The 143479-nt window shown below is 38.8% G+C and overlaps 6 protein-coding genes and 1 long non-coding RNA gene across 27 annotated transcripts; 2 read left to right on the top strand and 5 right to left on the bottom strand.

Annotated features, from left to right (window-relative positions):
* Window positions 1–46738: 46738 nt before the first annotated feature.
* fam3c (FAM3 metabolism regulating signaling molecule C) lies at window positions 46739–52012 on the bottom strand. Of its 3 annotated transcripts, none has more exons than XM_004083055.5 (10): window positions 51846–51993; window positions 51479–51540; window positions 51295–51399; window positions 50737–50760; window positions 50481–50604; window positions 49182–49240; window positions 49018–49068; window positions 48861–48945; window positions 48630–48756; window positions 46739–47640 (listed from the first exon to the last, which is right to left on the bottom strand). In XM_004083055.5, the coding sequence occupies exons 2-10, from the start codon at window positions 51492–51494 to the stop codon at window positions 47551–47553; spliced, it is 681 nt and encodes a 226-aa protein (XP_004083103.1). In that variant the 5' UTR covers window positions 51495–51540; window positions 51846–51993; the 3' UTR covers window positions 46739–47550. The 3 variants fall into 3 exon arrangements, with proteins under 3 accessions (XP_004083103.1, XP_020569781.1, XP_020569782.1); XM_020714122.3 differs by lacking the exon at window positions 51846–51993 and adding an exon at window positions 51727–51763; XM_020714123.2 differs by lacking the exon at window positions 50737–50760 and having other exon boundaries at window positions 51846–52012.
* An 889-nt stretch (window positions 52013–52901) lies between these two features.
* On the bottom strand, window positions 52902–65119 carry LOC101157659 (sortilin). 3 transcript variants are annotated; one of them, XM_011491238.3, is made up of 21 exons: window positions 63676–65119; window positions 63471–63533; window positions 63303–63379; window positions 63136–63232; window positions 62325–62492; window positions 62102–62175; window positions 61689–61735; window positions 60391–60527; window positions 60190–60273; window positions 59420–59480; window positions 56878–57030; window positions 55449–55546; window positions 55276–55375; window positions 55021–55195; window positions 54753–54946; window positions 54312–54504; window positions 54120–54236; window positions 53698–53836; window positions 53518–53624; window positions 53315–53434; window positions 52902–53238 (listed from the first exon to the last, which is right to left on the bottom strand). In XM_011491238.3, the coding sequence occupies exons 1-21, from the start codon at window positions 63913–63915 to the stop codon at window positions 53184–53186; spliced, it is 2499 nt and encodes an 832-aa protein (XP_011489540.1). In that variant the 5' UTR covers window positions 63916–65119; the 3' UTR covers window positions 52902–53183. The 3 variants fall into 3 exon arrangements, 2 of the variants coding, with proteins under 2 accessions (XP_011489540.1, XP_020569962.1); XM_020714303.2 differs by having other exon boundaries at window positions 53346–53434; window positions 63676–64029; XR_013653475.1 differs by lacking the exon at window positions 52902–53238 and having other exon boundaries at window positions 53346–53434; window positions 53690–53836; window positions 63676–64029.
* Window positions 65120–76385: 11266 nt separating this feature from the next.
* LOC101169080 (uncharacterized) lies at window positions 76386–78006 on the bottom strand. Its single transcript, XR_177607.5, has 2 exons — window positions 77661–78006; window positions 76386–76786 (listed from the first exon to the last, which is right to left on the bottom strand). It is a non-coding gene; the product is annotated as an uncharacterized LOC101169080 (long non-coding RNA).
* Window positions 78007–84002: 5996 nt separating this feature from the next.
* On the top strand, window positions 84003–103116 carry impdh1b (IMP (inosine 5'-monophosphate) dehydrogenase 1b). 16 transcript variants are annotated; one of them, XM_078941548.1, is made up of 16 exons: window positions 84251–84516; window positions 88327–88425; window positions 88617–88694; window positions 93910–93958; window positions 95932–96033; window positions 96136–96210; window positions 97416–97622; window positions 97710–97797; window positions 97889–98088; window positions 99184–99274; window positions 99372–99467; window positions 99902–100045; window positions 100171–100315; window positions 100393–100536; window positions 100610–100693; window positions 101393–103116. In XM_078941548.1, exons 1-16 carry the CDS (start codon window positions 84299–84301, stop codon window positions 101412–101414), a joined length of 1842 nt encoding a protein of 613 aa, XP_078797674.1. In that variant the 5' UTR covers window positions 84251–84298; the 3' UTR covers window positions 101415–103116. The 16 variants fall into 16 exon arrangements, with proteins under 16 accessions (XP_023807934.1, XP_078797674.1, XP_023807932.1 ...); XM_023952164.2 differs by having other exon boundaries at window positions 88614–88694; XM_078941554.1 differs by lacking the exon at window positions 84251–84516 and adding an exon at window positions 86446–86558.
* On the bottom strand, window positions 103069–127897 carry prrt4b (proline rich transmembrane protein 4b). Its single transcript, XM_004083172.5, has 4 exons — window positions 127632–127897; window positions 120881–122168; window positions 115889–116008; window positions 103069–105692 (listed from the first exon to the last, which is right to left on the bottom strand). The coding sequence occupies exons 2-4, from the start codon at window positions 122082–122084 to the stop codon at window positions 103690–103692; spliced, it is 3327 nt and encodes a 1108-aa protein (XP_004083220.2). The 5' UTR covers window positions 122085–122168; window positions 127632–127897; the 3' UTR covers window positions 103069–103689.
* Window positions 127898–136953: 9056 nt separating this feature from the next.
* Window positions 136954–141027, top strand: LOC101157175 (transmembrane protein 53). The gene is made up of 3 exons (XM_004083171.5): window positions 136954–137126; window positions 138476–139080; window positions 140351–141027. Exons 1-3 carry the CDS (start codon window positions 137101–137103, stop codon window positions 140710–140712), a joined length of 993 nt encoding a protein of 330 aa, XP_004083219.1. The 5' UTR covers window positions 136954–137100; the 3' UTR covers window positions 140713–141027.
* A 1133-nt stretch (window positions 141028–142160) lies between these two features.
* Window positions 142161–143200, bottom strand: lepb (leptin b). 2 transcript variants are annotated; one of them, NM_001160442.2, is made up of 3 exons: window positions 143090–143170; window positions 142851–143007; window positions 142279–142628 (listed from the first exon to the last, which is right to left on the bottom strand). In NM_001160442.2, the coding sequence occupies exons 2-3, from the start codon at window positions 143004–143006 to the stop codon at window positions 142308–142310; spliced, it is 477 nt and encodes a 158-aa protein (NP_001153914.1). In that variant the 5' UTR covers window position 143007; window positions 143090–143170; the 3' UTR covers window positions 142279–142307. The 2 variants fall into 2 exon arrangements, with proteins under 2 accessions (XP_020569640.1, NP_001153914.1); XM_020713981.3 differs by having other exon boundaries at window positions 142161–142628; window positions 142851–143200.
* Window positions 143201–143479: the final 279 nt, after the last annotated feature.

The following is a 143479-nucleotide window of genomic DNA, read 5'->3' as shown; positions in this document are numbered from 1 at the left end:
ATGACGCTTGTTACTGCAGATACCATATCATTAAAATTTCCCAATTCTCAGGCTATTCCGTGACAAAAATGCCAAAGATTTGCATCATTTTTGAAGCAGCCTTTTTATGCACAAATAGTATATCATCCAGAGTCCATATTTTTTCTGAAATGTTGTTTCTTAAAGGAATATATTGCAGATACACTAAAACATTTAAAAAATAATTGTGTTCTGAGCAGGACTATTTTTGATTGGTGCGGGTAATGCCCCAATAAATATCACATTTAGTTAGGTTTTACTTTCACATTGCACTTTTGAGAGCAGACCAAGAAAGCCTTGTACAGATTCTTAAAGCTCCAACAGCTTCTTCAGTAAAGTTATTGCCTAAAACCATCTATCTATCAGTTTCCAAACCGGCTGAATCCCTTTTTGGGGTTGCTGGAGCCTATCCCAGGTACTGGGACTGATATTTGCAAATCCAGTAAAAAACGTTGTAGGATGTTTAAATGGCTCTAACAGTAATTAGCTATAATTAGAAGTAATTAATCATACGGTATTTACTACTTAGTGTTTTGATTGAAAGTTCAACTTTGAAACAATTTTTTTTATGACATTACCTCCTCCATTTTTGCAGTCAGAGTAAAACCTAAAATAATGGATTCCTATAAAACTTTATTACCAACCACTGAAAAACAAAAAAAGAATCAACAAAGAATCAAATACTAGGGGTTCTGGTACAACTTGATATCATGACCAAAAGTGTTTGCATTATTACTTTTTCATGAATTTAGGTGAGGTAAAATAAAAAGCTGATTTCCTTTGTGAAATGTATCAAAGAGTGGTTTGATTTTTAAAAACCTGTTCTTGTGAATGTAAAACACAGAAAGGTCCCTGATGGGATCTGAGCTTTCTGGCTGTGAGGCCACAGTGCTAACCGCTACACCACCCTGCAGCCCATTGCCTAAATTAAATAATTAAACGAATAAACCAAAAAAATGACCAAGAAGTCAAAAGGAAAAACAAATATTTGGAGAGTGCATTGTTTACAGACCTAGGACCATGTATGAATCATATCATCTCACCACTTCCCCTGTCCACGCATGAGACCATTTTTAACTTTATATTAATTTGTGCTTCTTTGGATTCACACTCTGCTTTCCTCTCGTTGTTTCCTCTAGTATGTCTCAGTTTACACTGTAGGTGAACTACACCAGGGTTTGCTTGTCAGAAGATGTATAGCCAGGTTACCCACCAAGGGTTTAGAGTAGCGGCCACATCTGCCCAAACAAGCAGACTCTCCAAAAATACAGATGCGTCCCACGTCCAGACCAAACAACCCTGGAGTGAGTTCGACCTCGGAAACACCCGTTTTTGCCTGACATGTGCACAGCCAGAACAAGGGAGCAGAGAACTTGATCCAAGTTGTTATATTGAGCGTTTTCACATGAAAGGCTCCATATATAGATCTGTAATGCGGGCTACCCATCATCATTATGCAAAATATTTTGAGTAACAGACACTGAATACCATCTCCTTCTGCCTGAACATCTAACAGGTGCTCACGGTTGAACACTTTCTTTAAAAATCAGCAGATTCAATGTTTTATTTGAGAAAAAGTTGTTTTTTGTTCTTGATTGGTTCTTAAATCCGAAACTAAGTTTAAAAGCTGATTATAATTTGAAAATACTTAATTTAGTGTGTTAATCTCACCAGCTGACTAGTTAAAAAGCAGAAGGAACAAACCAGATCCGAGTGTAAAAGTGGATTTACTTTCCTTGTTGGAGAATCACATAACATCTGATGATTAAGTCTCCACCCACATACAGTCAAAGGAGATTTTATTTTATTTTTTTACATTACATTCTTAATCATCTAATTTATTCTGGAACACTCTTCACAAAGACTATAAAGTTATTCACCTGCCCAACAGTGAATGTTTAACTCAGGGTGGTTGGAGGGATGCTGTTATTTATAGTCTTGCTGAAATGGATCCTTCAGTTTGACGGCCACTTTTTCATGTGTGAGGAAAGTTCCAGAGAACTCTGCAAAGAGCCTTGTTGAGGGAGACGACATTGCCGACAATTTCAAACTATGAGTGAAAAAAACTGAGAATTATATTTAAAAAAAAGGGTTATAAAACATGGTGACAGCATAAAAAATTCAAACATTTATATAAATATCTCTATTGTATAACAACTATGAAACTACTTGATTTACCAAAAATAAAAAAGAAAAATTTTCGTAAAGAAACATATTATTCAAAAGAACTCCCCTATGTTCAATGTATAAAGCTAACACGCTAACCTGCCCATCTATGAATCAAAGATGGGCAGGTTAACTAATGTCACCATTGGCTAATGAATCTGTCAATCAAACTCCTCAGCAAAACAGGCGTGCTCACTTTCAGCCAATTGAATGGCCTCTTAGACTTTGCTTTCACACAGGTGACGAAAAAAGCCCCGCCCATCTTTGATTCTGTACCGGTCGGTCGTTAGCGTGTTAGCTTTAGCATGGCTCCTGTAGGTTTATTGTCTTCGTTCTTCAAAAATGACTGGCTTGTGCAACTTTCTTGTGGACTTTGAAGCAAGGCAACAGTGGTTGAATGCAGTTGGCATTGAATGCAGAGAATTGTCTCCTGGTGATGGGATTTGCAATGAATGTTTCACTCAGGATAGATGCTAATACTTTATCCTAGTTATAGCTATGATGCTAGAGTCATCCAACACCAGTATATATGTTTTTTTTAAAAAATTATTTGTCTAAATTAAATTATTATATATCTTTTACAGAACGATTTGTGTATGTTTAGTCTGTTTTAATGTCATAAATTTCTTTTTACAATCTTTATGCTTTGTGGTTGTTTGTGCTAAAAAACGTCCACACTTTAGATGAGGTGCTGCAAAACAATTAATAAACTATTAACAGAGTTAATTAATACATTTGTAAAGCTTATAAGCTGTTTAGTAATATGGATTTAGAAGACAATGGTCTGACTTTAGATGTTAATAAATCTTCTTAACACTTTCAGGTATTTGCAAGACATCTATAATGCTAATAAATATCTTACTAGCATCTGACACATTAATAAAGCCTATCAATTTGTTAAGTTAGTTAATAAAACTTATTAAGCTTATGAACACTTCGGCTTGTGTCAGGCATCTATAATGCTAATAAATATCTTACTAGAACCCCAAACAATAATAATACTTCTTAATTTGTTAACAAAGGTTGTTAATAAATCTTATTAAGCTTATTAACACTGACACATTTGTTAGGCACCTATAATATCAGTAAATGCATCATTAGCATCTTGAAAACATCCTAATAATAATGCTTGTAAATGTGTTAACTAAGTAATTTAATAAACCTTATTAGACTTATTGTACTAATAAATGTCTTACTAACACCCTATAAATTAATTTATAATGCTTGTTAATGTGTTAACAGAGCTTGTTAAGGAATCTTAATATAAAGTGTTACCCAATGTATTTATCGCGCAATAATGAGATTCAGCAACAATTTTTGTGAGGAGTTTAAATATTTAAAAATTGTTTTGTTTTCTAAATTTGGAGTCTGTGAAGTAGTTTCTGTTTTTTGGTGTGTTTTTTTTGTCTTTATTTCCTATTGTATTGTTTCATATTTGAGGGCATCCACAGCTCTGTCACAGTGCAAACCTCTTTGATATTTTGTTAAAAAGTACTTCTAAATTTGTCTATGGTTTCATCTGACATAAAACCCCTCACCGAATATTGCTTCTGCTTGCTTTTTCTGTAGCAAAACGTAGTCTTACTACAAGTATACTTAGTTGGTACTGAAAGTGAGGCAGTTTAGTTTACTTTATATATATCTATATATTGTTTATAAATATACATGCATACATCCAATTCAGTCTGAAGAGGTATTTAGTTAGTATACTTCCTACACTACATGGTCTAGTTTGGCGTACTTACTATACATGTACTCAAGTATGCTCAGTAAAATAAACTTCAAGTGTAATACCTTTTGCTGAGGGATTTGAACCCAGTAAACTAACTAATAATGATGTTATCATGTAGGTGGATAAAAGGAGCACACGTGCCCCGTTTTTTTTGTGTCTCAACTTGGCAGAAAAACAATCCCCCAGAAACGCCCAAAACGCAGAAAAGTCCATGAAAGTCAAGCAGAAAAAGGGAGAAGCAGCAAGAACGAACACGTGCGAGGGTGAAACCCAAAGCTCTCGGCATGACTCGGCCTTTGAACAGCTGAGGCTAAAATCCAGCCAAGCTGTCAGTTCACCACAAGCTGCTATTCCTGATACATGCTGTAGTTTGGATAAACGTGGCTCAATTAGGCCCAAAATGGGAACTCCATGTTTCTAAAAAAAGAAAAAAAAACAACATTAATTGTTAATACCGACTAAGATAAGACTCAGATCCATCAAACACAATAAAAGTACAGTTTTTTGCCAATCGTTACTAACAGCATGTAAATAAAGCTTTATATTGGCTTTAGACATAACCCTTTGGTCTATTCAAAGCCCACACCTGTCCATCTTAGACTGTCAAAGAGCACTTTCAATAATTATGTGTGAAAATATATGTCAGGTATTAATCTCTGCTTCACTTTCCTGCCTTTGCCAGTTAGACAGGCAAACAGCAACTTAGATTGTGAGAGTGAAGGCGTGTACACACCGACACCTGATTCACACTGGTCCATCTGCGGTGCGTCTCGGTTATGTTGACACAAAAAAATTGAACGTTCATCATTCAATCTGAATCTTTACATCGCCTGATCTTTACATCGGCTGACGTTTGTCTCTCTGCAATGCAAGCTTTACGCAGAGTTCTATTTCCAGTCCATCTATGCTGCAATTTCCTTCTAAAAGCAGGAAAAAAACGCAAAAGAGGTCTGGGTTTCAAAATAAAAAAATCTGTTGTACTTTCCAAATAAAAAATAAGTAAAAATGCATATTTTCTGTTTAAGTTGACATTCACATGTGGTAATGCACGTTAACACTGTGGATTACACAGTCTTCCATTGTTGCTATGGATAGCGAAAGTTCAATTTTGGAAGTACAAAAATACAAAATAATTTATGACACAAAAATAACTGATGGTACACGCAACGAAAGGGAGACCCACCGCAGACAGATCAATGTAAATAAGGTATTAGTCCTTTGCTCTAACAATTAAATTACTTAATAAACATATTTCAACCTTGATATTAGGGTTTCAAAGAGTTTTTCGCATTATGTTAAAAGATTAACATACTTGTGTTTGTGAAACTAATACATTTTTTTTGTACCAAAACCAACCCATAATCTGAAAGCAAAGATGATTTATTTATTTATCTTTTTTGGTTTGGTCTCTCAGTACAAAAGCTTTGTTCCCTCGACATTCCTACCAAATTATCATGAGAATAGCATCATGCCTCCAGCCAGTTGGTGCATCATAAATTGGCATACATAATTTATGCATCTGTGTGTGTCCGCGTGAGGTCAGTTTCACCATCTGCTCAAGTCTGTAAAAGGTCTGGGCGGATCGGGTGGTGTTGGCAGAGGGACCATGACATGGGGTTCACGACACCAACAAAATGAGAAAAATTTAATAAAGATTAGTCATGTAACCTCCCCCCCAAAAAAGTTACAACTAGTTTTATTTTGACACAGAACATGAAATCGTAGCACAGCAAACAGCTTGTTGAGTGTTGGTAGACAAGTCAGGACTTGATGAACGGCAGCCAGACCAACTCAGATGATTAGACCTGAAGAGTGCGGGGCAGAAAAAGCCAAAGATCTCCAGTTTCACTTTTCATGCAGTGATCCTAACATCAAATTGATGACATACGGTGAATGTGATCTGTCTGCTCAAGTGTTTTTAGAGACTTCGTGTAATATTACAGGTTACTGTAATAGGTTGACTGTGTGCGAAACTGAGTTAGTTAACTTTTAACCACCGCTTTGGTTGCTAAAGAGCTGTCAGGGCATGCAGGGTTGAATTTAGGGTTGGGCCCAAAATGATTGCAGCAATGAGTAAATGTGTGGGTGTGTGCACACATCTACAGAGGAGACGTTTAACTTCCTGCAAGTGATTTTTGGGCCTAACAAAAACACAAAACCTCTCAAGACTCGACCAACTGGATTCAAGAGTGGCACGTTTAAGACAAACATATCGCAGAGATTCCAAGAGGAAGAGGTGTGGAAAATGTAGATCACCTGACAAAATGCCTGAAAATATCCTGTGTTTAGACATTTTTGCATGAACAGACCAGTTGTTATGGCTTTTCAGAAAAAAAAAATACTAGGGGTGTTTGTTGCTATGGTAATGTCTACAGATCCTAAAAAAGGTTAGATTGAAATGTCAGATACGTCTAAGAGGCTGTGCTGAAAGCCGTGAAAGGCAATTACAGTAGAGATTTCTGTAAGGAAGATAAACCAAACCACACACAGTGATTAAAAAAGAAAAAAAATGACTAAATGCAATTGTAAACACACGGTGTTTGAAAGCAAATAAAAGAAACATCTGCATGTAAATAGGAATTAAAAAAAAAAATCTGAAATATATTTTTGCACCCTTTTTCATTTTGTGTTTAGTCTCTACAAAAAAGCAAAAAGGTCTCTTTGTTTACAGGGAGTGGCTCAATGTGACTCAAATCTTTTTTTGTTTTGCAAGGATTGGCTCTAGATTTTTATCGATCTATGTAGAGTATCATCTAAATTACACTACTTTCCTTTTGGCTTAATTTCAGCTCACAATCCAAGCAAGGTCTGCCATCACGAAGGAATGAAACAAAAACACAGCAGACCAGTGATCATTTCAGTAGACTCACCTGTAGGAGAAACAGAAAGTTCCTACACGGATTGCAAAACAAACGACACACATATCTTGCCTGTGTTGATTGCATCCAGGTTCAGGACAGAAATGCATCAAGCTATGTACAAACTAGCCATGTGATGTGCGTGCAAAAACACGCTAAAAATGTAGTCTTCTTTTAGCATTCACACTAGCTGCTAGCAGATACTAGCGAATGTAGTCACAGTTGGAGGAGGCTTGGTGCGAAACATCAAAGTGGTGCAAATCTCTCAAATTGTGCCCCAGACTTTTTTTTCACAGCTTTATTCCAATACACTTGGTGTTATATATTTCTGGCTGGGCACAAACCGTGTTTTAACCCTTGTGTTATCCTAGGCACTTTAACATTGGGAGTTGGGTCATCCAGACCCACAAGACAGTGCGCTGAACTTTTTTTCTTTAATGATTTGTGATCCTCACTGGTGTCCATGGATTACACGAAAGCTTTCCACCTTTATCCACCTTTGTCATGGTAGGGAGAACACGTCAATGTAAGGGTGGGGTCATCTAAGATAGCACAAGGGTTAAAAAGAACACTACCCATACGTCACTGCCAAATCCGAGTCCTTGATTGGTCAAAGTTCATCTGGTTTGAATATTGACACACGTGTGTTTTGTATGTAGATTTTAGAAACTTGCGCAGTGGCGCATGAACGCAAGAGTTTTGAACGCACAAGCCCGAAACACACATATAAGCATGTTTACATAGACCTTTTATTGGAAGTGGTTGCTTGAACACCGAGTCCGGTGTGAACGTAGTTTCACATTAATTTAGATTAAGATTTTCTTGAAAGAGGACGGGGGAATAAGTCCTATTTTGATAATTTGTGGACTTCAACAAAGAAGGCAAATCTTTTGTTGCCATCTAAAACTTGCATTGGGGTTTACATTAGGACAGGTACCTCAGATATATATATATATATATATATATATATATATATATATATATATATATATATATATATATATATATATATATATATATATATATATATATATATATATACACAGCATGTTCCCACAGGACAAGCAGAAGTTGAGGGCCTACACTGATCCAGACTAAAGCTCTGACAGGCCCTCCATCTCTGCAGTAATTAAATGAGAGTTGGTGGTAAGCAGCACTCAGGAAATTGCACAGCTACTGTCTCTCTCTGTGCTTTCAGGAGGTGGGTACAGGTGGTGGGAGGAGAAGGGGCCAAGAGAAAATGTGACGCAAAATGAGGAAGCGAGGTCATGGAGACAAATGAGGGGATGAAACCAAGACAGGGTGGCAATCTATATCCAGAGAGAAAGAGTGAAATGTCCATCCTGATCAGACAGGAAATGAGTGCGGTGTGGTAGGGCTGTGAATGGCGCGGCATCTCACTTGTCTGCCCACTTTACTGAGAACCATTATGATATCACACAACTGGTGTGATTGCATACTCACCATAATTCTTTCTTTTAGAAGGAAAGTGAGACAATGCGGTGCGATAAAAAGGAGGTGGTGTCACCAGAGTACCTGCAGATGTGAAAATAACAAATCTCCAGTTAACAAAGCAAGATAACATCAAGTAAACACCAGAACAAAAACTTGACTGGATCTGTTTAGTAAAGAGCACATGAAACTGACCTGGCTAAATACTGAAAAAGGGAAAAACTCTACTCATGTTTAAAATCAAACATCTGTAGATTTGGACCAAACTCAGCAAAACCAACATAAACCAGAAGGGACGCTGTGACAATGGCCGACATTTTCCACAACTGTTGAAGAATTTGCGTCGCACAGAATGGCACAGTTTTTCTACGTGAACATACATTAAAATACATTGAACAGTAATAAAATGAGCTGACATGTTTGTGCCCTCCACCTTGCTGCATGAATGCTGTCATGCCGCGTTCACACCGGCCTCGCCTCGTTCAAGTGGCCACTTTTAATGAAAAGTCTATGTAAATGGACGTGAACAGGCGTGTAAACAGATGTGTGTTCAAAACTCTCACGTTCACACGTAACGATGCACATTATTAGACACGTTCTCAGGTTTAACTTACATTACAAGTTAGACCAGGTTGAACTTTGACCAATCTAGGACTCAGATTTGATGTATCGTATGGATAGCATCCCTTTTTAATTGGCAGAAGTGCCAAATTGTTGAAAAATGATCATAGGGGAGAAATTCACAATTTATTTTTGTGCCCTGACAGAGGTACGACACCAAGTCTTTCACATATCAGAATAGAGCTGTGAAAAAAAAAGCCTGGAGCAAGATTTTATCACTTTGACTTCTCGTAAAAAGTCTTTTCCAACTGTAGGTAGACATGTGCTAGTAAACAAGATGAAGAAGAAGTAACTCCCTTCTTGTCTAGTGTATTCTTGAACGTGCGTCACATGTCTGTTGTGTCTGTACCTTTACTGTAAACACTGGTCAATATTTTTAAAGATTATATAGGAAAAACATTTTAAAATGTAACAATTGTAACAAGAGATCCAGGTGAAAATGTTTGGGAAATACTAATAGCTCTAACTAAAAAGTGGTTTTCTAAGGGGAAAAGACACAACAAAATATACTATTTTAGTAAAAAAAAAAAATTTTCTGAGGTCATCTGGTGCTGAATATAACATTTGAAATCTCAAAGAAGAAAACTAACAGTGTTTAATTTAATTTCTACAGTTTGGCTGCTATTTTTGTCCTTTTATCATAAATTGAATGGGTAATTTCTCAGAAGTGTTGATTATGAATGCAACTGGTTAGGAGTTTTAACTGATCGAGTCGTCTTCAAAAAGGTTTCCATGGAAGTCTTGTTTTCTTTTCAAATGGTCTTTGCAAAATCATTAGATTGTAGCGAGAAAGGCTGCCATTAGGCTCAGTGGTTACATAAAACTTTAGGAAGAAGCTGCATAATTGGTATGGACGCTGCACGCATCTGAGATGCATTCCAGTAATTTAACAAAAAGCAGCCTTGACATCCACCCCCTCCTGGACGGTTTCCCAGCATGCATTGATAAACCAAACCAAACACTGAGCAAGTGCAAGTCATCATATTTCCTTAGATTGTTTTCTCTCCAGAAGGTTTGAGGTGAGCCCCCGTCTGAAATTAGCTTCCTGACTGCAATTTGTGTGCCCTTCATGGACGCTTCCTGTGAGTTGGAAGGTGACAGACGATGCTAATTGCAATAGCATAGTGCTTGATCAATGGTTTATCCACACGCAGCGGGATCCTTGTGAGCCCATGTTGATTGGCCAACCCCCCTGCTATTGTTATTGTTGTTTCATGCAGATGAGATTTCCAAACAAACAGCATGTCTGCTCTTTTTTGATGGAACAAACAGACGTTCGACATAAATATGAATGCTGCTTTATGGTGGCCATTATATACCACACATCTAATGCCATCAGACAAAGGTGTAGAAACATTTTTAAGGTGGAACTTGTTTCTTTTTTTAAGGAGTGTGTGGCCACCTGACAGGAACAAACAGGGCATCTGGGATGTCATAAGCTAGAAAATGAGAGAGAAGTAGCTGCTTGTTAGGTGAAAGGGAGCAAAGAGAGGACAAGAAAGTGGGAGGGCAGGTGTAACGAGAGCCTGATGGGTTGCAGATAATACACGGGACCAATGAGAGTAGACTGATGAATAATGGAAAACTCCGGGCAGACTGTCCGTGCACAGGTCAGGGCTTGGTGCTCTGTCACTTGTTTGGGCTTTTGCTATGGTCTGACTAACACTTTTATAGCACGGCTAAGGGCAAATGCATGTTTTATGTAGAGTTAAAACTTTTTGCAGCTTAAATCAAATCCTCAAAGCTTTACGATTTTTCTTTATTATGTCTCTTAGACCATTTCAACACACAAACTGTAAAGTTTGCCTCATGGAAAAATCCTCAAACGTATATTTACAATGATATTTCTCCACCACGGCAAATGATTTAAGAGTCAGGCTTACTCAGTAGCTACACAGTCATTTTTTTCTGTGTACCTTATTACTGTAATACATGAGCTTGTGCATGTCTAGCCATGGCTTAGTGGCTTTTGTTCCCATTCGATGGTTGGGGGATTTGGTTCAAAGTTTTGGCTGAATACCTGGAACCGCTTCATACTAAACACAGCTTCCAGCATCCTAATTTATGAGCTTGCTGAACTGTAAACCTCACCTACGTAGGCCCGCAAGTACATTTACGACAACGTATACCATGCTGACACACCTGGACCAGCAGTCAGGCACAGCCTCAGTCTAGACTTAATCTGTCACTGACCCACACAAACAGGGACCTTTGTTCCTGGGTCCATCCAGATCTGAGCTCTGTATTTATGAGGGAATTTCCTTCCATGAAGTATTAAGTAAAAACAGGGACAAACCAGTGAAGTGTAAAAAAAAGGCACCCCTTTGTGCTTAACAAAGCTGTCCTTTGAAGATTAAAGGACTGTTCTGTACTGGACTTTGGCGGAATTCTTCTGGAATGATCAAAAACGGCACATGTTGGAGGCAAAAGTCTGTGAAAGTGCTAAGTAAGGCTGCTGTAATACACATTTGACAATCAACTTCATACCACCTGGGCACATTTGATCGCTCATGTTCTCTTCGTTTAACCTTTCAGCTACGAACACACCAGACATGTGACACAAATTTAAGAATGCGAAAAATGGGAATTCTTGAACATGCGTTTAGCCCAAGGTGTTCATACTGGACAAGCTGGGAGGGGCTTCTTCTTCTTCTTTTTCTACTTGGTACTAGGCTTGGTGTGAAATGTTAAAGCAGTGCAAATCTATCAAATCTTTCTCCAGGCTTTTTCTTTCACAGCTCTATTCTGATTTATGAAAGACTTGGTGTCATATACTTCCGGCCAAACACAAACCGCAACTGTTTGGAATTTTCAGTTGAGGAATTTTCATATGATTGGACATCTGTGAATGAAAGGGAATTTACGCATTTACATTGAAAGTGATCACGTGAACGCGCATTGCCACTTTAGGTGAGCTAAAGCTCTGTCAGGTGGACTCTGTTTTTGCACCCATTCCATCATAGTTGTCTTCAGCTGTATGGGGCATACCATGTCACCAGTGGGGCTACCAAATCAACAACACTATTTCACTCATTACATGTATATTTTCTTAAACACATGCAAGCTCTCTATTTTTCCATTTATAAATGGAGCACAAACCAAGAAAAAGGTACATGCCCCCACCTCTTTACAGTATGTGTGTACTTAGTGAGGTAAATCTGCAGCTTTTAGGTAACATATTTGCACACTGTATTAAAAAAGTGACATAGGGATGCAGGATATCGACTTTTTAACAACATCTGATGTTTTCTTACACAAATGTATTAACTCTTATGAATGGTAGACGCATGGCAGGACATTGTGTCAGGACATAGCATTAAGAGGTCTTCTTCCATGAGGGTATTTTCCCACAACGGGAGAAAAACAACTTTTCCAGGTTTTGTGTTTACTGCTAAACTGTGAGCTGTGAGGCATCAAAGTAAAACTATAGGGAGCAGAAATTTCCACACCAAACCATTCTGATAAATATGTTTTTCTGTAATAATCTGCCAATACCAACAACGTGTTGTTTTTGTCATGCATTCCTAATATATATATATATATAGTTGATATTTCTTGCTTGTTTGCTTCCTGATTTTATTAATAAAGAGCCTGTGTTAAATAACTCTATTGCATAAACAATATGTATCCCTAAAGGTACAGCATTCAGGAGCACATTCTGAGTTTGAACCCAAATTGTGGCGGTTGTGCGGTTCTGCATAGCTCCCAACAGACCAACACATGGCTCACCATGTGAAGGTTCTTGTGCACCACAGGAGTCTGTCTGCCAGCCAGCAGCCATTGCCATGGTGACAGCTACTGCGAAGCGCACCACACGTCACCTTCAAGTGACTGCGTTTTCCTCTTGTTCTTGGTAATTAAAATGGATTATCAGGTTTTTTTTTTCCTGCAAGGCTTTAACCAATCAGTCTCCACCTTCAGTGTTTATAGAACAATTTGACAGGAAAAACATTGATGCTCTTTTGCTGAAGCTTGCATCACAGTTTTAATGCTTTGCTGTAAAACACAAGATATTTATAAAACGCATCACGTTTTTTTTATGTGGTATGGAGCAGTTCCGCTTGCCATTATTTTTACTTTAAAAGAAACACTTTTAGAATTTCACGTACCTGAAACGGCCTCATTTGCTCAATCATTTGCCCCTCGTAAGGACAGATGAGCAGCTTGTGGTGTGAACTCATGAGAGAAGGAAAAGAGAGAAGGAAAAAGCCTAAAATTTGGGTTTTGAAACAGTTTTTAATGCTTGTGCATTGGCATCCCCCTAACAACGGGTGACGCGAACGCCTTTTTAGGAAGCTAATTCTTTAGTACTTTATTTTCTATTCATATCTTTTTTTTAAATGTAAAAGTCATTAGGGAGCTCTCTGCTGAATTGGAATTTGTTTGTTGAGTAATTAGAACAAGCTGAAATTCACCAAAGAATCACTGGGGTACCCACTTCTTCTAAAAGTTGGTGTAACTTCACAACAAAATACTCACTTGAATCAAAAACTTCTTTTAAAACACGGGAGTTGTCACCTAAATATGAAACACTCTTTAACCTACCGAAACTCTTCCACCGTTTACGCAATCAATGTGTATCAGCTGATTCAGACATGGAGAAAAGCTGACACTGGAGCTAAAGCTCTATTGTTAAAGAGTTCAACTAGTACCACATTAAACAGTTGATGAAGCAGGCCTAATGTCAGTAGGTGTTGCCATTGCCAGCCCTTGGGGTAGCTGGGCGGTAGCAAGTGGCACACAGTTACCAAAGGCGGTATGGCTGCGATGTGGACAAAATCCAAAACACGTCTGATCAGGCTGTAGCTCTTATAATAATGGAGCTGTGCCTGCACTTTCTTTGTTGATTGTCCACAGAGGCATAGTAGCAGCAGCAGAAGACTCCTGTGCAAAACTCGAAGATTACGGTCTCCTGTCTCAGCTTGTACTCGACATGTATAATACTTAAATAAGCATGTCACATCCCCGAAGTGAATGTACCGTTAGAAGACATAGTTTTACTTTATAACTTTTATTTTTTTCACATTTATAATTATGCAATAGTATTTACCAACACTGCCCTTGAAGTTGTCACTGTTTCAACTATCAAACATTTTGTCTAAAGGTATTAAGAACATTAGTAGAACACCGTGGCTATATTAAGTTTTCTTTGTTTTTTTTACCACATTGTATAGAATTACACACAGACAGAGATCAGGCTGGGTTCAACCTTGATAAATGATTTTAGTTGCTTCACAAAGGGATGCTGTGACAGTGATGGAAAAGCCTTGAAGAGGAGAAAGAGAGGAGAGAGGAACAAAAAAAGTAGAACAGTCTTATAGGCAGACATGGAGAAAAAAACAGACAAAAAAGAACAAAAGAGAAGCCACAAAGGGAATGAAGAAATTAGCTTGAAGCGCAGTGAGGGGGAATCAAGGCCTTTACATCTCATGTGTTTACATTTTTAGTTTCCAAGGAATTTGGATTAGGATTACAGGGGAAACAGTGCCAGGGAGACAGTCAGAGATGAAGAAAAACTGTGAGAATGGGCCAACAAAAGGAACGCGAGCTAATACTGACCTACTTTAAATGGAAATCCTAATATGGCATCTGAATCAGCAAAGAAGAGCTAAAAAAATGAGAGAATTCATAAATGGTTGCTCAGGCAAATTTAAAGCAAGCTGTTCGTTCAGTGACGATTCTGCTGTCCCACACAAACCTTTATGATTGCGTCGCTCTTTGGAATCATGCAGCTTCTAAAATGTGTAAGCAAATGCTACACAAACACTATTCCTATCCAGATTCTGTATCCCTCTGCTTTAGATTTGATGGAAACAAAAGTCATTTATCTTCTGTCACAGTACGAGTGAAGGCCTCAATCAGGATCCCTTTCATATCGTCAACTGTGAGCATCTAAAGATTTTATCCATTTATAATTCAATTCAGAAAGAGAAGATATAAAGTACTGACCATAAGGCTGAAAAGCACCACTGTTCTTTAAACACAAATGACAAAAATGAGTGTTTAGCACAGCGAAACCGTGATGCATAATGTGAGTAAACAGACATTATGCAACTTTACAGGTTGTAAAGTCCTTTTTTGGTGATCACAAAGTATTTTTACAGTGTTCCAGATAAAAAATAAACAATACTTATTTAATTAAAATGTCAGCAAAAAACATCTAGATCTTGGGAAGAAGGAAAGAGTTCCAGCTTTTTCATTTTTGTGGTGAACTACCTATCATTAATTCAATGTTTGATCACTTTAGTCCCAAGTCCAAATGTCAAAGTGTCCTTTGATAAGGTATTGAACTTCAAATTGCTTACCTACCTTCTTGTTGAGTGCTCATTGATAAGGAAAATCTTTAAAAAGGAATTAGGCACTGACCTCACTATGATAAACCATGGAAAAAAAGGAGGTGGGTTAATCTTTTCAGAAGTTTGAGCCCAAAATTCTTGAAACTAAAGCTATAGCAAATCAGGTCTTAAGCTAAAATAAAGGCTTTTGCAATGATTTCAAACATCATGTTAAATGATAATAAACCACACAGCTCAGTGCATTAAAGAACCACTCCAATGAAAATTGTGTTTTTGTATTTTTTAGGATGCTCTTGTGGTAATTTCCTAATGATGGAGAACATGTATTAAGAAAATTAAGCTGAAAATAGCATATCTGAGTATTTCTTTATTCAAATCGTGGTAAATCAGGAGCAGATGAAAAAATGAAGTTTGAGAAAGAGTGTGTTTGTGATGTAGAAAATACGCTGGGCGAGTTTCTTGCTCCACTCTATTCTGATGCATCCACTCATGGACGACTGTATTCATGTATGTCTTTGTTTTCCTCGTCCGAGCTGGCATCTGGCTGAAAAATGTATGGCGGGATAGTTACAAAAAGGCTCGCCAATTTTGTTGCCCCGGTAATAAGTTGGGGTTGTGAGGGGGTACAAGTTAGCAAGAAAGTGTGTAACAGAGAGCTGTCAGCAATTGTCCCGCCCACAACTCAGAGGTGAATTTCTAATGAACTTTTTATTTTATTTTAAAGATTTACTTTAAGATCACTGTGAACGCTTTTCCAATAGATCAAAAGAGTCTTTGCAGTTTGAAACCTTAATTTTTTTGACAAGTAGGTAAGCATTTTATAAACTAGGCTATTCTCTTGTTCTGGCAGCAGAACATGCATTTAAGTAGCCACTGAGAGTGCAGATACTGTTGCAAAAAGGGTGTTAAATCTAATTTGTAATCCAGTTTTATGTTGGGGGGGGGGGTTCTGAATTTAGCCTGGTACATTGGCAAAAAAACAGCATTCCAAACAGATCAGAAGCTTTGTATTTTTGTTATTCCAGTCTGAAAAGGGTCATAGATTGAGGGATAGGGCAGAACTTGCACAGTGCTGTGGCTGATTATACGTTGTATTCATTACACCCATCGTGATGGTGTAATGTCTTACAAAGCTTTCTTTTTTTTTTCTTCATTGAAAAGACCTTCAACAATAACCCAAGGCCCTTTTCAAGTGTCAGACCTTCGAGGACATGCAGGTGGTCCTGTGCACTTTGGCAAACCTCATCTTCCCCCCTGAGCTCAGAGACAGGATGTGGCAAACATGCATGGGAACAGCACAGGGTGTGCTCTCGGTGGATGACTCACAGAGGGTTGTGAACATTCACAATGGCGCATAAAAGGCTACACAACAGAACAGCTTCATTCAGCAGCTGAAATCATGAATATGTTTCTTTTGGAGAGCATCGTCATCTGTTTGTGATGACTTGGTGTCATTCAGATCATTTTAAAGCCAGACAAAAGCAACTTTTTGGGGTGCTACAATGCTAAAATCATACAGTGAAACAGGATAAAACAGTTGTAAAAGCATTTAAAAAGCCCCTGTCTTTAATCAGAGTCTGCAGCAACATTTCAAAAATATATATTGACATCAGAAAGTAGACAAAGGGTTGCAAACATGATTCTAGACGAAACGTTCCAGATTTTTGCCTAATTGAGAGGCTACTATCAGCTCCAAGCATTGGTGATTGCCTGCACATTTCAATTAAATAAAGCAGCTTTTGATTCGATTTAACCAAATCAGCTCCAAATAGGCAAAATGAAGAAATTAGTTGATCAACAAGCTTTTCAATCACAGGTTGTACTTAGATAAGCAAATAATATTATGCTTCCTGTTTTTTTTTTTTGTTTTTTTGGAAGTATCTCACTTTAGGACGGTTGTCGATTGGTGCAAAGTCAATTCTTAGCATTTTTTCTTTAAATCCGTCCCAATTAAACTCTTCATTTAAGGATAGGTGAATCCTCTAAACGGTTGCTGTCTTAATTAATTGAACATATTTCTTAACCCTGTCGTACTGCATCTCACTAATTAACAATGTACCATTAAATCCAAGACTCTACTGAGCTTCATCCTAAATGAAAAAAAACACTAAAGATTATTTTCTTTAATATGATTGGAAATAAGGTCTGGCAGCCCAGTTGAGGGCAGAACATTTCTGGAATGGGCGGGGCACAAACCTTCAATATGATTTACGTAAATTTAATTACATAGGTGTATTTATTACTATAATTTTTGTAGTAAATCTTTTTTTTAGTTCACTTTAAAGCAGTTTATGAGTTAAATTGTATGTTACTGTCGGACTTCCCCCCTCATGTGTGTGTCCTGGGGCAGTCTTCTCTTTTTAAATCCTCCCAGTCTGTCTTATCTTAAAGTGGTCAATATAGTTTTCCTCAGTCATTCTTAGATGCATCCAAGTGTGTATTATTTTCTTTGTATTCTTTTGTAATCAACTTTTTGAATGTTTTTTTCCCCCACTCCTTTAAAATTGGTGACGTTTTACACTTTTGTCCTGGTGCTTGATGGTTCGGACCCTCAAAAGGCCAATTTGTATCTGAAAATTAAAACATGTTCTACATATTAAAACACTCATCCATGGTTATTTTTGAATGTTTTTCTTCAAAATAAAGTTTTTTTTTCCCCCCCGACGGAAAATCAAAAACCCTTTAATTTGTTTAAAAAAAGCAATTAGTGCAAAGCTGAATGCCATAAAAGTATTCATACAAGGATACTCATCGATTCATCCATGAACTCATTTCCATAAGCTTTAGCTCTAAGTGTGCAAGAAGCTTTTCCAAGTGCATTTTGACCGCTAATGTAATTGTCTCATAGATTACAATCCCTACTTGCAGCACACAAATGTGGAAACCTCAATGGTGGAGAAAAAATCAACGCTATTGGGCAGATGCTCACCAGTGCGGGATAAAAGGCTGGGCAGTGAAGATGAGCATTGACACTTCTCTTGAAAGAAGATCTCTCTTGGCAAAAGGCCTCTTCTCCTCCTTCTGCTCCTCACATAAGGGCTAAAAAGCTCTGTGAGGAGAGGGGAATGATGTCATCTGTGCAATCGATCGAGCCGAGAGGCTGCTTGATGTGATTCAGCTAAATTTATTGGCGTCATACACCACAGGAGCCTCAGGGGTGAAACCAAGCAGCAGCAGTGGGGAAACTTGACTGGGTCTCCTTACCACACCCATCTGTGTGCACACACAGCCATCTCCATAACACAAGATATTGTATATCAGCCAAGTGTCAATAAACTTATGTTGAGTGAGCATGTGCAACAATCGCTACTGAATGATTCTGCTCCTATTCAGTCGTCATGGACTTTTAGGGGTTGAAGGTCTTTGTGGCTGTTTGAGTTGACCCCACAATTCTATAAAAACAAGAAATAAATCCATCAGAGGCTTCACAGGGCAGGAGAGGAAGCTGTAGCAGTGTGAAAAATCCATGCTTGAGCTCACAGCTTGAGCTTTTTCTTTCAAGGTAACTTTTTTCTGATTTTTTTTCTAAATTATGGCCGGGGTTGTATAGCACTTTACTACCTTCTTAGAAGGCTCAAAGTGCTTTACAGTCACAGTCCCATTCACACATGCACCCACACTATCACACACTGACGGCGGCTCCGCTGCCAAAGCCTGGCGCCAACCAATAACCACCAGAGGCAATGTGCAGTTCAGTGTCTTGTCCAAGGACACTTTGACACACAGATGAGCAATGGGAACCAGACCTGTGATCTTCCGATTAGAGCTCGACCGCTCTACCTCTGGTAAAAATGTTTTTGAGTTTGTTTGTCTGTTCATTTTTAACCGTGAAGCACTTTGAGTAGGAAAAGCACATTTTTTTATAAATAAAGTTTTTCATTTGATTTGATTCAAAAGAGTTAAACTGAGAGATGTTGACGCAGACACTGGACACGATCCATAGGTAAACAACTTCACAGATTACAAAGAAGGTCTAAACAGTCTCAGGCGTCACATGAAGCTGCTAATCCACATGCAGAACTTGTGGGTCCAGAGCCGATAAGGCAGGATTTTCACCAATAGATCAGAAAACGTCAACAACCCCCAGAACCAGCTGAGGACTACTGTGTGCTTGCTTTCGCATGCCTTTGCGTATACTGTTATGATCCATGCAGACGGGTCACAAAGTTTGTTATTTTACCATAGAGCGTGTGACCTCTCACAGTGTTGTGCAGTATGTGTCACACTTCAGAAACCATAATGTGTAAGAAGAGTCTGGCAGTAGAAATGACCCTCATGGCGAATAACAAGTCTGTGTCTGCTCACAAACACACAGGAATGGAATAAAGTAGTATTTACATATGATTTGTTTGTGCACATGGAAAGCTGCCACTGCATCTTGACCATAAAGGATTCCATTTATGCAAAACATTTTGATGAAAATTTGGTTTTATGATTAACTTCTGGGGCTTTTGGAGACAAAGACCTTTTCAAGCGTTGACAGGCTGTTTGTGTCATTAAAAAGACAAGAACAAGTCTTAGAATGCTGAAATATATACTTTCTTTCTTGTTCCTATTTGATCTTTCAGTACTACTTTTATGGAATGTATTTACTTCAGAAGATAAAGCCCCTTTGGCCTCTAAGAGGTAATAAAATACATGACTAGAGTAAACATTATTGGATAAATTTACATTTGTTTTTTTATTTTTGTGGTTATAAAGACAGATCTCCCTAACTGATGTCAGATCCAGGCCATGATAACATTGAAGTAAAGATCAATGGTGTTCTCCTCCTTCTGTTTTTAAAGAGAAGTTTTTTTTTTGCTGTTATCTATTGTAGCAACATCGGTGACTCACAGAAAATCTGTACAAACTGATAAAACAGGTTGGTCTGACTTGAGGAACATTCTGAAGCTGCAGAAGCTGCTTGCAAGAAGAATATTTAAACCATAAGGCACAACACTGCACATTTTCTTCAGCCCTAATGAGGAACAGACATTCCTAACTATTCAGAATAACATGATAACAACCGTTATCTTTTTTGTATCACTGCAAAAAATCAAGTTTCATTGAATTCAACTGAATTCAAGTTAATTGAATGTGTAAATATGACTTATGGAGTCTGAAAAATAGATGATTACTTTACAGAACAATTTCTTAATGACTAAATACAAGTTTGACATCTGTGACCTTGTCTTTTTGGGGATTACAGGGGGAGAGGTTTTTGCCTCTGCTTTCTCTTCTTTGTTTCTCTTCATGAAGTTATCCATTTGCAGGAATGTGCAACCTGCATGTACAAATTTGGACTGAACCCTGCACCACATTAGACTGATGAAGTGCATGAGAGGAGGAAGTTTCAAGGAAGAAGATTTTAAGTCCAGTTGCTATGATTCAACTTCAAGATATAATCCTTGACAACTAATAATTACTCTTTTCTCAAACTTTTACTTTACCAATTTTGGTAAAATTACTCTCACCTCTTAAATTGTTTGAACAGCTCTCCCCATGCCGTTATTTTAACCAGGGACTTATAAATGAGCTGCTCTCTTCAAGATCCTCATATCAGTTTTGTTTCAGCCAATCACTCTTCACCGAGAGTTGTAGCAGTGGTTAGCGCTCTTGCCTCACAGCAAGAAATTCCCTGGGTCAAGTCCCGGCTGGGGGACCTGAAACAGAACACCAATGGGGGACCTTTCTGTGTGGAGTTTGCATGTTCTCCCTGTGCATGCGTGGGTTTTCTCTGGGGACTCCCTCCCACTGTCCAAAAACGTGCTTTATAGGTTAATTGGTCACTCTAAATTGCCCATAGATGTGTGAATGTGAGAGCATGGTATGTGATTGGGACCCTGTGACAGTCTGGCAACCTGTCCAGGGTGTACCCTGCCTTCGCCCGCAAGTGGGTAGATAGGCTCCGGCAGCCCCGTGACCCCAAAAGGGATAAAACGGAATGGAAGATGAATGAGAGTTGTAGCACAGGTTAAAATAAATCTATATGTTGTGAACACAGGTAAGTCACGCAGCCTTTCACAGTTCTTCCTGGATTCACCGCATCAGGCAAATTCACTGTAGGGGAATTTATTTTACTGGGTTCCACAATTGTCTGAAATTTTAAAAGGCTGAAATTTGTTTGCAGTGACTCTTAATTGTTGCTGCTGATCGCAGAAGTGAAAACAGAGTAACTACGAGCATTGAGAACTGCTTTTGTGTCCGCCGCGAGACATCAACAGAACCATTTGTCCTGCAGGGATTGGTGACATCATCTAGTCCCTCATTAAGGGAGTCTGCACAATTATGCCCATCTTGTGCTGCAGCCCATGCAGTCCAGCAGCTCTCAGAGAAGTTTGTTGTTCACAGTTGGACCATGCAGAAAGCTTCCCCGGCCTGCATCTTTAACAACAGTCACTTGACTATTCTTCCCCAAATCTTTTGCACACAAACACAGGCCTACTATCACTTTCCAGCAAATATGATACGCCACAATTTTCAGCTTTCATGAATGCATAATAGTTGGCCTGTTATCCGGCATCTGCATGAACCCCCACAGAGCTGTCTGCTGGGGCCCCGTTGCTTCAATGGGCCTCTTATGTCTGCAGGGAGAGACAGCCACAACCAAACAAGACCAACACAGAGAGGGATCAGTGTGGGCACGTGGGAAAAGCATGGGCAGCGTGCAGCTCATCTCGTGATCCAACACAATAGTTGTAACCGGGAAGAAAAAAACAAAGTCTGGAGACTGTATTCAGGCTCTATGATGTTCACTTGAAGCTTTTTTATACGTTTTAGGAGCGTTTATTGCCACTTTGTTTGTCTGCTAAGAAAGGTTTAGCCATGAAATATTTGTTGTTGTGTTAGAGATTCTTCAGTAAAGCAACCATTTGTTTTAATCTATTGCATCATTGCTGGCCTCTGGTTGCACAAAAATTGGCCTTTATTCAAGAACAAAGCATCATAAACTCTTCCAAAGTGCGCAGTTGCATTTTATGCATTTCAGAAAATTTAACTTAATTCCTTTAAGCTGTTAAGCATCTAAATGGGTGGAAACGAAATGCTTTTGAAACCTCAGAGAGCAACAAATAAGTGACTAAAACAAATGCAATGGGCTGAGGCTGTGACCCACAGCAGAGTCGCATAAAAGGCCAACTGTGAGGCCATGCAAATCCCTGAGTGTCAGGAGGATCCAGTGAGGCCAGGAGTGGGACATATTATCTGCTGTTTTTGCATATTCTGAGGGTTCACTGAAACAAAACAACAGAGGGAGTGCTGGAAAAACACGTAGGTGACAGTATCACCAAGGACTTGCCTCTAACCCAACAAAGGCAGGGCAGTGACAGCAGATGATGTGTGTGAGTTCCTTATCAGTCAAACTGCTCACTCTGTACCACAACAGGCCTGTCTGATAATCTCTGCAGTCCTGGAGTGGGATTGTGTGCACAAAGAGTGTTGTTTGTGTGGGTGTGTCCAGAATGGTTTGTGTATTTGCGCATTTGGCTGATAGGTGCAAACAGTGCTCTCGATTTACCTACGCCGACCACATGTTTGCCTTGTCCTGTGAAGTCAGACCTCTTTGCTGCAGGTGGGATGCCCCCCTCACAGATGGGCAGACCTAAAGTCTCAGTGGCTTCACTTTGATCTGATATGATGATATTCATAAAGATTAGTGTATCTTTCCTTATGACGTGATTAAAAAAGCATCTTCATAGACAAATGGATACAAAAAAGATTATCATTTAAAACTATAAATGAAAATAAAATTAGAAGAGAGAAATTTTTTTATTGTTGGCACTTTTTATTTTAAGTGTCTTTGACATACCATCTTCAAACATAAACTCCAACAAATTTGGGTCTTTAAGACTGTTTTGTTCTTTGTGGCTACAAAAAGTGGGTCATATTCACTTATTCAGGTATTTTTTGAAGTGCTGTGACAAAAAGAGGGTTTAATGCACACAACACACATCCCTCACTGGGGTTCACCTTCCAACTGGAATTGACCTCCAAGTTTATACATGCGCCCTACACTGCAGAAAATGAAGCCAGAGATAGTAGAGAGCACAACAGACAAACAAAGTTAACACAGTTTGCCAGAAACGGATTTTTTTTAACTTCCCATTAAGTTTTATATCTTTTTACCAATCTTGTTTTTATCTGTGTTTTCCAACCAATACTGCTGTTGCTCATAAATAGATTGACTTTTTTGATACCTATCTGTATCCTATCCATCCTAATAAAGATCTTATTAGATTTGATGATGTCATGCCTTCCTGTGTGCTAATGAAAGCCTCTGCACTGTAGGTTGCAGTGTTCATGGTCTATTCCTGCAGATCCTCATTCATGTGTGCTGGAGCAGTAAAAAAAGCATGTGATGCTTGTGTGAGGGCGCTAACTCGAACGTTATCCAGGCAGTTTGCTTTCTTTTGCTTTCAGATTTGCTCTGCTGGTTGTAGATTGTGCGCTGGTTCAGAAATGTCAAGGCTCCTGGGAAACAGCTCGCAGCTTGTTTATTGTTTGCTTGGTTTTTGCGGGACGAACAAAAATAATCACTTCTTTGTCAAAGAAAAGAGAAAAGCTGAATATTTTCTAAAACCAAACTTGATTTTTTTTTTATTCATCCATACTCTCAGAGAAGCTTTAAATCATTTGCACATTTGGTCCTTTGTGCATCAACTAGTCATGAGAAAGTAGAGATCTTGATGTGTTTGCTCCCAGATGGTGCATGCTGTTCGAGATTAAAAAAAATCTCAGGGTTAGCATGATGTTATTATAAATAACATCTTGGTTGTTTATGCAGATGAGATGCAAGAATTCATTCACTGCAGGCCAAAAAGCTGCACATAGTCTTTTTCACATGAAGCCGTGTGACTGTCATGTAGCTCAGCTAAAATAGTTCTCATTTATGGCTTAATTTAGGAATGTATTCAATAAAATATTTCAATTTGGTGTTAAAATGTCACATATGTGTGGTTGTTTTTCTAGGACATAGTTTCTGCAGAGTGGCAATAGTTCGTTGGAAATTTGACTCTTCATGTGGGCAGAACTATTGGTTCTGAGTAAGCCTAGCCCCACTTCCCATCATCTATTTGTTTCCACACTCTCCCAAGAGCTTACAACCTCAAACTAACATTAACGATGCAACAAAAATGGCGAGCAAGCAAGGAAGAAAGACAAAGACTAGGACGATGCAGATATATCTAGGCGTCTAAGTGGATGCATCAGAATGGAACAGCTTGATATTGTAGGTTCTATGTCACACCTTCAAGTTTTTTCCAACATCTTTTGCTCAGCTCCTGATTTACAGTAAAGAATAAAGAAAAAGTCAAAAATACAATTTTAAGCATAATTGTATTTATAGATGTCTTCCATCATGAGAAAATGCCACAAGAACATGTTAAAAACACAGATTTTCATTGGAGTGGGTCTTTAACATCTGCCTCATGAGTGACCTTTCCCCTGCTGCAAATCCTCTGATCACAAATAAAAACTGTGTAATAAATCAGTCTCTTCGTTTGTCCAAGGAATACAAAACATATTTCTTTAAAAAAAAACAATTTTATGGGGTATTTATAAAGTTTCTCTTTTGCTTTCCCCCAAAGACTCTTGCAAACTCTCACTTTCTCTTTGTGTGTTTTCATAACAAACCAAAGCTGGAAAAGAGACAGAAAAGGCTGGTACTTCCCTAAAGGGGAAACTTGCACTGTTACTGATTTGTTGGCACCAACAGAGAAATTTAGTTTTGTCCTGGGAATGAAAGCAAGTAGGCCAAACAATCTTCTAAAGCAGCTAGCAAAAATAAATAAATAAAGATTCAATTACATATTTAAGAGAGCGGCGCTCCCAAAGCCGCTCTGGGAAAGAGTCTGTGGAATTGGCCTTTCAGTCAGTCACATGTATGAGGGCAGTCATTTGGTAAATGGACTCATCATGTGTTCCACACTATCTGTCTGACCACTAATTAGACAATGCCTGAGAGAGACGGGTTAATTTTGAGATGGAAGCAGTGGGACAAAAGCAAAGAGGATTAGAAGAGCTTTGAGAACTGTTTTCTTCAGCTTCTATCCTTTTTTGATCACAACCCTCATAACACGAGAATATTCAAAACCACTTAGTCCAAGATGAGAGCACCCTTGCCCCCTTTTATTGGTTCAAACTCAGTTTACAAGAGAGTCCTGGCTAATTTTCTGATGGCGTTATGTCCCGCCCACACAAAGGGAAATTTTAGATTATCTCTTTAATCTCAAAGATGCCCACAGTGCAAGATTTTTGAGTGCATCAGACAGTGAAGACTACAAGCCAAAGCAGGCAGCAATCAAAGCAATGCACGGGCTCATGTAATCTCAAATAATCTCATGAAATCTTATACGATCCCCCCCCAAAAAAGCAGATGTTGTGCAATAGCTAACTAGTACATTTAGTGGACATAAAAACAATTTTATGAACATTACTCAATTCTGGAGGGTGGAAATGTTTTCGGGGAAAAACTCTTTATGGAAGTTAACAGATTTTGTGCAGATATTTTTTTATTGTCCAATGTGAATTCTCAAATGTTTTTCATCTCTTATAGATATATTATAGATTAAATTGTAAGATTATGAAAGATCAAATGGAAGAGAACATGTGTTAAGACAATAATTTGATTAAAAGGGAAACACTGTTGTTCATCTGAATAAATATTATGGTACTTGTCATTTCTAGATGATTCACAAAGTAAATGACTGAATTGTTTATGGTTTTTTTTGGTCAAATGGGACCATTGTGACAGAAAAATATATTGCAATGTACTGAAAATAATATATTTAAAGAAATACATTTCAATATATGAGAAATGTACCCAAATATTTAAAAAACATTTCATTATATGGATGGACAATCAATTTATTTTTGTTGGTTTGTAAATTTTTAAAATCCATTGGTGTGCAAACAAACTTTGTTTCATAATTGCTTGAATTTTTGTTGAACTATTTTTTTTCTGTTTATCAGGCAGAAACTTCTTATCAGATTTTGCAACTTACATTTCTTATAAAGCGATGGACAGAGCATACATGGCTTTGGAATAGTTTTTCATAACTTAAATGTTGTTGACTGGATTCCTGAATGATTATTTACATCAACAACAAAAAAGGATAAAGTGTCTTTGATTTATAGCTATAGCGGTGTATTTGTAACATATATTACATGTAAGTCTGGGTACATTACGTTTTGTGTTAAAGTATGCTACATATACATATAAACACACACACACATATATATTTATATATATATATATATATATATATATATATATATATATATATATATATATATATATATATATATATATATATATATATACATACATACATACATACATACATACATACATACATACACACACACACACACACATATATATATATTTATTTTTATATATATTGATAAAGATAGAGAGAATTATACATATATATATATATATATATATATATATATATATATATATATATATATATATATATATATATATATATATATATATATATATACAACTGGTAGCCCAGTGCTCTAACATACACAAACAGCAACTCCTATCACAACTTGAGATTGAAGCGATACAATACAATGCCACGGGAGAGCCAGAAAAGCAGGTCAGAGAGGAGGTTATACCACACTCCCACCCTAAGATTGGGTACACAGCTCCTACAACCACAATTACGCTGAGCGAGGCCGCAACTGACCTGAAAGACAAGATCATGTCTACAATGAACACTAGGCAACCGTTAACGGTTACAACGGTTAACCGTTACAACGGTTAAGTGATGTACCGCCTGAAAGTCTACTGGAAACTGTGAATGAAGCATTGAGGGCAATTCCTACAACAACCATCACAGAAACCAATGAACTGGTTTACACTTCAGCAGCAGTGGTCCTTGAGATGCTTGGCTACAAGAGCAACCAAGCAACTCAACCTGCAAAAGTGTACGCTCAGTGGCAGGGTCAAAACAGCCGAGCAGACCCACCAAGGCTAGAAACTGAACAGTACTGTAAAAGTATATGGGAGAAAGAGACAGCACATAACAGCAATGCCCAGTGGCTGGTCTCTCTGAGAAAAGAACATAGCAACCTCCCTGAACAGAATCCAGTAACCATCCAAGAAAGAGTCTCAGGTATGAAGAACTGGACAGCACCGGGGCCCTGACATGATACATGCCCTACTGGCTAAAGAAGCTTACCGCACTCCACGAGCGCCTGGCTGCACAAATGAACCACTTGCTAAGAGATGGGACTCACCCCGAATGGCTAACGGAAGGGCGAACGATCCTGATCCAGAAGGATCCCTCAAAGGGTGCAGTCCCATCCAACTACCGGCCAATAACCTGTCTCTCCACAACATAGAAGCTCATGTCAGGCATCATTGCAACCAAGATAAATAGGCACATGGATCAATTCATGAGCAACACACAGAAGGGCATTGGTAGAGACTCCAGAGGAGCCAAACACCAACTACTGGTCGACAGAACAGTCGCTCAAGACTGCAAGTCACAACACACCAACCTGTGCACAGCCTGGATTGATTACAAGAAGGCCTATGACTCAATGCCACACACATGGATCACTGAATGTTTGGAGCTGTACAACATCAACAGGACTCTAAGAGCCTTCATAAGAAACTCAATGAAGCTGTGGAAAACCACCCTTGAAGCCAATGGGAATCCACTTGCACAAGTGTCCATCAAATGTGGGATATACCAAGGTGATGCTCTGTCCCCACTGCTGTTCTGCATAGGTCTGAACCCCCTCAGCCAAATAATCACCAAGACTGGCTATGGATACCGACTCAGAAATGGGGCCAACATTAGTCACCTCCTATACATGGATGACATCAAACTATATGCTAAGAGCGAGCGTGACATTGACTCCCTGATCCACACCACCAGGATCTACAGTACTGACATTGGGATGTCATTCGGGCTCGAGAAATGCAGCCGGATGGTGACAAAGAGAGGCAAGGTAGTCCAGACAGGAGGGGTCTCACTCCCGGAAGGAACAATAGCAGACATTGAGGACAGTTACAAGTACCTTGGAATTCCACAGGAAAATGGCAACCTGGAGCAGGCAACAAGGAAAGCTGCAACAGCTAAATACCTCCAACGGTTAAGGCAAGTCCTGAGAAGCCAGCTCAATGGCAAAAATAAGACCCGGGCAATAAACAGCTACGCACTGCCAGTTATCAGATACCCTGCAGAAATAATAAGATGGCCAGAGGAAGAGATACAGACCACAGATGTTAAAACACGAAAGCTCCTCACCATGCATGGAGGGTTCCATCCCAAATCCAGCACCCTGAGACTGTATGCTAGCCGCAAGGAAGGAGGCCGAGGACTAGTGAGCGTAGAAGCCACTATCCAGGATGAAACACCCAAGATGCATGAGTACATCAAGCTCAAGGCCCCAACTGACAGTGTGCTCAGTGAATGTCTCAGGCAATGGAGAGCAGAGGATACAGTGCTGGAGGGCAGATCCTCATGGGAGGACAAACACCTGCATGGGATGTAACACCGGACCATAACTGAAGTGGCTGATATCAAGAAGTCCTACCAATGGCTAGAAAGGGCTGGCCTACAGGACAGCACTGAAGTGCTCATCCTGGCAGCTCAGGAACAAGCCCTGAGCACCAGAGCGATAGAGGCTCAGATCTACCACACCAGACAAGACCCAAGGTGTAGGCTGTGCAAAGAGGCGCCTGAAACAATCCAGCACATAACTGCAGGGTGTAAGATGCTGGTAGGGAAAGCATACATGGAGCGCCACAATCAAGTGGCTGGAATAATATACAGGAACATGTGTGCAGAATATGAACTGGAAACCCCAAGGTCAAAATGGGAAATACCTCAGAAGGTGGTAGAGAATGAGAGGGCAAAGATCCTGTGGGACTTCCAGATCCAGACTGATAGGATGGTAATGGTGAACCAACCAGACATTGTAGTGGTGGATAAAGAACAGAGGGAAGCCGTTGTGGTGGATGTGGCAGTGGGAACATCAGGAAGATGGAACATGAGAAACTGGAGAAATACCAGGGACTCAGAGAAGAACTGGAGAACGCCTGGAAAGTGAAGGTGCCAGTGGTGCCTGTGGTAATTGGAGCCCTCGGGGCAGTAACTCCCAAGCTGGAGGAGTGGCTACAACAGATACCTGGAAAGACCTCAGACCTCTCAGTCCAGAAAAGCGCAGTGCTAGGAACAGGTAAGATACTGCACAGGACCCTCAAGCTCCCAGGCCTCTGGTAGAGGACCCGAGTTAGGAGGAGAAACCGCGGAGGAGGGGAGTTTTTTTTTTTTTTATATATATGTTTTTTTATTTTGTTCAGTATGCTTTTTTTCAATATATTACTTAAGTTATATTATATTGGGGTATAATATACCCCACAATATTTAACATGGTAAATGGCGTATACTTATATAGCGCTTTCTACCTTCTTTCGAAGGCCCAAAGCGCTTTGCAGTCACAGTCCCATTCAGCCAGTCACGCACACACTCACACCGAACATTGGCGCCAACCTCCCACCAGAGCAGGGGTGCCAAACTTATTTTCACAGAGGGCCACATCAGCATAGTGATTGTCCTCAAAGGGCCAGATATAACTTATACATGTAACTAAATGTAATTAAAAATAAATGTAACTACTCCTTAATGTTAAATAACTCATTATTTATTTATTTATTATAACTTTTTTAAATTGACCATTGCAGTTGCATAGAAAACATATGTTTGCTTGTTACTGTAGCATAAATCCTTTTTAAATTGATTCTGTCAGGTTAGGTTATATGGACAGTCTATAAGTCCCAATGTATAGTTGCCCAATCTGATATTTAAAGTCCAACTCCCCCTAGATATGAATAAATACACACCAATCTTTTTTTTATTATAAGAAATTAAAAACTTTTATGCTCTCCCGGGCCACATAAAATGACATGGCGGGCCACACATGGCGACACATGGGCGACACGTGGGCTTGCAAGGCGGGAATCGAACCTGCAACCTTACGATCATGGGTCGACCGCCCTACCGCTGCACCACAGCCATTAATATATTGTTGAACATTTCAGTATCAATCATTTTATTTTATTGAAAATGTATTACTTCCATATATGGAACATATTGTCAATACAATGTTGCTCAATATATTGAGAAATATATTATTGTTTCTTAAGGGGAGAATGTGAGGTTTACGATTTTAAGAACGTAGTGTATCACCCAGAACTCTCCCCAACCTTATTTCTGATTCTGTTTTCCTTTTTTTGTTTTTTCAATCTCCAACTGAACGTTTGATGCAGTCATATGTTTGTGTGCTTCTGTGCAATTCCTCAAATTATGTGCTGTGACTTCTCTTAAACTAAGGGGACATGAAGAGCCTTCATAATTTTCCATCACCGCATAAATGACACGGCGAAATGAGAAATTGGATTGACACGAGCGAAAGACAAGAAAGCCCTTCCCAAATAATAAAATCACACATGCAAATGGAGGTCTGAAAGGCAGCAAGTCAACATAACCGCATTTCACATGGACGGATCAGCTCTCGCTGCCCGTGGAAAATTACATTTGAATCAATCTGCACTTGCGTTCTGTAATCTACCTCATGACTAAACCTTTGTGCAAACTCAATAATGAGGCTATCTCATGCATTTTCTTCACCTTGCTGCAAGGACACTTTTTGTAAGCACTGAGGAGTTGAAAGGTTTTACATCCATTAGAATACTCAACATCTTTTGCTACAGAAACTGTATAAACGTTATACCAGTACCTACACAAAGTCCTTTGAGGGTTAAATTTGAAAAGTTCCTTCAAAAATTAGTTGTGGGAGGAATAGAAAAAAATGTAAGATGGAAACATCTTACATTAAACATCTTAAGTAATTTTTTAAGTAAAAATTGTAAGTAATTTTTTGAATGATATGTCAGTAGAAACTGGACTAATAGTCACCTTTATGTCACATATAATAAGACGAGATCTGATTATGAAACAGACAAAAGATTGGATCATTGCCACTTTGCATGACCCAGTTCCTAAAATTTCTAAGACATTGCTGTGACTTTTTCATAATGAAAAAAATCGCAAATTGTTTTCTGAGAACAAAAACCTGGTGTTTTTTAACAGCCTGCTCGGTTGTAAACAAGCAACCTTACATAAATGACATCAGCACATTGCTATTAGTGCAGCAAATTGGTGACATATTGGCACAGCGAACAGCTTTGTTTGCCGTCATTCTGAAAAATGCTCATATCGATCTGAAAAGGGAACAAGGACTGCTTTGAAATTTTGTGTTTTGGCCAAAAGGGGATCTTATCTCAAAATGGATTTTTCTGTAAATAAATCTGTCAGAAAATGATGCTCCATCAGGTTGTTCTAATGTAAACTGAAGGGTCATATCTAATATTTGACTTAGTAAATCTCTTGACGGTTTTAAATAAAAACGCTGGACAAGGAATTCAAAACTAGACTTACCTACTAATCCCCAAATCAACATAACTGTTTTTGACACAATTTCTAACATAATGTTGTTTAATACATGTCCATTTTACGATTGTTTTTTTTGCCTTCACTCAAACTGTAATTTTCCTTATTTATATCTTTAAACAGAAAAGCAAAGAGAGAACAAAGTTCTCAAAGGTCTTTTGTGATTTTCTGTTTTTTTTGAGCACATAAAATCTGGTTTTCTAAGCTATGATTAAGGATGTAGAAAAATAAATCTTTAACTTTGGCTTTTTACTACCACATTTTTGCAGACATGATTATGTTCCATGTCTTGTGACACATGGTTGGAAAAGTAGGCCTCCTTGTGTACTGTTTCTGCAGCCAGCAGCAGTCGTCTTTCTTTTCCAAGCCAGAGTCACACTCCATAAAAATGCATGCAGCAGTGCACACATTCCAGACGTACTCAAAAGGCTCACAATGCTTCTTTTCTGTCTTTAATTGCTTTCTAATCAGACACAGCGCCTGTAATACATGTTATATATTTACAAATGTGATCTTTAAAAGGCGCACAAGAAAAACCAGTGTACACTCAATAACATCTACTGTACATTTAAATGGTGGATTACAAAAAAGATTGGTGGGGCTCAATTTCTAATCTGGTTTTCATGCCATAAAAAACAAATTTTAGATTACCTGCCATAGTTATATTTTAATGTCTAACGTGGGGTTTCTCTTTGTTAATTTTATTTTTAATCTAAACTCGAGCTAGTATCAGGACAATCCCTGAAACAAACACCATAAGATCCCTCATTAAAATCTTTAATTGTGCCTTTATATTTTATATAAGTTAGACAAAACACTAATAAACTAAAATGCTAAATTTTCATCACATCGTGCTCCAGAAGAGCAAGTCAACATAGAAACACCAAATGTTGTAGTTCTTCAATTGACTAGTGGAGGCAGTTCTCAAGAAGAAACACTAATTCTCTAATTCTAAAAAGTTAAAATTTTAACTAACATTACACTATCATTTGTTTTGTTGTTTTCTTATGTTCTCATTTAGTCTTTTCCTTTGGGTGTCTGTGTAGAGTGGCTGTGAGGCCAGTGGGACTTCATATCTGAGCCAATAGAAATTACAAGTGGAGTTCCCCAAGGCTCCATCCTGGGACCATTTCTATTTAATATCTACATGCTCCCCCTGGCCCAGGTTATAGAGAATAACAGCATTAAGTTACCATAGCCATGCAGATGACACACAGATATATATAACATTGACACCAGGAGACCGAGGCCCTGTACAGGCTCTTGATGTATACATTAAGGACATTAATGAGAGGATGTACCACAAACCAGGCCATAAACATTGGTGTAGTGATGGACACAGCCCCCAAATTTTGACAAACACATTAAAAGTGACAAAATCAGCCTACTATAATCTAAAAAAAAATAATTTAAGGAATAAAGATCTCATGTCTAAGCAAGACCTGGAAAAAGTAGTCAGTAGTCAGTGTGTTTTTACACGACTACCAAAAAATCTCAGTGGTGGCTCCTCCCAAAACATCTGGGGTGTTGAGGCATCTACCACATTTTTGGACAGGCTTCGTGTAGTAAATGTGGTTCACGTCACAAGAGAAACATCTGACGGGTATTTAATGCAAATCGCGTCCGGTGTGAATGCAGCTTTAGATCAGGAGAACACTCAGTTTATTGGAATCCAGGTTAAAGTCCCACTTGTTCTTACTTGCATTTGACTCATTTTTATTCAAAAGCTTCATCCGCACTGTTACCTTAACCCTTGTGTTATCTTAGATGACCCCACCCTTCCATTGACATGTTCTCCCTACCATGACAAAGGTGGATAAAGGTGGAGAGGATTTCATGTAATCCATGGACACCAGTGAAGATCACAAACCATTGAAGAAAAAAGTTTCAGAGCACTGTCTAGTGGGTCTAGATGACCCAAATCCCAATGTTAAAGTGCCTAGGATAGCACAAGGGTTATGCTTACTTTAAATTTAGTTTGTTTAAAACTTTTTTTTAAATGTAAAGATGACTCATTTAACTTTCGTTCTAAAAATATGTTTTAATGTTTTTGTAAGGAACTTTGAATTGTCTTTTTACACAAAATGTGCTTTAAAAAATAAACTTGCCTTGCTTTGCCTTAGCTCTGTAGCTCCGCCCATTCACCCAGGGATCCCATTTGGCAGTCACAGCTGCCTGCATTTTGGTAATTAGTCACACAGCATTTAAGGAACACTCTGTGTCAGCTTGTCTTGCAGATGCTTAAGCTATCTGTGCTATAGTCTTTGTACCGGTAGTTGTCAGTTTTGGTTTCATGCCCTCTCTCCCTATGAGTGATGACCTTTTTGTTATAAATTCTTGGGACTCTGTTATATCTTCACTAGTGGTTCTTCCCTGGATCTGGGTTCTCACCTGCCTTTCTGACAGTGATATACACTCATGTGCTTTATAGCTCATTTAATTATTCTTGCCCTAACTTCCTTTCATGACATTTGAATACAGGGTAGTGATCGGGGAAACCAAAGCTTTCTGAACCACTGAACCAAAATGAATCAAATTGTACTAAAATGATTCAGTTGTGAAGCATTTGACACATTGAAACTAGTGACATCTATTGGTCAGACTACAAAATTTCATCAGCATGGAACAAAAAAAGACCAGTGTGACATGAAAGAGTGAAGTGTGTTAAGTCATGTGTAGCAATAAAACTCTTGATTTCCAAAGTCTGTTTCTTTCATAAATTAACATTGTGTCATTTCATGTATAAAAATATTCTAAAGTGAATTCAAGATATGTTTAAAAAAATTAATTGGGTCTTTAAAATATCAAATTTCATCCAGTATACACCATATGCCATAAAAGAAATAGAACAGTGAAATCCTTGTGCCACTGCTAAATTAATATATAGGCCTATGTGTCCCGAATGTGTGGATGAATGCATTTATATAAAAATTTTAGGTTTGTAAATCAACGTCTAATTGCAAATGTCAGTAAATGAAATCTTCTACCAAACGTACTTAATTTTCTCCTTGGTTACATGGTAATGTGACCATAGCAACAATGCAGGAAACGTTTCCTCCACTCTCACAGTGATGTATTTCTGGCTCCTCTTAAAGAGAACTGGCTCTTCTGGTTCGGGTTACTATAAAAGAGCTGACTCTTTCAGCTCCCAACAAGCTCTTCAGATTGTTTTGGTGCTTTTTATTGTCTCTGCAAAAATCATTGTCCATTGATGCTCACACGATTAGTGAATTTAGACCAGACTACATTGGGTTTGAATGATTTTTCATGTAAAAGAAAATTTGTATTTTAATTTCTTTTTTATAAACCATCCATACTTTCATCATCAGAACACAGTGGATTCATAAATAGTATTCATAAAATGTTTATATTGATCAGGTTTTTAGGAATTTGGTGAAATCATGTTTGCTATTTCAAGTAGTAGTGGGGAAGGAATTTTGACACAGCTTTGCTGTTCAGAATTCAACTGTGATGTTAGATGAGTGCCTTGAAGTAATCAATCAAAAACATTTTTTCATAAAAAAGTAGAAGTCTCTTGACAACAGGCGAAAAAGCCTTTAACGTTCAAGTTTCTTTTAATTTTATTAATATTTTCTAGTCATAAAAGGTTATCCACATTCTATCAAACTGCTATCAGCATCATTAGTGAGACTTGGTTCAGAAAAAGACCCCATAAAACCGTCATTAGCGTTATATATTCGCAAAAGGGCAACAGAAAAAGAAATAAAAAAGTAATTAGCACCACTGAGATGCACTCCATTAAAAACACAATGTGGCGGCTCCCGTCACAACCCGTGATGGAGAACCGGGTGCAGGAAGATGGATGACGGAGGAGTGTTGGGAGGGTTAACAGACAGAGAACCACCGATTGGCTCCTTACCAATAGTTACTCGGAGAAAACAGATGAAAGGATGAGTACAGTACAGTTACAGGCAGAGAACTTGTGTTGTTCAATATGTTATTTCAAAATAAACTCCCCTACATGCTTTTTTTAACAGATCACAAATTACCTTTTTTTAAGTGAGAGGTATTAAAGAATCCATCAAACTTTACCATAATGCATGCAGCATGATGAGCAAACGGTGAGAAAACGGCCACATGTGTGTTTTTCCATACGTTCTGCAGAGCAAACATCCACTGTTAAGCAGCTAAGGCAGTTTCCTTTTGGTCCATTAAAGAAATTGTTTGCTCTACAAACACAATCACAGAGAAGCATCCCGACAGTTTATATAACGTCTGGAGACGATGAGTGGGTTCCGATTAGAATTGGAGAATTTATTGATTCGTGAAGACCAAAAAAGTGTGAATGAAGTAAGCTGGTTATCGTGACAGGCTCGGGAGGGCTTCTGTGATCTGATGCAGACCGGCAGCTACTCAGCACTGAGGGTTTGAGTAATGTGTGCTGACTGTGTGACAGTGCAAACATCATTGCATGAAGGCTCCTCAATTTGAGCATGCATCACTGGAAAACCAAAGATCAGACTATCAAGGCGACTAAATTAGAAACGGCCTAAGCTTGGTGGTCACGGAGACTCACAGCTGTTGAACCACTGCAATTTTTCCATGCCTGCATCACCTGTTTGCGTAGCTGTGGTCTTCAAAGGGTCACCTTTGGAACCAAAGGTTGTTCAACTAAACTAAGGCCCATCTATGCACATTAATAATGTTTTGACCCACTGCAGATACTCTTTCCAAGAAAACAGCAGAGAGGTTTCTTTACAGTACACAGCAAACATGCAGTTGCAGGGAAACCAAACCCACATGAGAACCATCGGCTTCTTCTATAAAATGTTATGTAACAGTCAAACTTACCAAACTGTGCTTTCCTTCTACACAAAACTAAATATTTTAAACCAAAACAACCCCTCAAACTCACTAACCTTTTTAGTATTTGCACAATATCCTTTCTTGAAATAAAACATTTAATCTAATTAGTTTTTTCCCAAGAACTTAGTGTAATCTCTTTTATCCATAGCTGCTGAGGCTTTAGGCAGTTTTACTTTTCCATGTGCAGGATATTTTCTTGAATTGTTGAAGTAGTGTAGTTATACAGGCATCTATTTATGTCTAAGTGTTACCATGGCAACTCGGGAAACGGACCAGCCTTGTCACGCCATTGCTGGTTTCTTCACCTCAGAACTCTGCTCCTTTTTGCTAAAGAACTGAAATGGCAGCAAACACCGCCGCACCCATTCTCAAATGTGCTGGGGATGATGTTGGTCTCTGCGGGTGTGGTTGCGCTTCTGCTCCCGGGGAAGGAGAGATCCTGGGAAGGTGCCATCTACCCAACTTTTCCAAGGGAGGAACAACAGACTTATTTAAATGATGTTTATTTGTTTCTGTCCTGTTGGGTTGTTATGCATTCATGCCATATTATTTTTAAGCATTATTTTTACTTTATACTGACAGACCAACTCTAACATTTAGTCTTGTCTGTAGTTTTTGTTAAATGACTTCAAGTCATGTTTATCAAATGGCTACATACGTTCCCCCGGTGTGTGTCTTGTAAGGTCAGTTTATTTCTTTTAGTCTGTCCATTCAGTTGGTTATATAAAGTGTATTTATTACCTGAGGAGATTCTGATTTTGTCAAACTTTTCAAGTGCCAAGTTTGTATATTTTCTACTTTTTTATGAAATTGAAAAATGTTTCATTACATTTTTTAATTAAATTAAATTATTTCTTTATTTAATTTTCTGTTGTCCATCTTGGGACTTGGTTCCTCACAAGAGCAAATATTTTCCAACTAAGTTAGACTTTTAACATGGTGACTGGTTAAACATACTGACAAATTAAGTCCTCCTGCCACAGACTGGCAACCTGTCCAACGCTGCCCTGGCCAAAGAGTGGGATAGGCTCCAGCAACCCCTGCCACTGAAAAAGATTAAGCAGGTTTGGAAAAATGGATGAAAGGGTGGACCAAGTTTTATTCTCAGATTTAACCCAAACCAGGAAATAGATGAAGTTACACCAAAATCCACAAGAGGCCAGTTGCAGAAGGAAGCAGATCTCCCTTGACTCCCATGTTAATTGCAATTTCACACCAAATGTTGCTTGGAAACATTGCTAAAGAAACTCCAGACAACATTCTTTTTCCAATTCATGGCTCATTTTCACTGTGCAGCATCCAACGCGTTGCATGTGACAGTCTCAGTGCAGTTGTCTGTGTTTTTACCCAGGACACATTTTTATGAACCTTATCCTTTTATTGATCTCTGAAACCATTTTTGCTGCATATTGTTTAGTTATAGGCTGATGTGACCACACCCTTCATCTGTTTTTCAGTTCTTCTTCATCATCTGTCATCATACCCTCTTTTAATAACCCAATAATCTCCCAATTTTTTCAAGCATAATTTTATTTAGGGCCATTTAAATTATGACACTATAAATTGAGAAATTCAAATTGGAATTTGTCCAAGAAACCTGATTTGTAATTTTTTTTTCTGTTATATAAAAAACAAATAAAAATGTTATTCTTTAGGTTTCTCTCATCTAGGTAGTGCTTATTTCTTCTGAAATGTTCTCACCATCTTTTTTTCTAGTCGTTTTCTTGTAAAATTGGTTTGAACTACAATCCGTTAACGACAACATCGAGCCCCTGCAGAGCGTGTGCCAGTTTTATTGGTTATAAACATCCCGTTCTAGCTCACCGATGCCTGATGACTTCCATCCTCAAAGGCATAAATGTGTTGAAATGTCATCATTTCTTGATGGTCCTCGGATGTAGTCTGCATTGATTGGGTTGTTTTTACATCACAAAACACCTACATACGTGTCAAAGAAGAAGAAAAAATAATCAGATGCTATTTACAATTTGAGTTTCAGCTGTTTTTGTGGTCATAATGAGGCTTCCTCTGTGAGGGATCATTGGTAAAAACACATCTATGTCAACAGGGGGGGGGGGGTTGTTTTGTCATAGACTGTATACACAGCCTGAAGAATCAGTTTTTAACTTAAACTGGACAGGTGGATTCATGGTTAAAATGTATTATGTCTAGATGGGTGTTCCAAAAAAACAGCACCTTTGCTTTATAAAAATTAATGAACACATTTTACTTAGAAAATAGCTGGAGACTTCAGTAGCTAAAGGTAAATAAAGACAGGGAAAAATAATGTGCATGACCCCATAGGCGTACAGTTTTGAGCCAGATGTCAGTTCAGACAAAAACAAAGACATACATGGATCTATTTGTCTGCAAGTGGATGCATCAGAATGGAGCGAAGTAAGGAGCTTGTGATTTGTAGTTAGTAACTGCTCCTGATTCACAACAACTTGAATAAAGAAACACTCAGGAATGCCATTTTTAAGCTTAATTTTCTTTTTGAGAAAAATACCACAAGAAAATGCTAAAAACGCCACAAACAGAATTTTCATTGGAATTGGTGTTTAATAAAGCGCAGTGACTGCGTTGTTTGCCAATTTACTGCTTATTTGCATACATTGCAATAATCATCAACTTATTTCCTAAGGTGCTTCCCTTTATTTTAGAAATTAATAGAAAATAGTATTTCCAAATGGAAAACTATAGACAGACTAAAAGACTGCTTCATTTCCTCTTGAGGAAAGGAGTCACGGCTGAAAATAGTGATATGAGGAAGTATGGAAGTTGCAAACCTGAACAGAATAGAAGATTTTTTTGTCTATTGTGCAGTCTGAAAGTCCTTCCTGCGCAGTCTAGTTACAGATTATTGTTCTTCTGTCTTTTCCTGTATATTCTAAATTTGGTGAAACAACAGACACAAATCCAGATGTCTCAGACTGATGAATGGTTCTTCTAAGACCCAGTGAAACGCGAAGAGGAGAAAGGGCTGCATGGGAATCGAAGCTGCCAGGTCTTGTTAGATGAAAAGAACATGTTCCCTCTGATTAAATGGACCTTAATCTTAAGGCATTTTATTATAGAAATGTGTTTTGTTGTTGCTTTTATGCAATATATGAGTATCCAGTACTGCATGTAAACCTTTTCTTCTGTGCATGTGTCATCCATCCCTCCCCAGTGAGCTGTGAGCATCATTAAAGGATGGCGAGGCCTCTGCCCTTGTTGAAACAAGATCTGACTGTCGAGAGTCTTAGAAACTGGAGATTAGCATCAGCAGACATGCTCTTAGCTGTTTACTCCCCTTTCCCTTATGCAACTTTTTGTTCCGAGTCAAAAAGGAGCTGAAACTGTGATTTCAGCAGGCTTCGATGCCCGGTGCCCAATTTCTGTGAGGTGATGTGAGAATGAGATAAGGAGGAGGGTGGTGCTTCAGCAATCCCGTTTTCCACTGTCCCCAATGTCAACCGCAGCCCTGCAATCTGCCTCCCAACGAAGAAACGGAAAATGGGAGTTCTCCTTGTTTTTCCAGCACGCTCGGCCAGCAAAAGTCCCCTCCAGTAAACTATAATTATCACCAAAGTGATGCAGTTCACCGGAAGACACACAGAAACAGGGGTGAGACTACTCAACAATGGCTGAGAGGGTGATCGGCTTTACTCTGAGGTCATATTACAAAGCCTAAATGAGTATGTTTTGAGTGCCAAGCCAATAGACATTGAGGGTGTGTTGCCCTTGGCTGCTGTTAACATTTTCCATGAGATGTGTTGTCGGTAATTGCGTTAAAAAAACACAAGACCTGTTTGATCAGACAGACCAGGGAAAACGAAAAGGATTGTTATCTGTCTCTCTTGTGCTCTAGTAACAAAATTGCTCCTGATTGAATTTGATCAACGACTTACCGGTGAGTCTTTAAAGGCGGGGGCAAGCATGACCAAATGCCATATTTGGACAGCTTTGAGCCCAAACGGTATTGCGTTTTCACATGGCTCTTGTGACACGAAGGCTATTTACTGCAGGGGGGAGGCAGGGGTCTTGTGAACAAAGATCAGAGGAGGACAGCTCTGAAAACGCTGCACATATGGCTCTGTTTTGGTGGTTAGACAGTATATACAAGCAATCATCCAGACAATGAGGCAGCGCAGCAACTTTTAGATGCCGCTCGGAAACGTAAACACACACAGCCATGGCTCATGCAATCACTCCAAACATTTAGAACCAGCACAAACACCCCCATTGTCTGTCCAATCATCTCCCTGTGTGTTTGTTTTAATCACCTTATCAGCACCGCCTAACACCAACCCCTCTTCCTCCAAACCCATGCTCGTCCACATAACAGAAGGTTGTTTTGAGCCCTGCAGCCACTCCCCCTCCTCTTCTCACCTGTTAATTCTGGAGGATCATTGGTCTCCTGGGGAGGGAGATGGCACCACCTCCCGAAAGTTCAATGACCTCCTCTCCTCGGTCGCAACGCAAACTTTCATTTCAACATCTGATGAAAGAATGAGAGGAAAGTCTGCCACAGTATGAGTAATACTTGCGCATAAACATCAACCTGCATTCTTATGCAATCTAGGTTCACGGCGTATCTTGTCCTGGTTTCCTGCACGTCCTGCACCCGCCTTACATTCTGCTCCAAAACAAGATATGCAATACAGAGCAGGAGTCTTCATTTTTCATGCATATCAAGCTTGACATGAGATGCAGTAATTTTGTTGTGAATTAAAAATGTCCAGATTTAAAGTTTGGTTTCTCACTGAAAACAGGAATAGGTTGTTTTCCCTCCTCTCGCTGGACCTTCACATGCTTGTGAGTTGGGTGACGTCGTGAGGGAGAGGTGGAGGTTAAATCGACACAGCTGCCATGTTTCTTTTTTTTTTTTTAGAAGCAAAAACACACAGTAGACAGACCTGGGCTTGTCAAGTAGGGGGAGACTGTGAAATGCCATCAACTGTAACAGGTACAGATGGTTTGGCAGGACCTTAAAGCAGGTGTGCACAAATACTACCATAGAGGCGTGATCCAGAACACCCCGGCTAAACATTTGTGTGCTCCAAGTTAGACTGTTTTTCAGCCAGTTTTGTAGTCTTTATTATGAGTGGCCACAACTATAAGGACAAAATCCACAGCTCTACATGTCCATGGGATATCAATGTCATTCTTTTAAAACACCAATCTTTTTTCCCCCCTGTTTTTTCCTTGTGAAAGCATTTCTTTTAGCTAAAAATAGTCTCAAATTGCTTTTTTTTTTTAAGCTTACGACATTTCACAGCTGAAAAACGTCACATAGAGAATAGAAGATGCAATCGCATCAAAAATTCTCACCAGTACTTGGTAGAAACATGTGGCTACCAGTTGATATCATGAATCTGTCAGATTTTGCCAGGATAAAATAAAGGAAATAAAGGCTTAAAAGATGCACCACCCACATTTACAATGTTTGACAACGCACTGTTCAGCTATTTCTGTCTAAATACACATTTATTGACGAAATAACAAAAATGTGTAAAGTTATTTATTTAAAATTTTCAGAATTGTTGTAATGCTACAAAGACAAAAAAAAGTCTTTTTGTGCTCCAATGCAACTTTTAGCTCATGTTTAAAGGTAAGTTTGAATGATCTTCCATATGAAAAATTTGTATTGTAGAATCAGTTTTCCTCCAAATTGGAACAACATTCATTCATTAAATTTGTGGTGTAGTTGTGCAAGTAGCACACAAATGAATCCAAAGACTTGTGTAGGAGGCCGCATTTATGGTTAAAAGCTGTGCTTGCTTGTCCAATAAATTACTCCAGGGTCTTTTTGTCCTTGTAACCCTTTCAGCATCAATAGATCATGGACCCGCATGTGTGATCATCATCCGTTCTGTTAAACATTAGTATCAGTGAAATAATTCTTGTCAAAGCTGTCGATTTGGTTGTCATGCAGTAGATTTTAGAAACCTGCTAAATGCAAGCTTCAGGAACAAGCAGGTTAATTAAAAAATGAGTCATAGAGGTGCATTAGAGCGGTAAAACCGGCTTACCTGTAATGCTATGTTCACACTGGCTTCGGCAACAGGCGTTTAAGCAACCACCTCCAATGAAAAGTCTATGCAAATGCACATACTATTATGTACGCATTTTGGGCTTCTGCGTTCAAAAATCTTGCGTTCACACATCGTAAACAAGTTTTTAAGTCCGTTTTCGGGTTCAACGTACAAAACGCGTGTTCATAGAAAGCACATTGCAAGTTAACAGGTTGGCCAATCAATCAAGGACTCAGATTTGATAGTGACGTATGGATGATGTCCCTCTATATTCACGGAAGTGAATGGTCATGAAGGAGAAGTTAATGAAGGCGGTTAGTGTCCAGCTGGAATTGAATGACACCAGGTCTTTCATGTCACGAAATTGAGGAGTTTTGCACCACTTCGACATTTCGCACTCTTCTAACTGTAGGGGGCGGACATGCGTTAGTATACAGTGGAAAAAAGGAGAAGCAATCCTACCCTGTTTTTCCGATGTGAACACTATGGGCTAGAAATGTCCTTGATCACGCGTCAAATGCCCGGTGTGTGTGTGGCTTAAAAGTTCAGTCACTAACTTAGGGAGGGGAAAAAATAAAATAAAATATTAGTAGAGATGAAGTTAAACCTGGGAAAAAAGATTAATAGGCCAGTTTGTGGTCACAGTAATTATACCAGAGAAACAGAACAGAAACACGCATTTATTTTGCTTTTAATTATGATAAAAGCAATGGAGGAAAACAGTAATGCAATTTATGAAAACTACCGTAATTACAATGTTCTTCATTTTGTTATTTAATCAGATTTTATACACTTCTTTTAGTTTGCTAGCATCCATTTTGGCATCAGTCAACAACACAAATACTCTCTCTGCAGCTGAAGTCATTTGTTGACTGAAAGTTGAAAGTTAGACTGGAAAAGCAAGATTTCTGGTTCTTCAAACTGTGGCAAAGCCAGTTCTGCAAAGAAAAAAAACACCCAAAAGGCCGGGATAAGGCAGAAGGCAGTTAACACGGACCTTCCAGCTTGATTAGGTGTTGTGGTTTCCAGAGGTCAGCCTTTGGATGTGAGATCTGATCCATTCAGGCATCGTGACCCTGAGCTGCAGAGAGTCAGAGATGTCAGCCATGAATCGGGTCTTTGTTTTCTCTGCATCAAAGAATGTGAGTCACATTAGATGCTATCAGGGCTGAAAATGTGCGCTTACTTAAGAATGTGACCAGGGTGTAAATTTGATCAGGTGTCCATGTTGTGCTCACACAGTTGCAGTGGGATTGTGGAGAAAAACAGCAGTCAGAAACGCACATTCAGTTTGTTTTTGTGCTGCACTATGAAGACGTAGAAAGAATTCCATACGACTGGCCATCGATCCAGCCAAGTGTTGGTGGGCGTGAGGTCAGCGGAAAAGCGCCGCTGAGCATGCACACAGCTGCACCGACCTGTATCTGTGTTTGGACATGTGTTAGCAGTCACAAGGATGGAGGTGGGGTGGAAAACAAGGGCAAAGACTTTGCTGCAGGGTGAATTAAGGGGTGGGGAGGAAGATGGTGAAAGAAACAGTTGTGGAAAAGTTTTAGGTGGCTGAGGGGGAGGGGTGTGTGCAAAGCTGAATGTAAACAAGAGGGCTGGACTTGGTGGTTGAGTCAGGAACACAAAGAGAATGGCTGAAAACACACAATGCAGTCAAATGACAGAGTTCACGTTGGGACTGCGGTTCAGGCTCTTTAGTTTCGTGGTCTGATTACTGACGGACAAAACGTGAAACTTGAAATTGAGGTCAAAAAGTAAAACTATAAAATTTTATTTAAAAAAATATATATATAGATTTTTTAGTGTTTTGAATCAAAATCAAAAGCTACTTTCTGTTGCTGGGTAGGTTTCTTCTTTCTGCCACCAGGAAGTGGGGGGTGGCCAGAGAAGGCATTTAAAAATGGCGATGTGAATGACTGCCAGTTTACTAAAACAGACAAATTTTCCTGTTTGACCTTTTGAGCACAAAAAAAAAAAGAGTGGGACGCCTGCAAAAGCAAATTAGGGTCCAGTCCTGGTTTTTATTTTTGCATAGCAGCCCCAGAATATTTACATTTGTGATTGTTTCGTTGTTTTTCACATGGTAGATCCTACATTTGGATTCTTCTCCTTCTTGTTGCTCCTTTTTTTTTTTACAGATTTATCTCCAGGGGCTTAGGGGCAGCTCGTCAGAGGCTCTGTTATTTATTCTAGACATGTGAAAACTAAATAAAGAATACAAACTCACCTGTGTGGGGTTTTATAGTCTGAATTATAAAAATGCAAGATGCATAAAATCATGCTATGAGATGGATTTATGCACTGCAGGGCCTGTTTTCTATAGGTTGAGCTGGGCATAATTCACTCCTACGTCTCTAGAAACATGGAGCTTGAAGGACTCGCAGCCCACATGTAAACTGCTATGAATGCACTTTTTGAAGAAGTCGCGAGCATCTCAGCTGCACACAAAGAGTAAAAATGCCCACATCAGAGGCTGCAACGACAAGCATAAACAACACACTCACCAGCATGTGCTAAACAAATGTTGTCCCTACCAACCACACGGAGATGCATGCAGATGGAAGACGTCAGAAGGATAAAGCTGAGATGAGATCAGAAAAAAACTGTGGCCTTTTTCACTGTGTGGACAAATCTGTTACCTCTATAAGTAGTGTTAATTCAAATGGTCTAATATTTCAATGAAACTGAGTCCACTTGATAAGGATTTGAAACTTTTTCAATACCCTTTCATAATAAAATGAGGCCTATGACACTTTTTTGAATAACCTTTGGGTAAATGAAACCTTTATTTAGCTGTGATTTAGGTTGATTTGCTCCAATTAAAGAGACAAAATTTCGTTTGTTCTTTTTTGGGTCATTATTAGGTACTCCAATTTGATGAAATGGTGTTAGAACATTTAACTTTCTTGTCTTCAACTTGCTATCAATTACACCATGATAAAAATGAAGAATATTTATTAAGCAGTTCTTTCTGGATCTTTGAGTTAGAAAAGACAAGCGTATTCAACTGTTCTCTGGAAACATGGCGTCAAAGTAAAGCTCAAAAATGAAGCGATGCCGCCCTCTGCTGGACAGATTTTGAAACGCAGATTAGGTCAGACTGAAAAAAACAAACAAGTTCATCAATAAATTCTAAGTCTCTTCCAGTCTTTCACAAACGCTCAAAGAACGAGTCGATAAAGTCTGAATAAAAACGCAACAAAACAAACAAACCAAAAACAATCCTCTAAAACCTACAGAGAAAGTAGGTCAAAAGACCAGAACTAAACATGAAAGGTTAAAAGATCTGGACTGCCAAATTAGAAAATCTGACCAGATTTCAAAATAAATGTAATGTGATCAAAAATACATTCCACATCATTATTTCTTATAAGTTACAAAAAAACAACATTTTTTTAAATAAAAAACAGGTAATTTGAAAAAAAGGAACTTATAGCAGAAAAAATATCTAAAAACCTTTATTTTAGTCACCAAATGTAGACATTTTGTCTGTTAATTTAATCAGGATCATCAATGTCAAATTGGTCACCATTTTTTTCAGAAGATACTTTGCCCTTGTGCTATCTAAGGCAAGTTAACCTTGGAAGTGGGGTTATCTGGAACCCACAGGAACCTTTTTCCCCGTTGACTTTTGATTTTCACTGGTATCCATAGCTGACATGAAATCCTGTCCACCTCTGTCCACCTTTATCATTGGAGGGATGACACGTCAATGTAAGGGTGGGGTCATCTGGACCCCACAAGACAGAACAAGGGCTGGCTGGAGAATCAACATTTGGACAGCATCATGTTGACGTTGGAAACCTCTGAGCTCATGATGATTTCATTAGAACTTTCCGGTTTTGCTTGTGGTTTGGAGCTCTGTAAAGTGGGTTTGACTCCAGACGACATATTGAAGGAACCAAACTGTAACCTCATCAAGTGACTGTAAATGCATTTTAAAAAATGAAGGCTTAATATAAATGTGTAAAAATATAGATACATATGTCTGGACGGCAAAAACTGAATCTTAAGGAAGCAGAAAGATCATGACTTAAGAAAAACGTATTTCTAGTCCTGCAGGAAAAATATTTTCATCAAAGTTTTTCCACAACAAAACAATCTTAGTTTAAAAAATGTGTCTCAGTGACAAGAATGTTTTTTTTTCTTAAAATAAGAATTCTTGATAAGACCTTTTTTTTACCCCATTTGGCAGATTTTATTGCTTTAAGAAAGAAAAAAACAAGTTCTAATCTTAGGAATCAAGAAACAGTTCAGGCAGAGAAAAAGGACATCCAGACACAGTTAAAAATCATTTATTTTAGGAAATGTTAACTGTTCCATTGTTTATTAAATTAGAATCTTTTAGGCTTGGGCTTTGTCCAGAGAAATATTTACAAACGTCACAGTGAATTTGGTGCATTTGGTCAGAAAATCAGGAAAAAAAGTGTCTAAAGACTTTGTAGAAAACAGCTCTGAAGGAAGTAGAAGACTTGGTGGTAAAAAACAAAAACAAAGAATAAAATAAAGTGTGAACGGTACAATTAAGGCAGGAAAAGAAGGAAGTCAGGTGAAGGTTGGCCCCCTCTAAAAATGTGGGCGACAGCTTCTGTTTGACGTAGAAAGAGTGCAACAGTTTGAGAGACGATCACAGGTAAATCTTTGGGCTGTAGAGACGACAGTAACCAAACAAGAAGTGTTTTCAACAAGAAGTGCAAGAAAGTCTGAGATTCAAGTTCCTGCTTACAAGCCAGCAGGTGAGCTGGAAAGAGAAAATGATTTGAGATCAAAGGTGCAGAGTAACCATCAGGATGGAGGAAAGAGAACGGGAATTTATACTTCTGCGTCAAACTGCTGTGAACAGACACCAGTCTGGACTGTCGACAGTGACCGGACTGGAAGGAAGAAACCTTTGCTGCCTTTTCCCTGACTCGTTTTCAGTCTGTGCTGCAGAGCTGCAGCTCCAAAGCTGCAAACGACACAGACTGTGAACCGACAGTGACCGTGAGCTCGAGGCTCTGCACAGACGTGACGCAGAAGAATAAGCCGTGTTGGACTTTTGAAGTTCTAGGAAAACTGAGGTTTGACGGACGCGGGGAGGCGCTGCTGACATCAGTTCAGCCTTCTTGGTATGCAGCCCTCCATCTCCAGGACCTCTGGCCAGCCCTCAAATTTGTTGGTTTCTGCTTTGTTCTTGATGTGCTGCAAAGAGAGAGAGAAACACGAGTCTGCTGATCACACAACCGTACAATATTCTACACAATCTGAATTCTGAGAAAAGCCTCCAGTTACCAGGCAGTCACAATGCTGTAAAGGAATTTTTGACAAAGGCGCTTCGGTTCAATAAAGCTTTTGTTTTTTTTTGCTCCTTAACTGTCATCACGGCATTCCCGATGAGTTCTGAAATCTTTCTTTTCTTGTTTTAAATCATCATTTACTGCAGCAATTCAGACCATTTGACTATTTTCTCAGAATCAGGAGTCAGATTTTAGCCGTCAACCTAAAACTGACTCCTGATCCTTAGAAGCAGCAAAGAGCCGGAAAGTGTCGGTTTTGGAGAATGCTGTTCATCGCTTGTGACAGACCCTCTGACAGACAACATCTCATTCCTTTTGTCGGTTGTAGTGCTTTGGTTGAGGGGTAGCAAGACATCGCTCATAAAAATATTAATTTCCCCTTTATATATATATATATATATATATATATATATATAACTATCTATATATCTATATAACTATATCTATATATCTATATAACTATATCTATATAACTATATCTATATAACTATATCTATATATAGATATATATGTATAACTATATAACTATATATATATATATATATATAACTAAGTCATTTAAGAAAGTTTGTAGATGATCTGAGACGACATAATCGTTCTTCTTATCACTATCAACTATCCAGCTCATCTGCTGTTGAGTCATGCAGGACAAAAAGGATCCCGATTCAGTCATCAGTCTCAGTTTCCTTGTCTTCTTAAACCTGTTTGGATTCTCTCAAGGTCACTAAACCAGTTTCTCAGATATCAAGTCGACTGCGAAGGTTGTGAGTCGAGACTCAGGAATCTCTAGAGGGCTTTTCTTTCCTAAATGCTGATCACCGGCACGCCAGAACCTAAATGCTTCAGAGCAAACCAAGCAGACGACAAAAAGGGGGATTTGGCAGCTCGCTTTACCTGCTCAAATGGACTCTTGGTCTTGATGCCTTTCCCACCTACAAAGATCCAGTTATCCCGGAAGCCCAAATTGCCGACAGACGAGCTGCCGAGATCAGCGATCAGTTTCCGAGCTTCATCGTTGAGCCTATAGAACAAAGAAGACATTATTTCAGAGCCACGCCAATATTTACTCTGCATGAATCTTCACTGAAAGAAGAGGCTTCATTTAAAAAAACAAAATCCATTTACTTAGTTGCGGGATCGTCGAAGGAGGCCATCATGACTACCACACCGTCCTGAATCTCTTTCAAAAACTTAATAAAGGGAGCCACATCTGCAAAGATTTCCCAGAGTTCAACACAACACACTTTGGATCGAATGGTTCTGAAACCAGAAGAAAACTCACCTCCACCCCACATGTCAAAGAAGGCTGTCTGGATCACTGTCCCCGTTTTCCCTGAAGGGGCAGAATATTGATTTATTTTAAAGGAATAAACACGGAAAGGGGTCCTTGAGAAGAAAAAAGTATGTTCTGGTTTTTAAACACGTTTGGTGTGCGGGTCTAACTACCATCAATCAGGGCGATGTTGATTCCTCTTCCCACATTGTTCTTCACGCCGCTCATTATTCTGCAAACAAGAGCAGAACCACCGTGAGGCTGCAGCCTGAAGGGATCCAGAAGGAGGGACGCTGACATTTAGCCTCACATCCTGTTCGGCCGATGTTTGTGGAGGCGGAGCTTCACCACCACCACTTAAACACATTTTAGCTAGAAAGTGAATAGCAGCACATAGTTTTTGAAGATAGTTACTATTGATGACACTTTAGGACGTTATGAAATGACTCTAAAATTATTTTTGTTACTAAGAAAAAAACTCAAATCCCCCTTTTTTTAAATTATATTTAACACATTTTTACATCGACTGATTTCCATAAAAAAAAATTTATATTATTACAATAATACGTGACTTTTAATGAGGTTCTTCACAATAAATAAGATGCATTTTTCTAAAAGGACTTCCCTTGTTTACAGTGATAATAGATGTGAGCATGGCATTTCAGACACGTTTGTACAATCTTGAACTTTTCTATCTCACCTCATGCCTATCATTCTCTATTAAAGAAGTCTGGCCGCTTTCGCCTTCAGCTGCTGAGACACAATGTCCCATTTAAAAGGCATTCTTTACACAAGGATCGTTTGAACACAAGCCTGTGTAACCTGGTGCTCCTCTCAAGAAAAAGTGCAGCTAAATTGGAATTTGTGTGTAATTTGTAAGGGAACAACTCTTTAAAAAAGGGTTTCATTAAATAATAAACAACTCTAAAAGCAGAACTTGTGGATTGATTGGATCCTGGCAAACACAAGATCAAGACCTTAAAAAAAAAAATCTTCAAACAATCTGGTCGGTGTTTTCAAGAACCGGCTTTTGTCATATCACATTAAGACACGGCTCAATGGAAAAGTGACACTAAACATTAACATCCACACAAAAGGCAGCTCTCCTTCATTCCAGGAACATATTTACCAACTATTGACTTACAGCATTTTTTTAGGCTTTTCCTTAGAACATTACTGTTGAAACCTGAAACCTTCATTTTAATTAATTTTCCATATGGTTTTGAGGAAAAAGACAAAACTTGAAGTGATTTAAAACGATTTGGCCACACACTTTAACAAGATTATTAACAAGATTTTGTATAAAGTGCAAACCCAAAGTGAAACTTGAGGCAGTAAACACTCAGGTTAGCGGTCAGAAGTAAACCTTTCACCAAAGATTTCAGGTAACGATGACTCGAGCAGAACTTCTGACCAAAATCTGGAGACAACGGCTCCACGGATCGCCTGGAAGTTGCCTTTTTTCCACTTACAAGTTGTCTTCTAGGCACATCCTGGGCCCGACGACACTGGCCGCACCGCTCGCCATCTTGAAGGCAAAGTGTTCTGGAGGACACGCTTTGGACAGCCCACATTTGTGTTTGACCGGTTTTGCCGCTGCAAATAAAAAAACTCAATCAATAGTGATCAATATTATCATGTTTGCTCTGAATCTTAGCTTTGAATTAAAAAAAAAAAGCAGCGTCCTAAAGTTTGAAATTAAAATGAGAATAATTAGGGAATATTAACCTTCAATCATTGGCAGGGATCTCGCTGAAAAAGGAAAAATAAAAGAAGTGTAAATAAGTTATTCTCTTGTAAGGACACATTTCTGAGCTACATAAAAGCTCTGGATTTCTAAACATCTTTATTTCATCAAATTTAGATGTCATAGTACTCAATATTATTTTATTATTAACCAAACCTTCAGTCCTTTCAGTGTTTAATGGAAATAATGGATAGACTATTCATTTCTAAAGCAGAACTTTAAGCACCTTTTCATAAACATGAAGTGTTTGCAGCTGCTTTTTATAAATAAAAGTGTTTTTTTTTTTTAAGGAATAACAATGGCATAACTTAAAAGTCCACGATGAACAGATTCCCCCTAAAGCAGTGTGGGTAATGGAGTTCTGGTGACACAAACCGGTTCCTACCATCTCTCCCAAATACAGAGTACATGCAAATTTTTACATTCTGTACAGTAGAAGAACAAAACTAGGTGAAATTATTCAGTCCTGTTGACAGACTTCTTTCTGTTAAAGGGTAAAAAGAAAAAAACTATCAGGAAATGATAGCCCGGATACTTACAGATCACACTTCCAAATTTAAAATCCCCGTTTATCTCCAGCAACTGGAAAGCCAAGAAGGCAACCAGTAGGATGGCTGAGATCAGCGTTACGGCCTTCAAAATACCTATGGAGAGGCAAGAAAAGAGGCCAGTTTAGCCTAAAGGTCTTTTTTTAATAACTTATATCGCATTAAACTATCTTACCGCCGGGTCTAACCATCTTGAAGGGTTTCCAGACAGTAACAGTTCTCCCCCAGCCTATGAGCCTGTATTAAGAAACAAACAAAATAAACAAAAACATGCGTTAGTTCACTAAATGTATTGTTGCTGATCGGACCCAAGTTGACGGAACACAGAAATAAACTGCAACTAATGCTAACTGTTATCTCTTGTCTCGATAAACTAGTTGTTAGCATGATGACTTCTAGCATATTCTCACTAAAGTGACGTACGCTTTGAGATTCGTTTCCCAGCTAGCCTGCCGTCGCGCTAGTAACTGCCACAGACAGCTTAACGTCTAACTTTAAAATGGTCATATCTATGAATTACAGACTACAATTATATTTCTTACCGTCTGTCGGAAGACTACACGTTCCCTGATAAGCTTGGTTCGCCGACAGAGCAGACTCTCCTTTTCCTGCCCTGACAGCTGAGATATGGAGAGAAACAAACACCTGAGGTGTCACTCCGTTGCAAAACTATAACGCGCAGTCATCTGTGCACGCGCTACAACAAAACAGGTTGATTCTTCATCAGGTTGATTCATCTGCCGCAGATGATTCTTTTCTGAGCTTCTTTTTTTAACTCATTACCTTTTAAGCCCCCCAAAATATGAGTCTGTTTATTTAGTTCTGTACACATTATTGAAATCCTTGTTAATTTATTTACAAAATATTAATTTGATGTTTAAAAAATAGAAAATGCCAAAAACTCAACACTATGAAATAAACCAGATATTTACGCAATATCGCAAAATACGGTTAAAAAAAGCCTGGGTACTGCTTTTTTTTCAAAGCTTTTTTTTTGTTTTGTAAGTTTTTAGAGATTACCTGTTAAGTACAAGTACAAAATATCCGGAAACTCCCTACAAACATACTTATAGTTCATATTTATATAAAGAAACATATTCTTCCTCCATTTAACTTTTTGATTTAACCGTATGCGCCTAAGAAAATAGCTTTGAAATTGAGCAGTCTTGCGACCTTTGCACGAGTGAAACGTCTTTCATGAAAACATCTATATATGATCCTTAACGGAGTTTTGCTTCTTCTTCCCTATGTATTTTCTGTTTGAAAGGTCATTTCGAAACAGAGGTAGCTCCTCTAGTGGTCAGCTTTGAGACATACAGTGCAGTGATTGCCCCCCCCCCCCCCACCTATGATTGTCACCGAATTTTTCCCCATGCGGATATATTTTAAACAAAAGATGTTTTATAAAAAATATATGTTAAAAAAGTATTAAAAAGATGTTCAAATTTAGAAAAATGTTAAACTGAGAAACTGCATAAGAAAAGTACCTTACTTCATAAAACTTTTTTTTCATGTGTTACTAAGAAATCCTGTGAACATTTGATAAAAAATATTACAAAACAAAAAATATAGCTTAGACAAATATAACCAAATGAACAAACAACAAGATTTTTAATGCAGCTTGTTTTTAAAGATTTTTCAGATTTCTTTTCATTTTCACAAACTTACAAAACAATAACAAACCAATACAGCAATCAAAGAGAGACAAAAGAAACTTGAGAACTGTGCTTAATAAATAAAAATGAATAACATTAATATTTAATTAATTAAAAAATAAAAACTTGACACAAAGGGGCTTCCATGAAAGTGGTGGGACGTTTCCAAGAAAGCGTGGCTTGCGGTTAGTTTTTAGTGCAGAGGGTTTTAACGATGAGCGTTCATCATGTCAGGGAAATGGAGCTGTGCGTCACTGATCCTGTGAAATCCTGTAAGATCCTATGGAAAGAATCATCCGTTTGCACACTTAAGCCACAAGCTCAGTAATAAGAAAGCACTTCAGAATGACTCTCACAAGTTATCCGATTCCTGCTGGTACACTGTACCGTTGCTGCTGGTAGTACTCAGCAGGTCTGCTGTGATGCAGCTGCTGTCATCCTGACTGCGCAGGTTGGAGAAACGATACTCGGGTTCCCTGCACACATAAAAACAAAAAAACACAAATGGTCAGCTCTAGCGCAGGTATGAATGCATGCAGCAGAAGTCTGTGAATCTCACCTGGTTCTGTAGACCATCCTCCTGACTACAAGAGCTGCTGAGATAACAGCTGTTAGGACGATGACGGCTGCTCCTGCACACACCAGGATCAACACCAGCCTTTCCTCCTGGGGGATGTGTACACTAGTTGACATGCAAGCTGCAAAATTAGCCTACACGGTGCGTGACTGACCTACTGACCGGTGTGTCAAAGTGTGAGACGTAAGACGTTGACGTGAGAGGAGAGCTGGTGCTTGGTGTCGCACAGGGACGGACCGTCTGCGCCGAGAGGCGAGGAGCAAAACCTCCTTCACACCTGTCACTCGCGACCTTTCTGTACCTGAATGCACACAGATGTTATAGTCAGGAGATTCAAGGTGCCATAATGCTGCGTTCACACTGGCTTCAGTAACACATGTTCTGTTCTTTAATGAAAGGTTTATTTAAAAAAAAGCCTGGAACAAATTTGCACCACTTCGATGTTTCGCACCAAGCCTCATCCAACATGCGCTGGACATGCCACATTCGGCATGTTCTTGAACGCACCTCAAATGCCCGGTGTGTACGCATCATAAAAAGTCAGCTCACTTTCAAAATAAAACAAAATCTAACCCCTCACTCACCCTGTTGTCAGCAGCTCATCTTCTTGCCCATTCAGACACATTTCCATCGTTTTGTTTGTAGCATCCGGTTGCTTCACACACTCCGAAGTGTTCACGTGGCGATAGAAGCCATAGTCACTGTTTGAAAGGAGAAACGTCTCTGTGACGGAAAAGTTTGTTTCTAATATTCCACCAAAAACCAACCCGACTCACCATATATAGTCCTCTCTAGTGCACAAGCAGGGGCTTTGCTTCTTTTTTACCACATAATTTCGCCCGTTTCTGCAAACAGACTCTTTCTTTAATCTCCTGTAGGTCTCCTTTGCGCCTAATACGCAACCGTTTGTCCCCGGGTCCTTTTCTTCTGTGGAATGAGCCAACCACACTTCATAGTCTTTTTTGCTACCTGTTTGATAAAATCATAAACTGTCACTTTTGAATAAAAAAGAGTCCTAAACAGGCTTTACCATATTTTTGGAGTATAAGTCCTTTATTTTATTTTTTGCATCATTTGGCCAACTGTGCGACTTCTAATCTGGAGCAATTTATGTATGTTTTTTTTATTTTATTCTTTATTGTACATTTTTTGGCTCCTGCGACTTATACTCCAGAAAATACGGTATGTGTGATCATTTTAGGGACATTTTGACTCACACTCTCTGGTAATGAGGCTCTGAAAATCAATGGTGACGGCCACCCACATAGGCTGGCCATCATCTTCAGGACGGAAGCCCCACACACTGACACTCATGGCCTTAGTGCCTGGCTCAGAAGCCAGGCCTGCAAAGAAGAAGGGCTGCTCTGTGAAGTTATACAACTTCCAGCACTGGCCTTCATCGGTGGAGAATCTGAGGGGAAACAGGGGGGTGACATTGAAAAAACACAACAGTATTTCATTCAAACCAAGCTTCGGTGAAAGTACTTGATGGTCTTGACTTGTCCACTATGCTGCGCCTCAACAGCCACAATGAGGCCCCCAGAGTCCAGGATGCTGTAGAGATGGGGGCCTTTCAGTGTCCCCTTCCAGCTGTACCCTCCGTCCGAGGACACAAACACATCTGGGTGCTGCGATGATGACAGAGAATCCCCCACAGACCCTGGTAAGGAAGGGAGGTCGCATGAAACAGAGCAGCAGGTCTCTCTGGATGTAGATATAGTTTTAATTGTGTGAAGTTACCATGTGCAATGACGAGACCAACGGCAGTTGCGTCAGACAGAGCCACCATGGGCACTATTCCATTTTTTCGGCTGTGTTCTCCATGGATGTGTAGATTGCACTGAAGGAAGAAAAGAAAACACAAAGAATGTTTCAGTGGAGAGACTGTGCACACGTCGATGATGCCGTCCTACCTTCTTGACGTGAGCTTCACAGTCCACATTCTCAGGTTTGTCGAGCTGCCTCCAAGCTCCTCCTCTGTTAAAGGAGATGACGGATCGGATTCGCCCATCTGCAACAATTATACTTTACTGATAATCGCTCAACTAATTTTAGTTTTTGCACTGAGCAAAACTAACTTCCCTTTAGACGATCAAGATGAGGCGGTGCTGTTTTAGGAGGAGAACTACCCGATTCCTGGCCGCCATCCATCAGAAAAGCGAGCTAACCCACAGTCCACCACTTGTTTATTGTGTTTAGCTTTTACAAACTGTATTTTGTGGTGTTTTAATGGGGTCCAAGTACTGCTGTGTCGTTATATATATATATATATATATATATATATATATATATATATATATATATATATATATATATATATATATATATATATATATATATATATATATATATATATATATATGGTGAGCTGCAAGGGGACCATTTGGCCGTTTAAGCCCCCGATCCAGTGTCAAGCAGGGAGGCTTTGGGTCTTAGTTTTAGAATCTTTTGTATGCAGATTTGAGGCTCAGTTGGTTAAAGGCAGGACTGGCTCATTGGAAATCAGAGACAGTCAGCTTCATCCAGTTTGAGCAAGACTTTGCACTTCTTCAACTAGCCACAAGGGGGCCCATGTTGGGGTCCGAAGAAATGACAGAATTGTGTTAGAAAGGGCATCCAGCACAAAAATCTCTGCCGAACCACCTGTGTGAAAGGGTGAACGCTGTAGCGACTGAAAGGTGAACAACAACAGCATGCAGATTTGAACCCACAGCGTCCCAGTCTCACAATTAATGGTCACTCTGCCATTGGCCCCTGAGCTAGACGACATAAATAATTTAGCTGCATAATGGCAACAACAGAATTATTATCGTCGTAATTTTAAATTGTTTAGAAATTACTGAGTTTAAAGTAACAGAACAAACATCTGGAACAATAAAGAGGTCCAGCGTGGTACGATGGTGACACTTTCGTAAAAGGCATAAAATTAAAAAGAAATGTTTTAGGCTTTTTAGGTCTTCTAAAGTTTTTTAACTGCTCCTTTTCAGTCAATTTCTTATAGTTTACCAGGAGACATTATTTTTCTTGTTATTGTAATACTGATCTACGAACAATTTAAGGTTTAAAAAAACTATCTCCAGAAATAAAACAGACTTGTGTAAATGCAAAACCCAGAACAATTGTCAATTATTAGGTTTTTTATTTTACTATTTGATATTTAGCCTTTAAAAAACAGGTTTTAAATCTAACCATTATCTTTGACATGTATTCTAAATGAACCAAAACCTCACAAAATGCGTTTTTTTTTATATTAACCCTGAAACAAACTAGAATTGTCCCCTAGGATTTGATTAAAATCCCCAAATCTATAAAAGCAGATGTATTTGTGATGAAATGACTCACCCACGTCTAGTTTATTAGTTAGGTAAACTCCTCTCAGGGATGTGATGTTGGTGAAATCGCTCTTCCTGTGTCCGTCAAACAGGTGGCGCTCCAGCGACTTGGAGAACAAAATTCCGCGGTCGTCTGAGGTGTACATGGTGCCAAAGTAGGTGTCTGCGATTGACAGGAAAGTAACGGCGTCAGAAACACTCAGAGGCGTGAAACGTACAAAAGTTTTTGAATGAAAGGAGTGCCTTAAAAGAGACAACCACAGAGACTTTACATGTGCATTGTGGGAAATGTAGGCCGTGTTTGCATCATCCTCTATAAACAAACAGGTGAACCAAAGCTGTTGACATCAGCATCATCGATCAAACTTGACATGTGTGAGCTTCCTGCATGTCAGCTAAAGACATAAAAGACAAGCCGAGATGTGTGTGTGTGTGTGTGTGTGTGGTCATGTTACAACATAATCCAAAGATCTACTGGTCAGTTTTTGCAGTGAAACTCCCTCCAGCCAGGTATCAAATCCCCCTTTTCCCATAACTTCCATATTTCCAGTCCCAAAGCCATAGAGAGTGTTGATTTTAATGACCGAAACAAGGAAGTGGAAAGTGACAAAAGGTAGAAAGGAACACAATGGAGCTGGGATTACGCAACTCGAAGTGGCATGATTTGTCAGCAATTCCGAGGTCTTGTGAAAGAAGCTTGTTCTGTTCAGTTAAATGTTTCCACTACAGCAAAGCAAGGGGATGAGGGAGCAGCAGCTTCTCCTGTTGTCTGAAACTGCAAATCAGCTTAAAATAGGTTTCTGTGCATGCAGGTGTGTGGCATCAAATCAACAAATAACCCAAATGAACTGAGGGCCACTGTCAGATCCAGTGTTGGGGAAATTACTGATTACTTTACTTTAGTTAATGGATGAAATTGTAATTAACTTTACTCATTCCTCAATTAAAAAGTAATTCCCTACTCGTTACTTTACTTTTTTCTATTCACATACAAATACTCTGGAGAATAAACTTGGCACAAAAATGTCTGCAATTGGACATAATTACTCTATCAGAGACAAAACTGACTTTTGTAAAATCCACACAATCAGTCTTTTTTAGCAGCACCTCATTCATTTAACCCTTGTGCTTTCCTAGGAATTTTAACATTGGGAGGTGGGTCATCTAGACCCACTAGACAGTGCGCTGAACCTTTTTTCTTCAATGTTTTGTGATCTTCACTGGTGTCCATGGATTACATGAAATCTTTCCACCTTTATCCACCTTTGTCATGGTAGGAAGAACATGTCAATCTAAAGGTGGAAAGGGGGAATGAACTGTAGGGGAAAGTGGTTCATCTCCAGGACATAACTTGCACTTACCTGAAATATTTTGTCTTTGTTTTCAGCAAATTGGAAAAAAATTTAATATCTCCAGTTGCCAAACGCCCCTACGAATTCGTTTCTGCTCTCTTCGTCTTACTTTGACCGATCTCCAATCTCCAATTAGCGTGCATGCGAAGTGTTAACATAAAGTAACTTGCTGCATTAATTACCTATAGTTTCACTGCAGCAAAATGTGAGCAATGAAGTAATTAGGGTTTCTGTAATGCAGTAATTGTAATTTAATTACCAACGTTTGAACTGTAATCCGTTACGTTACTCTGTTACTGAGAAAGGTAATGAAATTACAGTAATTTGTTACTTTGTAATTCATTTCCCCCAACACTGTTCAGAGCAACAGTAGGTGAGAAAAACACAGCAGCAGAGCCACGAATGCCGTGCTGCCATAAATCATGGAAAAGGGATTTGAATTTGTGAAATTCCCTTGAGCTTTAACATCCTCATCTGTTTATAACTTTTGCTCCCAATGTCAAACTGCTTTACATCTATTGAATTTTATAACACAAAGTTACTGTGGTGCACCCTCATTTTTAATTTGACATTTGAAATTAGAATAATCCCACTGCTGTTGTTTTATTTTACATTGTTTTCATGTTTTGTGACGCGTACTGCTGACTTTGTGCAGGTCACCCCTTGCAAAAGAGATCTTAACCTCAATTTAGAATGAATTCTAAGCATATTTAGGAATTCATTCTTAAAGTCCTATTTCATACAAATCTTTAAAATATTTACAAACATTTACACATAATCTTAAAGACTATTTGTGAATCCACTGTGTTCTGATTGTGAAAAATTAGACGATTTTATAAAAAATATATTTGTATACATTTTTTTCAAACGACAAATTGTTTAAACGCAATGCATTGTGGTTTATATCTGATAATCCAATATTTTACGAAAAAGAGATATAGATTGTATTCTAAGATATAGATAACAATCTCATAAAATTATATTTTATTGTTTTGTGTGAAAAGGCTCTAAAAAATCTGAATTCCAAAGAAATTGGAAATTTCTGACCATTTTTTGATATAGTGGGCTTTGTAGGGGTTAAAGAAATATATCAGTGTGTGAGAAATAAGTGATAAATCTGAGTTAAATCGCTGAAAACAAATAACGTTTTCTGTAATTTACATTCATTTCTCCAAAGGAGGAACAGCTATTGCCTAATACCTCCGGGGTTGTCCACGTGCATGAAGAGCATGTCCTCATCTCCGTCCAAGATAGAATAAAACTGCAAACAGACACAGAGAGAGAGAAAAAAAACAGTAAACACTGGTGGGAAAACCCTGCATTAGCAATTTTTTTTGTGTGGCTAATTTAATCTTCAGCTTAAAGGTTTTTTAAGTCGAGTAACAGGGAGAGCGGGTTTGCTGTGTCAACAGAAAGTGCGTGCATTTCATCAGTGCAGATGTGCGTTGTGTGTGTGACTTCAAAAGCAGAAATGTGGTCACTCTTGTTTTCACTTGTAATAGTTCCGCTTGGACGATCTTACAACGTGCCTTCTGGTATTGAAGACGCTCCCAATTCAAAGGAATCGTGATTGGCTGCCTCTCCAGACTCACAAAAAGCTCTTAACTTTTTAAAGTCACACTCAGATCATCATTTCATCGATTTTGAAAGCGCTCCCAGCGGTCTTTTAATTATAAATATGCTGTTTTTAGCCAAAATTAAAAACAACTTTGTCCTTTTTTAGGACATAGTTTCTGCAGAGCAGAAGTAGTTCATTAGAATTCACCTGTTGATAGTGGGTGGGATTTCAATAAGAAATACTTGGAAATGCAATCTTAATCTTAATGTCCTCCTTCATCAGAAAAAATGGGAGAAAAACAAAATAAAAACACGATTTTCCTCGGAGTGGGTCTTTAAGGAACTTGTGAAATTTTCCACTAGGATAACCACAGAAAACCTTGAAAAGTGATTTTTGTTTTTAATCTTCTCACCTGTTCAGTTGAAGCTGATGGGAGTAACGCTTGGCTGAAGGTTTTTCCTTGGTCTGATGAAAAATACATGACACGTGGAGACCTCTGGGAGAACAACAGGGATGCCACTTGAACACAACTAGAAAAACTGATTTATTTTGGAGGACGTTCTGCCGTCTCCACATCAGCAAAAACTCATATTGCATAACAAACTCTTCTCACCGAATCCTCCATCACAGAGAAGAAGAGAAACACTCCGATGTAGCCAAAGCTAAAGACGTCTTTGTGGATGATGGTGAAGGTTTTGCCCAGATCCTGTGTCCTCTTCAGCACCAAATCTCCCCTTTCCTCTGCCTCAACTAAGGTTGACAGGAACCCAAATGTGCTTGAAAAATGACTAAAATAAAGGATGAGTAACACCTTTTATTATAGTACCTAATAAGTAAAATGACGTGAGGAAATGGGATCTGACATTCAGCAGCAAGACTTGATTTATGAATCTTAAATTCAAACAACCCTCCAAAAGTTAGCTTAAAGAATGATCAGTCTGTGTCTGAATGGAAATTTCCCTGAAGGCTGTTTTGGATTCCATCCTGTGTCCCAGATGCTTCCAGCACTACAGCTGTTCAGAATTAAACAGCATCTGCTTCATATACTGCCTCTTTTTTTTTACCAGGCTTTACATCCAGACTGGAAAATAAAAACCTTTTATTTTAGGAGCCAAAGGGGATAAAAAATAAGAACATCCAGAGAAACAAAATAATTTTTAGTTGGGGTGTAAAATTGATTTGGCAATAGATCACAATATTTCATTTGGCAAAATATCCATTTAAAGTCAAGACGTCTGACTCGTTTTCCACTCACACCCCGACCGATAGTTGGCAGCACAACACACTGAGCCTCTTTGAGCAGCTCTACAAGTTTATTTCTGGTAATAACAGACCAAGTCCCGAGTGATACACAGTTCTTCCAGCCTGCATCTCTCATGCATCATTTTATAACCATATAGACGGCCTGACCTCCTCATCAGGTCACTGATGAAATCCACAACTCCAGGATCACTGAACTGCAGCCACCTTTTCCCAAAGGACGATGACTGATTTGGACGTTGTTTATGACCCGAGTTAAACCCTGAATAAAGTATCAATTATAAATTGATCAGTTCTTCTGGTGTTCAACCTTTTTCTCTAAAAAACTGTTTTGTTTTTTGCTGTAGATTGTATAAAATTAAAGTATATTATCACGTATCATGACAACATCTACTATCTCAACAACGGGAAAAAAGGACGGTAGGCTGTCCTCAGCTTAAGAAGAAAATCGCACTTCCATATGCAAGAAGAAACCGAAGCTTTCATTCGTTTCTGAGGACTGTGTCTGCACACTTCTCCCTTTGTGTTGTTCTGCATTCGAAACCTGATTTTTTTTATACGTTGTTTAACATGCATATCATGTTTTCTTAGCATTTGTTTATATGTTACCAGTTTTTTATGCTCTTAAGTGATCCTTTGTGTCTTTCTTACCTGCATCTATGCGGCTACAGCTGAAGAACAAATTGTCACCCGCCCCCCTAAAGGAAACAAGAGTGTTTATGTGTTATACTTTGTTTTCCACTCAGAACATGTTTCATTAATTAGTTCCTTGAGCTTTCCAATGCTAATCCACTGCATCAGAATCAGAATCTTTTATTATCATTCTGCATTGCACAATGAAATTTTTTCCAGCAACTCTCTTCCAACAATATAAAAAGGTAGAATTAAATAAAATAAGGATAAGGAGCTATATAAGACATAAATACTGTACAGTAGAGTGGGGTGAATATTGCACATATGAGTGGGTATTCCACATATAGAATGAATATTGCACATACAGCATGAATATTGCGTACATAGTTTTAGATACAGTGCATGTTGTTAACCGCACTGTTTATTCTCACCATAAGAAAGAATTCACTCCATCATGAACCTTTGTCCACCTCGCGCCAAAGTCCAGAGAGAGCCAAAGGCCGCCCTAAGAGGCAGGAAACAGGAACGTTTGCTTTGCCTTGAGGTGTGTTCTTACTGAATTAGCCATATTTGTGTGCCAGCCAAGGCGTTTAAGCTCAACTAACCCATGATGAGAAAGCAAAGGGAGATGGAAGATGGCATGCTAACACTCACATCAATGCTCAGAGCTGCTAGGTAGTCTGGGTTGAAGAAGTGGTATGTGATTGGCTGAGCCAGGTGAAAGGGCAGCTGGATGAACTTGAAGCTTGCACCTGCATCCCTGGAGGTGAAGATGATCCCACCTGGATTGTTTAGGACAGGCGTGTCTGCAGTCAGGATTACCTGTGATAAAAAAAAAATGAAAAGTGAACAACCTGCCTCTTGTCAAAGAGCCCCAAAAGATTCAATAAACACAAATTGAGGTAAATGTTTTCGACTGTGGGAAAACAGCAGTAAAAGGAGGATGGGAACTTTCAGCAGAAGATTAGAACCAGCTGTGACTCCAGAAGGGTGCTGTCTGCTTTCTGTTTCTTTTCCACTTTTCTTTTTCATTTATAAAAATCAATTATGTTCTTTTTTTCACACAAATCAGCTCCTCTTTAACCCCCCCCCCCCCCCCCATGTTATTGCAAACCACAAGAAAAATGAACCTACATCTATAATAAAAAATTCAACTGCTCTTGTTTTTTCGTTTTTTTTTTTTTTTTTAAATTAACAACATATGTGCTTTAAATTTGCAAAGCCAGCAAACATTTGTGACAGTAAATATGTGGAAAAGGTCTATCAAAAACAGATGGGATGTCTTCATCCGCTGTTCTTCATCCCAGTGAGGCAACCTGCTGTAACAGCACTATCACAAACGCTGTTTGACCATTTTTCTTTGGATAAAGATCTTCACATCGCAGCACCTTTTGTAATTAATTTATTTTTTCACTGACGTAAATTTTAGTTTAGTTGTAAAGTAAGGAGGCTGCTGTAGACTCACGGAGCTCCCAGGACCAACGCTGACTCCAAACTCCTCTTTGATGAAGGTATGGTTGATGCGCTGCGAGATGTCATTGAAGGACTTCCCATAATCAATGCTGATGGGAGAGAAAGGGGGGTTAATTGATCAGGATCTTGGATATCTGCACTGACCAGATGCAGACTCACCTTCGGTAAAGCCGTGAAGAGCCTCCCTCATGAAAAGACTCAAGAGGAGAACTGATTGTTGACAGCACCAGGATCACCTGAGAGATGTTTCCATGAGATTTAAGTCTTTTTTTTTTAAATATCCACGTCTCAGGGCGATCATTTTAGGATGATTTGTAAAATACTCACTCCTGTATCATCACCCACCCATGTGAGAATCACATAGGAGCCGTCATCTCCATTAAACCCTGTCTGAGAGAAAAACATGTTATGAAATAACACTTTTTTGTATGTTTTTTTAATGAAAATAATTCAATTTTTTTCTTCTTCTTTAGAATAAGACGAGAAAGAAACTTGATAAATCGCATGAATGATAGTCCAAGCCTCAACTCACCTCATGTGTGTTGTGATCTAAAACAATGTGCTCAGCCGGAGTGAGGGGGAGAAGACAGGAGGTGAGGGGAGGACCGTGATAGGGGCTCGAGCCGCTGGCGTCCCTCTTGGGACGCGCGCGCACATGGCCGCGGGCTTCATCCCACGGAGCCCGATGGAAAGTCACCGTCTTCCCCCTAAGGTTGCTGCTCTCTGCGCCAAGGAGAAGCCAGAGGAGGACCCACACGTCGCCGGGGATCATCCTGAACGCGTTTGGACCCGTGTGTGCGCGCCACCAGAGGGTTCTGTGCGAGCTGGACGTGTTGCGCTTTGAATGCAGGTCAGGTGGGAAGGGTCATTAACATAAGAAGTGCTGCGTTCAGCGGCGCTGTCAGCAGGTGCTCCTGCCCGCATCCAGATGACCTTTTTGACTTCTGAGGCAAGGATGTGACTGGATCTTTAGAGCCCCCATGGCCCCCAAACGAGAGGAAGAGTTCTTTTCCCTTTAAGGAAATGTATTTTTTCCCCCAGAAGCTTTTGAATGACACGTTTCTCTCCAAATAATTTGAGGTTTTAATCAAATTTAGTTAAGTAAGAATGCTAGAAATATTTACTGTTTTTAAATAAAAGCTCAACAATTTGATTGAAAAAAAGGATTTTATAATAATTCTTTGTTATAATTGGGTGAAAGTACAGTTACTTTTAAAAAAAGAATTCAAACTTCAAGAAAGTACAAAAAATGTAAAAGAAAAAAGGAAGTTTGAGCAATTTAAGCATACAACTTCCCTCCAAAGTTTAAACAACAAAGTGGAAAATAACCTCAAAGACATGAAAATAACACTTGAAAACATGATCAGTTCTTTGGAAAATGCCCTGAAGTTGAGACCTGGATTCCCTGAAAACAACAGGAACATCATGGTGACATTTAATTTAACAAAGGAACAGCTGACTATACCAGGGGCCTGCAACCTGAACCTCCAGAGCCACATGTGGCTCTTTTACTCCTGCATGGTGGCTTTCTGGTTTGAGAAAAATAAAACGTTTTTAATTTTAAGAAGTAATTGCAAAGTAAAAAAGTAATTAGTAAAGGAAAAAATAGTCAACTAAATGTATTTAACTCACAAACAGTAGAAGGACACAAGTCAAACAAAAACACTTTGACAGATAATTTGAGCACCGGGTACCACAGAAAATCCACTGGAGATCAGCCAGCACCATTTTGTGCTTGACGCGCACCAGATTACCATTTAACAAAAATATAAATAAGTGTCTTACTTTTTCTAAAGGGGGAGGGTGGACTTTGTGGCTCCTATTGAGTTGTGGTCAATAAAAAATTAACACAAATGGCTTTATAAGTGTTACGGTTACGCGCGGCGGCGTATCAACCCCGACCAAACAGTTCTCGTACGCTGCTGTCTCACTGCAGCACACCGCTCCCCCAGGAGATGGGCCAGCTGAGGAGAATAAATGTCTCACACCTACATGCGTGACAGCTAAAGGGGCTTGAACTTTAAACACGTGCGAGCAACAACTAAATTTAGTCCAACGTAAATAAAATAAGGGGGGGGGGGGGGTGAAGGCGAAGCTGAAGCGAGACTGAAGGGAAGTTGTTGTCCTTAACATTCAATTTAGTTTCAATGTGCCTCTACTCCTTAGTATGATCTGTGTTATTATATCTTTTATAATTATTTAAATGTTTTGTAATGTGTGTTGAATTGATGCACTCAACTACAAAAACCGCAGGACACATTTCCCACAATGTATTGTTTTGTAGTCAATATGCGGCTTGCAGTCAGTTCAGTATTAAATATCCAGCTGCGTTCGCTCAGGTTGGGGCTTTGCTCCCGCCCCTTTCAGGTAATATTTTTGTGATGATTGACAGGTGATGTTGGAGCAAAAACAGAAACATGCGTCACACACCAGTTGATCTGCTCAGCGTTTCGTCCACCTGGGTGATCTCAAACACGCTTGTTGTGCATCTTGGCTGCACATATTTTGTGTTGCCAACACGAATTTCCATCCGTTTTTGAGCCTTTCTCTGATCTCAGGTATCGGTAACGATTGTTCTGATCTCCAGTGAAACAGCACCCGTTCTTTTACAAACCAAAGTTTGAATACAGTATAAAAATATAGGAGTGACTGGCTGCTCTACAATAACTTGTGACCAGGGTTTACATGGGCAAAAAGTCGTAAGAAAGAAAATCCAAAAATAGTTAATGATTTTTTTTCTCCTGTACTGATTTGTGGTTTGAAGAGTAAACTTTGAAAAAAACATTCAACCGAGACTCAAAATTGGGAGCACATACTCTCTTATCATCCTTACATTTCAATAAGTCCAAATACAGTCCAGATTGACTGACAATCACCTTTAAGCCATACTGAGGGTCTCAGCTGTTTGGGATGAAGTGCTGCCAAGTGTCCAGCAGTAAGAAGAAGGTAAGAGAAGCCGTGTTCAGAAGAACCCATTGATGGAGGTTACAGAACTGTAGAATTGGAGTCTTCTTTTGTGTTTAATAGTTATGATTCAACAGTGTTAACTGTACCTTGTTAATAAGGATGTTTAAATTATAAAACAGCAGATTTAGAAGACTAAATAAACAGAAATGTATTACTGATTTATTTACTGATTGATTTTTTTAATTATGTATTTTATTTGAATGAGAGTTTTATGAGTACATTTTGTACAGAAAACCGTTAATAATAGAGTGTAGTTAATAGTATAATACATGTTCCATACACATTTATTGGCTCTCAGAAACTCACAAGTTGTGTCTGTGCATTGAAGTTGCGGCCCTCCCTCAGCTAGACCCTGCCTTCAGTGGCCCCCAGGTAAATTGAGTTTGAGACCCCTGTGTTAAAGGTTCCAGACACAAGAACTTCAAAACAACTTTTTCAGAAAGACTTAAAAAAAACAGAAAAAAAATCCCACACATTAAAAAAAGAGAAAACATTAAGTAACTTCTTGTCAAAATAGGATTTAGTAGAGACACGTTTGTTGTTTTGGAAGCAAGTCAACAGCAAGGATTGATGTGTTGTCAGGCATGTTCACAATAGATGTAAAAACCCCTGAAGAGGATTTGTGTAGTTACCGTTTGGTTGAGACATGAGCAGGCAAGAGATTTGATGTTGTTCTTTTCCAGGAAATATGAGTAACATTATGGAATTCCAGCTGCCGCTGGCTCTTCCTTTAATATAGCCAGGAAAAGCTTTCACACATAATCCAACTGGTAATTGATTTCAGCAAACAAAACCTGTTTTTAGAAAAGTAACTGGAAAATGACGATGGTTTACATCAAGAATGACGTCAGCAAAGGTGAAACGTTGCTGCTAGAAGCTCAAAGCAGAACCTAAAATCTACAACAGAAGCTTACTGTTAAATAAACAAGAAACATGTTTTGAAATGCTGGAAAATTACAACAAACCAATAACCTATGAGTCGAACTGAATTTATCTCAGATTATGACTCATTTTTGTTTTATCCCGTCATTTTTTGCTCCTCCGTTGCTCATTTCACTAAACAGCCCCTGTCAGTTACATTTTGCTTAATCCTGTTTTTCCAATGATGCATGTTAAGGTTTTACCCTTTAGGTTCTTTTAGTTATGTTTTTGGTCATATTTTATGTTTTTCGCCCCCTCAGTCAAACCGATAAATATTATGAGCATCTATAACTATCTTCATTTTAGTTTATCCCCCTTAGTGTAAGAATGTGTAAAAAGACTTTATAGTGTCTCTTACTATCTTACTATTTTTTTTTCTAAACACCAAATATGATCCCACTCATTTGTCAAAGTAAAAAAATCGACTGTGTTCTGATGATGAAATATAGTCGAAATACTGTTTTTTAAATGAGATGTTATTCAAATGCGATGCATTGTGGTCTACATTTGCTAATCCAGTGAGCATTGATGCAAACTAGTTTTTCGTAGAGGTTTCTGGGAAATTTCCATGGTTCTGGATTTTGGAATTGTAGTTTCGGACAAGCCAAAAAAATGGCAATCACCCTGTATAATTTCAGTATCTGAGTTACATTTATACAAAACAAATATTAATTTAATAATCAAACTTAAAAAAGAGCAATCAGAGTATTAGCAAAGTTATTCTTTTGTGTAAATCTACAAAAGCACTATTTAATAAAATTAAATACATTAACATTTTAGGAGTAGGTAGGGGCATTAAACTACATTTAGGGGTTGTGCATTCAAGAATGTTAAAAATGCTGTTTTTTACTTTTAAATTATGTTTTCATTATTTGAAAGAAGAGAGAAAGCTTAAAATTGAGATGCATTTGTATATTTTTATCATGCAGAAAGAACAAATACAAATTAGAGATGTTCTTCTGTTTTTGGAATAAAACTTTGGAACTGTTTGAATGAAGATCTTAAATTACATAATACTATAGGATACAGTTAACTTAAAATTTCAAAGAATTGGTCGATATCAGTGACATTTTGTTATTTGTAAATATGCAGAAATATGTGTATATATAAATATGGATAGATAGACAGACAGACAGACAGACAGCAATTTGTCAACTTGTTGAGTTTTGTTCCTTGGATGGACTTCGATAAGCATGACGCTTCAGCTCATGCAGTCCCTTTTAGTAAATGTAGTTTAAAAGTAGTAAAAATGTGCTGAAATTGTTAACTATAGTGATTGTGACCAGGGAGCAGTTGTTTCTGCATGAGCACAGCCTAAGCGCCTGGTTTTCAGTTCAACTGTTACAGGTCATCTGTTACGTCGGCTTTTGTTTCTCTCTCGTTTGCTCATTTTTAAGTTTATTCATTGATGTTTTTAGCAGCTTCCATCAAGCCTGGTCTCCTGCATTTTGGGCCCTTCAGTTCCTGACAAATACTAGAGATCAGGTGCTTGCGGCCAGAGAGGACAACAGAAGTTTATCGAAAAAATTAAAGTTTTTGGACCCAAACTGGGCCCTTAAAAGAGGTTAACAGAAACATAATTAACTCAGGCAACAACCTTAACTTTAACTTAAGCAACTGAACAGACCAAGTAACTGATACAAACTGACCTAACCAAAGACACAACAGGGGGAACATATATAGTGGCTGATCAGACCATTTGAGAAACATGGGGGTAGACTAAATTAACTACACAGATATTTAACAAAGACTATAAAGACAAGAAAAACACAAAACTTGGTTTCTTGGTGGAAAAGACGAAAACATCAAAAGTAGAACAAAAATGAATAATAACTAACGGAAACAAAAGCAAATAGACATTAAATAAGTCCATTGGTTTCTCCCCTTGGAGGCATCTGTACAGTAGATGGCACCTGCCCAGTTGCCTGACTGGATTATTTAAAGGCTGTGAAGACTTGAGCTCCTCTTTTGCCATTCCTCACAGCACAGGTCCAGGAGCAGAACCTCAGCCACACCCGTAGGGACCAGTAGCACCCTCAGCACTGGCAACTCAAAAACAGGTGACATTAATTAAACAAACCCAAAATAAGTAAACTAAACATATGTATGTGTATTTGCTACAAATAAATACTGAAAGCAGAATAAATGTGCATTTTAACTCAAAGAAATTTTTGCATTTATTTAAGAATAAAGAATCTGAAATAAGAAAATTAAAAAGAAAGTGTGCAATGCTGGAGGGAGGTTACCGCCATTTCGTTTGTGGGTGTGGCAGGGTATTTTGCCATCACAGGCAAGGTGAAACCATTTGCAAACAAACAAAAAACCGGTCAGTTCAGTTCATCTCAAAAGTTTCACAGTGTTTCAGAATATGAGGAGTTTCCACAAAAACGGGCAGAAGGCTGGTTCCAATTGCAGTAGGTTTCATTGGTACAGCTAAAACTCCATAAAGCTAAATCAGGGTCAGGCAGGCAGGGGGTCAATAACGAGCATGGGAATATCAGGGGGGTATTCCAAAAAGCAGGTTATGCTAGTTACCACGGTAAGTTTGAGGCTAAGGAAGCGGATAACCTCAGCTTTCGGTTCCAGAAATGGAGGTAGGTTTCAGGGTATTTAAAGTTGCTATCTCAACTCATGCTCTGAACATAACCTGGTCTGGAGCAGGTTTAGTTGAAGGTTAGTTTGTTTTCAGAGAGGTGAAGCAGCATGGCGTGTTCATTTGAAGATAATTTAGTGGATGTAGAAGCTCAGATAATGAAACCACGTATGGATGTTGGAAAGATAAACTTTTTTACATTGATCTACCTGAATTATTTGCTTCAGTTAAGATAAATAATTTTTTGAGTTAAGTCAGCTTAAAAACAACATGTAGTTATCAGACAGGTATTTAACTTTCATTCAAATTAATACAATTAAGTAGGTCTTACTTTGGTGCTGCTGTTAGATTGGCACCACAAGGAATTGTGGGATACCATTCCCTTTGCCTGTCTGGACGGATTTGGGTTTAAGAGTGGGTTTTTTACCAAATGTGTTTAGTTGTTTAGCTGTTTTACTGGGTTTTGCCGAGTTATTAGTCCAGTTATGTTTAATTCTTTCTGCACCATGAGTGAGAGGCTGGAAGAGGATGATGAGTTTATTTAGCACCCCTACTATCCTATGATGAAATGAAGTTGGGGGAATGGCAAATGATCACATGTGTCAAATCCGTAGACATATGAAAGTTTAATCAGTACAATAAGTTAAGATGGAAAAAATTTAATTGAAGTGGAGTTATATGACATTTAGTAAGATAAATATGTAAATTTGAGTTGTAAAAAAAAAACGAGTTGGACGTAAGAAATTAAGTTGAATAAATTTATCTCAATTACTTTACCAATTCAATCAATTCATGTAAGTTGTACGTGTGAGTATATATATATATATATATATATATATATATATATATATATATATATATATATATATGTATATATATATGTATATATATATATATATATATATATATATATATATATATATATATATATGTATGTATATATATATATGTATGTATATATATATATATGTATGTATATATATATATATATGTATGTATATATATATATGTATGTATATATATACATATGTATGTATGTATGTATGTATGTATGTATGTATGTATGTATGTATGTATGTATGTATGTATGTATGTATGTATGTATGTATGTATGTATGTATATATATATATATATATATAAAGTAAATGCACCCCTCTATATATATATATATATATATATAGAGGGGTGCATTTACTTTGTCCGTTCTTTTTCTCCAATCAGAAACTCTTTTGATGATGATGATGCAGCCGTATTACTTTTCTGATGGGCGTATAATCTTCATACGGCGTCATTAAAATCTCCGACTCCGTCTCACTCTGAAGTATAGCGCTCTATTTTTTCACCATGCATTTCCATGGTGACTCAGAAATTCGGCGATCCATTGAGAATGCCTTAATGTACTTGCTGTGCACGCGCATTAACCCAGGGTTACCAAGTCAAGCGTAATTACGCTAACTCATGTCCGGTCTTTTGGAACCCACATACCCCGAGTAAGCAAGTTCAGGCGGACTTCAGCCAGAGTTCAGGGTTAAAGTCAGGGTAGTTTAAATACGCTTTCTGGAATACCCCCCCGGGGATGAAACAGGAGCAGTCAGGATCTAGCCGAGATCAGGGGCAGGCGGCAGGCAAACGGAGTCCAGGATATCAGAAGCTCAGGTCCAGATACACCGCTCGGTAATGCAGGCAGAGTGGCACAAACAGTTCTTAGCACTGAGCCGCACTCAGTGCAGTGCTTAAGTATACTGTGAGTGATTGCAAACAAGAGTCAGGTGTGTGGCATCCAGGAACTGTGCGATGGGGTTGCTGGCAGACGAAGGGCATTCAGAACTTTAACCCTAAATCGCAAATGATGGGATGAAGGTGTGGATATATGCTAATAAATATCTACGCAGACTAAAGGAATTCTTTCAACAGAAAGATTAAGATGATAAAACAGGAGCAATAAACTACATTTAGGGGTCGACTTGAAACCAGACAGCCACAAGTTCAGTGTTAATTAGTTTTTTAACACGAAAGTCCTGTGTAATAGGTTAAAGCTGCCTAAACTGTCTGTAGTAATAATAAATAATATTTAAAGTAATTTGTCAGTGTGTGTTTGATGCTGCTCTCGACACAGAAGTGACCGCCAATCATTTCCACGGGTCACGCCAAATGCCGGAAAAGACAAGTAAACCATTGATCTGCGTGCAGACCGTTACCCTCATGGTCAGAATGGCTTAATTCAGGGTATAAAGAGAAACACAGGACGTTTCTGGAAGAATGGGAAGATTCTCACTTTTTTACTGAACGGAATGGCAAGTCACTGTGTTTATTATTATGAGCTTTTGGAAGCAGTAAAATTGTTCATGGCAGAAAAGAACAAAACGTATCGTGGAGAAAAGGAAAAACTCTTCCTGATCTGACACAAATTGTCTCTTTTATTAATGAGTTGAAGCTTTCCAAAGTGCACATTCAAATCAGCCATCATGCCACTTTCCTTCTTTGCGGAGTTTACAGCAGAAGGCTGCAATCCATAAAAAAGCGCAGAACGTGACACTGCTTGCGCAACTGGACGGATACTTTCCTTTGAGATTTGAGGACCTACAGCAGAAACGACCGCAGATCACTTTTGTCATCGATCCTTCTAATGCAGAGACTGACTGCCTGAGATCTCCGCTTGTCACTGATGAGGCAGCGAGGGAACGATGATTGAGCTGAATTGGAGAATGGAAAAATACCCGTGTGTAAAAGAGCCGCTCTCATGCTGCTGTTGATGTTCTCCCCCCAATATATATATAATCTGCGAGTCCCTAGTTATTACCTTGAAACACGTGAAATCAATGCATCGGTCCGTTCTGACCGACACTCAAGTTAAGGAACTGATCAGAGAGGCTACAACTGGCCAGGAGGTCAGCCCCGCCTTCACTTCACTCATGGTAAGTGGGGAATCTTGGGTGTAAAACCATGAGTCAGGGAGCTGTGAGCAGAATTGAGATAGATGCTGTTTGGCTGTTTAAGTCAAGGTTCAAAGAAAGGAATTCATAATCTGAATAGGAGGAGTAAGTACAGCTCTCCGATGCAGTTAGTTAATTGGCAGGTCAGTGCTTGTTAGTCTGCTTATTTATGTTTATGTCTGAACTGAGTCAATGATATATTTCCATATTCCTTCAATTATCAACCTTTCATGCAAAAAGTCAATCATTATTTTTTTTTTAAATAAAAGATATAAAAGCAAAATTGTTTGATGGTTAAAATTAGAATTATGCTACACACAACTGAAATGTAATGTGTTTGTGTTTATTGTGAATATGAATAACTTAGACACCAGGGGGGTATTCCAGGGGGGTATTCCAGAAAGCAGGTTATGCTAGCTCCCACGATAAGTTTGAGGCTAAGGAAGTTGATAACCTCAGCTTTCGGTTCCAGAAATGGAGGTATGTTTCAGGGTAGGTCAAGTTGCCATGGCAACTCATGCTCTGAACATAACCTGGTCCGGAGCAGGTTTAGTTGAAGCTTAGTTTGTTTACAGAGAGGTGAAACAGCATGGCGTGTCCATTTGAAGATGATTTAGTGGGTGAAAAAGCTCAGATAAAACTTTTTACACCATGAGAGGCTGATAAGACCACATATGGATGTTGGAAAGATAAACTTTTTCACTTTGATCTAACTTAGTTATTTGCTTCAGTTAAGATAAATTATTTGTTTGTTAAGTCAGTTTAAAAATAACACGTATTTATCAGACAGTTATTTTCCTTTCATTCAAATTAATTCAATTAAGTAGGTGTAACGTTGGCCCTGCTGTTAGATCGGCACCGCAAGGGATTGTGGGATACCATTTCCTTTGCCTGTCTGGACGGATTTTGGTTTAATTGTGGCTTTTTGACCAAATTTCTTTAGTTGTTTAGCTGTTTTACTGTGTTTTGACATGTTTTGCTGAGTTATCTTGTCCCACTGTGCTTATGTCTCTGCACCATGAGAGAGAGTGAAGGAGAGGATGATGAGTTTATATAGCACCCCTACCAATCATTAGAGTGATGAACACAGACGGACAATTCTTTAATGAATTTTTTCCCCGTCCTTTTAATTGTTATAAAAATGAGTATATCTGCCGGCTCATACTTAGACATATGAGAGATCAAGAAATATAATTAATTAAGATGGAAAAAATATTAATTGAATTGGAGTAATATGACATTTAGTTGGATAAATACATAAATTTGAGTTGTATAAACAATTATTGAGTTTTATAGACGTAAGAAATTAGGTTGATTAAATTTAACTCAATTATTTTTTACCAATAGAAGTAATTCATTTAAGGTGGCAAAATTGGATAAGTTATATATATATGCGTCACAAGGAAAATGGAAATAAGATCAGAAACTTGTGCGTTTACTTTGTCTGTTCTTCTACTACAAGCAGAAACTCTTTTTTCTGATGATGCAGCCATGGTACTTTTTTGGTGGACGTATAATCTTCATACGCCGTCATTAAAATCTCAGACTCCGTCTCACTAAATTATTGCGCTCTCTTTGGTTCTCCACGCGTTTCCATGGTGACTCCGGAAATCGGCGATCTATTGAGAATGTCTTTATGTACCTTCCGTGCACGAGCATTAACCCAGGGTTACCAAGTCGAGCGCAATTACGCCAACTCATATCCGGTCTTTTGGAACCGACATACCCAGAGTAAGCAAGTTCAGGCGGATTTCAGCCAGAGTTCAGGCTGAAATCCTGACATGCTGAAATCCTGACATGCTTCCTGGAATACCCCCCAGGGGGGTATTCCAGGAAGCATGTTTAAACTAGCCTGACTTTAAGCCTGAACTCTGGCTGAAATCCGCCTGAACTTGCTTACTCTGGGTATGTCGGTTCCAAAAGACCGGATATGAGTTGGCGTAATTACGCTCGACTTGGCAACCCTGGGTTAACGCGCGGTACATAAAGACATTCTCAATAGATCGCCGATTTCTGGAGTCACCATGGAAACGCGTGGTGAAAAAAAAGAAAGCGCTGTACTTAAGTGAGACGGAGTCTGAGATTTTAATGACGGCGGAAAAAAATTACAAGTCCATCAAAAAAGTAACATGGCTGAAAAGTAATTTAAATAATTTAGTTAAATTAATTCAAACTCAATAATTGTTTATACAACTCAAATTTACGTATTTATCTAACTAAATGTCACATTACTCCATCAATCTTTTTTCCATCTTAATTACTTATATTACTTGAACTTTCATATGTCTAAGTTTGAGCCGGCAGATATAAGCATTTTTATAACAATAAAAAGAACGGAAAAACAAATGCACGAAGTGCAAAAATTATTGAAGAATATTCCATCGCTGTCATAACATATTTAGGTGGTAGGGGTGCTATATAAACTCATCATCCTCTCCCTTACTCTCACTCATGGTGCAGAGACGTAAGCATAGTAGGACAGAATAGCTAGGCAAAACACGGTGAAACACAGTAAAACAGCTATACAACTAAACACATTTTGTAAAAAACCCACACTTAAACCCAAATCCGTCCAGACAGGCAAAGAGATGATATCCCAGAATCCCTTGCGGTGCCGATCTAACGGCAGCACCAAAGTTACACCTACTTAATTGAATTAATTTGAACGAAAGGAAAATAATTGTCTGAAAACTACGTGTTATTTTTAAGGTGACCTAACAAAAAAAATGATTTATCTTAACTGAAGCAAATAATTAAGTTAGATCAAAGTAAAAAAGTTTATCTTTCCAACATCCATATGTGGTCTTATCACCCTCTCATGGTAAAAAAAAATTATCTGAGCTTTTTCATCCACTAAGTCATCTTTAAATGGACACGCCATGCTGCTTCCCCTCTCTGTAAACAAACTAAGCTTCAACTAAACCTGCTCCAGACCAGGTTATGTTCAGAGCATGGGTTGCCATGGTAACTTGACTCACCCTGAAACATACCTCCATTTCTGGAACCAAAAGCTGAGGTTATCAACTTCCTTAGCCTCAAACTTATCGTGGGAGCTAGCATAACCTGCTTTCTAGAATACCCCCCAGAAGGATGCTCTGTCCAGATGTTTGTGTATTTGTTGGTGTAAGGGTCATTGAAAGAGAAATGTTGAGATACAAAGAATTACCAGTTAAATGCTGTTGGATAAACGGTGAAATATTCAGTTTTTATCATCGTAAATCTGACTTCAGAGGAGTCAGTGCCTCACCAGCCATCAACCTACCTGCCTGTCACTGAGTAGTTGTGTGTCAGAGAGGCAGAGAAAAGACTAAGAGTGTGTGTGTGTGTGTGTGAGATGAGAGAGAGATGCCAGTGTGTGTGGAGGGGTCTCTGACCTCCAGGGTTAATTCTGTTAACTCTAGATAAGCTGCATTTGATGTGTATTGAGGGTGTACACTTTCCTTGAAATAAACACAAGTACAATACTTGCTTGTAGGGTGAGGAGTGTGTTATGGAAAATAATACGGCTTTAATTGCGTGTTTGTGTGTGTACGTCTTGGCAGGTCAGTGTGTGGTGTGGCCCTTTGACTATCACAGTGAAAAAACTCCGCTCTTGGTGTCAATCAAAACTTTATCTATAAAGCACTTTTTATATAAAAATACAACACAAAGTGCTTTACATTAAAACACAATAAAACATAAAAACAAGCATGACGATTAAAACAAGCACCGCCCCTACTCTAATTAATTGGTAAACCCGGACGGTATCGGCTTTCAGGCCAAACCAGGACACATTCCTGTAACACCGGTGTAAAATTTGGAGCAAACAAAAGATGACCTGCATTGCATTTCAGCTTATTAACAAAACTTTATTGACATTTCAAAAACAAAAGTGCAAATTGTTGCTCAGTAGTGTCGTTTCATTGGTCATCAGAGCGGTGGGTACTTTCCAGGACTTCAGCAGCCTTCCAGTTTCCAAACAGCTTGCAACATATAGTTGTGCTTCATTGTATAAACAGTCTGTAAAGAAGGATCCAGCAGTTCAAGTGTGACCGTGTTTAGTCCCAGACTGGAGGAGCGTTGCTTCTGTGTTTGAAATGGACTGCTCATACAAGACGTCCTCCTGGGAGTACATGAGACCGCCAAAAGAGTCCATAATTCCACAGAGGAGTGCCAGGGCAGAAAATACCATTTCAGAGGCAAACAGGATCAGAACTCCCACCAACATGATGGTAACAGAGAGAAAAAGCTGCCAAAAGAAGAAAAACAACAAGCAAGAAATTAGTTTTTCTTTTCAATTATTATCCTTCGTCCTTAAAATCCTTGGCTTTTGCAAGGATACCCCTGAGGGTACTTAATGAAACTAAAAACTAAAAAAAGAACCTTGAATTATTCTATTTGACCAAAATAAGGGTATTCAATAATATATATTTATGGAATTTGAGACTGAAGTCTTAACTTTTCACTTTCCACTTCACTTTTAACTTTTTTTAAATAGTTACTCATAAAGCTTCATAAATCACTTTTTTTATAAATTTTTTTTTATTAAATGCCAATAAAACAGACGGAAACTCTCTGAGTATATTTAGTAGAAGAAAAAACTAGTTTCACGGGGGGCAACATCATTAAGGAAAAAATAAAAAATAGCTTCTTTTTTTTACCTTCTTAAAACACTGGTTATTTTTTCAACCCAATTTTTTTGGGGCACTTCTGTTGAATTATTACTTTTTTGAGCATGATTACTTTTTGGGGTTGTATTTAAACCAAAATTTTGTGTTTTTTTTCATAAGTTTAATCACCCAGCAAAAAGTTAGCCCCATTTTAACCTCGGAATTGGGTTGTGTCAGTGCGTTTTTGTCTTCCCTTCGACATTTTCACGGTGCGTCAAGCAGAAAATCAATCACCAGTTCTTATTTTAAAAAAACACAGTGTGCACAGAAAGCATGCACTTCAAAGCACAGAAACTTTCAGCCAAAACGAAAGTTTAACCAAGAGACCATGCGCGCACGGAACGCCATTGTGAACCAGGTAATATAATTACGCGAAGTCGAGTTCGATTAGAGATTCAGTACGAGAGAAGGAAGCAAAAAGGCGCAACAGAGAGCGTGTAAAGCCTCACATACCCGAGGCTTGGAGGGTTCTTTTCTGATTCCTTTTTCCTGCAGAAGCGTGTTCACAGAATCCACGGTAGCTTTGGTGGAGGCAGTTCATGCGTCAGCAGTCAGACATCAGCCTCTCAGGGCGCTGCGCTTCGCGGCTGTGGGAACTGGAACACTGCTTGAGTTCTTTAGCGGTCATGATCTCATCCGCAGCCTGTCGCTTCCTGTAGTCTCAGCTCTGGGAGAACTGGGCTTTTCCAGGGGGATGTCCAAATTGAAGAGGTGAATGCGCTCCTCCTACACTTTCTTTTGTAGAATATGAAAAGAAAGCTCAATTATTTTTATTATGATTACTATGAAGACACTAAGAGACAGCAAGAAGCATTAAACTAAGAGAGTTTCATCAAACTTATTTTATTTCCACTAATCCAAATTCTCTAATGCATAAAGCAGATTTTGTGTACATAGAGAATTCAAAGTTCTATACATAAAATATTACATGTATTAGAAAAGTTAAAGAAAGTTAAAAAGAACTGAATGTAAAGTAGATTTAAAGTATCAGTTTGCCCAACAGTAGCTGTAACAGGTGACCCCTGACCTTATAAATGAATTAGTGGGTTAAGAAAATGGATGAGTTTAAAGCAACAGTGCAGATGTAAAGTTTTGAATAAAACCTAATTAAATGCAGCTGAGAACAGGTGGGTCTTTCACCTGTATTTAAATAAACTCAGTGTTTCAGCTGGTCTAAGGCTTTCTGGAAGTCTGTTCCAGATATGTGGAGCATAGAAGCTGAATGCATGTTTGGTTTTGACTCTAGGAATTGCAAAAGACCGGATCCAGATGTTCGGACAACGCTGGCTTGTACATACCAGATCAGGAGATCAATCATGTATTCTGGTGCTAAACCATTCAGAGCTTTATAAACTGGCAGCAGAACTTATAAGTGAGCAATAGAATAAAATCAGAATAAATTGTCTAAAGTTCCAATCTGATCATCTTTTGATCTATCTTTAAAAACATTCCCAGTGGTCTTTTACTTATGATTTTTCCATTTTAATCCAAAATTTAATAAGAAAAAAGTGTTGTTTACTAGGACATAGTTTCTACTAAGACACAGTTGGTGCAGTGTTAGCCTTCTAACACTGCCCACCATCCATTTGTTTACACTAGCTTACAGCCCCTCACAACCATATTGGATTTATCCAGCAATACAGTTCTGAGGTGGATGCCGTTTGTATGACGAAAACAAAGATCTAGTCGTCTGCAAGTCCATCGGAATGGAGTGGAGCATGAGCTTGTGGCCTGCCAAATTCGATTGTAGATTTTAAATAACAACTACAAATGGCATTGTTATTGTCTACACCCGGTTCACAATGATCGGAATAAAGAACTACAAGTACTTTAATTTAAAGCTTAATTTTCTATATGTCCTCTGTCATGAGAAAAATGCTAAATGAACATGCTAAAAGCACCAAAAGCATGATTTTGATTAGAGCAAGCAAGTCTTTGCGTGGAAACTTTCAACACTGTAAAAGCTGAATCTTAAGAGAAAAAAACACCATTTGTTTTAGTAAAAATTGTCTTATTTTCTGTCTTATCAAGAAGGTATTTCAACAGATTAATAATCTTAAAAGAAAACATGTCAGTGACTAGAATTTTTCCTGCAATAATAATTCTTGGCAAGACTGTTTCTCTTACACCATTGGCAGATCTTTTTCTTTTCTTTTTTACTTATTCAACTAATCTTTTTAAAAATTTTATACGTTTTTGACTTATTTTTAGGGGTCTATCTTTGCAGTGAAAAGAACCAAAGAAGGAAGAAACCATCTGCTGTTGTCGGGTTGAACCTGAGAGGACAGGAAAAAGACTCAATCAATCATTTCATTTATATGGTCCCCTAACATGACCACAGTCAATAAAAGATGCCATACATTAAAAGTTAAAAATATTAAAACGGTAAATAAAAGGATAAAAACTTGTCAAAAGTCAAATAGTGAACCATATATCATATGTGAATAAAAAGCTGAATAAAACACACCAGTAGAGCATAGTCTCATGCTGTGACAAAAGCTTGGCTTTAAATTGAGTTTTATGATTTAGAAAAACTCTGGAGCATCTGTTACTGAACAGGAAGCACATGTCCTTGTCATCACCAAAGTCCTTTTCATTCTTTTTTTTTCTAGATCAATGTAGCATTTGCCTTACTTTATTATTTTTAGGAGTTGAGGCACAAAATTGGCATAAGCAATTTTCTAATAAAAACAAAATCCGATCTAAAAAATGATTCTCTTTTATCTATTTTTATCTTGTTTGAGGGCCAAAATAGTTTTGTTCGCTTGTTTCTTTAACTTTTCTTTTTTTAGCAGACTTGGTTTTTTCTTATTTTTTAAAAAAGATTTTTATTGCTGTCAGATTTTTTTGCCATAGCTTATACATTTTGCATGCTGTTTAATAAAAATGTTCTCAGAGTTCAGAAACGTATGCTTCCTTCTTAACTCTAACTAAAGTGATTTTCATGTGTGGCCAACAAATCAGTACCAGAGAAACTATGAAGCCCTAAGAAGATTGTTTGACCTTTTAAGGAAATTCTATGTAAAGCAGGGAGAAAATTAGAGGAACCGATGTGAAGGGAACTTCTGCTGTCCACAGAGATTACTCAATATACTTCTAGCAGTTTTGCACTTATGGATATTTTTCGAATCTTGTCTTTTCCCTAGTGACCATCCACTTGGGTTTGTCTCAGCTTTAAACATACCTTTATTATCATTTTTTGTTTGTTTCAACTCTAATGAAAATTATGTTTTTGTTCTTTTTAACGTGTTCTTGTAGCATTTTTCCCATGATGGAGGGCATTTATAAAATAATTAAAGATTAAAACTGGTTTCTGAGTATTTCTTTTTTCAAGACATGATGGATCAGGAGCGTATGACATAGTGCCTTTTGAAGAAGCTCTCAGTGACCTGGAAACTGAAATGGGCGGGCCAAAGTCTCCCTGCTCTGTTCCTTTCTGATGCATCCAACTGGCATCCAGCACAAAGCTGTTCGGCTAAACAGTTCAGATTTTGCTCCCCATTTCATGTTGTACTGGTAAGGTTAGGTTGGGGGTGTGTACGGGCTGGAAGCTAGCGGGAGAGTGTAAACAAAGGGATGATGAGATATCAGTGGAGGCTTACTTCTGCGCCAACGCTCCAACTCAGTGGTGAGGGTCTGATGAACCACTGCCGCTCTCCGCAAACTCTGTCCTTGAAAGCCAAAACACCACTGGGAAGGCTTTTACAATAAAAAAAAAATGTATATATTGGATTGGAGGAAGTGGATGTTTTCACTTCCTAATTTGGAATCTTCAGATGGCAACTTTTAGATGAACAGTTGAAGATTAAGCCATGCACGCAGTGAACTTCCCATTTGTATGTGTCAATTGTGACTCATACCATAAGAATGAACGCGTAAGTAGGAGGTGCAGGTTCACTCACCACAGCTGTCAAAGAGCTCTTTCATTTGTGTTAAACACTGTTTTGTTGATTTATTTATTTCCCTAAAAAAGGCTACCAGATACTTTTACTTTCTGCTTTTTCTATGAATCTCTAATAGACAGTGAATCGTACACTGCTCCTGGTGGTTACAGGTATGCAGCAAAGCCACCACCAGTGTGTGGATGTGTGTCTGCTGAGGTGGTGAATGGAACGGTGACTTTAACGTGCTTTGGGACCTATCTGAGAATATTTGTTGTTACATAATTGAGAATTTTAAAATAACAGTAAAATAAATGCTAACTGGATAACAACAACGACTTGACTCAGAAAATTACCCAGATGTCTGATATAAAAGCCTTCACTAGGTGGCAGTATATAACAGTTTGCAAGCAAAGCAAGTCAAGAGAGAATCATGAGTTAAAGGGTCAAAGGAATAGATAAAAAGATATCCATTCATAGTTTCTTTTCTAAAGTGGATTTTGTAAGTGTGTATTCTCAGAGATGTGAAAATGTACTGTGTTCTTTTAAACAAGACTTGAATGTCTTTTTGTGTGCCATATTTCAGGTTAACTCATCTCAGAAAGAGAAAAAGTGACAAGCAAAGCAGTAAAGATCAGTGAAAGGAGCATGACGGTTTGGAATGTGGACAAGGATAGAAATGTCATGTCTTCTACTTTTTCTTCCCTTTCAAACCTGAAAGAAAAAAGGTTTACGTCTAAGAAAATATTTTTTTGAATAAAGCTTCAACAGATCATTAAGTCTTAGGTTAACATAAATGTTTCCATTTGAACTATTTTTAATTGCTGTTGTCGCTAAGAAATTATTGTAATATAAACTATTATGACAGTTCTGTTGCATGACTTCTTTAAGATTTTTGAACACGGCAAATATGTCGTGTTTGACATATTTGTGAACGTTATGCAGTTCAGTCAGTTGGAAAAAGTTGAATATTATGATTTAAATATTAAATTACTAATTTATACAAATCATTTTCAGGAAACAGTAAAGTTACAGTTTCAGGCAAAGCTGGCATTAAGAAAAATGTTGCTATCTTCAGTTTTTTTTTCTATTTTTAAATCCTTTTTTCATTTTTATTTTTTTATTGCAAAATGAAATCAAAAATTTTGTTATGAGCATTAACAATAATCTGTGTTATAAAAGCTGACTTTTTTCTTGTAACAAACTTTTAACGTGATTTGAATGAAAAATCAATTTAAGAGTTAGAAATTTCTGTTCTTATTTCTATTTTTCCCAACTGTAAACATTTTTACACTTTTCCAACATCTAATCTGCACCAAAAAAGATAACATGTCACAAAAATGACATACAAGTCTACAGACTTTTATTGCTGTCTTGTGACATAAGTGCAAGTTCAGCATAAAAATTATCAGGATTCATAGGAAGTCGAACAGCCAGTATTGGCTAACAGAATGTTTCTAACTTGTGTCTACTTCTAAATGTAGACATATTTAACATTCACAATGTTTTCTGACTAATGAAGTTGAAATAAGGTATTTTTTGATTGTCTTTTAAGTCAAATTTAAACAGAGTGTCTTAACCTTTTTGAAATTTCTTGCTTCGTCATAGGTGATTGACGAGAAATCAGGTCATATGAGAGATTGCGTCTTCACTTAAACTCACAGGGTTTGCTCCTTTAGTGAATAGACTTATTTGTATTTTGAATCTTATGATTTGGATTTGTCCTAACTAACCATTGACAGTCCACGCTGTGCACATGACTTTCACCACGCTAAGCGTAATTGAATGAAGTGGGGCAAACTGAGCGCACAAACGTAGAATTAAGTCGCTCTGCATGTGACTCTTTAATGCTGCAGATTAGATGAAGTTAAGTGCAGAGGGGTCTGCTCTTAGTGTCTGATAGAAGTGCAAATGTTGAAAACCGGGTTTACCACGTGCACTTAGTCGGAGAGAGGTTTCTGTTAGCGTGTGAGAGGTAATTTCTGGCTTTAAGTGGAAATTTTCTAAATCATATCAGGAGGACTTTTTTTTTTAAATCTTAACATCTCACCAAGTGTCACTCACAGAGTTTGTTTGAGGAAAAGTGAGGTATGACTTTTTGCTAAGGGGTCTTCTTTAAAAAGTTACACAACAACACATTTTAAGCACGCCTTGACAAGTTTGTTGAACCCTCCCCCAAAGATTTTATGCCAAAGCACAAAGTGCTCAGTAAAGATTTTTAAATGCACGAAGGAAGGACCTTGGCCATTCTTGCAGACAGGTTGAACGTTGCTTTGGGATATAATCTGCTTTTGAAACCTCGCTGAGAGATTGTGAAACACTTGTTTCTTTTCTGTGTCAAAGCACAAACAAACAAGTTGAGATTGATTTGCAAAATCGGCCTGATGTTCTCCAGTGCAACTCTGCTTTAAAACATTCATTCATTTCCAGAATTCAAAATGAAATGGATCGGTAGCACCAGAAGAAAAATCTCACATACAGATCAAATGTTTACAACCCACCACAGTGACAACGTTGTCTAAAAGGGTGCTGCTCTCTTTCAGAAGCTTACTCCCTCTCATGCTGCTAATTCTAATACTAAAATCCTCTTTGTGAAAATGACGTGGAACCACTGATAGAGAACAGGATTAACCCATAGACTGAGAGGTAGCCAGACATTAGACGGTGCACTCAGCAGGACAGTGCCACTCCATTCAGCATCCATTCAAAGGCTCAGGACTGCACTTTCATAATGCACATAAAAGTGTTGTACAGAAAAAGTCTCCCACAAGATTTCATACATGGCAGACCTCTGCTGCTGGCATCATAACCACAGCGACACCATCACAGTGGGAGAATCTCCTAGGTGACGCCCTCTGCTGACACGCCCAGAGGTGCCTGTTGCCTTTCTATAGGCAGGTGCATCCTGTTGCTTGAGCAGAAGGATTAGTCCCAGGAAGGTTGTTCTGTTTTTTTTTTCCTCTTCCTATCTCTTGAAAAGCAGCTGCAACCGAGTAAACAGTTTTTATACAGACATTCAGATTCAAAACAAAAGTTTTGCAAAGTGTTAAATCTTTGCAAAACTTGGGTTAAAGCTTTCAACTGGATTTGGAATTTTGAGGAGTCTTGTTTTTCCCAAATATAACCTTGGGCTGTGGGATATATTTTTGATTGTGTAAATTCAACAAGGCTGAGGGGCCACCAGCTGCAGAGTCTGACCTTGGGCAGACGATGGAGGGATTTGGCTTTGAGCACTTTGCAGATGGAGCAAGAGAAAGCCAGCGGTTGGACTATCGGAAGTTTGTGGGGGACACTGAGCCATCGTCCTTAAAAGTTTCATCCAGGGAAGCAGAGTTCCACATCCGGCAAACCCCCCACAGCTATGGGCATGAGTCTGCTGCCCAGAGATATAGCGCCACGCGGATTCAGGCGGGTTTTGGTCCAGAGAGGTGAGTTAGCTTAAGAAAAATGAACAAAGGTTTAAACAAAAACTTAGAAAATATGTTCAATTTTTTCATTGTTTTGTCAAAATCTGGTAGAATTCATCTAAGAAAGCAACTCCAGAATAAAACAATTAGCTTATTTATCAGGCTGCCAGCTCATACGCATGAAAATGTGAATGATTTTTAATCACGCAATTAATTCCAAAAAGCTTGAAGTTGTTGAACAACAAAAGGCTTAATTTCATTTAAAATAGGCTTTTATTTTTAACCAGGCACCTCTCCTCCTGCCCATACATCTCTGTGATGCACCATCAAGGCATGAGTGAGCAGCAGAGAGATGAGCAAAGCTGAATCAAGTGCTCAGAATAGCTCCAGTGCAGAAAGGAACCACTGACCCATATCTGCAATGGCCCATATTTAATATCACACAAATGCTAAGTGGAAAAACATATCCCACTGAGTCATCTCAGCAAAATATCCTAACACACTGCACTACAATTGAATTAGATCACAGACAGACTGGGGATTCACTCACATGGCAATGCTGGAATGATCTAAAATCACTGCATGTGCTGTGTAAAGAAATTCTTACTAGATTTTCCATATTTGGCAAATGAAGGGAAGTTGTAAACATGCAAAAGAAGGTTTGCTTTCAGCAGCATAAATAGTAACATTTTGACTTGCAGTAAAACCTTTTACAGTGTTGTGACAAACCAATAATAAACTTAGTCGTAAAATTAGTTATAAGGAAGAAGCAAGAACTTTATTTGGCACTTTCATAATTCCTGTTGTGCCTTAAAAGGAATGTGGATGCGTGTGGAAAAACATACCAGACACAGAATAGAATCACATATCTCCCATGAGCCTTTTGGGAGATCATGTTTTTGTTGACAATTTCCTTCTCACAAAAAAGGCCTTTTTGATCCAAAGATAGAAATGGTTTATATACCTAATAACATGTATATATATATATATATTTTTTTATTTCTTTAGACTTGTATTCCATTTATGCACACATAAGTACATTAGCACTGTGATTTTGATTGATAAGTGAGGCTTGAGGGAAATTCATCTAAGTGTGACAGTTTTGACTTTAGGTGATCAATGGACTTGTTTGTGTTTTAAAATACACATGGGAGCACAGTCAAATCACATGTTTTTCCTCATTAACTGTTAAAAGTCAGGACGAAAAACTAGGTCTTACTAGTTTTCCTTGTTACCAGTTCCTATTTATAATAAAATTACTGATGCTAGGAAAATGCAATTTCAAATTTAAACAGCTTAAAAAGAAATATTAACAAAAGTCTGAATTGTACAAAAAGCAATAACACATTAGCATTCTACCACACTGTATGGTCACGTCTTAGCAAAATTCAAAGTGTTTCCTCACATTGGACTGGAATGCTGGCTTGATCCTTTTTTGTTGCCATCATGTGTGTTGTCCACTATGATGACAATTAGCTGTTTTTTTTACGTTAATACAAACCTACTTTGCCTTAATCCAAATGGTATTTTCCAATATCGATCATAATGTATTAATACCATTTTTAAACTAATTCATAATGGTATAGATCGATTTGATTCACAATTTGCCTCAGACAGATCAATCTGGTTGGATTAATATAAATTGATTAAGTCGATCAATTGATACATAGAAAGTGTGCATTTGAAATCCGCTCAACCACAAGTGTGTTTGCATAACTTTTTGTTTAATTATTTTTGCATCATTTCCTTAAATCTCTGTTTAAATTATTTGATTAATAATCAAATTATACACAAATCTACTAGTGACATTCCTCTGGTGTCTTTCATTTGATTTGCACTCTTATCATGAGAGAAGTATGGCATTTTAGCTGCTACTAGTGGTGTTCTACCATTGACATATACAGTTTTGCTAGTCTTATAAGTACTCAAAAGGCCTCTAAAAACTGGACTTGCAATGCACGCGAAAAGTAAACATTTGTGTTGCACATTAACAAGTCTTGGAGGTTGAAATCCTGGACTGGAGGGAGGAGGGAGCTGACGCTGGCTGCTCCATAACACCACCAGTGAGTGTCTGCAGACAGCGTCTCACTTTCTCATTCACCCCATTGGGAGACCAGCTCTTTCTTTTCAAGGAGCCGCGAACCCAAAGGCGTTTTCATTTAATTTATCTCTCCTCCTCAAGGTAACACTCGGAAAGAGACATTTCTCGAAGCCTCTCCGTATGCTGCACAGCTGGGAAGTTGCTTTGTTTTTTGGTGATCAACGTGGGCACGAGGCGAGCTCTCCTGAGGTTGCTAGCTTACGCTGCTACAAAACAGATGCTAGAGTTTAGACGGACGAAGAAGTTACACCTTTGTTAAAGGGAGCGGGTTTGTCAAACAATTGCTTCATTTAAAAATCAGGCAGTATTCAGAGCCTTAACTTAAATTAACCATTTTGCTAAAGCTAAATCATGCTAGGTTGCTGCCACATGTGGCTGCAGCTAAACTCGCCTTATCATTAATGCTGTTTTGTCTTGTAAATGGGGTAGTCATTGTACATTTGACTTTAGGTGCTCGAACTGTTTCTCAGGGCTTTAAAATAGTCAAAATGATGTGACATATTCTTAAGCTGTTATTCCCACGAGGTCCTGGTTAACAAGCTAGTTAGTTTATCACGGGTGTTGCTATCAGTATCTATCTCTGTCTGTCAGAGTGGGTGACTCTCATTCAGCCTAAAATTTGTTAAACTAGCTAACCTAACTGCATTTTTTAAAGGTCTGTTCGTTGAAAATGTTTTATTAGAGATGAAAAAATATTAACCTTAAACTAATTAAAAACGACTTGGATTTAACCGAAATACCAAACTCTATAGTGTAAACAATTAGACTTAGAGTCGGTGGCTTGCAAGACGTGACGCATCACCGAACTTGCAAAACATTTCCCTTATTGCTTTGCATTTTTACCTTCAGGAATATCATAAATTGCATCCATTATTTTTTTTTCAATGCTTCTTTTCAAATATATAAATTCTAGCATATAAGTGATTAAAGCTACGACATCATGTATCGCACTACTACTACTACAAGAGACTGAAATCCAGCAGCAGGGATGCGTTCATGAACCTATTTTTGGATGATAAAGACAACACTGCTGGATGTCTTTATCTGCAGATGCGCAGCACGAACAGCTAATGCTCGCTAGCTGCAGATAACCTAATCTGGGTCACCAGGCTAGTTAATGTTTACTGCTTGATGCGAAATAGATGACAGTTTAGGTATGTTCGTTGTTAATCGGTTTTATGTCTTTTTCTTCTTCTTCTTCTTTTTTTTTTTTTTTTTGTCGGGACAGGATTTTAGGTTTTTGCTGTTTAAAAATTGTAGACGTCTGCCGCTGGTAGCCACAGCGAAGCAGTTGTGTGTCAGTGGGTCACTCGTGTTAGGGTACTGTTGTCGTTTTTCACTTAAATTCTAACACAAACTCTTATTTGTTGGGCAGAGGAAGAAAAATCACAGCTAATCTCATTGTTTCGCCTCTGTATTTTTTCACACGTAACTACTTCGTCTATTATATTGATTGTTTCATTAATAATTACGATAATGTATATCCTTTGGGAAAGTTCATGTAGAGAGCAGGTTTATGACTGTTATTTATTAAGGAAGTCGCTGCATTATCATAGTACGCATGCGCACTAACTCTGATGTTGAGGTTGTCATGGTTGCTGTGAGAAGGTCACCAGCCCTGCCCCTGCCTGCACAGTGGATGTGTTGATTATGCAGACTGGGTATAGTTTTTCAGATTTGTTTGTTTTCGAGCTGAACCATTGATTGAAGTCACTTCCGTCTTTTGGCAGCATGGCAGATTATCTAATCAGCGGTGGCACAGGCTATGTCCCCGACGATGGACTCTCAGCACAGCAGCTGTTTTCAGTCGGAGACGGCCTCACATACAAGTAAGTTCCCTTGCATCACAAACTTAAAAGCGTTGTCTAAAAAGAAATCTCCTGTTTGTAAAGAAATTATTTCATGGTAAAGGCATCCTGATTTTATTTTTTCTTTTATTTTGAACCCTTACTTATGTGTAATGGTAGGTTAAGTGTACACAGCAGTGCTTTGTAATGGCCAACGCATTTTGAACCAGCAGATCTGACCAACAGTGTGTTGTCTGGGATGGTCATACGGCTGAAGAGCTATGCTCTAAAGGAGATGGGTTGACTTACAAGTGAGTAAAATAATAATAATAATAATAATAATTATAATAATAATAATAATAATAAAAAAAAAGTCATCTTTAAACTTGTTGAAAATCCTCTTTCTCTCCAAATGAGGAATTCAGATGGGGAAGCATATGATTGACCTTCTAAAGCAGCTTCATGTTATTACTAAAATGCCAGTTTGTTATAAAACAAAGTGCATGAACCTCAGAGGTGAATTTAAATTATTGATATTGGTTATGGGGATGAAATTTGCTTCCAGTTAACTGCATGGCATTGCACCTCTCACATATGCTTTGCTCTGATCAAATGTATAGATAAGTACTTATCTATTGCTCTTTTTTTGGCATGCTGGTGGCACAAACCTCATGAAACCACACACACTGTCATTTCAAAGCACCTATTAGTTGATTGCCTAATTGTTTAAAGGTTTAGAAGCATGCATGTCTCATTTCCTCACTTAACATTCATGTAACTCTTTAGTACATTTATAATGTGGCCTAATGTCTGCTTTAATCTATCACAAAACATTCTTGAGATCTCTACTAAAAGATCTTTATTGAAAATCTTTAGTTTTTTGATTCTATGCAGATGCTAACTGAATTGAAAAGGACCCTAATGAAAAGCATCACGCCTGAGGGAATAGCTGCACACGATCATCTAAACAGGAGACTTGGAGATTATTGGAGCATAGAAAAGACTGGGGTTGGTTTAAGGAGGGAAAAAAGACTGCACTTGGCCTTTTATTTGAACTTAAAAAATAAAATAAATCAGGATAACTGTTGGTTAAACTACTAGAGTTGAGTTTTCAGTTATGGAATAGTCACGCAAAACGATAAACAAAGACAGGAAAACAGAACCAGGGTTGTAAGACTCGCAACTTCCTGAACTTGTGACCTTTAAAACCACATCCAGAAAACGTTTATTTCTATCTGCACTCTTAGCGAGGTGTACTGTTTGTCTGCTGACATTTATTGGTACTGTCAAGATTTGTTATCTGAACAATTCAGTTGAAATGTATAGAGTTTATGCTCCTTAGTTGCAGTAAGTTAGCAGCTAACCACTGTGCCACCATGCAGGCTGTGCATAAACTGTAATAATGCACATAAATGCCAATCTACCCCCCCCCCCCCCCCTCTATTTTTAAACTTGGTTCTGGGTGCAGTAGGTATACCCCACCCTCTCAACAGTGCCTTTATTCTGAAAACTGCATGCTTTTTATGGTTGACCAGCAAAACTGTTAAGTCAGGCATGCAGTCTGACAAGTTAATCATGAAAGTTTGCTCGGGTTTAAAATAAAACACATCGGCTTCATTTAGAAAGACTAGGGTGGAGGCCGTCACATTTTTTAAACTTTTCTTTTCTCCATTTTAAAAGGTTTTCCTGAGTGAATTGACATGAATTTCTCCACATGGCCGCTGTAATAGGAGTTTTTAAATGCTTTCACGGGCACAGAAAAGGCACGTCTGTCATTTAGACTCAATTCAGCGTCAGCTTTTATGAAGTTGTATTTTTAAACAGTTTCAAGTTCTGCCCAGCCACTTTTCCCAGCTGCAATTCCTGTAAATTTGCATGAGGACAGGGTGAACATGAGCAGTGTGGTAAAGTCTTCCCTCACGTCTTTCTACTTTGTTTTTTTCCCATTTTACATTGAAGTAATTTGTTCAATTATTGTGGCTTTTATTGCAGTTTTGTGTCCTCCATTTAAACAGAGCTTTGGTCAAGTGGTCTAGAATGTCCCCAATAAAATCCCGGTTAAGTGTAAATGTTTACTATTATGCCGTTTTTAGCAACACTCACAGCACCTCACAACCCCAAGCTAACACTAGTGCAACAAAAATGGGGAGCAATATTGGATCTATGCAGCTGTACTATTTAGAGCCAAATGCCTTCTCAAATGAGGAAAACCAAGATGTACATGAGTTTTGTCTGTTTAAAGTGGATTTATCAGAATGGAGTTAATGCAAACGTTTTCCAACTGCGACAACTTAAATAAAGAAATACCCAGAAATGCAGTTGTAGTCTTAATTATCTTTATATATGTCCTCCATCATCAGAAATAGGCCACAAACACCCAAAACATAGTTTTCATCAGTTTGGATCTTAAGGAATTTGTGTTAATTTTACTTTACTCAAGGATTCTCCATCAAAGTTAAATAAGCAAGATCAGAAAGAGCTGGTTTCAGGTAAATGGTTGTGAGATTCTGGCGGCACATTAGTTGTGAGAAATTATAGTTTATTTTCTCCTTCACAAACACGCCCATGTTTTCTCCTTGAATCCAAACACTTCGCCGTCTAAGCAGTGTCTGCCTGTGTTTTTCGGAGGACATTCTCGTCCGGCTGTTGGTTCCTTCATTTCAGCCGACCAAAGCTTGCAGTTGCACCTTTAGATGTTCCTGGTTTTGGGTGTGTCCAGCCCAAAGACATTTTTTGACCCCTTCTCATTATACAGTTTGAGCACTAAATAAGTTGTGTAACAGCTTTAAAATGTGGATTTAAAAAAATTTAATTTACCCCGTAAATTCCGGACTACAAAGCGCTCTCGATTATTAGCCGCACCCACCCATTTTCACGTGTTTAACTAATTTTAGACATACACAAGCCGCGTCGGGGTACAAGCCGCATGAATTAGGCAACATTGTCATCCTGACGGATCACTTCCTGACTCAGAGTGTAAGTGTGATTTATTAGCACACAGTGGGTGGAGTCATTTTTGCCTCAGGCTCATGTCTTTGAGTTTATCTGCATCTGCCAAACAGTATGCACCTCTATTCTGTTCACAAGTTCCTCAGTTATGGTTTTTATTTATATTATTTTTTTTTAACTTATTGACAATCTAGGTATCACACATAAAATTACAAACAGTAACCATATAATCAACATTACATCCCTCAGTTATGATGAGGAAATTTACATCCCCGATCCCCCATTTCCCATGAGTCTTAGGGGCTAAAGGCGGGGCCAACGCCCGGCTCGCCATTCTGTTGTACGTGTTTAAGAATGAGCAGCAGTGCATGGAGGGGTGAACGGGTAAAGCTCTGCTTCCGCTTGTGTCGCGGCAGCGTTATGGGAGTAACAGGGCTGTTTAAAAAACACGCTAGTAAAATAAAGCAGCGACGACTGAAAAGCGCGCGCCTCAGCGCGATACGCGCGCCTCCTCGCGGCGCGTGGGTCAGAAGTTTCCTTCCACAACAAACACTTGCTCCGCGGACGCCTCGAGTAAGCCCTGGCTGCAGCCTGCAGAATGGCTCGACGCCTCCGCGCTCCCGCGCGCTCCTTGTCTCCCCTTCCTATCTACTCCGACAGCTCTGGCCAGCGCGGCTACAGGGAGGGGCGCTTCGTCCCCATTGCGCCGGTGGACGGAGCAAATCGTGTCTGTGCAGAGCAATCGGACTTAATACTGTACGTTTTGTGTATGAGGGGCGGATGCGTTGTTACGTGTGGGAGCCTTCAGACTGCCATCGGCCCCGCAGCTCACACGACACGCAGTCTCCAGCTCACACGGAGGCTGTGAGCGTTTCAATGCAAATCTCTGCTCAGTCCTTAGAAACCGTTAACACGACCACGTCAATTTGTGTTTCCAGTCGTGTCCCGACAAAATAAAGGCTGATATTATTGCCACATATTTACGTGCAGCCAGCCGAGTCACTATGACTCAGAGGTAAATGCACTCCTGAGCATGCGCTGTTCTCTCCGTCACGCAGCTGACCGGCTTTTCCAAACCCGTTGGTGATTTTTTCACGCTGCTTTTAACGATTGCTTTTAACTTGAAAGCTTCATCATATTGTAGCGGCGATCACGTGCACGTTGGGTCTAATGGCACCAAAGGATTCTGGGATGCGGCTGGACATGCGTGTTTCGTTTTGTTGAACCATGACTGAAGTGTCTAAGACCTGAAGTGAGGTCCATGCTGTTTGGCTGCTTAGAGGTGTGTTGAAAAACAAATGACTTGTGTTTGATGTTAGAGAATTCAAACCATTCACTGTGTCCAAAGATACGTACACGGTGGCCGCCAATAAAATCCAATAATTAGCCGCGTCACTGAATAAGCTGCAGGACTGTAAGCGCAGGAAAAAAGTAGCGGCTTGTAGTCCAGAAATTACGGTAATCTATTTGTGCTAAGTTTGCTTTTCTAGTAGGATTTTGAAATCTAGAAAAAAAAACATATATTGTGATAGACAACACATTTATCGTGAGGATTTATACACACCGATCCTAAAGAGACTATAAAATATCACCAGTTTCCTTTGAAAACACAAGACCAGTGAAGCTCCGCTCTGATCTTTGTGTTTCTGCTGAACCACTCCCACTTGACCATTAGCATTTCTCATTTGTCTACATTTTGCATTCAAATAAAAACCATAATATGACCACGAGAGAGCCAGAGTTTGCCTCAGCTTATAACAGCAAACTGACATTCTCCTCAGGCTCAGCCAGTAGGACTCTCTCTGCTCCAGTTGAGGTTTGTGGATCCCACTAAGCTCCAACAGATGTGTCTTCTTGCTTTCTTTTGGTTTGTAGTGACTCCTCCTTATAAGTGAATCTATTTCAGGCCTGTCTGGTCCTTTTTCTGTTGAGACGAGGGAAACCGCCTCTGTTTTCACAGTTTGCAGTGGCTCTCGCTTCAACAGTCTGGGTTTATTCCTACTTACAATTTTCCTTTTGACAGTTGAGTTTACTTCTGTTCCCCTGAAGTATAAAGAGGCCCTTATTCCCGTCTTCCCATTTGTCCCTGACCTGTTTCACACCCATCTGCAAAGAGCACTAAATACACAGAGACCCTGCCAGAAGAAACAAACACATCTGTCTCTCTGAAGCACTTATCTCCTTCTACCTGGTGTTGTATTTAAACACAGATCTGAAAAGAGCCACGTCTAGCTTCCTAGCAGTCTGTCACTTAGTTTTTGTGCTCAGCTATTGTTCTGCACAGTCATTTTCCAGTAAGGAGGGAAAATAGATTTTAATTTAACTGGTTGTTTCCTTTGGCCAGAGATAAATTAGATTTTTTTTTAAATCCGAAGTTCATTCATGCTTTAAGTTTTTCTCATTCTGTTGTTTTTATGTTAAAAACTTTTTTTCACCCTTTTTTTCCCATTGAAATCTTCTTTAAAAACTTCCAACAAATGTTTAATCACTTTCAACAATTTTTACTAGAAAACCTTCACCTCCTTTCAGCAAAATGTTGTGACACCTTGATGTGATGCGTTTGTGTATGTTTTTCAGTGACTTCCTGATTCTACCTGGCTTCATTGACTTCACCTCAGACGAAGTGGTGAGTAGACAAATATGAGAAGGGTAGTTGAAGTCTGTTGCTGCTACAAGCCAAAGCTATATTTGAGTCCAAACTTGTTTGTTTTTTTAAAAACGACTGTTGATCTTTCTTCTGTTTAGACTACTCCCTCTCACAATGACCAGACAGTCTAAAATGAGCAGACAGTCTATTCATGGCCGAGCATGTTCCTAGATTAGGGTTCTGGCTCTGGAGCCACATGCAACACTTATAAACCTCCATTGTGGCTCTCAGGGTAAAGAAAAATAAAAGGTTACTGTGAAGTTAAAAAAAAAGTAAACTAAGTCAAACTTTATTCAACTCATTCACAAATGGTTTAAGGACAGCACATATCCCAAGTCGGACTAAAACATTTTGCCAGATTTTTGTTGGAAATCAGTAAACTCAACCAAAACTAAAGTGCACCAGATTATAAACCAGATCTTTTTATTTATGGTGTATACTTGTATAGCACTTTTCTACCTACAAGGACAAAGCACTTTATAGTCACAGACCCATTCACCCAGTCACACACACATTCACACACTCTGCACCCAAACACAGGCGCCTGCCTACCACCAGAGGCAAAGTGGGGTCCAGAGTCTTGTACCAACGACACTTCGACTCATGGGCGTGCAAGGCGGGAGTCGAACATGCAATCCTACGATCATGGGTCGACCGCCCTACCGCTACACCATGGCTGCCCCATTTATGAGCAAATTTTAGGATTTTATTTGCGCATTACAGTTAAAAATAAATACAGCAAGGGTCACTTAATTTTTTTATTTTTTTACAAATTTCTGGCTGAGACTCACTACAAACTGTATTTTTTTAATTACTGTTGACATTGCACTATACTACATATGATTCATTGAGATTATTTGACACACGGTGTCTTATTTTGAAAGGAAGTCACATGAACCTCTGGCAGAGGTTGCCAACAATTTCATACTTTGAACAAAGGTTATTTTCTCTATATATTTAGTGTTTTTATGCCAAAAAGTCAATAGTCTATTTATAATTATCAAAATAGTAACAATAACGTAAAAACCTATTGGTGTCTTATTTTTCTAAAAGGGGTAGTAGGATTTTATTTTAATTTTTTTGTTTTTTTTTAGCTCAGTAAAAATAAACCCGAATGGCTCTTTAAGTGTTGGAGGTTGCAGACTCCTCAGTGTCAGTACAGTGATGACCCTTTTATACGTTTGAAGAAATGCTGCTGTCTCTTCTTTGTGCTAACTCGCTGCTGATAAGTGTGGCTCGCCATAACATTCCTAATTTAAACAGACTGTAATTATATGTTTTCACTTAAATGACTGGGTAGAGCCGCTCTGGAATCTATACTTCTCTCTTTTGCACAAAGTGCTCCTGAACACAGCTTTGTTTGTTATGCAGTTGTGGGACATTCTTCATGGGCTGCAGTGTTCTCACCATACTTTCTCCACTCCCAGGCGAATTTGGCACCATAGTGGAGCTTTATTTTCCAAATGGAGATGTGATGTAAAGGCTTCTCATCTTCAGCAGGACTCTCCTGAGAAACATTACCAGCTGCCTTGAGAGTTGATGTTTGTGTCGGAGAAAAAAGGGGATATTTAGGCATCGGTAGAACTAATGTTGTGGTTTCCCATGGGTTAGGAACGTCCTCTTTTTAATCTCAAGCTGCAGAAGAAAACAGACCTTGCTGCTCCTGTGAGAAACTGTGATAAGGAAAAATAAACTAAAGAAGCTATAATAAAAACAAGTGAAGACACGATTATTTTAGTTACTAGGCAGGTAATAGTAGAACACTAAATAACAAATGAAAGCTGAAAAAGTCCAGTTTTCCATGCAAAAATTATTTATATAACTGAGCTCTAACTCAAATCACCTCATTGACCCTAAAGGCGTTTGAATTTCTCTCCGTCTTTAAAAGTAAGTAGCTCTCTGGTGCCCCCTGGTGCCTGATTTGTGTCAGGACAAAATGTGTTTCTTTCCAGGACCTGACATCAGCACTGACCAGGAAGATCACCTTGAAAACCCCCCTCATTTCCTCCCCCATGGACACGGTCACAGAGTCAGCCATGGCAATTGCTATGGCGGTATGAAGTTCTTATTAGTTCTTTTAGTTTTCATAAATGAAATTAATATTTTTAAATGCTTGAACTTGACGTAAAAATGATGTGTTCAATTCATTTCGGCAGCTCATGGGAGGCATTGGCATCATTCATCATAACTGCACGCCGGAATTTCAGGCTAATGAAGTTCGCAAAGTCAAGGTAAACCATGGATATCAGATATCTAAACAATGTCCTGGTGTTTTCTGAAGATTTGCTCTGCTTTGTATGCATCATGATGCATTTTCAGTAGTTGGGTGATTCTCTGAAATTTGTGCACTTTGTGTGCCACAGAAAAGATTTTCCTTTTAAAGTAAACCACTAAATGCTTTTTAAAACAAGAAATGGAAAGATCAGTGTATCTGTGCATCATCCCATATAAACCTATCATGTAAATGATATTACTTGATGACTAATAATACATTCATAGCTTTTTTTTTTTTTTTTGCTAATGTAATCATTTTTTATTTCTACGTTCACCAAAATAAAAGTAATGAGAAAATTACATGGGTTATTTGTAGAATGGCATCATTTCATCACATTACAGCTTTTCAAGCCTCTCCTCTTTATTTATGATCAATTGTCTTGGGAAAAATACTGATTTCTGGTTTTCCTCATGCTATAGGATTCTCCAGATTTCAGCTTTACATGGTTGAACTGTTGTTAGAGGGCTGAAGGTTGGATAATTTAGAATTAAATGAAATATACTGAAATATAACTACGGTAGTATCACACAAGGGTCAGATGATTACCAAGGAACTGGAAACATTTATTTCAATATGTTTTTGAATAACAATTGAGCAGAAGTCAGATTGTTCCATTATTGGGTTGAACTTAAGATCTTTTAAGAATTTAAGACGGTCACCAATTAATTTCTAACAATTTTTATTTTATTTTATGCCTGATGTGGGAAAACCTGTCCTGAGAGGTTCAGCTAGTCCCTTGTCTGATCCAATGTTGTTATGATTTTTTAAGAGCCAGATAAGTCAAAGTGCACCGAATGCAGAGAATGACTCAGTTGTAGAGTTGTTTTTTTTGTGTGGTTGCTCTCACTTTAAAAGATCATGAACACGAGTCCGAATGAAAATGAAGTGAAGAGCTGATCTTCAGCAGTCCTGATGTCATTTCTGAGAGTTCATTGTTGACTTTCTCATTTTGTCTCATTTTTGTCTCTTTGTATAGCACATGGTAATTATTTTGTGTGTTTGTTTTTGTGTTGTTTTAAGTTGTGTGTGCTGTTTCTTTTGCTTTTCTCTTGAGTGTGGAGTTTGGCTTTCTGTTGCTTTTGCTGCTGAGAACAAACGAACAGACAACATGGAGCTGTGCATTAATCCCAGTCATTTTGTCTGTATTCTCCTGGTTTGCAGAGGTTTGAGCAGGGTTTTATCACAGACCCCGTCGTAATGAGCCCACGTCACACAGTCGGGGATGTGTTTGAGGCCAAAGTAAGACACGGTTTCTCTGGCATTCCTGTCACAGAGACTGGAAAAATGGGCGGCAAACTGATGGGCATCGTCACCTCCAGGGATATTGACTTCCTCTCTGAAAAAGAGCATGACAAATATTTGGAGGAGGTGTGTGACTTTTTTCTTTTTTTTTTTGAGGAAATCTGAAGACATTTTGTATAAAGATGCCATATTAAAAGTGCAATGATGTCCTAGGCTATGACTAAGAGGGAGGACTTGGTGGTGGCTCCCGCTGGTGTCACACTAAAGGAAGCCAACGATATCCTGCAGCGCAGCAAAAAAGGTTGAGTTTTTATTCTTACTGCCTTCTTATGCGATTAAAAAATAAATAAATAAAAATCCGCCTTTTGATATTTTCTTTTTCCATTAACCAGGCAAGCTCCCTATAGTGAATGATAACGACGAGCTGGTGGCTATAATCGCCAGGACGGATTTGAAGAAGAACAGGGATTACCCGCTGGCCTCCAAAGACTCCCGGAAACAGCTGCTGTGCGGAGCCGCCATCGGCACCAGAGAGGACGACAAATACAGACTGGACCTGCTGGTGCAAGCTGGAGTGGATGTTGTTGTACTGGTGGGTGTTCTGAGAGCTTAATGTTGGGTTTTGATTTCATTTTTCAACGTGATGAGTGGACAGTAGAGTATCGGACCACTGCAGCAGATATTTTAAAGCTTTTGCACAGATTCTGTTGGGCATTTAGTTAAAAAAAATAGATGTATCAAAAAAAGTACCATCTTAGAAAGCAATAAATTAGACTCTTTGTAGCTTAAAAATTCTTTATTCAATTTGCTAAAACCATTCTCATGCCTCTGCTCCGATTTATCGTTTGGTCTATTGTAAAATGGTTCCCAGTGGCTTTTTTAAAATATGATGATTTCGTTTTCAGCCAAAAAAAAAAAGGAATTTTCTAGAACAAAGTTTCTGCAGAGCAGCAGTAGTTCATTAGAAATTCAGCGTAAAGTTGTAGGTGGGTCCCTTACCTTCCCCGTTGCTGAGAGCTCTCTGTTTAAGTGGAGCAGGTAACTTGTGGCTAACCCAGCATATTTTCTACTTCACAAATAAGCTCTTTTATAAACAAAATAATTTCATCTGCTCCTGATTCACCGCAACTGAAATAGATACTCAGAAATGCAATTTCATTTTCTTTATATAATCAGAAAAATTCCACAAATACATTTTTAAAAACACCAAAAACACAATTTCCATTGGGTGAGTCTGTTTATTATTGAGTCCATTGATATGTTATTTATAAATACAAGGTGGTGGGTGCTGCAAAATACTCGGTTATTTTAATGTTGGTTTTAAAAATTTACAATTCTGTACCATTTTCTAATTTGATTTCATATTTTTTTAGTCTAAATTTTATTTTTGAGCTGGTTTGGTTATAAAAATAAATTCTATAAAAAGTGGTTAAAAATAAGAAATCTGTGCATTTTTTCCCCTCATATATTCCATTTTCAAATTAAACATCACTTTAAAAAATCCATTTTTATGTAATAATTTATATCTTCCATCTTTTGTGCCTATCTTGCATAAAAAAACAGTTTGAACTTTTTTGGCACACTGTTCATGTTAAGGCAGAACAGAGTTTTCAGTAAATTAGCTAAATTACTTCTGTTTTCATGTAACTTCACTATCAATAACTTTGTTTTTTCTGTCTTTTATTAGGACTCTTCACAAGGCAACTCGGTGTATCAAATCAACATGATAAGCTACATAAAACAGAAGTATCCCGAGCTGCAGGTTGTGGGAGGAAATGGTGAGGATGTTGTCATTTTCCTAAAGTTTTTGGATAAAGGAATTATTTGACATGTTGAAACCAGTTTACTGACATTAAATTTCCCCTCCTTCTGCAGTTGTTACAGCAGCCCAGGCCAAGAATCTGATCGATGCTGGCGTGGACGCTTTGAGAGTCGGCATGGGCTGTGGCTCAATCTGCATCACGCAGGAAGGTACAAAACTGCTACGCACGTCATTTCTTTAAAATACAAGGTGTTTTTTTTTTTGATCAGACAAGAAAATTCAATAATTTTAATCTAGTATAACCAAAAATATGTTTATTTCATTGCTGCAGATTTGCTTTATCTGACTACAGTAAAAAAAAAAAAAAAACCCTATTGCTTTGTAACAGTCACTTAGGCCACTCCTTAGTTGTCATGGTGATTTTCTAGGTCCTTCAGTCTCTGTTGCCATGGAGACCAGTCTCATGTTCAGACTGGGTCATGCTCACAAAAACAAAAATAGGAGACAAGTTGCAGCAAATCCCAATGCTTCATGTGCAACCTTTTTTCAAAATAAAGCTCTATTTTGCAGATCATGAATGTGTTTTTGCGTGGCAGTCCTGTCAGGTGTGCTTTCTGTGTTTTTTTTTTTGTTTTTTTTTAAGTGATGGCATGCGGACGACCCCAAGGCACGTCTGTCTATAAAGTGGCAGAGTACGCCAGGCGTTTCGGTGTGCCGGTCATCGCTGATGGTGGCATTCAGACTGTGGGCCATGTGGTGAAGGCTCTGTCTCTGGGAGCATCTACTGGTGAGAAACGGCGACCCTAAACGTTGTAAACTTGTAGACACAGTCTCATTAGTGGAATGCATCAAAACCCTTTAAAGATGTGTAATAAAAGCTCTTGGTTCTATTTTGTCCACCCCTCACTGCAGTTATGATGGGCTCGTTGCTAGCAGCAACCACAGAGGCTCCTGGAGAGTACTTCTTTTCGGATGGTGTGCGGCTGAAAAAATATCGGGGAATGGGCTCCTTGGACGCTATGGAGAAGAACACAAGCAGCCAGAAACGATACTTTAGGTACGAGAGAAGTCAGAATACACCCATGTCGGTACAGAGAAAAATGACTGTTAAGTAGGTGATGTTTTTTTCCACAGCGAGGGCGACAAGGTGAAGGTAGCTCAGGGCGTTTCGGGCTCAGTGCAGGACAAAGGCTCCATCCACAAGTTTGTACCTTACCTCATAGCAGGCATTCAACACGGCTGTCAGGACATCGGAGCTAAGAGCCTCTGCGTCCTGCGGTGAGATACAGAACTCATTTTCGCTCAATCACATGTATTAAATAGGTGTCTAACAATGTTTTTGTCTTTTCAGTTCCATGATGTATTCTGGAGAGCTGAAGTTTGAGAAGCGGACCATGTCTGCACAGGTGGAGGGAGGCATTCATGGACTCCATTCGTAAGTGGGAGAAAAGTTATTCATTCATTTATTTTTGAGGCGACAAACTTCAGAGATTTATTGTGACTCATCAAGTAAATTGGATAAAGTCAGTGATTTGCTAGTTAAAAAAAAACTACAGATCTGTTGTAAAAAAAACACATTCAATAAAAAAAAAAAAATCTCTCAAACTTATTAAAAAACAAAATTATAAGATGGTGATTATACATTATAGGCTTAATTAATTAAATTACTTTTTTCCAGTTTGAGGGATGTCAGAATCTTTTGTCAGAAAAGATGATAAGATAAAAATAAGATAAAATAAATGACTTAACAACTTTTGTGTTGTGAATATGATTTGCCCTGTTTGGTTTGGACTAACAAACTAAAAACATTTAGAACACCTTAAACAATAACACATGAAAAGAAACCTCTAAAAAAATCCACTTTGCATTATAAATTCCAAAGTTTCTATTGTAAATTTAAAAGATTTAATCATATTTTGTATCATTACTGCACGTTTTCCAAATTTCTCCATTTCAATTGTTGGAAAAACCCAAAACGGCTCAGATGACGATTCTAGTTGAATCTCCTGCTGTTTGTTTTTGCTCCTCATCCTACAACCCAGCGGAAGGATTGTGACGTCATCACGAGCAGCTAGCTGCTTTTTCTCTTTTTAATCCAAATGCTAATTGTTGGTTTTGTTCTTTCCCTTTACAGTTATGAGAAGCGCCTTTACTAAAGGGCTGGAGTGCACTTCATAACCAAATTTTAACGGTGACCAAATGTTAAACCGCCACTTCTGCCAAAACACCATCACCAGGTTCACACACTGGGTTCTCCCGTGTCATACCCAATCCCTCTCTGTGTTCCCAGACAGTTGATTTGGACAGGAGAGAGGAGCATTGTAGCAAAGTGAGAACCTTCAAACTTTTCCGAACCCCAAACCTCGGACGATACACTTTAAGGAACTGGCACAGCAGAGATTTTTGGAATAACATTTACACCCATCTAACGACTGTCCAACCCCATTTCAGTGTCATACATGAACAGAACGAATAATGTGAATCAATGGATGTGAGAGAACAAAGTGAAGGTACTTTTTTCTGTCCAGAACAGCCATGGTCCAGGTTGGCAATATCTTTTCTTTCTTTTTTTCTTATTTAGTCTGTCCTCTTCTTCACACACTTCGTGAACTCTTAAGATGCTAGTTAGTGTTTGTTTTTCTCCCTGCATTTCTACGTTGTTACAGGTAAAAGATGTTTATGCCGCATCACATCATGTTTATTACTCAGCAAGTCTTGTTTTTATAGATGTGTGTTAGCGTCGTTTGGTAGCTTACCTGCAATCAGTCCTGCTTTCCTGACAACTGTTAACACTCAAATTAGCCCTGAAACGTTCTGAGCCAAACCCCCCCCCCCCCCCCCCCCCCCGCCCCTCTCTGAGTGTTCATGTGGGACCAAAAGCTAGAGATCAGGTACATTTCTAAGAATAATCACAAACGACAATTTAAAATTAACTTGAATACTTTCCAAAAAAAAAAGAAATCTTTATTTCACACTTCCTGCGGGCTTTGAACTTAAAATGAAGTGGTTTTGATATGTGTTTGCTTTTTCACTCAGCCTAAGGAGGCTCTATTTATATTCTGCTTTACCTGCATACATACTGACTGCCAAGTGTATTTACACCTGTTCTGGTTTTCTAACTTAAAACTTTTGCAACTTGTTTGTTTTTGCATCGATGTTATGGCATAAGTTCTCTGTAATAAGTTACATGTTTGTTTTTCACCAGAGATATGCCTTGAAAGCAGAGATGGTTAAACACTGCACTCTCAGTTGAAATGTGTGGATCCACAGACGTTTCCTTATCTTGCGCCCCCGTTGGTCGTGCAGCTTTTTTGTAGAAGTAGGTTTTTCTAACGTTTTCATACAGGACGTCCCGACTGCGGATACTGTCTTTATTTTAGAAGCAAGTTCCTTCTCTTGTGTACAAGAGGAAGACACAACACGGGGTTTTTGCTTGAAGATGGACCTCACAACTGAACTCCGGTCAAATGGAAATGGGGGGGGGGTATAGAAAATATACACCGCTTTTCAGTTTAAGGAGACTTCCTACTTAGAGGTCAGGTTTTTCAGATGTCTTATTGTCAAGCTGTAGGTCATTGTAGTCCATCTGAAAAGCACAACAATCATAATACCAGAGAGATGTGATTTTTGTGTTGCTCTTATATGATTTTCCACCTTTTTAAATGTTGCCATCGTGTTGTGGCAGCTTCCACAGTCGCAGCTGGCAGTTCCGTTTCTAAATGAATGGTGAAACACTCAGTATTTAGTAAATCCATTAGAGGATTGTGAGGAAAATCAGAACATGTTTACAGTAAAACAGGAAGAGACGACTTGCTTTTGCTGTTTAATATGTCAAAAGAATAAATTAATATTACAGTGTGTGGACTACTGTCTTTGTTCTTGTCTTCTAAATAATTAAAAAACTCAGATATTATAAAAGTCTTTATTTAAACAATGTATTCATATGAAACATAAATAAATTAGAATTCCAGTCCTAACAAATGGCCTTTATGAAGTCGTGCTTTTACCAGTAGAGGTCGCTGTTTGCAGAACTTTAAAGCACTTCATGTTGGGAGGTTTCCGCTGATTCAACCAAAAGGGTGCAATGATTCATTTTGAAATGTATAACCTCAGTAGTATTTAATTACTTAACTCGATCACAGTACGATCTACATGAATGTTGCAAAGCAATAACACTAACACAAACTCATTCTCGTCATCACACACAAAATGTACAAATGACCTCGTGGCTTTTGACGGTCTTGGCACTTGAATCCTTGGTAATATCAACTATCCAAGCAAATATCTCAGCAAACCTCACATAAATGTTTTGGCCGCCACAAGTCTTTCATGATGTTTGTAAAGCTGACATGCAATACTGTAAAAATCCAGTTAATTGGGTACACAGAGGAGACGCTCAGGAACCTCCAAACGATCTTTCATCAGCCTCCATTATAAATCAATAGTCTCGCTGCAGATGCTTGAAGCATCGATCTGTCTGCAAACACTGATGAATTCTTCCTGCACGGATTGATCCGCTGCCGTTGACGGGTTTAGGCTTTCTTGTGAGGCCGACCCCAGAGTTTGGTACTGTCTTTGTGGGTCGGAGGAGGTCGGGAGGTTTGCGCCCTCCTTCTCGAGAATTAGCTGTCTGTGTCGCCCTGGGCTTGGACAGAGGACCAGAGAGGAGCCTCCAAGAGAGGCTCGGTAGAGCGAACACGAGGAGGAGCTGCCTCTCCAACGTTCAGGGGATGAAGAGTAGGAGGATGAGCACTTGGAGGGACCGTCACCTTGTGGCTGTGAGGCCATCTCCAAGCAGGAAGAGGTTCGATAGAGACCAGGGTCAGCTGAAGGAGGGTCTTTGCTTGGAAGAGTCCAGTGGTTGTTTACAGATACGTCGCTGCAGCGAAAAGGCCTTGCAGGGCTGAAAAGGCTCATTGGAAATAAGGCCTCACTGAAGAGGGCTTCATCTATGCTGCGGCGCAGGTTTATGGGTGAGGGTGGCCGCAAGTCGGTGGTAGAGTCGCTGGTAAAAGAAGATCCACCTGAAAGCTCCCTGCCGCCCACATCCTCAGGTTTCTCCGAGCTCCGCAAATTCATACTCATCTCCAGGTCTCGGTATGCCAAGGCCCGGTTACTGTGGTAGAGGAGGTCCAGGCAATTTAGGCTGCTTCCGAGCCTTTCGTCCATCAGAGTGTACAGAGGAAGGCTTTCCGTCTCTGTAAGCCCCACGGTGTCAACGATGGCTAGCTTCTCATGTTGGGTCAAAGTCCACTGGTAACTCCCTGGAAGAATGGGAGACTTTGATGCTAGGAGTTCAGTCCAGCAGCTACCAGCCCCCGGAAGCTGGTCGGAACAATAGATGGGTTGCGCAACCACAAAGGCTATAGTGAGGCATACCCCTAGCTCACAAACTCTGCAGCTGAACTGAAAAGCCCACCAAGGCCAAGGGTGGAAGACCTCCTTCCCACCAGCAACACCCATTGCGTTGAGCATTGCGTATAGCTGAAGGCCTGCACATGCTAAAGAAAACAACGCTGAAAGACAAACTATGACAGCTGCACGGTTCCATTCCCGACTGTCGGCGAAGGGACAGCGGTTGTAGCGCTCGGCAGGAGTTGGAGATGTGTTGTTCAGGTGGTAGATGTGCTTCGAGTCTGCCCTGACGTAGATGTAGAAAACAAAGTAGGCAGCAGATAGAAAGGTTGCCAACGCCACAAAAGCTCCACGGGAGATGAGTGACAGAAAGAGGCACAAGTGAGGCTTCTGCTGGTAGAAATTCAGCAATGTGGCTGGACCAAAAGCAGCAGCAAAGTGCAACACGACCAGACAGGCCAGAAAACAGGGTCTCTGGAAGGCTGAATAGGAGAGCTGCATTCTGGAACGCATTGAGAGGAGGAGAAAAACCAGCCCAAAAGCTGCAGTGAGACATGGAAAAGGCGCTTCGTAGAGCATCAGCGAGGCCTCGGTGGAGCTAATGCGGTCCTGGTAGCCGTATGCATCGTACAAAAGCGAGAATGACCGGATGCAGCCTGCAGCTAGGAGGAACAGGCTAACCAGGGTAAAGTAGCCGCAGCCAGATGGACACCGCAGGGGTAAGCAGAGCAAATTGAGTGCAGAAGCAAGGGTCAACAATGCAAAGACGCACCCAGTACCATAGACATGGGCCTCCCAGGCCAGACCCCAGGCTGCCATGGCACTGTTCCAGTCCGTATACAGTGGCACCAACATGGGTGGAGCAGGCATAAGAAGAGGATTGTTTGACTGGTTTATAGCAGAGGTGTTCTGTGTGGGCTTCATGTCCAAAGAGGCGGAAATATTCCCGGTTGAAGAACTGTTGCAGATTCCAGAGAACTCTTTGTTGCAGTCTGGAAGTAAGGTGAAGTCTGTTTTAGCGGAGGCAGACATCCATTCTTCGGTGTACAGAAGCGTAGAAGGAGTTTCCAAAGGATTCCCTGCAAAGGAGGAACACATTCGTTCAAACTGGTGTTAGTCATTTGGTGGAATAAACAAAATGACTATCAAACTGTCAGTAATGAAACAGAAAATGACATTTCTGAGTGGACACATACAAATCAAATCCTAAAAACAGAATAGCACTTGGGAAAAAAAAATATATATATATATATGTGTATATATGTATATATATGTGTATATATGTATATATATGTATATATATATATGTATACCCCACAGGAAAACATAATTCTTTGCATTTCTTTTTATTTAAGTGTAATTATATTTTATGTCATTTTCTCTTTTATAACATAATGTGAATTCATCAGTTGAAATACATTTTCAAAACCTTGTGGCAAAAGTGGAACCCAGCAAAACGGGCGTGCACATGTGTGTGGGTGTAGCAGCCCACTCACAACCACAGAGCCAATTTTCCCTACAGTATATACTGGTAAATCATCTGGAGTTTTAATGCAATTTACCCATAAATGGGTATGTTATAAATATATATATATCACTCAAACAAACCGCTTCACACAGCTTTATGATCTACAGCGGAGCAAAGAAAAGAAAAAAAACGACCCAATTTTTACCCTCCTTATTTTTTTCTGATCTTTACAGTCTGCTATTTTTTTTTTTTTAAGATTTCCATCGCAGAGAGACTTCTTTCAAAAGAAAAGGCATTCTTCTACTACTGTAACAGCATTGTTATCTTTACATAGATAAGCTCTGTTCATTTCAGAAAAGCCAAGCAAGACAATAACTCTTCTACAAAGAGCCTCCTGCTATAAAAGACCACAGGGACGGGTGGCTACAGCACGGTCAGGATGGATTGCCCATGCAGTTAATCACAGAGCGGATAGCTTTTATGAAGTGTAACATAAAAGCATTTTGCAGTAACACACATGTTGCATACATATTTTTTTGCCTATTAAAGTGCGAGCAAGCATGGCGGGGACTTGGTTCAACTGTAAGAACTGGTTAAACTGAATGTTCACCTGGAGAATACGGTACATTAAAGCTTGTTGGTGATATTTTATGACCTCGAACACCAGAAAAGAGAAGAATCTTTGCATATGCAATCCCTAAATCTATGTTTTTGCATTTTACTTTTGCGTCCTGTATGGTGGGTTTGTGTGTTGTTGTTTTTTTGAGTGTTTCCCACCCTATACTGCTTATAAATTCAACTTTGGTTGATGATTTCCCCTTTAGACATGCCTTTAAAAAGTGGAAACTCCCTTAGGTGGATTTATTTTCAAACCAGCACAGACAGCCCTGCTCTCTTTAACTGCCCTGATACCTTTGAGTGTCCTAACACAAAGGGAAACCTTTCTTTCACATTCCTTTTTTTCTGACTTTCAATTTTATTTATTCTGAGAAAAATGAAAATGTCTTTATGCAACATGAACTTTTTGCCTGTGCTGAAATTCAGATGGATTGGGAGAAGAGGGTTTTTCATCAGCGCCTTCCTGCTGTTTGTCTTTATCATTTCTTTGTTTACTGATCTCCGAGTTGAGTCGGTGTCAGAGCTTGTCATAAAAATGCCAAGCTTAAGGACGGGCTGTCACATTCAGCTGACAGAGCTTCTCTGAGTGCGATGCTGCAGTTTACTTTCACTCCGAGCTTCATCTTTTCCTGAGCAAAGAAAGAATGACACCGCTTCCTCACTGTTTTTCTATTTTTTATTTTAACTTGTGTATTTCTGAATCTTTCAAAAAATAACGTAGAAGTGACAGAACTAGTCATCATTGAGAGCATTGATGTGCCTCACTCAGTGCCCCTTTTGTGTTTTATTCCCATCTTTTTTTTTTTTTTTTTTTAAATCAAAGACCCCTTCTCAAACATTAATCTGAATATATAAACATGCTAACAAAGAAAAATTTTCAAATCGGATAAGTAATGAATATAGTAAAGGTGGCTGGCTTATGATGCAAAAACCAGCAGAATCTGCTTTGTTATAATTATCCTTGATTTTATTTACAACCATTTTGGCCAATGTTTCAATCATTTTGTTTTGAATGCAGTTAGAGGTGTATTTTACATTTTGTGGTATGTGTTTGTTTATTTAGTTAAAATTGGGTCCTTTGTCACTGTGTAATCAATCATTTTAAGTCCTGCAGAGAAATCATCATCATTTTCGCTTTCCACAAAGTTCATTTACCGCAAGGAACTGAACTACTTCTCCAATTGACTTCTTCAGGTCTTCTATTTTTCAATACTCAAGCTGAAAAACCTAAATTATATATTAAAACAATTGGAGACGTAGTTTATAGTGTCTGTACTGTTAACTGACTTCTTAGTTTCTTCTATGATCAGACATGGTTGTGTTTTTTCACATACCTAGGTATGCGAAGCAGCTACTTCAAATGAGAGCCAGAGAAAGCAGAGAGCGCTCTGTTTTTCTTTAAAATGTTAAAATTTGGACCATTTGGGGGGGCAGTCCTGGCATTGCCCCTCCTTGTCCATTCCTAGATCCTGCCCCGCTTCAGCAGCAATCTCATCCCATCATAACAGACAGTATAGCTTTGTGGGGAACGTGACTCGAGAGTAAAGCAAACACAGACTGGATGCGAGGGATCCAGATAAAGTAGTTGGGATTCAGCGCACTGTTATGTCAATGACTCCTACGCCCGTTTGTCTGCTCTCCGGGCCGACGGCTTGCCTGTCCGTGGTGTCGGGCTGAGTGGAAAACTTGATGGGTTTTGAATTAGTGCCATGTTTTCTTGGCCTCGGCCGTGTCAGTTGGTGTCAGCGGTTTTAGCTGCAGTGAGAGGATGGATGAGAGCTGCCCGATCGGACATACACATTCCTGTGAGAACAAGTTTCTTGTGTTTTAGACAGTTGACACATCTGAAGAGGTCTCTTCTTTCTCTTTCGGCTTTTCCCATCAGGGGTCGCCACAGCGAATCATCCTTTTCCACCTCACTCTATCATGGACATCTTCTACCCTAACATTAGCCAACTTCATGTCCTCTGTTAAGACATCCATGTATCTCCTCTTTGGCCGTCCTCTTGCCCTCCTGCCAGGCAGCTCCATCTCCAACATCCTTCTACCAATATATCCACTATCCCTCCTCTGAACATGTCCAAACCATCTCAGTCTGGCTTCTCTGACTTTGTCGCTAACACAGGCAACATGAGCCGTCCCTCTGATGTACTCGTTCCTTATCCTGTCTAACCTGGTCACTCCTAAGGAGAACCTCAACATCTTCATCTCCGCTACCTCCATCTCAGCCTCTTGTCTCTGTCTCACTGCTACCGTCTCTAACCCATAGAGCAGAGCTGGTCTCACCACTGTCTTGTACACCTTTCCTTTGAGTCTTGCTGACACTCTTCTGTCACACAACACTCCTGACACTTTCCTCCACCCGCTCCAACCTGCCTGCACTCGCCTCTTCACCTCTTTTCCACACTCCCCATCACACTGAACTGTTGACCCCAAGTACTTAAACTCCTGCACCTTCTTCACCTCAGCCCCCTGTAACCTAACGCTTCTACCTTGATCCCTCTCGTTCAGACACATGTATTCTGTCTTACTACGACTGACCTTCATGCCTCTTCTTTCCAGAGCAAACCTCCACCTCTCTAGCTGTTCCTCCACCTGCTCTCTACTCTCACTGCAAATTACAATGTCATCCGCAAACATCATTGTCCAGGGAGATTCCTGTCTTACCTCGTCTGTCAGCCTGTCCATCAGCATAGCAAACAAAAAAGGACTCAAAGCTGATCCTTGGTGTAGTCCCACCTCCACCTTGAACTCCTCTGTCTGACCTACAGCACATCTCACCACCGTTATACTTCTCTCATACATGTCCTGAACTACTCTGACATACTTCTCTGCCACTCCAGACGACCTCATACAGTACCACAGCTCCTCCCTCGGCACCCTGTCATACGCCTTCTCTAAATCTACGAACACACAATGCAGCTCCTTCTGACCTTCTCTGTACTTTTCCATCAACATTCTCAAAGCAAAAATGGCATCAGTGGTGCTCTTACGGGGCATGAAACCATACTGCTGCTCACAAATCTCCACCTTCTTCCTAAGCCTGGCTTCCACTACTCTTTCCCACAGCTTCATTGTGTGGCTCATCAACTTCATTCCTCTATAGTTGCTGCAGTTCTGCGTGTCACCCTTGTTCTTAAAGATCGGGACCAGAACGCTTCTCCTCCATTCCTCAGGCATCTTCTCACTCTCTAAAATCCTATTGAACAACCTCGTTAGAAATTCCACTGCTGTCTCTCCTAAGCACTTCCATACCTCCACAGGTACGTCATCAGGACCAACGGCCTTTCCGCTCTTCATCCTTTTCAGAGCCTTCCTAACCTCATCCTTTCCAATCTCTGCTACTTCCTGCTCCACAACAACCACATCTTCCTCCCTTCTTTCCCTGTCATTTTCCACGTTCATCAGCTCCTCAAAATACTCCTTCCATCTTTTCTGTACACTCTCTTGGGTTGTTAGCACCTTTCCATCTCTGTCCTTAATCGCCCTTATCTGTTGCACGTCCTTCCCATCTCTGTCTCTCTGTCTGGCTAGCCTGTACAAGTCCTTCTCTCCTTCCTTTGTGTCTAACCTGTCATATAGCTCATCGTAAGCTTTCTGTTTGGCCTTTGCCACCTCTCTCTTCACTCTACGCTGCGCTTCCTTGTACTCCTGTCTACCTTCCTCAGTCCTTTCTACATCCCACTTCCTTTTAGCCAACCTCTTCCTCTGGACGCATTCCTGTACTTCCTCATTCCACCACCAAGTCTCTTTACCGTCTTTCCTCTTTCCAGATGACACACCTAGCACCTTCCTACCTGTTTCCCTGATAATTTCTGCTGTAGTTTCCCAGTCCTCTGGAAGCTCATCCTGACCACCCAGGACCTGCCTCAACTTCTGCCTAAATTCCTCACAAGTTTCTTCATTCTGTAGCTTCCACCACTTGGTCTTCTTTTCTGTTTTCCCTATCTTCTTCTTCCTGACCTCCAGAGTCATCTTACACACCACCATGCGGTGCTGTCTGGCTACACTCTCTCCTACCACCACTTTGCAGTCATTAACCTCTCTCAAATGACCTCGTCTACATAGGATGTAGTCCACCTGAGTACTCCTACCTCCACTTCTGTATGTCACTCTATGTTCCTCTCTCTTCTGGAAGTAAGTGTTGACTACAGCCATTTCCATCCTCTTCGCAAAGTCCACCACCATCTGTCCCTCCAGATTCCTTTCCTTCACACCAAACCTGCCCATCACCTCCTCATCACCTCTGTTGCCCTCACCAACATGCCCATTAAAGTCTGCTCCAATAACAACTCTCTCTCCTCTGGGAAAACTCTCTATGACCTCATCCAACTCACTCCAGAATCTGTCCTTCACTTCTAACTCACAGCCAACCTGTGGCGCATACCCACTGACTACATTCACCATCACCCCTTCAATTTCTAACTTTAGGCTCATCATCCTGTCTGAGACTCTTTTCACCTCTAGAACACTGTTTACAAACTCCCCCTTCAGAATCACACCTACCCCGTTTCTCTTCCTATCAACACCATGATAGAACAGTTTGTATCCTCCTCCAATACTACGTGCCTTGCTGCCCTTCCACCTTGTCTCCTGCACACACAGTACATCTACCTTCCTTCTCTCCATCATGTCTGCCAGCTCTCTGCCTTTCCCTGTCATTGTGCCAACGTTAAGAGTCCCTATTCTCAAACCTATGTTCCTGCCTTTTCCCTTCTCTCTCTGGCCACGGACCCTTCTGCCTCCCCTCTTTCTTCGACCAACAGTAGTCAAATTTCCACCGACACCCTGTAGGTTAACAGCATCGGTGGCGGTCGTTGTTAACCCGGGCCTCGACCGATCCGGTATGTCTAAAGTGTTGTGGATGATTCGCATGGTTATTTTGGCAATTTTTACGCCGGATGCCCTTCCTGACGCAACCCTCTCTATTTATCCGGGCTTGGGACCGGCACAGAGGCAACTGGCTTGCAACCCCTGCGGCTAGATTTGACACATCTGCAACTTAATGGACACATCTGAAGAGGATCAGAAGAAAATCTGTGAGCAGCAAGCTATCAACAGTGAGGACTAGAAAATGTATACGAGTCTAACTGCCTACCCTCTTCAGGGAAATATGTTACACTTGTTGTTACATTGAATTTTTAAAAAAGTGTATCTTTTTCCAACTAAGTGTACAATTTTTCTGCTGTAAATGTAGAAATTTAGACCAGGAGTAACTTGATGAGAAATGATGAGTTCTCTAATCTGATTGCTCCTTTTGGGACAGTTTATAGATTTTTTTTTTTTTTATTATGATAGATTGATGCAGAGAGTCGATGCATATTCCAATTCAAGGCTGCATCTGGAAACAAAACATCTCATCTGCACAAAGGCCTCCATCTTGATTATGCACAAAGATATTGTTCTGAAACCTACACTTGTTTGTGAGCACATTTAGTAGCCTGAATAACTAGTTGCATGGAGGGAGGTTATCAACTGATATTAGCCTGTTGCTAAAGCTGTCATCAGGACTCTGATTGCACTCCCACTCACAGCCACACTTGTGGTTTTGGAATATTTAGCCTTGGAATGTCTGACAGTTCCCTTTCCTAGTCATTCCTAGCTGCTTTACTTGTATTTATTCTGAGAAAACCATTAATACGTATAGTTTTAAATGTTATTTTTGCATTTGGAGGATCCTGTTTAGCCTGCTTAGATCTTAATGACAACATCTCTCCAGTCATTCTTTTCTAAGTTAGCAAAAAATAGGAAGAAATGTATCTATGTGATAAATTCCTGTCCTAGTTTGATTCCGTTTTCTTAGTTGGTCTATATGACAAAACCCAAGGATTCTTTTGATGGCAGACGGTCTCCAAAGACCCACGCGATTCTTTTACTGGCTTCATGTTGATTCTGCATCCGAAAGCGCCATGCTGCTTTAATCTGATTGCCTTCATTTTCAATTAGGCCCTGCTCAGAAAAAGCAGTTTAGTGGAAGCTTTAGTTAGATCACACACTCCAAGCAGGAGACAGCTGGGTGTGAGGAAGCTGTGAAACACTTGCCTTAACAGTTACGTAATGCTTTATTCTCTACTGCAAAGGTTCCATTGACAACTGTAGCTTTCTTTTAAAATACAATAGTTTAGCATTTTCTTTTTATTTTTATTTTGGGAACACAATCAAACATCTGCTGCACAGACACCAATGCTTTAATCAAATAAACTAAATATCTCTGTGGCGCTCCACCGTGAAGACACGGCACATTTGACAAGTCTATTTTTGAAAACCACTTGACATCATCTGCTATTCTGAGCGATTAATGTAGGTTACCTCTGCTGCTGGGAACTGGGCCGAAAGCTTTGAACAAACCGACAAGATGATGGATAAACGTGGTCCACTCGAACTGAGGGGGGGGGCTTGTGAAAATGATCAGGATTTTACTTTTTGAAACACTTGTAACATTTAGAAGAAGTGTCAAGTACACACCAGCCTACTAATGGTCAATACATAATTTGTTTATAAAAGGACAAATAAATAGTTATTTAAAAAATGATTCATGAAATTTGTGGTATTTAAAGAAATACAGGGAAAAAATCTAAACTTTTTGTTGAATGTAAATATTTGTGCTATTTAGGAAAAAGTTGAAATTGATATTACTCAAAATATGCTTTTTGTGTATTATATATTTAAATCAAGTATGTCAAAGTAGATTTAACTTGAGCTGCCTCAAGCATTTTAGGCAACAAAGGTACAAAGATGACTTTTGAAACCTAAACAAGTTTTAAATGTCATCCGTGCATTATTATTTGCCTTAAAAAGGTTTAACATCAATTTATTATACATGAACTACAAGTAAAATAGCAAGAAATGAAATGAGCATAAGGGCCAAGAATCAAATAGGTTTTTTATTTTTAGAATTCAATAAAAATATCTTCACTTATCGATCTAAGCCAATATAGATGTTTTCTATCTTTGGGGGCAGATGGTTACAAGTTTTTGTGTATTTTTTTTACACTTTAATCAATTATAAGTTAATAGGTTTTTCACAAGCCATTTATTCATGTCAGACAGAACGCTGACAGCAGGAGCCAGTGTGGAGGCGAGCTGCTTGAAATGTTAAACAAATTAGGGATGTCCTGATCAGATCACATGATCCCAAATCAATCAGGCCCGATCACACAGTTTGAGACTAGATTGGAATTGGATGTTTTATTTTGATCCGGGATCGGATATTCATTTTATTATTATTTTGATCAGCTTTATAAATTTCAAGCGTATTGTTTTAAATAAATGCCCAAAAGAAGTATACATATCATGAACAGATCACAACATTTTATTGCCATAAATATAGAAACACTTGATCATCTGTTTTTTAAATGTTTTCAAGATTTTTTTTGTCGGTGTTGTTCAAAGTTTCCTTTTCCTATTCCTATTCAGTTACAAAAACACATAGTATTATTGGAAGTACAGTAGTTTCTGGTGATTTTGTATTTGATTTGGCATTTAATACTATATTAATATCTTGAAAATCTTGTTTAATTCATAATAGCAGGTTTTTAAATATCAAACCATAATTTAATACATTTCATAAAGAGATCTGTTTATTTTTTTAAATCGCTGAAATTTGAGAAAAAACAAAAATGGCAGAAAACTGTCCATTTTCTTCGAAGATCACATGTTGTATGACAATCCCTAGTATATTTTGATTTTGATTTGAAATGGTTTATTTTAAGCAATTAATTAGAAATAATACACAAAAGCAATACAATCATCAGTTATTCATTCATAGAGTTACTAGTCAAACTTAGGATAATTAGACATATTAATAAATATTGCTTGAAAGGGAGTGGAAGGAAGCGAACTTATATAATCCCACCCCGTTATACTATAAACATTTTATTACATGATTTATCAATATCCGGTTCCTAGCTTTTATCAGACAGAATTAAGAATCTTGAAATATCAATAAAGCACATGACAAAGATTAATTACTTAATTGTAATGTAAAACTAACTATTTTAGAAATCAACATGGTAAATGCAGATCAGTTATATAAAATATGTGCAGATTATGTTACTTATAAAAGTCATTCATGTGATTAAAAAATAATAATATAAAATACACAACACTGTTTCAGAGATTTTCAGAGAAAATTTCGTCAAGTATCAAAAGTTAAAAATATGTGCAAAATTATGTTACATTAGGAAAGATTTTTGAATCAAGTGAAGTAATATTCATTAAACGTCGATCAATTTAACCATTTTCAATAAGTGATTAATCATTTGTTTTTTATTTGTATTTTTTTTTATAAAGTAATGCTGTAAGGGAAAATAAAAAAGGGTCGATAATCTGTCGATTGTCCAAGGTTGGCATTTCTTCTTCTGCTGATTAACAGCCGTTCTTCTGGGTTTAAACACTTTATAGTTCTCTTCGATGTTATGTCTGCAGACATTAGATTCAGGTCCATATCCTTCTTCAGCTGATATCAGCGGCGGTGAATGTTGAGGTCAAGTTGTCTGCAGGTCAAAAACTCTCTGCTGAGAATCAGGTTATCTTAAACTTAAAGAGAAAGTGATGAATCTAGGCGTCATATTATATTATAGTATTGTAGACTATAATTCTAATTTTATTGTATTTGATTATCTTCTACATTTTTATGATTTCATTCTGTTCTATTTATGTAAATATGTACGTAATCTTTTGAAGTTCTAATAAAAAAAGAAAAAGAAAATGTATTGCCGTAAAGCGCAGCAGAATACGGCGCCAGTTTGAGCAGGAGGTGCACGAAAACAGTTCAGTAAAGTTACCAAGATATCTATCCCTAGATCATCAACAATGATCAGCTGATGTGGGGTGACCTTCCTCGCTATCACCTGTTAATCAGAGTTTTTACTTTATTCCTCTGTGTCTGATGAAGCTAACCAGCAATGTTTATATCTTTGATTATTGGGCAGAGTGTTGTAGTCATAAAAACCTTTGCTCAGTGTTGGGGAGGGGGGGGGGCATCCATTTTAAAATAGCAGCTTGAATGAGCACTTTTCTTCTCCCGCTGGAAGCAATTAGCAGCAAAGAACGCAGAGTTTTATCTGCTTTCTGACAGATTAACAGATTTAGAAGTAAAAAGCTGCAGAACAGGTTACAAAACAATGTTATCCAAATAATATAGAAGGAAGTCACAAGCTTCTTTTTTTCAGGGACGTGTATCCTCACCTGTGCTCCTCGGCAGGGATGCTGTTAGCTGCTTAGTGGATGATGTGGATTCATCTGCCAAACTTGAAGCCGAAGGAGACGCACCTTCCTCTTCCTCCTTGCTCGCCGTTCTTGGCAGCTCTGAGGAAAACGCATACAGTTTCACCTTTGAGTCATCTCAAAGCAACCAAGAACATAATTTAATGTCTTCTACAAAGCACTGCTTCTCCAACGTACCCTGTGTGAAACAGATTAGCAAACCTGGAGCTTGCCAAAGGAAAGTTTAACCCTCTCTGTCCTCTGCTCACAGCACATCTGAGACTTAACGCTGTAGAAAATGGAAGGACTATGAATTTTAACCCAGTTCTGTCAGGGGCAGCCTATCAACCACTTAGTTGTAGGCACTCATCCATAGCTCAGTAGACCTAGTCTCGGTGCTCTAATTACATTGACATCCTTAGGTGCATGTGGATGGGTGTGCACTTCATCCCAGTTCTTCCATGTGCAAAGGAAAACCTTGGACAGTCGTGTCATTCCCATTTCCCTGCTTGGCTATGGGTCACTGATGAAATATGTTCGCATAATTACCAGCAAAATAAAAGCATCAATAAGGACGTATGCTGAGGTGTGGGGAGGCATTGACAGTATTGTTAAATCAGATTGCTGGCCTGGTATCTGAACAAAACAATATTAGTCATGCCCAGAGCACCCCAGTTAATCATCAGGGTTAATTACTTCCAAAGACAAATTCATTTCTTGCATCATTAAACTCCACAAAGCTTGTGCTTCGTCTTGATCAAGAAAAAATAGAGTAATTACTAGTAGAACCTGTGTTTACAGAATGAAACAACACAAACTTCACCTGGTTACATGTTTGCTTTTAAACTAAAAGTTTCAATTAAAGTCTTGAGGATCATTTTTTAAGTTGAAACAGCTTAGGATATGTATTGTATATTTGCATTTTTAAATGTTATATCAACATTTGCAGTCCCTGTCTTAAATAAACAACCAAGAACAAGGATGTAGTTGATTCTCATTTGTACTAAAGTTAAGATATCTGTCTAACAGCAAACCGATCAACATTTGCTTGGGATTCTCATATAGAAACTGCTTAAATTAATTCATAAAGTATTATATGTGTTGGTCTATTAACTATTGTAGGCAAGGAGAAGTTGTTTTTCCTAAGTTTCCCTTTTTTCATTCCTTTGATTTTTGATGAAACTACAATTTTTTACTCCAAATAAACACATGAATAATATTGACATCACAGATTTTCTAATACATATTTCATAAATATATATTTCATAAATATTTCTGCATGGCATAGTCGTAAATTAAGACCAGAACTAAAAAGGCACAAAGCTAAGTTTTGATTACTTATTAGTTGCTCGTAATATCGATGTAAATCAGAGTTAGCAATGAAACCAGCAGCAGTGTATAAAGGGGATTGAAAGAGAAACGTGCATGAGAGGACTGTAGAGAACCAGATGCATAACAGGGCGTTGAGACTCGAAATTGCAGGCAACGTTAAATAAAGTTTCTTTCATCAAATTACATCATACTTCTGCATTTCTAGCACGTTTTAACCTTGATTTTAATAGGATGTACAGTAATCCTCATGTATCATAATTGTTCCTTCAGTCATTCTTTTTTTTAACCCCCCTTAAGGTTCATTAAAGTCTTAGAATTATGGAGAATGTTAAAGGCTTACAGTACTGAATGAAAGACATGAGATTAAGATTCTAAGACTCTCTATTTGCATTAAAGCCAATTTTTGATGGAGAATCTCTAATCAGATATGCATGTCACATGCTCTGTGTCTGGAGTAAATCCATTTTCATAATCAATCAAACCCTGCCTACTCTTTATAGCTTCAATTACATCAAAACTGCATCCTTCTAGGTATCGGTGGAGTGTGCTAAGGGTCTAAAGATGGTGCTACAGCACAAAAATGGTGGGAGGAGGGGCGAGAGTATGATACAATATATCTTCTCAGAAGGAAATTCACAGGAGTGGTTTCTGGAAGCCTACATCCCCAACCTGCTCATCGCTTTCTCTCATCTTTTCCTGCTTCCCATAATTGCTCTTTCTTTTTTTTATGATCCCTTTATGGAGGATTCAGACGCAGATGCAGAGCATTGCCGTTTGCCACACACTAGAATTTTACAATACTGGACCAAGCAGCCCTGGAGGTGAAGCATTTGTGCAGATATTTAAATGTCATGATGGGATGATTTATGAAAATGCAAAAATTGCTTACACACTGCTCCTCACCTGGGTCCTTCAGCAAGATATAAATCAGTAAACCTCTGAGCAATTTCAGAAAAAAAACCCGCAGCACTATTTGCTTCCACTTGTTATCTAGAAATGTCTGTCACCTCTGTCTAGACACCTTCACAGCAGCCTGAACTGATGTATATCAATAGAGGGATTTGGGTTTGGAGAAAGGCTGCAATCAGGAAAAAAAAAGAAGAGGGGGTGGAGGTGACTGCCTGCCGAGAAGTCTGTTCACCTGACAAACAAGCATCGATGCAGACGGTCCTCTGGTGCTTTCGCTGAGTGTGCGCTTGGAATATTGATACATGGACCCAGATGCCCTCCCCTCCCAGAACGCCACATGGTGCACAGCTAAAAACAAGGCCATATATGACCCCACCAAATGGTTCTAAAAAGTTCCACTCACAGACGAGACAGACTAAACATTTTTTTAAATTATTTGTAAAGAGAAACAGGGCAACTTTCTGTTTAAATATTTTGAAGTTTGATATCTGATGTTGGGCTTGAAATAAGTGGGTATGTGTGGAAATAGGAAATACAGGGGGTAGCATCAATAACTTGGACCTCCTTGTGGCTAAGTATCAATAAGAGCATTCAGCAATACATTTATAATGCACTTTTATTTAACATTTATAATATTGCAAATATCATTGTACATCAAATAGATTGAATGAGAATATAAATGAACTAATACATGTTTTCTAAGCATTTTAGGGTCTTGGAGGAAGTTGACACCCCAAACTAGAGAATTTGGTGCACATCCAGACTTGCCCCCCTGATATTCTACCTGCACCCCATAAGGGTATACTGGCTAAATCCAGGCCTGATGAAGAGTCCTGAAGCTGCTAAGAAAACAAGAAAGCTTACCATTCAGAGCCAAACTATATCTAAAATTTACCAGACTAAAGAGCTAATTAAATGCTCAAGAACCATCCCTCACCACGACCACCACCACTGCGTCAGCTTTAGTTCGATAAAAGAGGCTCAATTTACTTTCACCTACAGCCATAAAAATCAATGACAATGTGTGAAATAATGGAGAAAACACATTATGACGTCCTTGAACTTCTGACCTCAGCCTTGAAAAATACAGATGTTTTATGAGTGTAAAGCAAACCACTACACTTCACATGTGCATATGTCATCTGATCCACAATGAAAGTAATTTTAAATCCTGTTTTAGACACAAGTGTGTTATACAGTGTTGCTATGGTAACAGCACTGGAAAAATAAAGCACACTGTTAAATAAGTGAGGACACTTAATTGAAGTCAAATGTCTTAACATTTGGTGCATTGGAGGCATTATGTTATCATAGCAACTATTCTTGAATATTATCATAGGTAACTGAAATTATCTTCTGCAAAATTTAAAGCTATTGAATGTTTTTAAAATCAAGCTGATTGCCTTTCAAACTTTTTTTTTTTCAAACTCAAACCTCTGTAGTTCACCTTGCGGCATACACATTCAGGTGTCGCCACAGCTAATCCATTGAAGCAGATTCACTCAGGTGGTTTGGCAGAGAGTTTTACGCCGGATGCCCTTCCTGACACAACCCTGTATTTTATCCTAACTGGGAACTGGAAAAAGGGGACCCAGACTTGCCCTCCTTGTGGCTACATGGTTAGGCATGAGTGTGAACCGTCTTGCCCAAGGACCCAAGGATTTTGACAGGGGGTGGTGTGGTACATGTAGGCAAAGCAAGACCACAGATCGTTGTTGTTTGTCACTGGTTTCATTTGTAGTAACCGTCTACTCTACCTAGTACTTTTTTTTTCATTAGGAAGGGACTGGACTCACTGAGTGAGTGACTGATTGGACTCTGGAAGAGCTGTCCCTCAGAGGATTTAGGCAAATTGACAAGCAATTTAGTGCACTAATCTTGTTAGGTTTACCTGCTGAAGTAGCAGATGTGTTTTTGGACACAGCAATATGCAAACAGGGCAACTATGCAGTGGGTAATCAAAAAAGTGTTGCTTTCAGATAAAAATTGGTAGTATGGTAACAGTTAAGCTAAGAAGTACCCGGGTCATAATCTTATCAGACCAATTCTAACCCTTTCTTAGGAAGGAATAATCGACTCTTCATTTTCTGTACCAACCCTTGACCCGAAATGATGGATGTGTCTGTATACAGAGGAGAAACCTCTGAAAACTCATTAGGCATACAGACACCAGACTGCCATCAGCACTGGGGGATGGGTCAAGGAGAAGATGGTGCACTGTAATGTCAGACTGAAACCAGTCCCTGGTTCATGTCATCGTTTTTGCCTTTTCATGTGTGTAGAAAGTTGGTAAAAGACTCTTTTTCTCTACACTTCAAAGTAATAACTCATAAAAGATTTTGCATAGAAACTCATAAGAAATTGTCAAAATAGTACATAGATGGATGGTTTTAATCACCTAAAATTTCCAGTTTAGGCCATTTTGATAAAACTGGAGGATTTCTTTTCAGCTTTTTATTTTGCAGATGAGCCATATTTTAAAAGTCAGAAATTGTATTATTACCAACTGTTGAATTGTACCAAGTTAAAAAAAAATGTTTCTAAGCTTACTGAATAGAAATTCCTCATTGCCAGATTTGGCTGGTTACAATTTAAATAGCATTCCTTTCACTGTTTTTTGTGGCAGAAAGTGATCAAAGGTGCAGTTTTTGTTACCCGCCCTCTGAAAAAAAAAAGATTAATCACATCCATTGACTCAACCTGGTTCTTATTGGTTTGCTCAACCATTCTTACCTTGTGTCATTGGAAATGTGGCTCCGTGGGTCTGAGTTGTGATTGCAATAGATTCAAGGTCTTGAGTAGGATCAATCCAAACTATAGCAGAGGTTCTTTCAGGATGTTCTTCATGGTACCCCATACTGGTTTTTGAGATGATCAGCTCAGTCTGACTTTGGGTGGTTTTAGTTTCTGAAACTGTGGTGTCTACTGAGGGAAGGACATCACTCACGGTTGAGTCCTTTTGTGTAGAAGGAGGAACAGACCCAAGGGATAGTTTGTTAGCTGGTGTGGTCATCACCTCTATTGGATCAGGTGTTGTCGCATGCCATGTCAAAGCAGTAGTAATGGTAGTTTTTGATGGCATTGTTGGAGAAGCTGTCTCAGACAAATTATCACCCACTGCAGAAACACTTCCCTCTACTGAGGTAAGGACATCGCTTACAGTTGAGTCCTTTGGTATAAAAGAAGCAACTGACCCAAGGAATAGTTTGTTAGCTGGTGTGGTCATCACCTCTATTGGGTCAGGTGTTGTCGCATGCCATGTCAGAGCAGTAGTAATGGTAGTTTCTGATGGCATTGTTGGAGAACTCGTCTCAGAAAAATGATCATTCACTGCAGAAACACTTTGTTCAGTTGGGATATTTTTTGTTGTGACATCCATGGTGGTTTGAGCCTCTTTTGTGGTGCCCCATGGTAGGTGGGTATGTGTGGCATTTTGTTTAGGAGTGTCACTACTGGTGGGACTGCTGGCAAACAAAGTGTTTGTGATAAAGCTGCTAGTGGAAGAAACAAGAGCATCATTGTTGTTTTGCACTGTGCTTCTGTGTGTCCAATCCGATGTCCTTTGGGGAAGTGATTCGGTTCGTATCTCTGTCACACTGGTTAGGAGCTCTTGAGCTAGTGTAGTGGGTGGATGAGATCCTTCAGGAATGCTCCTATCTCCTGAGCCGCTGTTGTCCTGAAAGAGTCCATTTCGTTCTGTCAGGTCTTTGACAGTCGTTGTGAAGACAGGATCCTCGTCCTTTCTCTCTGAACTACCATAAAAAGGAATGCTAAAAGGCAGGGAGAACTTCCACCAAGAATTACTTGACTTCTTCTGAGGGGGTTTTTCAATAGATGGTGTGGGTCCCCACTGGGCGTCTTCATCTGTCAATGCTCGCCTATGTAGGAGTAAAAAATACCAAAGGAGAAGAGCCAAGATCCGATGAAGGCAAAGCATGCTGTCGTCAGTAGCATTCGGACAGTCACATGTTGTTCTCAATTCTTCTGCTCCCTGAGGCAGGTTGTGCTGCTACAAAGCAGTCTGAAACGACAAAAACACACACTTAGTGACACACTTTCCTTCTGCTGGAGACCGTTCGTATTTAGGTTAAAGTAAACCTAATAGAAACTGTTCATTTTTCCTTGTGTCAAAGACTTAGGGTAAGTTGCTTTTTATAATTCAACTACAGAGGCTATTCTATCCATTCAAGTCCCACACCGATCATCTTTTTTATCTATTTTTAAAGCGTTCCCAGTTGTCTTTCCACCATGATTGTCCTGTTTTTGCCTGAAGCAATAAAACTGTCGTTTTCTAGGACAGAGCAACAGTAGTTCATCAGAAATTCACCTCTGAGTTGTGGGTGGGAGAGTTAAACTGCCCTCATTTCCCATCATCCCCTTGTTTACAGTCTCTCCCACTAGCTTACAGCCCCTCACAACACCAACCTAACATTCCCAGTGCTATGAAAAGGCAAACTAAATCCGAGCTATCCAGCAGTACAGTTTTGAGCCAGATGCCAGCTTAGATGAGGAAACAAAAACGTACATGGATCTATTTGTCTGCAAGTGGATGCATTGTAATGAGTGGAGCAGGAAGCTTATGGCCGGTTAATTGTCACTCCTACATACTTGCTCCAGCCTTTTTCAGTGGCATTTTTTCGTCTGCTCCTGATACACTGATGATAAACTCAAAAATGCATTTTTTATCTCAATTTTCTTTATATATGTCCTCCATCGTCAGAAAAACGCCACAAGAACATGTTCAAAACTCTAAAAACACAGTTTTCATTGGAGTAAGTCTTTAAGCTGCCTGCTCTTGTTTCCCAAGTGTTATTGCTCACCACTCTTCATTATTTTTGCTGCTCACTTATACAAAAAAAAGGAAAAAACTTCCGTCCATATGTGTCCTACCAAGAAATAATGTCTGAGGGGCTGAGGGGATAGCAAAGAACTGGGGTCTAGCTTGCCAGCCAAATAAGGGGACCCCTATTTCTTTTGTGAGGCACCAAATGGTTCAAAGTTACTAGCCTGTTGCCTCAGTGAAAAGGCTGAAGCACCAAAGGAATTTCCCCTGCGAGAACAACAACCTGTATGCCTTAGCTGTGCTTAACTCCCCCTCAAAACCCCAGCTTTAACCCTGCTCTCTTTCAATCTCAGATTTATTTGTTCTTTAAAGCGGATGGAAGAAGATGCTTGTGTGGGAGTGAGAAGGGAAGAAAAAACATCCATATTCACTGGAAGAATCTGTCAGTTTTTGTTTTCTTTTTAAATTCTTGAAACTTTGGTTCGCCATTTGTTGTTCTCTGTACCCTCCTAAACTTTTGCTATTTTCTTTTATTCAAATTCCTGATCAGGACATCTCTGAACGAGATTGCAGACCACATGTGAACACCCCTAATTCACCCCAGGTAGGATGAGGCTAAAGATACACGATTCAATGCTCTATTTTAGTCAAACATGTAGAGTCAGGCATGGAGCTTCCCACACACTTCCCAGTTTTTGTAGTTGGATTCCCAGAATAAAGCCAGTTTCTGAAGATTTTTAATGATTTGATCTTAAGGAAAGCCCACCTGCACGCAATCATGCTTTACATGTGCAAAAAAAAAGAAAAAGAAAGCTTTTTAAATAAATTTGGAGTTGACTTTGCATGCTGGTGCTTGTTCGGACTGATGCCCATTTCTGCAGCAAGTACAAACACCCACCCTTTTTTTTTTTGTCCTAAAGACATCCTGCCAACAGCTATATGGTTCAATCCAAAACGTGGGTCATGTATCACGGAGCTTGAGGCAAGTTATGTTTCATTCCCTGTTGCACTTTTGTTGATTTGATACACCTAAAATCTATTATTTAAACAGCACAGGGGATGTATTATTTATACTGAAAAAACATTCTCACATTTCACTTCAATATCATATTTCATCAGCATCATGTTCCAACATTAAGGCCATGTAGAAGGGTAAAGATGCCGCATGTGATCTTCTCTTATCGTCTAACTGTTTTATCTTTTAAATTACATAACTTTAGTGAAGTTTTTATTTTTATTTTTGAGAAAGTTGCAGTATCATAGGAAATCGGTAACATTTCCTGACTTAACATTTTATTCCATAATTGGCTGTATGTCTGCTCCCCTGATGCATGTAAGTTTTCACAGCTGAAGGTTTAAGCTGCACTTCACATCTGACAGATCTTCTGATAAACAAAAGAAAAAAACACGAAAAAATGCTTGTGGGAATGTAGAACTCCTATTATTTTTTTGTGTTTCGGTGCTTCTGACAACAATGGGAGCCTGGCAGCATTCTGTGCTCACTGGAGCAGCAATAGAAAGACAGACAGCAAAGACTAGAGAAAAGAGTCAAAGCATCTTCTTGACAGTCAGTTTTGGTATTATTAGTACAGGAGAGCAAACTCTGCTGCAGAGTCCTTCATGCTCTAATTTTTTTCCCCAAAACCCCTGTGTGTGTATGAGAACCCCCCCCCTCTCACACTTGATCTCCTTTCTCAGTCCTATCAGCCATCTTGATTTCAATCTGCTTTCAACTTGCTTTAGCTTGTTCCTTTAAAGGTAACTTTCATTTTTTCCACATGAATCTGAAATCGAATTTGTGCCGCTCTCAGCTCCTTTGAGATCATAATAATTGTCACTTTGGTGAAGCTTTATTAAAAAAAAAAAGAAAAATGAGGAGGAGGGAGGAAGAAAGCAATAAAAGGGGGAGGTGAAACAGAAACATGGAGGTTGAATTAGAGGTGTGCGTCTGCTGATTGACTGAAATAAAGAAGGTTTACCCTGTGGGGAGTCGCAAATGAAGGCGAAGCAACTGTGGCCACTGTCATTACTTTTTAACAAACCCTCTCTAAGCGCACTGAGGTCTGCAGATCTGTGACACAGTCCAAGATAATGGAATAATTCTTCTGTGTGCAAATGGCTACTGTTGTGGGTGTTAGTTGTTTTGTTGTTTTCTACACTCACTGTGTGGGTGCACATAATTACAAGCATTTTGCCTCTTGTGTTATTACCATGGTTATGTGGAATTGCACTCTTTCCCTCCTTAAAAAAAAATATCTCCTGTCTGAAGAGACACTGTCTTTCACCTCCAGTTGTCTCCTGACATTAGCTCAGCACATCCGTGCTGGACATTTCTAATCTGATTAGTTCCTTTAAACAGGGCACATTTTGAAAAATGACATGCTCCTTGCGTCTATATTTAGCTGTCTGAACTGCACAGCAACTCAAACAAATCGCAAGTCTGTCACTTAAGCGGAGGCTGCTGGAGTCTGAGGATGTCGTTCAGATTTTTCAGGTGTTGTTACATCAGTGGTTTTTCCATAATTTTATTGATAAATGTGGTTTCATTGAATGTGTAGCCTCCATTATGACAGTCTGCCCTAAGGTCTCCTCCAACTGCACAATGAAGCACCTTAACTCAAAGATGTGCAGGTGACATCACAAACAAACTTCAAACACTCTTCTTACATAAGAGAGAGAGAGTCCCCCAAAACCCCTTTAATGAAACTCCCATTTTGGTAGTTTCCATTTTCTTTTTACCAACATCAAACACCTCCCATGAACACGACCAAGAGATCCTTGAAGTTCTCCACTTGAAGCAGAAACCCATTCTTCTTACTGAATGGGTTCTAATGTTGGACAATGCACACATTCCCGACTGAACAATGGGTGCGTTCCACTTAAGCATTAAAAAAGAGCTATATTAGGGTTCACATACTTTCATAGGGTTATTATGCATCTTTAAAATCAAAGCCTTTTCAGTGAACTGGAAAGAAATCCAAGGCATACAGCCACTTCTGGAGCTAAAATATATCCACTTTATTCCATTTTCAGGAATCATAACAGATTTGCAAAAATGAATGAATTGGACAGATTGATTACTGCTTTGTACTGTAAAGTTTTCATCATGTTTGATTATTTTATTGCAATCAAATGGCACAATGCACACTATTATCACATTGTATCAATGACTACACATATATTTACTGAAACTTTCTTTGTAAACCATAGTGGAGGTTTACGCTTGTTAGAGTGGGAAGTTATTACAATCAAAGCAGACTTCACGCTGTGCTTCTTAACAGATTTTGTACTGCAAAGCTGTTCCGATGGTACCAAGCCAAGCGTTTCATTCTTTTTCCAACCTACTTGTTACATCAGTTAGAATGACTGTCGGGCTGCAGCTTCATGTTTTGTGGAACCCACAAGTGTTTCTACAACAAGTGATCAGAAAACCTAACATTTCAAAATGTTCCAAAACCTTTTTTATCAGTTGCTGATGCTTTTTTATAACCAAAGTTATAGGAACTCCTCTAGGTTTTTATGTTGTATTTTTTATGTTGTTTCACAAAAAATGTAAAAGAAACTAGGCAAGATAATAAAAAAGGACCCAGAGTTAACAATTTTCCTCATTATTTTCAATATAAAACAACAGATATGTGACATTATCAAATATCAGATTTTTGCAGAGGTTTCTTAAACTACAGTTTGATGAAAAAAATAATTGAAAACGCTCAACCTTTTAATTTTCATCTTTTCCTTTTTAAAATCTGATCTAAAGCTCATTTAAACTCCAAAAAATCCACAAATGATTTGTAGATTTGCAGTCAAAAGTCCCGGGGAGATGGACATCCAGTTGGCTGCAATCCCACAACATCCGTAGTCATTCTATCTACAAACAAGATTAAACCCTTGCTCTTTCTAATCTGTGGCATGTGTTCCCCAAGGTCTAGTTCCACATGCAGAAGTCTCCTCAGAATATTCACATAGACTCTCATGAAAATCTGCAGACATAGTATACTTGTTGAAATTCTCATTTGTTTCCTTTTAATTCATTTCAGTTTGGTCGAGTGCACCTCTTTAAAGCCCCACTTCTCCCTCTATGGCATGACGTTAATTGTGTGGGGTTAATGCCTGCGCTCCCTCCACAGCTGACAAATGTAGCAGCAGACCTGCTCATTTCAAAGACGGGCACTCGAACACAGACGTTCCGCTGGCCGCTCCTGCCATGGTGACAGCTGAAGCCATAGACGACGCGCTAATCCCACAGATTCCAGCGCCTTTTTGGATGCTTTCTGCTCCGCTTGGAGGAGTGTGCTGCGCTCACATGCAAATGGCCAATCTCCCCCATTCAACCCCACTCTGATGGCAGAAGGGGGTGCTTTTGCTTACACCAAAACAAACTCACATGCCCAGATGGATTTCTGGGCATCTGAGTCTAAAACTTAATAAGCAAATGTGGATCTGGCGATGGAATCCAAGCAGGGCATTGATGATAAATGCACATTTTTTTTTTATAATGTCCATCCAGATAGATATATTGCATGGTTTGCTTTTAGATCTGCAGCCATCTTCTCTTGATTTGGATGTCAGAACACACCATCAACACATTCTTTTATGTTTAACATGAAACGTGTCAGTGGTGTACCTGTCACTGCAGTTATCTTAATTATGTCCACATAAGTCTTAAATGAGACACTGACAGGCAGAAGAATGTCAGCTTACCTGCAGACGTTTGGATTAAGGTGAAGGATCCTCTGCCGGTGGAGAGTAAAGAGAGCGTGTTTGCTGCAGGCGAGCTTGTGTTGGTTTGCCTGTGTGGAGTCCTGCTCTCCCTCCCTCCCACTTGCTCTAACCCTCTCTTTCTCTCTGCATCAGCAGTCCACTGCGTGGCTGCCGTCACAATGCCTGCGGTCACACCTCGCTGAGCAAATTGTTCATTAGGGGGAGATCTCCCACAGCCAAGGACACCGGGTAGCGCCGTTGACAATGGCTGGGTCGAACAAAAACTCTAAAAATAACATGCAAAGCTGTCAAAAACACGTATCCAAGCTTCAAAGACCCAGTCTAGTGAAAATTGTGTTTTTGGTGTTTTAAATATGCTTTTGTGGCATTTTTATCATGACGGAGAAGAAATATAAAGGAAACTAAGCTTGAAGTAGCATTTCTGAGTATTTCATTATTCAAATCATTGTGAATCAGGAGCAGACAGAAAAATGCTGGTGGATAAAGCTTGTAGCATAGGTGACATAGGTGCTACAATCGGCGGACCAAAAGCTCCCTGTTCTGCTCCATTCCAATGCATCACTTGCAGACCATTAGATCCATGTCCATCTTCGTTTTCCTCGTCTGAACTGACAGCTGGCTCAAAACTGTACTGCTGGCTCCAACATTGCTTGCCATTTTTGTTGCACCAGTATTTTTATGTTGGAGGTGTGAGGGACAGTAAACAGTGGGATGATGGGAAACAAGGGCAGACATACTCTGCGCAGTCCCGCCCACAACTCGGAGGTGAATTTTCGAATGCACTACTTCAGCTCTGTAGAAAATGTCCTAGAAAACAACTGTTTTTGGATTTTAGCTAAAAATAGCATAATCCATAATAATTAAAAGACCACTATGAATGCTTTCACAAAAGATGATCGAAATGAGACTTTAAAAAATGATATAATTTTAATGCAGTGGTATGAAAGCCTCATTTCTGTTGTAAATCATGCATGTTTTGTTTTCGGCTGTTCAAACAAAATGTAAACACAGATTTAAAAGGTTCTGTCAGAAATGCTTTGGAAGCAAGAAACCTCTACCGATCTGACATGGGTTTAGCTTTTTAAAAAAGTTGAATCAGTGGAAAATGTCAGGAAATGAGCAGAACTCGCTTGTTTTCCTTTTTGAGGTTTGGCGCGACGTTGGCCTGGTCGACCACTCTGACCTTTACTCCAGCAACATTACACTGCTCTCTCTGTCACGCTGCAGACCACCCTCACATTTATGTACATAGAAAAGAACATTAGACTCTTTGATTGTCTTTAGCTGTGAGACAAAATCTGTTTGGTGATTACAGGCGAAATGATGTCAGGCTTCACTTGTAATGGATGTTGTAAGCATGTGTTAGGATTATTAGACTTTATGAGGTGCATGTGGCAGCTATTGCTTATTTTCTCCCCTCCGGAGCCAGTTTCAGATTCAACATACTGAATTGATGCAGTAAAAACCACCTAGAAGCTACCATTTTGAAGGATTTTAGTTGTTTTTTTTTTGCATATAATATTTTCAGAATTGATTAAGAGTTACCAGTTAGTTGAGAAAAATCATTAGTTTTCCTTCTTCCTACTGCCCTTTATGCCTTGAGATGCTTAGTGCAGCAAATCTTTCCATTTCTGATGGTTGAGGGCCAAAGTCATCAGTTCTAGATAGTCATAATATGGTTACCTCATCCGCTGATTGGTAGTTGGTTAAATTAAAGATGTTTTTTCAGGTATTTGGTCTTTGCCATCTTGGTCAGGTATTACTTTAACCCAGGGGTGTCAAACTGATTTTCATCGAGGGCCACATCAGCATAGTGATTGTCCTCAAAGGGCCAGATATAACTTATACATGTAACTAAATGTAATGAAAAATAAATGTAACTACTCCTTAATGTTAAATGACTCATTTATTTATTCATTTATTGTAACTTTTTAAAGTGACAATTACAGTTGCGTAGTAAACATCTGTTTGCTTGTTACTCTAGCATAAATCCTTTTAACTTGGATTCTGTCAGGTTAGGTTTTATGGACAGTGTTTAAATCCTAATGTATAGTTGCCCAATCTGATGTTTCAAGTCCAATTCCCCCTAGACATGAAAAAATACACACCAATTTTATTTTTTATTTTGAGAAATTAATGACTTTAATGCTCTTGCGAGCCACATAAAATGACATGGAGGGCCACATTTGGCCTGCGGGCCTTGAGTTTGACACAAGTGCTTTAACCCTTTAACACCAAAGATGTCGCTGGGGACACCTAAATCACACACGCTCTTTGACCTTTTCATCCGTTTACATGATCAGCGTGAATCACCGTATGTCATTTAGTTTTTAAGTTGATTCATTTTGTTGATTCTTATTTAAAATTAGCATGTAAATCAAATACTAGGGAGTGGTTAGATGTATGAAAAGGGACTGTGGAAATGCAATCAACAGATGATCCTAGTTGTGGTGTAGCCCTGTTGCAGTCCATGATCTGATTTATTTTCAGAAGACTATGTTCTAACTCAAAGATGTGACTTTAAAACTCCTTGCTTATTCATTCATCTTCTAATCCGTTTGTCCCTTTCGGGGTCACGGGGCTGCTGGTGCTTATCCCAGCCACTTGTGGGCGAAGGCAGGGGACACCCTGGAAAAGTCGCCAGTCTGTCGCAGGGCTAAAAACTCCCTGTTACTTTTATTATTTCTGTTCTTCCTTAAACATAGAAACACTGATGCTTTGACATTAGCTTTGCTAATGTGGGAACTAATGTTTCTGTAAAACTAGCTGCGCATTAGTTCTGTACTATGTGACATTAGTCTGGCACCTCATGCGACTTCTCTATCTTGCAGTTTGTTTACACATGTGCAGATTCACAACTATACTACATAATGACAGACACATACTGGGAAGTATTGGCTGCTTATTAAATAAATCTTGTCATCCAATAATGAGATGTTAGATTATCCTGTTTTGAAAAAAACATCAGTGAACTTGTGAAATCAGATAAAGCTTAAATCTTTGTTGTGCATGTGAACAGTTCAGACGATGTATTGGAGCCATATCCTAGTGATCATTACTAGTATTACAGGTGTAGGGACTCATCACTGATCATTCCTAACTTCTATTAAAGATGTGTTATTGTATTTCTTTTGAAGAAAACAAGAATTTGACTGTAAAAATGTTAAATGTAAATAGACCATTAAATAATAAGCTCTTTTTACTGCATTTTTTCTGTTAAAATCTTAAAACATGTTTTATATATTAGCAGACTTTGTAAAAATTTACTTATTTTAAGTCTATAAGAATATAAACTAATCATCCAGGAAATAAACAAATTCCCATTCTGTGAGGCTGACCTTTAGCACACATTTAAGGCTGTTTTGTCTGCACGCGTCCCTGCCTTGATTGTGATCATACCTCAAGCACCCAATGGAAAGGAGGAATTGTTGTGTAACTTTGCCGATACTTTCTCCAAATTTTTGCCTTGATCATCTCCAGTAATTTCAAATATAGAAACAATCAGTGAAGCAAGGAAACATAATTTCCTGAACTGTTGCTAAGCAGTCCCAACAGTAATAAAACCCCCTCCTCTACTCTACTCTGTCCCACCTTCCAAGGAAAGATCCCTTGGATAAAATAGTTTCCCCAACTATTTTTGCCACATTAGTTAAATATGAAAAAACAACTACTTCCATGTGAAAGCTGATAGATTCACAAATGTATGTTTTGTGATATGAAGCCCAAATGATTTTATACTACCTAATAAAAGGAGTTATGTAATTCCAAAGGGAAAAGTGTAATTCCCAGGAAGGATCATTGTATTTTTTTTTTTTACCATATAACCAGTCAAAGTCATGGTCCACAGCCTTTCCTATGATTTAGAGTTTTTCTGATGTCCTGACTCTTTTGATCTTGTTTTATTTGTAAAATACCAATACTACCGCACTCAGGAATACAAGTTCAAGTGGTTACTTCCAGTGAAAAGTCTATGAACATGCGCATTTTGAGTTTCCGCATAAAATACTCTTTTATTCACACTTTGCTACGCAGGTTTCTAAGACGGTTTAATGTGAAAAACGCCATTGAACGCGTGTTGCAAGTAAAACCAGGTCGAACCTTCCTCCATCTCTGATTGGTAGTGACGTATAGATGACGTCTCCTTTAATTCACAGAAATGTCAAAGGCTTGAAAATTGATCATGGAGGAGAAATTTATAATTGCAGTTTGTGCCCAGCTGGAATTCTATGACACCAAGTATTTCATAAATTGGAAAAGAGCTGCAAAGAAAAAGCCTGGATCAAGATTTGCACCACTTTGAGATTTTGCACCAAGCCTCTTCCAACTGTAGGTGGATGGACATGAAGACAACTCTCATTGTTTGTCCAGTGTGAACACTAAAGCTGAACGCACGTTCAAGAATGTGCATTTACGGTGTGAATGTAGCATTAGACATGTGTTTATTACTTACATTTCCTCTTGTGGGATTAATAAAGTACAATTGAATTGAATTGAATTTGTTTCTTTGGTGGCTCAAAACAATAATTTTCTCCCAATTTTGTCCAGCTGCTCACAATGTTCCATGCACTTTAGCACATATTCCTGTGAAATGATTGAGACTATTGGCAGTGAACCTTGGTGCATTCCAAGACTGTTGTGTGTTGTCTGCCTGTGAATGTCCCCTTCCTGAAACAAACGGCTGGCTTGAGTTCACGGAAGGCATCAAACAATGGTCAGCTGAGGAGGTCAGAGAAAGTTTCTTTGTCTAGAAAGAGAAGACAACAATGGGCTCTCAGAAAAGTTTGTGACTCTGCTTCTACACAGGCCCTTCCCATAGCCGCAGTGTTTTTGATATTAAGGTCAAGTTGTGCAGATTTCTTGAAAGCTTTTTCTTTCACATTTTTTGCCGATGTTTGGAAATATTTGCAGACTAATAGAAAAAGAATAAACAAGAACGCTTTTCTGTTGAGCCCTAAATGCACAAGGAGTTATGGTGTGAATTTGACCTGAAATAAAATCATCCATTTTCTTTTAATGATTTGAACGGATAGAATCGGTTGCAGAATCAAACAAGACAGATGACACCTGCCAACACAATGACCCAGATTGACCCCAGAAATATTTGGAAATGGAGATGTGGAAACAAACCTTGAAAAAAAAAGCGTGATTAAAGTTTTAACATTAAAACAGTTAGATTTAGCATTAAAACCAAAATGAACTGAAAATTAGCATTTTTCCACAACATCATTCTTTTTTATTGAACTATTGAATCTGCCAGACTATATATAGTTTTTTGCCAATATGTCAAACCAGAAAGTTAAACTTTAACTCAAAATGGAAACTCTAGCTCACCTGCAACAAACTTTAACCTGCCAGAATATAAAGATGTTTTGTAACGCCAGAGAAAACTGCTAATTGTAACGTGTGTGTGTGTGTGTGTGTGTGTGTGTGTGTGTGTGCATGTGTGAGAGACGGGAAGGGATTAGTCAAAACAAAATTTAATACAAAAAGAATAAATCATAAATTAAGAGACTTCTTGTCATCTCTCCTATAAAAGAAAAATAACTTTGCTTGTCTGTTTCGACCGACAGATGTTTGAAAATGTCAGCATCCAGGATAAAAACTTAAACTGTTCACTCATATTTTATCCTGCTTATCAACAAAAGTTTGATAAAATACTGTAGGAAGAATTACTATTTAAAAAAAAGGATATGATCCTTTTATTTAGTTATTTGGAAGCATACTATCATTTTATTTACCCACCTGCCTTGGCTCACATATCAACTGGAGTCCCATCCCGTTCCTAACCCATAGAGTTTAATATGATGTCTGTCCACCTTTTCCAGCTATTACAGCTTCAACTCTTCTGGGAAGGCTGCCCACAAGGTCCAGGAGTGTGTTCATAGGAATCTTTGACCAATTTTCCAAAAGCACATTGGTGAAGTCACACACTGATGTTGGTGGAGAAGGTCTGGCTCTCAGCTCCGCTCTAATTCATCCCAAAGAATGAATTATGGGGTTCAGGTCAGGACTCTGTGCAGGCCAGTCACGTTCATCCACACCTGACTCTGTCATCCATGTCTTTATGGACCTTGCTTTGTCCTCTGGTGCACAGTCCTGTTGGAAGAGGAAGCGGCCTGCTCCAAACTGGTCCCACGGGGCTGGGAGCATGGAATTGTCCAAAAGGTTTTGGTATCCTGAGGCATTCAGAGTTCCTTTCACTGGAAGCCCAAGTCCTGGAAGCCCACACCATAATTCCTCCTCCACCTAATTTAACCCTCAGCACAATGCGGTTTGAAATGTACTGTTCTGCTGGCACCTGGCTGAGTTGCTGTTGTTCTCAAACTTTTTCATTTTCTTATGATAGAGCTGACAGTTTTTTTTGATTTTGATTTGAAATGGTTTATTTCAAGCAATCAAATAGAAATGATACACAAAAGCAATACAATCATCAGTCATACATTCATACAGTAACTAATCAAACTTAGGATAATTTGGCATATTAATAAATATTGCTTGAAAGGGAGTGGAAGGAAGCGAGTTTATATAATCCCACCCCGTTATACTATAACCATTTTATTACATGATTTATCAATATCCGGTTCATAACTTTTATCAGACAGAATTAAAATATTCCACAGTTGACTGTTGAATATTTTGGAGGGAGGACATTTCATGACTGGATTTGTTGCACAGGTGGCATCCTATGACAGCTCCTCTGAGAGTGGCTTGTTCTTTCACGATTGTTGGTAAAAACAGTCTGGGTGCCTGAGTGCTGTATTTTATACACCTGTGGCCAGACCAAGTGATTAGGACACCTGATTATGATCATTTGGGTTGGTGAGCCAATACTTTTGGTAATAGACTGTAATTTTTAAATTGAGTACTGAGACCATGAAAATTTCTGTTTCACTATAGTTACTTCTTTACATTTACTTAACTAATTGGATGTCTATTTTTTGCTTTACTTGAGTAGTTGTCTAGAACATTTCTCCTATTTTAGTAACATTTTTGGTTGATCTATTGTTACTGCTGTTGGTGAACTGAGGCTTCAAGAGTAGGGTAGTTGTTAAATATATTTTTATATTTTAACAAGAATAAAAGTTAAAAAAAACTAGTTTTAAACATATTTTTGCCTTTAAACACCTGCCAATCAGAAACAGCTCCTCCCTGCACTCTTGCTGCATGACCGCTAAGGACTTCAGTTATAACTTTGGTTCATCCTTAATTTATTGCCATCTGTAATCAATGAGAGTATGTTTAATGCATCAGTTTCCAAATGAGGATTTCACATGGTTTCAACTGCAATAAAGGTGATTGATAGCACAAAAAAAAGAAAAGCCTTTCTCTCAGACAACAGGTTTTACACGTCCTCTGCAACAAGCCTGAACCCTGGTCAGTATATATATATATATATATACTGATATATAAATATATAAATATATATATATATTTATTTTTATGCATATATATTTATGTGATGTGTTTGTCTAACTTTGCACAAACACTCAACTCTCTGTGGGTTGAGGAACATGACCTCAGCTACCAAGGTTTCCCTCCTGAAATATTTTTTATTCATTAACCAACTGATCAAATCACCAGACTTGCTTAATACTTCCCCAAGGTTAGCTGTTGTGAGCATGCACTGAAAAATATTCCATGTAATGACACGCCAGGACATGCAAATGGGAAACAAAATAAGTGGCGTGGACATATTAGTCCCAGCCACAGTAAAACATTCTTGTATGCAAGCAGAAGATGACATTTTCCATTTTTGAAGAATAAAACTTTGACAAAAAAAACTAGACAAACTTTGAATTGTTTGTTTTATCTGCAAAGTTTGCCTGATTAGTTTAAAATGTTTGCATTTATATATTAATATACAGCTTCAACCCTTTATTTTTTTAAATCTTTGCAATGGCGGATTGAGGCTGAACTTCAAAAACAGAAGGACTTTGCTTTGACATTCAGCATCATTGGCTGTATGCGAAGGGCTGCTTTGCATGAGATAAATAAAAGAAAGACAGAAAATATGCAAACCTTTTTGAGCAAATCTTCTTTTTAGTCCATAAACTTCTAATTTAGTTGCCTAAATATAACAATTAGAATGCAACAAATCTTTATGATGACCAAAACTAGTTTGAGCTTAAATTGCAGCTTTCACGTAAGAACCCAGAAATTGCTGGAAACAATATGAACAACCCTGTTAAAGAAAAAGCCCTTTTGGGGTTTGGTTCTGTGGTCTCTTTAAACTCTTCTCATGTTCTTATTTTCATGACATGATCATTGTAGCACATTGCAGGAAAATAGATCCAAAGTCTTCCAGAAATGTCTGCACACATAATAGAAACCCAGCTCACAGGAGAAGGGAGATTTACTAAAACTGCCACTGCCGCCATGAATGGAAAAATGTGATCATAACCGATGGGGGAATAATTCAGCCCGTTGTCATGACAACCAAACTCAAATAAATATTAATGTCAACACATTGGAATAAAAGACATAGATTCAAGTCAGTATGTAACACTTAGAGGCAAGCAATTATTGAGTCTGTATTGATGAAAGTTAGAAATAAAAGAGATTAATAGTTAACAGTCAACTATTTTGAAATGTACCGTCCATACTAAGACGTTTCTGCAAAAGATAAGGCAATATAAAAATGAGCAAAATATGTTTTAGGAAGGGTGTTTTGCTATTAGTGAACTGTAGGATAATTTGGATTTTTATATGAATTTTACTTCCCTTGTTTTGACCTAATCTAGGCAATCTAATGCTTTACCAATTGTAGATTTCTTTGGGGGGGATGTGCAACTCAGATAATCCTCTTTTTTTTTTTTATAAACTTTACCACCCCAAAAATCAATAATACATCATACAAAGATAGTAATAATGACTAATAAAGAGTTTAAAAAAAGGTTGTCAATTTTCAAGGACAGAAATTGATGGATGGACCGGCTTTCTCTTGGTAGTCTGGCTCCATCTAGTGGCAACTAGTGGCATTGCGTTCCTCCTGTCTGAAAGCCAGATCAGGACAAACGGATGACCTTGTCATGTTTCCCCATTTGGCCGCTTAAGTGGTCAACGTGACATCATGGAATTAACGCCCCCAAAGCTTTTGTTATTCCAAAACAAGATTTGAAATTACAGTAGAAAAAAATAACAAATAGAACAACTAGGATTTGTAATCGTTTAGGACGAAATGTAAGATACCCCCCCCCTGTTTTTTTAAATAGGTGATATTGGGGTTATCATATTTTTCCCCCCGCGGGAGCGCGCAATCCGTCCTCGCGCGCTAACGACATGGAAAGTGGCAAGGGGGCGGGGCCATGCCGGTGCAGAGAGGAGGATAGATTCATACAGGACTGTCTAGTTGCCGCAGCAAACAGGTACCGCTGCAAACCTGAACCCACAGCGGGAGCCGTTTCATTTTTCTCCCCCAAGGAACAAGACCATCCTACCGCCTGTCAGCATGGGGAATCTGCCGCTCTCCACCGGGTAAGGACACATGACTGACACGTTGCTCTGAAAATGACGTGAGCCGTTTTGCGGAAACCTGTCTGCGCGAGTATCGAGCATGCAGGCCCGTTGCGGTGCGCAGTCACCCCCAGACGCGGCAGGAATGCAGGGAAACTGCTCAAACGCAGCTCATCTTGCAGGAAGCCTAGTTTATAAGTGAGCCTACAGCTCCAAGGCGCCTGAAAGATCAGCTGCTTTCCCGGAAAGTGTGATAATCCCTCATCCTTTCAGCGGATGCTCACAGTTCAAGGATGCAGCTATTTTCTTTCTTTTCACTGGTAACGTTAGTTGATGACATTCATCATCAAAAATACACAATATATGCTTACTTTGATGATAAGGTTTGTATAGTCAGCTAAAGAATTAAGAATTAGAGCCATCAATTAACATGAAAAAAAACAGTACAGGCCACAAAATATTTAGGTTGAATATAGAACTCTAAAAAAATATTATTTTATTGAAATTTTCTAAAATAAAAATAAAAATCTGGCTTTAAGGACATTCTGTAAACATTTTTAGGCGGGGTCTTTTTTTTTTATACCAAAATCTTATCGGAATACCTGTATTGCTGTCTCTTAGATTGGTATGTGACTAAGGAATGTCAACAGTACTGTCAGCTGGGTGGTTCGAGTCATCCAGAAAGATTAGATGTGTTTTTTATAGTAACAATTGTTGCTGCTGCCCATCTGATTCCAAACGGTTTATTAACATACAGAGACAAAAGGACAATCTTCTCTAATGTTACCAGCAAGGACCTGTAAACTATGCAGTATGCAATATTTTTTTAAAATAAAAACTCAAAATGTAATAGTCAATCTAGTGTGCATCTAATTAATGATTAAATAGAAGTTGACCTAAAATGGATCCCTGTGGGACACCACAAGTAATTAGGGGAAGAAGGTATTTTTTGCAGTTCTTACTAACCAAGTTATCATTTTCTCTTGAAAATCTTAATATTCAAAGTAAGCATTGTAAAATCCTTGAACATATATGATTGTTGAAATGTTTCTAGACCCCATAATCTGTTTCTGTATCTATAATACAACCTAGAAAACCCAAGTACACATGACAGAAGGTTATACATCCTGATGAATCGATGAAGCTAGGATGAAACTATTTCCTTGCAACACTTTTTTGTTTGGGTTGTGTGCCAGCAATGATAAAAATGACTTACTAACTTATCCCAACGTAAATTAGTCTTGTTTTTTTAGGCTTAGATATTCTTATCCAACAAATCATTTTCATGCGTTTTGATTTTTAGCGTCTGTGGTATTTTCTGTCAGGATGCGAATGATTTATTTTGAAATGTTACTTTTTTTCTGTTCTAGTCTCTTCAAGACTGATGAAACGTCATCTAAACAAGTCAGCGATGACAAGTATGTAGCCAGAAGGATTTGCAACGGCATCACTTATTATTGTACTCCAATAACACCAGCTGGGTCTCAGAGCCCATGTTCTGCCAAAGATTCCCCACATCTTCTTCCATCAGACGATTCCTCCTCTTCACTGCTTTCAGAAACGCCAACAGATACAGCTATATCTACCCTAAATCAATCCCACTCTGCCTCCCACTCTCGCCCGCTTCTCGTCTTCTTCTCGTGGCTCGGCGCTCAGCCAGTGGCTGTTGCTAAGTATCGTGACCTCTACTTGGAACGTGGCATGGATGTCCTCCTGGTTCAGAGCAATGTGATGCACTTCTTGTGGCCTCGATGGGGCCTCAGTTATGGGTTGGAGGTTTTGAATATTTTGGAAGAACCCCCGTTCTCTGGAAGGGACGTGCTGGTCCATGCCTCCTCCATTGGTGGCTACACTTTCACCCAGGTTCTCACCCACATTGCTCGGGAACCCAAAAGACACAGTGCACTGGCACAAAGGGTGATAGGGCATATCTATGACAGTCTGGTGGTGGGAACACTTGAGCACATGGCAACAGGTGAGTGAAAGTGACCCATTACACAACCCCATTTGCAGTTTGGTTACTTTTGTTTCAGTGTTTTAATAATGCAAAATGCCCTACTGTTCTAGTTTGTCAGACGTAGAGGATTACTTGGACACAGTTGTTTTGTAAACCAACGTCTAATGTTTGACATTTTTTGTCTTTTTAGGGTGAAATGTAATTGTTGACCACTTTATTAGGTACAATTTCTAAGGTAATTTGATGCAGAAGCAAATTCATAAAGTCTTACTTTATAAAATGACAATTAATCTGTATTAAAAGTTCCTTTATTTCCCATCACTCATCTGCCATCTGCTTGACTTTGGTGATAAACAGATGATTTGCAACCGACGAAACCTGTTAAAAGGCATGTTTAGTTAAAAATATGTCAGACATTGTGTTTTGTGTCACATTATAAAAGTCATCACAATCAGCCAAGTGCAACCCAACAGGGCATCCAAAGGGGTCAAGGATTTCCGAAAAAATCCAACAAAGTGATAAATTCATCAGCATTTCAAGACGCTATTGAGAAACTGTTATGAAATGTTTGTAATTAAGGCAGACAGTAAAGAACAGAGGGTTTCAGAAATGCTTCTGAAATCCACTTTTTTGTGATTTCCTAAACTAAAGAACAAACATGTCGCCTTTTAAATCGTCTTTTTTTTCTTGCTTGTTTGACAGCCATCAAAAATGTTATTGTTCATACTAATAATCAGGATTTTATATGTTTTTTCCCTAGATGTATTTCTCTTTGCTTGTGAGGTCTAAAATGTATTTTAAATCCAATGTGAAAAAATCTAGACAGTCAAACTAAAAACTCTAGAAATATAAAATAGGCATGCGGGTGCAGATGAATTATGCATTCTTTGTTTTTTTTATGTTACCCCTATTATCAGTTTTAGCCAATTATAGCAAAAGTGCTTTTTTTTAATCAAATGGGCAGCTAAAATTGCAAAAACATCAATCAAATAAAAACATATTATCAATAGCCAAACAAACGTTAGAACAATAAAGTATCACAGCAATAAATAAATAAAGCATAATTTTATATAAATATATATTTGAATACGTTTGTAAAATGAGTATTTTCTTAATTTCTAAAGAAGCTTTATTTACTTGAGCATTAGTTTGAGTGTCTCTGCCCTTCATTAGATTAATCATTTCAAAATAAATTAAAATTTATTTTTTATGTTTTGACAAGCTGCCCCAATGACCTTAAATGACTCTTGATTCAATTCATGTTAAAATTCTCCGAACTTTCTTACAGGTCTGGGTAAGACTCTGCTGCCGCGCCTAGAGGGCTTCATAAAAAACACAGCCATGCTTTATTTCTGGATTTTCAAGACCCACACGGCAGACTTTTATGAGAACAGCATCCTGGTTTTCCAGAGAAGCCCCGTCACTTCTCCGGCCCTCTTCTTCTTCTCTGAAAATGATGCAATGTGCAACCCGGCAGTCCTGGAGAAGCTGATGGACTTGTGGAAGCGGAGAGGTGTGAGCGTGGACAACAAGAAGTGGAAAGAGTCTAAACATGCAGCCCACCTGCGATGCCACCCAGAGGAGTACCTGTCCACTCTGCAGCACTTCCTAAATTCTCTGCCTGCTTCCTCCCTTAAAACTAAAATCTAAAACAATCATGTTTGTATCTAAAAAAAAAAAAAAAAAAAAAATCACTGCCTGCACTTTAACATTTACATGTGATTCTTATTAGTAGAAAAAAAATTCCAGCAAATCTTTTAAACCATCTTGTTGCTTTATTTGAGCATGATCAGTTTTTATGTAGCAACATGACAGAAAGCGGTTTGTACGCTTTTGGGATTTTTAAAGAAGAAAGCACAAAATGAGAAGTAAAATGTTTGCATCCCAAATGTGGATTTAACTCCTTTATCCAAACAACGTGTGTACTTCATCATATGCACAATTAAAAAAAGGATTTTAACGAAATGCATTTGCTTCGTTTTTTCTTTTTTTAACTTTATCACACTGACCATTAAAGATGTGGAAGAAAAGTGCCGTAAAAGCTGGCAGTAGAGGCTCAGTGGCTGGAAGGAAACCAGAATCTACAGTAAAAGTCGAGTGAATCAGGTTTTTGTTGCAGTTTATTGAAGTGGGCATAAGAGGGTGAGGCCTAAAGCAGGCAGCAATAAAGCAGGTCAGCCTCTGCAAAGCTCTTGTCACTGTGGTGAAAGACGAATATACCAGTTTATGCTCTGGTGAGCCATGAAACAACGGGCCAATTGGGAGATGGTGCTCTTTGTATTGAGGAGCGGGACCCAAAAACCAACAAGCCCTGCTAACGCTGAGGCCTCTTTGAAGAATCTTTTTTTTTAATCTATATTGTCTCTTTTTCTATTGTAGTCTTCTAACATTTACTTTATTTTATTTTGATCATTTTTTTTGTCTTAAGAGCACTGATTGCTGTCAGGTTGCAAAATAAAAGCATAGCTGGAAATATTCTGAAGAAACAGGCCGTCAAATGTCCTACTGGCCTAAAAAGTAGACTAATGCCGCTGACCTGCTTTAAGGAATAGCAGCTCTGTGGTGTCTCACACCAAGCTGGAGTCTCATGCAATTCACACCTTTCTCAAAACATTCACACCATGCATCCATTTGCTGGCATAAATCACAACTCACATCTTTAAATGTCTCCTCAGCATCAGTTTTCTTCACTTTTACTCTCCTATAGAAGATTGACCAACTCAAATTGCTTTGACAAAGTTAATTAAATCCGCCAAAAAGAAGTTGAAGTATACTGATGAAAAAAATCAATTAAAATCATGTCTAAAATGTGTATCTGAAGATAAATGAGTAAAAAAGTAACCAGTTAATGATATTACTGCTCAAACAATCTTCAGCAGAGATGAAAGAAACAAGCACTTTTTCCAATATGTTTGTGCAATTCCATAAAAAAATTCCCCTTAAAAAAAAAGAGGCAAGATTTTCTTTCAAGAAACAATTAATACATTTTTGTTTTTTAAAAGTATAGTTTTACATTTAGGCTTATTATTGAACATTTGCAATTACTTTTTTTCACATCTGCAGAAATCTTTTCATTTTTAATAACCTTTGCAGATGCCATGTTGTAGTACACAGTACCCTTTAACCGCAAATAAAAAGCTTCTAGATTACCCACTTCAAAAAGTAATCAAGTAAAAATACTTCTTTACCTCTGGTATGATAAAAAAAATATATATATTTTTTCATGGTTTGGTGTCATGGCTTTTTCAGCAGACCTTAAGCTTGTCTCTGTTCAGGTGGAGGCTTTCCAGGTAGTTCTCCACCTTGGCTATGGTCCAGTAGTGGTGAATGTCTGGAAACAGAAAGCGGCTGACCTCTGCTGTGGGTCTGGGCTGGAAGGGACAGTTCATCATCAAACCGAGCGACTGAACTTTTCCATCCAGGCTGGAGACGTCTGCCTGGATCTGACTGAGGAGATCAGTGTCAGGGCTCTGCAGTTCATTATCCAAGTGTTTAAGGTAATGGCTGAAGCTGGCAAGTCCCTTTATTGGAGGAGTGGTGATCTCAATTGGTGGAGCCATTAACAGCTGAAAAAGAAGAGATGAGGCTTATGTAGTCGTTCAGCCTTAAAAGGATGCTTTAAGTTTTCATTTTAACTAGAAGTTCAAATTTTGAGTGTTTTTTGGCTGAATAAATATAAAGGTTTTATCATTTTATGTAAAGATGAGAGACAAATAAAGATGTGGGATGATAAAGAACAAAAAGTTGGCAGAAAAAAACCCAACTTGTTGTTTTTGTAGTATTGTTACCTGCATCCTTAGTTTCCTAATGTGGGCCACAGTTGTCTGAGCGAGGTTTACAATGTTGTGTACCTGGATCTGGATTACATTTCCTTTTGTGGCAGGACTCGTGGATGCAGGGAGTGTCAAAAAAGATGCATACACAAGTGCAAGAGGCATGTACATCCTAAAAGAGAAAGCAAACATTGGCTTTAAAATACATTTAGTCATGATAATGAAATATAACAATAAAAAAAATAGCTCTTTACCTGCAAATGTTAGTGTTCTGACTCTGATCCTCCTGTAAGAGCCTTAAAGGTTGTTTCTCTTTTGAACCCCCTTGTTTAAATAGTTCCCTCTACTTCCTACGGTCCCCTCCTCCACTGCCCCCTCTGCCTCAACGAAGGACCATGTTGGGTTCAACATATTCTGGTAAGTCAGAAGATTCAAAGTGCATGCCATGACACCACACTGACTCACTGGAAATGCAGATTTTTTTTTCCACAGATTTTTTTATTTTTATATTCTGGATCCAAATCCGACAAATATTGCCAGACTAATCTGTCGTCTGGCTTTAGAGGGGTCTGTGTTTAGTGTAGAACTTGAACAGGGACCAAGTGTCTCTTACATGTTCAAAAAGTCAGAAGTGTCGGTTATGT

This window comes from Oryzias latipes, chromosome 23 (assembly GCF_053564925.1).
Source record: "Oryzias latipes strain Hd-rR chromosome 23, Olatipes_Hd-rR_3.1".
NCBI lineage: Eukaryota > Metazoa > Chordata > Actinopteri > Beloniformes > Adrianichthyidae > Oryzias > Oryzias latipes.
Note: the sequence above shows the minus strand (reverse complement) of the source record. Positions and strands in the feature narration are given on the sequence as shown.

What these genes read in the sequence shown, in the direction of transcription:
- fam3c (XM_004083055.5), bottom strand. An exon ending in TAAATTTGGAAGTGTGATCT is followed by an intron (nt 50,761 to 51,294) that starts GTAAGTATCCGG and finishes TTCCTTTTTCAG; the next exon opens with CGAGATCCCTGCCAATGATT. An exon ending in CAACATCGCCCTGATTGATG is followed by an intron (nt 49,069 to 49,181) that starts GTAGTTAGACCC and finishes CTGCCCCTTCAG; the next exon opens with GGAAAACGGGGACAGTGATC.
- LOC101157659 (XM_011491238.3), bottom strand. Translation starts at nt 63,915, where the DNA reads ATGATCCCCGGCGACGTGTGGGTCCTCCTCTGGCTTCTCCTTGGCGCA. An exon ending in GGACAAGTCAAGACCATCAA is followed by an intron (nt 54,947 to 55,020) that starts GTACTTTCACCG and finishes GTTTCCCCTCAG; the next exon opens with ATTCTCCACCGATGAAGGCC. An exon ending in GAGCCTCATTACCAGAGAGT is followed by an intron (nt 54,505 to 54,752) that starts GTGAGTCAAAAT and finishes TTTATCAAACAG; the next exon opens with GTAGCAAAAAAGACTATGAA.
- impdh1b (XM_023952164.2), top strand. Translation starts at nt 84,299, where the DNA reads ATGGAGGGATTTGGCTTTGAGCACTTTGCAGATGGAGCAAGAGAAAGC. An exon ending in CCTGCAGCGCAGCAAAAAAG is followed by an intron (nt 97,798 to 97,888) that starts GTTGAGTTTTTA and finishes TCCATTAACCAG; the next exon opens with GCAAGCTCCCTATAGTGAAT. An exon ending in GTCTCTGGGAGCATCTACTG is followed by an intron (nt 100,046 to 100,170) that starts GTGAGAAACGGC and finishes CCCTCACTGCAG; the next exon opens with TTATGATGGGCTCGTTGCTA.
- prrt4b (XM_004083172.5), bottom strand. Translation starts at nt 122,084, where the DNA reads ATGCTTTGCCTTCATCGGATCTTGGCTCTTCTCCTTTGGTATTTTTTA. An exon ending in CACATTTCCAATGACACAAG is followed by an intron (nt 116,009 to 120,880) that starts GTAAGAATGGTT and finishes CGTTTTCCTCAG; the next exon opens with AGCTGCCAAGAACGGCGAGC. An exon ending in ATCCCTGCCGAGGAGCACAG is followed by an intron (nt 105,693 to 115,888) that starts GTGAGGATACAC and finishes CCTCCTTTGCAG; the next exon opens with GGAATCCTTTGGAAACTCCT.
- LOC101157175 (XM_004083171.5), top strand. Translation starts at nt 137,101, where the DNA reads ATGGGGAATCTGCCGCTCTCCACCGG. An exon ending in AATCTGCCGCTCTCCACCGG is followed by an intron (nt 137,127 to 138,475) that starts GTAAGGACACAT and finishes TTTCTGTTCTAG; the next exon opens with TCTCTTCAAGACTGATGAAA. An exon ending in ACTTGAGCACATGGCAACAG is followed by an intron (nt 139,081 to 140,350) that starts GTGAGTGAAAGT and finishes ACTTTCTTACAG; the next exon opens with GTCTGGGTAAGACTCTGCTG.
- lepb (XM_020713981.3), bottom strand. Translation starts at nt 143,051, where the DNA reads ATGACTAAATGTATTTTAAAGCCAATGTTTGCTTTCTCTTTTAGGATG. An exon ending in TTAGGAAACTAAGGATGCAG is followed by an intron (nt 142,629 to 142,850) that starts GTAACAATACTA and finishes CTTCTTTTTCAG; the next exon opens with CTGTTAATGGCTCCACCAAT.